The 120,297-nt window shown below is 37.0% G+C and overlaps 17 protein-coding genes, 2 long non-coding RNA genes and 1 other non-coding gene across 37 annotated transcripts; 11 read left to right on the top strand and 9 right to left on the bottom strand.

Moving 5' to 3' along the window:
- The first annotated feature begins 2,062 nt into the window (after positions 1-2,062).
- On the top strand, positions 2,063-4,038 carry LOC120013397 (nicotinamidase 1). The gene is made up of 5 exons (XM_038865189.1): positions 2,063-2,264; positions 2,329-2,512; positions 2,611-2,744; positions 2,873-3,058; positions 3,635-4,038. The coding sequence occupies exons 1-5, from the start codon at positions 2,124-2,126 to the stop codon at positions 3,725-3,727; spliced, it is 738 nt and encodes a 245-aa protein (XP_038721117.1). The 5' UTR covers positions 2,063-2,123; the 3' UTR covers positions 3,728-4,038.
- LOC120013396 (protein NETWORKED 2D-like) lies at positions 3,723-8,429 on the bottom strand. The gene is given in 3 exon segments (XM_038865187.1): positions 3,723-7,225; positions 7,228-7,496; positions 7,961-8,429. Coding segments are annotated over 3 exon segments (2,985 nt in total). The 5' UTR covers positions 8,055-8,429; the 3' UTR covers positions 3,723-4,603.
- An 869-nt stretch (positions 8,430-9,298) lies between these two features.
- LOC120012007 lies at positions 9,299-11,332 on the bottom strand. Its single transcript, XR_005471191.1, has 2 exons — positions 10,801-11,332; positions 9,299-9,753 (listed from the first exon to the last, which is right to left on the bottom strand). It is a non-coding gene; the product is annotated as an uncharacterized LOC120012007 (long non-coding RNA).
- A 250-nt stretch (positions 11,333-11,582) lies between these two features.
- LOC120012008 lies at positions 11,583-13,056 on the top strand. The gene is made up of 2 exons (XR_005471192.1): positions 11,583-12,482; positions 12,577-13,056. It is a non-coding gene; the product is annotated as an uncharacterized LOC120012008 (long non-coding RNA).
- Positions 13,057-29,924: 16,868 nt separating this feature from the next.
- LOC120012583 lies at positions 29,925-33,665 on the bottom strand. The gene is made up of 8 exons (XM_038864026.1): positions 33,627-33,665; positions 32,670-32,735; positions 32,510-32,567; positions 32,341-32,420; positions 31,883-31,972; positions 31,463-31,799; positions 31,036-31,087; positions 29,925-30,402 (listed from the first exon to the last, which is right to left on the bottom strand). The coding sequence occupies exons 1-8, from the start codon at positions 33,663-33,665 to the stop codon at positions 30,333-30,335; spliced, it is 792 nt and encodes a 263-aa protein (XP_038719954.1). The 3' UTR covers positions 29,925-30,332.
- A 373-nt stretch (positions 33,666-34,038) lies between these two features.
- LOC120013136 (4-hydroxybenzoate polyprenyltransferase, mitochondrial-like) lies at positions 34,039-39,383 on the bottom strand. 4 transcript variants are annotated; one of them, XM_038864825.1, is made up of 9 exons: positions 38,931-39,382; positions 38,667-38,802; positions 38,306-38,427; positions 37,028-37,097; positions 36,760-36,909; positions 36,176-36,311; positions 35,979-36,075; positions 35,557-35,628; positions 34,039-35,205 (listed from the first exon to the last, which is right to left on the bottom strand). In XM_038864825.1, the coding sequence occupies exons 1-8, from the start codon at positions 39,332-39,334 to the stop codon at positions 35,559-35,561; spliced, it is 1,185 nt and encodes a 394-aa protein (XP_038720753.1). In that variant the 5' UTR covers positions 39,335-39,382; the 3' UTR covers positions 34,039-35,205; positions 35,557-35,558. The 4 variants fall into 4 exon arrangements, with proteins under 4 accessions (XP_038720753.1, XP_038720756.1, XP_038720755.1 ...); XM_038864828.1 differs by lacking the exon at positions 38,306-38,427 and having other exon boundaries at positions 36,760-36,914; positions 38,931-39,383; XM_038864827.1 differs by lacking the exon at positions 35,979-36,075.
- Positions 39,384-42,837: 3,454 nt separating this feature from the next.
- On the top strand, positions 42,838-47,597 carry LOC120012143 (uncharacterized protein At4g38062-like). Of its 2 annotated transcripts, XM_038863432.1 has the most exons (3): positions 42,838-42,939; positions 43,391-43,479; positions 43,859-47,597. In XM_038863432.1, exon 3 carries the CDS (start codon positions 43,902-43,904, stop codon positions 47,418-47,420), a length of 3,519 nt encoding a protein of 1,172 aa, XP_038719360.1. In that variant the 5' UTR covers positions 42,838-42,939; positions 43,391-43,479; positions 43,859-43,901; the 3' UTR covers positions 47,421-47,597. The 2 variants fall into 2 exon arrangements, with proteins under 2 accessions (XP_038719360.1, XP_038719361.1); XM_038863433.1 differs by lacking the exon at positions 43,391-43,479 and having other exon boundaries at positions 42,839-42,939.
- Positions 47,598-49,020: 1,423 nt separating this feature from the next.
- On the top strand, positions 49,021-57,254 carry LOC120013069 (mechanosensitive ion channel protein 2, chloroplastic-like). Of its 4 annotated transcripts, none has more exons than XM_038864702.1 (14): positions 49,021-49,149; positions 49,563-49,767; positions 49,932-49,991; positions 50,628-50,791; positions 51,883-52,003; positions 52,127-52,224; positions 52,307-52,420; positions 52,747-52,807; positions 53,414-53,563; positions 53,745-53,855; positions 54,030-54,197; positions 54,303-54,416; positions 54,740-54,796; positions 55,772-57,254. In XM_038864702.1, exons 2-14 carry the CDS (start codon positions 49,690-49,692, stop codon positions 57,011-57,013), a joined length of 2,538 nt encoding a protein of 845 aa, XP_038720630.1. In that variant the 5' UTR covers positions 49,021-49,149; positions 49,563-49,689; the 3' UTR covers positions 57,014-57,254. The 4 variants fall into 4 exon arrangements, with proteins under 4 accessions (XP_038720630.1, XP_038720627.1, XP_038720628.1 ...); XM_038864699.1 differs by having other exon boundaries at positions 49,926-49,991; XM_038864700.1 differs by having other exon boundaries at positions 49,092-49,212; positions 49,926-49,991.
- Positions 57,255-57,768: 514 nt separating this feature from the next.
- LOC120013530 (very-long-chain (3R)-3-hydroxyacyl-CoA dehydratase PASTICCINO 2-like) lies at positions 57,769-60,057 on the top strand. Its single transcript, XM_038865363.1, has 8 exons — positions 57,769-58,011; positions 58,095-58,225; positions 58,329-58,417; positions 58,502-58,555; positions 59,321-59,391; positions 59,469-59,550; positions 59,651-59,747; positions 59,854-60,057. Exons 1-8 carry the CDS (start codon positions 57,941-57,943, stop codon positions 59,922-59,924), a joined length of 666 nt encoding a protein of 221 aa, XP_038721291.1. The 5' UTR covers positions 57,769-57,940; the 3' UTR covers positions 59,925-60,057.
- A 1,200-nt stretch (positions 60,058-61,257) lies between these two features.
- Positions 61,258-67,253, top strand: LOC120013312 (pre-mRNA-splicing factor ATP-dependent RNA helicase DEAH10). The gene is made up of 12 exons (XM_038865078.1): positions 61,258-61,526; positions 61,602-61,648; positions 61,732-61,812; positions 61,914-62,130; positions 62,745-63,165; positions 63,599-63,802; positions 64,068-64,228; positions 64,615-64,800; positions 65,372-65,603; positions 66,097-66,296; positions 66,496-66,630; positions 66,803-67,253. The coding sequence occupies exons 1-12, from the start codon at positions 61,432-61,434 to the stop codon at positions 66,984-66,986; spliced, it is 2,163 nt and encodes a 720-aa protein (XP_038721006.1). The 5' UTR covers positions 61,258-61,431; the 3' UTR covers positions 66,987-67,253.
- Positions 67,254-67,402: 149 nt separating this feature from the next.
- On the bottom strand, positions 67,403-70,397 carry LOC120013313 (MADS-box protein JOINTLESS). Its single transcript, XM_038865079.1, has 9 exons — positions 70,230-70,397; positions 69,694-69,904; positions 69,222-69,300; positions 69,073-69,137; positions 68,854-68,953; positions 68,702-68,743; positions 68,322-68,363; positions 68,033-68,202; positions 67,403-67,630 (listed from the first exon to the last, which is right to left on the bottom strand). Exons 2-9 carry the CDS (start codon positions 69,873-69,875, stop codon positions 67,618-67,620), a joined length of 693 nt encoding a protein of 230 aa, XP_038721007.1. The 5' UTR covers positions 69,876-69,904; positions 70,230-70,397; the 3' UTR covers positions 67,403-67,617.
- Positions 70,398-75,021: 4,624 nt separating this feature from the next.
- On the top strand, positions 75,022-82,839 carry LOC120013028 (GPI ethanolamine phosphate transferase 2). Of its 5 annotated transcripts, none has more exons than XM_038864635.1 (17): positions 75,022-75,298; positions 75,403-75,496; positions 76,111-76,155; positions 76,282-76,449; positions 76,541-76,625; positions 76,733-76,839; positions 77,642-77,722; positions 77,914-77,966; positions 78,049-78,151; positions 78,642-78,785; positions 79,394-79,490; positions 79,848-80,073; positions 80,165-80,229; positions 80,513-81,417; positions 81,727-81,819; positions 81,952-82,235; positions 82,472-82,770. In XM_038864635.1, the coding sequence occupies exons 1-17, from the start codon at positions 75,174-75,176 to the stop codon at positions 82,605-82,607; spliced, it is 2,811 nt and encodes a 936-aa protein (XP_038720563.1). In that variant the 5' UTR covers positions 75,022-75,173; the 3' UTR covers positions 82,608-82,770. The 5 variants fall into 5 exon arrangements, with proteins under 5 accessions (XP_038720563.1, XP_038720562.1, XP_038720566.1 ...); XM_038864634.1 differs by having other exon boundaries at positions 75,033-75,298; positions 80,165-80,258; positions 80,410-81,417; positions 82,472-82,839; XM_038864638.1 differs by lacking the exon at positions 75,022-75,298 and having other exon boundaries at positions 75,400-75,496; positions 76,304-76,449; positions 80,165-80,258; positions 80,410-81,417.
- A 1,040-nt stretch (positions 82,840-83,879) lies between these two features.
- On the top strand, positions 83,880-85,301 carry LOC120013684. Its single transcript, XM_038865575.1, has one exon. It carries the CDS (start codon positions 83,914-83,916, stop codon positions 84,979-84,981), a length of 1,068 nt encoding a protein of 355 aa, XP_038721503.1. The 5' UTR covers positions 83,880-83,913; the 3' UTR covers positions 84,982-85,301.
- Positions 85,302-85,832: 531 nt separating this feature from the next.
- Positions 85,833-88,945, bottom strand: LOC120011884 (serine carboxypeptidase-like 34). Of its 5 annotated transcripts, none has more exons than XM_038863043.1 (7): positions 88,807-88,945; positions 87,358-87,453; positions 87,166-87,296; positions 86,821-86,966; positions 86,619-86,699; positions 86,439-86,547; positions 85,833-86,310 (listed from the first exon to the last, which is right to left on the bottom strand). In XM_038863043.1, exons 2-7 carry the CDS (start codon positions 87,395-87,397, stop codon positions 86,158-86,160), a joined length of 660 nt encoding a protein of 219 aa, XP_038718971.1. In that variant the 5' UTR covers positions 87,398-87,453; positions 88,807-88,945; the 3' UTR covers positions 85,833-86,157. The 5 variants fall into 5 exon arrangements, with proteins under 5 accessions (XP_038718971.1, XP_038718972.1, XP_038718970.1 ...); XM_038863044.1 differs by having other exon boundaries at positions 87,166-87,287; XM_038863042.1 differs by having other exon boundaries at positions 87,195-87,287.
- Positions 88,551-91,132, bottom strand: LOC120011883 (IMPACT family member in pol 5'region). Of its 2 annotated transcripts, XM_038863039.1 has the most exons (7): positions 90,825-91,132; positions 90,687-90,728; positions 90,495-90,575; positions 89,987-90,102; positions 89,545-89,650; positions 89,276-89,329; positions 88,551-88,995 (listed from the first exon to the last, which is right to left on the bottom strand). In XM_038863039.1, the coding sequence occupies exons 1-7, from the start codon at positions 91,080-91,082 to the stop codon at positions 88,837-88,839; spliced, it is 816 nt and encodes a 271-aa protein (XP_038718967.1). In that variant the 5' UTR covers positions 91,083-91,132; the 3' UTR covers positions 88,551-88,836. The 2 variants fall into 2 exon arrangements, with proteins under 2 accessions (XP_038718967.1, XP_038718968.1); XM_038863040.1 differs by lacking the exon at positions 90,495-90,575.
- A 2,109-nt stretch (positions 91,133-93,241) lies between these two features.
- On the top strand, positions 93,242-93,323 carry TRNAS-GCU. Its single transcript has one exon. It is a non-coding gene; the product is annotated as a tRNA-Ser (tRNA).
- A 2,163-nt stretch (positions 93,324-95,486) lies between these two features.
- On the top strand, positions 95,487-99,119 carry LOC120012762 (14-3-3-like protein GF14 kappa). Of its 2 annotated transcripts, none has more exons than XM_038864240.1 (4): positions 95,487-96,103; positions 96,918-97,040; positions 98,380-98,496; positions 98,895-99,119. In XM_038864240.1, the coding sequence occupies exons 1-4, from the start codon at positions 95,600-95,602 to the stop codon at positions 98,907-98,909; spliced, it is 759 nt and encodes a 252-aa protein (XP_038720168.1). In that variant the 5' UTR covers positions 95,487-95,599; the 3' UTR covers positions 98,910-99,119. The 2 variants fall into 2 exon arrangements, with proteins under 2 accessions (XP_038720168.1, XP_038720167.1); XM_038864239.1 differs by having other exon boundaries at positions 95,490-96,103; positions 98,889-99,119.
- A 1,274-nt stretch (positions 99,120-100,393) lies between these two features.
- LOC120012761 (cyclin-D2-1-like) lies at positions 100,394-102,968 on the top strand. Its single transcript, XM_038864238.1, has 6 exons — positions 100,394-101,234; positions 101,505-101,591; positions 101,724-101,819; positions 101,911-102,127; positions 102,215-102,339; positions 102,423-102,968. Exons 1-6 carry the CDS (start codon positions 100,965-100,967, stop codon positions 102,516-102,518), a joined length of 891 nt encoding a protein of 296 aa, XP_038720166.1. The 5' UTR covers positions 100,394-100,964; the 3' UTR covers positions 102,519-102,968.
- A 2,088-nt stretch (positions 102,969-105,056) lies between these two features.
- On the bottom strand, positions 105,057-111,080 carry LOC120012760 (ATP-dependent 6-phosphofructokinase 5, chloroplastic-like). The gene is made up of 13 exons (XM_038864236.1): positions 110,607-111,080; positions 110,327-110,417; positions 109,629-109,702; positions 108,759-108,870; positions 108,369-108,464; positions 108,119-108,220; positions 107,929-108,003; positions 107,407-107,547; positions 107,124-107,240; positions 106,938-107,042; positions 106,427-106,507; positions 105,908-106,036; positions 105,057-105,566 (listed from the first exon to the last, which is right to left on the bottom strand). Exons 1-13 carry the CDS (start codon positions 110,897-110,899, stop codon positions 105,399-105,401), a joined length of 1,584 nt encoding a protein of 527 aa, XP_038720164.1. The 5' UTR covers positions 110,900-111,080; the 3' UTR covers positions 105,057-105,398.
- A 2,922-nt stretch (positions 111,081-114,002) lies between these two features.
- LOC120012392 (zinc-finger homeodomain protein 1-like) lies at positions 114,003-115,595 on the bottom strand. The gene is made up of 2 exons (XM_038863805.1): positions 114,739-115,595; positions 114,003-114,548 (listed from the first exon to the last, which is right to left on the bottom strand). Exons 1-2 carry the CDS (start codon positions 115,430-115,432, stop codon positions 114,532-114,534), a joined length of 711 nt encoding a protein of 236 aa, XP_038719733.1. The 5' UTR covers positions 115,433-115,595; the 3' UTR covers positions 114,003-114,531.
- Between the last annotated feature and the right edge of the window lie 4,702 nt (positions 115,596-120,297).

Below are 120,297 nucleotides of genomic sequence, written 5' to 3'. Positions count from 1 at the left end.
GAGTGGGGTGGGTTGACAACCCGAATTTAACGCTGGATTAACTGTTCTGTGGAGAATGTATAGGAGTCTAGCTATATAGCTAATGCCTTGTCAGCTATTGTGTCCACTGAAATACTGATTTTTTTTTTAAACAAACTGATGAAATCCTGAAGTGTCTGATGTTTTTTGTCTACGGACGTACATGAATGGATTCAATTATGAGCCAAGGACAATTGCTCCGTACTGTGGAGACAATGGTTATATTTGTTAGAGCTTATATTTGGAAAAAATAAAAAGTTTATAAACTATCAAATAAATAAGTTGAGGAGTTAGTAGTGCCCAAGAAGAGAAGACACCTCAGTATTAAATCGAGTAGCATCACCTCGGGAACTTTGGGTGAGCAAACACTAGAGAGAAGTGAGAAAAATGAAGGAATCAGGAGAAGACTTACCCTCCATTAAATCCTCTAAGAAGATCTCACTAGGCTCATATAAAAAGGACATTTACTACCAGATAAACGGTTCCAAACTCTTCCCTTTTTGAATTGTTAAAAGCAAGAGCTTCGAGCACTCACAACTAGTCAACCAATAACATCTCGAACTAACTTGAGTGTTGGAGAGATTCCCCAAAAAAAAATCGCCCCCTACAACTCATGTTTTCTCTTGTGCAGGAAGTCAAGCACAACCAAGAAGTCAATTTTTAACGTTAGTCCGACTACCTAACACGTCATCAAGCCAATGAATATCTATCACTGCTAGAGGGAATGCTAAACAGTTGACAATTTGAGTTGAAAATATTGTCTGATAAGAACTCATAACTTATTTTGAAGTGTTAATATAACCCACTGATGAAGTTGAGAGAGCACCCACGAGTCCACGACACCTGTGAATACGAGTTTATTGAGGCATTAGCGGTTTGAACCCCACATGAATTTAATGTGTGCGGGTTTCGTGTCTCGAAATTTACTTTAGCTCCCAAGATTGAAAGTTCAATTTTAAAGAATATTTAGATTGAGTTAGTTTGGTCAGTAATTTTGAAAGTAGCATATATATTAATTTAAAAAGTAACATATATAATAATGTCTGAAATGCATGTTTAAAGAAAACCTTTGGAAAATACGACTTTCACGATTTCAATATTGTTTTTCCTTAGAAGGTTGGGTACCTGGAGGCTTGGAGTTGGAGCATAAATAGGATTTCACCCGTCCATCCCTCCAATTTTAATAGCCAATAGAAAGATAAATCTTAGTTCCAATAAATAATAATAAAAAAAAAAAACAGCGAAAGATAATCTGTCCATTTGTGATTTTTTGGAAAAATTAAATTATTTTTTCCTTGACAACTTTTATACTCCACACCAGCATATCCACCAGCATATCCATTCAACACGTAAAGAGGATTGACTATTAAAAATAGAAAAATCTGTCCAAGCAACGAAAGATAATCTGTCTATTTTTGTTATTTTCTACGTGGTAAATGTTAGTTTACTCCAATATGTCCATTGGACACATAAGAGAATTGACTATCAAAAAAAATGGAAAATTTGTCTAAATTTTCCAAATAGAATAAATTTACACTTTAAAATTTATATTACTAACTTGAAACGTTTGTTTGAATAGATATAATTACTGATATATAGGATGATCCTGAACCGATCTTATATGGGATCGTAAATTTTAAGTTTGTCTATGAAGAACAAATATAATTCGGAAGCACTACATGTTCATAATTATTCATAATGTAGGTGGCATGAGCAAAAGTGTGGGGACCATTTAATACAAAATGTTCCCCTACACTTCTCTTCATATCACATAGATTATAGACAATTATAGACACCAAAATTATGCACACATATCGTTTTAGAGTCTTAATTAATATGAGTGCAAATTATATTAAGCCAAAATAATCTCAATTTTGGATTTTTAAGGAAGGGTGGCTAAAAAGTCAAAGAGTCTATTTTGTCCTCTATCATCCCATGGTTGGTGAGGGCCCACTTTTTTAGGTATGTTTCATATTTTCTCCCAACTGACGTCTGACGCTGATATATCATTATAAATAAACTATTATAAATAAATTGCCCACATTAAAAAAAAAACAACAACATTTTCTCTGCCTCCGATTTTGTTCGTCAAGAGAAGAAGAAGGATGGTGTCGCAGACGATTGAATTGTTGAAGAGCGAGCTCCCAGTAGAGCAAGAATCACTGACTCTCAATGGAGATGTTAATACTGGTCTTGTCCTCGTCGACGTTGTCAATGGCTTCTGTACCGTCGGTGCTGGAAATTTGGTAATTTTCCAACGTGAGTCTCCTTCTCTGTTTCTGTTCTCTCATACAATCGTTCTCTGTGTAGGCTCCGCAGCAACCCAATAAGCAGATCTCTGAAATGGTTGACGAGTCGGTAAGACTTGCCAGAGCTTTCTGTGAGAAGAAATGGCCTGTTTTTGGTTTTATTGACTGCCATCATCCAGATGTTCCTGAACATCCTTATCCTCCTCACTGTATTGCTGGTACAGATGAAGCGAGACTAGTGCCAGGTTCGTTGATTTATTTGCTTTTTTCTATCCTTTTTTTTTTTGGTTTTAATTTTTGGAATCGTGATGATGCATATTGTGTTTTCAATCAAGCGCTGCAGCATTACAGTGGTTGGAAAATGAACCTAATGTGAAGCTGAGGTTCAAGGATTGCATTAATGGATATCTGGGTTCAGTTGAGAAAGATGGCTCCAATGTGTTTGTAGATTGGATTAAGGATAATCAAATCAAAGTTGTAAGTAGTTTCTGTGCTTTCTTGGTAATGGATTAGTTTATGGGGTTTTTTCAACTATTGCAGTTTTGACAAATAAAGGTTTATTCTATGGCTAAAGTGTTCAACTTTTTGTATTTTTGCTTGTGAAGATACTGGTGGTGGGGATATGCACGGATGTATGTGTGCTGGATTTTGTCTCTTCAACTTTATCTGCCAGAAACCGTGGTTTTCTTCCCTCTTTGGAGGATGTATTTGTATATTCTGGTGGTTGTGCAACCTATGATCTCCCAGTTGACGTTGCCAGAGCAATCAAAGGTGCTATAGCTCATCCACAGGTAATTGGGATGAATGGAATTTAGACACTTTTCGTGTTATTTTGATTCTTATGATTCTTTTTTCTGAAAGGCTTAGTTGCTTATGTCCTGCCCTGGTAGATGGTACTCATTAATCATCACCAAATATTTAGGATCAGCCATCAGGTACATGAATCTTTAAGAGAGAACCAGACATTGAGTAAAAATATATTAAATTCAAGAATATGAAAGGAATGGAAATTTCTTCAATGTCTTAATGAAATCTTTTATATGTTACTGTCTGAGTTTTAGGTATGATCAACCTGTTTTGAGCTTCATTTTCTGCTGGTGAATATATCAATATTCTTTTTTTTCAAAGAAGGATAGAGACATGCACTACCCATTTTTGAAAATCATCCCTTACAAGAGGGTGGATACTTTTGCAAGTGGCAATCCTTTGGATGGATTTCAAGATCATTAGAGTTCCTAGAAATGCCAGGGGGATGGTTGGGAAGATGTTTGCCTGCAATCCAAGATGCATAATCTCATGAGTTGACTCACTTGTTCTTTTAATGAATCAGAAAAGGAAAATCTGATTATCCTCCCTTATTCTTTCAGGATCTATTGCATCACGTAGGCCTTTATATGGCCAGGGGGAGAGGAGCGAAGATAATATCTGAGGTGTCATTTGGTGCACTGGTGGAGCCATGATCAAGTCCTTCCATAGTTGCAGGCTTAGATTTCACATAAAAGATCATTTGAAGTAATCGATTTGGAGGTATGAACATAAGTTTGGTAGCAGTCCTTTGTCAGTACCTATGTGAAATGTGCTCGTCGGATGAGGTATTTCTTCAATTGTCACCATCAACCAATCTGTTCAACTTCAAAAATTATCTTGGTTATTAGTATTATTGTTTTTTTCATATGGAGGATGGTCTACTCTCTTTATCCGTTGGTCATCAGGATTATCCAAGTTGGTGTATCCGCAATTAAACATATTAAATAATAATGTTGTTGGGTTTCATTCTGTCTAGCTTAAGCTTTAAAAATGGATGGTTTCTTAAAAAAAGAAGGGTTCAAAGGCTTCAAGCTAAGGCAATTTAAGTACATGAACCATCGTCTCTGTGAATTGTCTACTTGGACATTGACAGTTTATTGTCTCATCCTAAGTATAGTTTTCATTTAAAGAGCAATAGACAGAATAGAGAAAAATATGCAAAAAAGAAAAGGACAGCAAGAAAATTTCTATGGAAGCTCTATAGAGATAAGTCCAACATAAAGAAAGAACCATGTCAAAGTCGCATTGCTTTCTTGTTGAATAAAGAAATGATGCAAAATTGATCTGAAATCGAAACAGAATCCAAGAAAACAAAAACCAAAAATGCAAAATTGGTAAGGATTTGTTGTTTTAACAACTATCAAACTCTAAACATCTTCACAACACACAAAACGTCTCTTTCCCTGTTCAAAAATGAAAAAGAGAACAGGGAAGGTTTTGGTTTCTTTTAATATACCACCAAAAATCAAAAAGAAGAAGAGAAGCTCCTTGAAAAGTAAATTGTACATAAATAAACACGGCGAAACAATCTAATGAAGTCCTGATCTGAAACCATTGTATTTCCTATGCAAGCCAGGATGCATGCAGGAGAAGATCGAATGCTTCTGCTTTTTTGCTCTCACACCGAAAATAAATGATCGCAAAGGAACTCTAGATTTACTGTCTGAATGTTCCAGCTGGATATTTTGGCCATTCTTTGATCCAGAAACCCCAAATTCCTCGCGCAAATTTGCCATAGTCGTTTCAACTTCAAGTTGGAGATTCGTGACATGATCCAAACCTGCCTGCAATTCGTCTGCAACTTTGTTGTTCTCTTGCTTCATGTTCAAAACTTCACCTTGGAACTTTGCAGCTTGATAACTTGTGAACTTGAAGTCATCATCTTCAGCACTTGCCTTCAAAGCCTTTGTTATTTCTTCCTGAATTTCACACAAAGATGAGAATCTGCTCTTGAGTTCATCTTTCAGGAGCACACTTTTCTCCAGCCAGAGTGTTAGTTCAGTCTGTATTTGTCTCAAGTGCTTGTATAATGGCCGAACATCTGATGTGAGAGAATATTTTGTGGTACTGCTTCCTTCTCTCTTCTTTCGTTTCTCCTGAAGCTTTGATATCTCACCCTGTAAGTCTTTCACCTCAGTATCGAATTTTTGTATCTCATGGAAAGAAGTGCTGAACCTTAGCCAGAAATCCAAGTTTTGCTCAAGGAGTTCATCAATGTTTAACCGGAACCTGTCTTCAATTTCTGAAGTCTCAGGTTGCTCTACTAGAATGTCAATGTCTTCTGTCAAGTCTCTCTCCGTTGGCTGAGTAGCCGGGTTTTCAGTTACAGTTGTTTTCTCAGATCGATCATCAGACAAGCTGTCATCTCCCATGCCAGCTTGTAGAAGGGTCAGCTTCTGACGTAGTAATTGTATCTGTCCATCCTTCTTGGCATTGGCGCTCTTCATTTCTTTTAGCTGCAATGTCATATCAAATAGCGTATTCCCTGGTTTCTTATCCGCTTCAGGTTTCTTCTCTACCTCGCTCAGCTTCTTCTTGACATCCTTATAATTGCGAAGAACTGTGGTATACTCTGTCAACAGAGCTTTTTCTCTATTCTCCATACCATTCATATACAACTCCTTCCAGTTCGGCTCATCCTCCTGCTTCATCACCTCTTCCTGTGCTTCAACTGTGAGAAGATTATCCATTTTCTGCGGTAAAACTTGTTTATCACCAACTTCTGACGGGTTTTGGTCTTCAAATGCCTCTGAAAGATTTTCAGGTTCATTCTTTGTCCTGGATTGATTTACATTTTCTTCCGAGGTTCTGTCAGAGTTGCCAATATCGTGTTCTTTTGCATTTTCTTCCTTTACCATTTTGATAACATCCATAGCATTGTCAGAGCCATCGTGGTGGTTCAGTTTCAATTCTTCTTCTGCGGACTCTTTTGTCAATCTGATTTCGGTGGGGGTTTCCTCTTCTTTTTCTGATGGCTGTGAAGTCTTGAGCACCTTACATGGCTTCGTATCTGCCTGTATTTTGAAATCATCACCAGGAATCACTGTGCTTCCTTGTTCTTTTGATTTGACTGATGGAGTGTCATCTACTCTTTGAGATGGAACCGGAGTCTCAATCTCCTCATCTGGCTTCACACTATGCAGTTTCTCAGAAAGGCGGTTGAGATTGCATTCCGCTTCAGTAAAATGAGTTTGTAGGTTGTTTTTCTGATCTTCGACATTCATGTTCAGAGCCTGAAGCTTGTGCAACTTTCCTTCCATCTCTTTCAGCTTACTGCTCATATCGTTTCTGCCATGGACCAATGTTGCCTTATCAGCTTCCAAGGTCTGAATATGTGATTGAAGGTCATTTGTCTCTGTTCTTAATGTCTGTATGAGAGCCGTCTGTGATGAGAGTGCAGTTTCTAGGCTGATCACCTTGTTCACAACCTCATCAATCTTCTCTGCAAGTTCTGTTATGGTGAGAGATGCATTTGAACCGACCTCAAAGTGTGCCTTAATTTTCTCTCTTAACAGTTCCAAGTCCTTCTCTTCTGCATCAGTCCGCTCTTGGTAATTTACACTTCTCACCTCTTCCACTGCTTGCTTAGCTTTATTTTCTGCAGATTGTCTTTCCTCCGCACTCTGACTGTGCTGAAACTCAAGCTTTAGAGACTTGAACTTCTCATGGACATTCTTAATCTTTCCACTCTCCACTTGTGCTTCCTCTGTTGATCTCGCTTGTTTCTCTTGCAACTGACCCAACATTTCTTGGCATGATTTCAGAGCTGCTTCTGCCATCAAAGTCCGGGCTTCTTCATCTTCAATGACCATGCCTGCACCAAACTCATCCTGCAAACTGCAAATTCTTTCTTGCATTTCTACAATTTGGTTCTCAGTTTCCCAGTACCTTGCAAGCCCACTCTCGTAAGTGCTCTTTGTAAACTCTTTCACTGTTTGAAGTGCCAGAATTTGTTTCTGAAGCTTGTCAATCTCCTCAAGCGCCTCAGGCTTGCTCAAACCGGACTTGTGAACTGCATGAGTGGTCGCTGTTTTTGTCGGTTTCTTAGGTTGCATTTTCTCTGTAGCCGATGCAATGGCGCTCTTCAAATCTTTGATAGGATTCTGTGGAACCTTTGGAATATTGGCTTTTGAGACCTCTGATTGCTTCTTTGGAATCTAGGTGTTGATGATTCCTCATCCTCTTCTTCCATTGCAAACTGCACTTGTTCTGGAAAAACAGAAGCAATGGTATTGTTGGCATTTTGCAGCTCTGTTGAAATATGATCGTACCGTTCGGCCAAAGCTCGATAGGCTCGATATGATTCCTCCACAAAATGTATCAGCTCTGGCCTCTTTTTATAGTACATTTCTGCTCTCCTGGCAAATGAGTCTCCATCTTCTTCTATGAGCTTAAGCGCATTGTGCACCTTTTCCTCCATATCTGCAATTCCATGCTCCTGTTGTCAGTTACTTCTTAAGCAATCATTAAGCACCTTATTATATGAACAGGGTTTGACACAATTTTAAATTCTTTGCCAAATTGGAAACAGATACTTTAGGGAAAGAATTAGTTTTGACAAAACCAACTGCAACCTGGTCTAATCGAATTTTATGAACTGAACAATCTGAATAGAACCTTCATTCAGATTCACATGGCAATTAGATATTGTATGCAAATATAAACAGTGTGTTTATGTAGTTCGAATCAAACAGTTGGGATATTTCTTTATCAATGCAATTATGCAAATGTGATTTGTATTGATTTTACGAGAACCCAGATCCACCCAGTATTCATTCCAACTCAAATTAGAATAATATGAAACGTAGCATGATTTAGATCCAATTGGACAATACCCTTCCAAACCCAGTGGTTGTATGATTACAAAAAAGCCATAAAAGAAGTACCTTGAAGGTTTTGCTCCATCCATTTTGACTGTTTGGTCCTGATGTGGCTTGCCCACCACCATGAATATGCATTGCTTGCTGCTCGCTGCAACATATCTGATCTCCCTCTTCCTCTCGCCCAACAATAACTTGATATTCTGTACTACACCCTCACAGAATTTTCTCTTATTACTTCATCAAAACAACATGCAGACCTCTCTCTTTTCTTTGTTTTCTTCTCCCTCAATTAAGCAGGAATCAGAGAGAGAGAGAGAGAGAAGATTTGTCAGAAACACAAAAAGGGGTTTGAGAACAAACGTGCAACAGACCAATATTTTCATTTTTTTTGCTAATTATGAGATCATGGAGGAGAGCAAACTTCGCCAAGATTCACTGTGACACTTGACACCTTCCTTTTCTCCTTTCGCAGAGAAAATTGTAAAGAAAGTTCTAGCCAATGAGATCTGAACACGTGGTTGACATGGGATACGTACCGCATTTTCTTTTTAACTTTTTTTTTCTTTTTATGATTTATTAATAAGCTAGCCCCTTTTTTAACGATCAACTAATATAAAGGAAGATTACATGGGATCCTATCCAACATGATAAACTCTGAGCGGACACGAGTCCCCCATCTTATATGTACCAGGTAAATATAGAACTTTCGCTTCATGAGAGCACTTCCATTGATGAGGTTCAAAGTTACTCTCTCAACATCTAACTAGTAACAATCACCATTGATGAGGTTCAAAGTTCAAACCTTTTTTTTCCCTCTAAATGAGGAACTATTCAGTCTAGCATGCCCTTTAGAGAGTGGACGTAAATCTTGAACCGTCAAAATAACCTGAACCATGCTGGCAACACGTAAAACTGAGCCAAAACTCATGCAGATGAAAATGGATGTGGTCCAAACCTGGTCTACTATAATCCACTTTATGGCATATTTGGTATCAAAAAAGAGAGAGAAGCTTATCATCATATATAAATCTGATGTTCCCACTAAAAAGAATTGATTGCGGCAAAGCAGTCCATTTGCTCCTCTTTTTCCAACTTGAGAGAGACGCAAAGAATAGATGATCACAACACATCTCTAGGTCACTTTCAATCAGGCTACATCAATTCCTAATACTGAGCAGTTCAGTTTAAAGGATCAAATTTTCCTGGGGTTCACTTACTCATGCTTTTGTGAACTCACACAATAGAAAAGAACTTCAAAGATGATCTGCCTACAAGTCTTTTGTGGCGACAACTTTTAAAAAATGAGCGGGATTACAAGAACAAGAGAGGATGTCCCATGGAAAGAAACATGAAACCATCAAGAGATTAGAGGGTAACCTACAAAAATGTTGACAGGGAATAGATGAAAATCTATGTACAGTAGTCTTATGCTTAGAAACAGACATTACTTTCACCATATTAACAGGTAGCAGTACTTAGGAAATCAAACCTCCATCATATAGAGATGACCAACAAAACATACCATGTTCTATAATAAAATTAAAAAAATGCCATGTGAGGGAAAATCTATGTCCTCTTGTAAATTCATTTCTACGAATATAGCTTCTTCTCATTAATCGACTAAATGGCGTCTTGCCATGTTTGATGGATGTTAGTCCTCTAAACATCTCCAACAGAAATTGATGCAGACCCTAACGCCACTGAATCTGTTTTAACTTCTGTTTTCTACATCATCTCCTTTGTTTGATAATGCAATAAAGAAAAAGAAGTGATTCACACCAATCAATCAAATTGGGGCCGTTTGATGCTTCAAAAATTCTGAAGAGAAGAGAGCCATTTCGTATAATTCCTTCCCTCTGCATATTCAACCAAAATGCAAAGAACCAACTCATCATGCATGACAAATATTTTAGGCCTGTAGAATGAAAATAACAGAAAACTGCAGAGAGAGTAGAATGCATTAAAATCGATAATTTACAAGGACTATTTTTGAAGCTGATAGCCACCCCTGTATCCAATAAACAGAAGAGCAGACATTTTTGATTTCGACAAGAACCATGAACAATTCATTAACTCCCCATTCAACAAACACGTGAAATAACAAGTATGAAATCTCCTAGAGACTGATAACCACCTGATTTGAACAAACAGAGTTGAAGACAAAAGTCACAAAACTGTAAAGCTGAGATTTATGTCGACTAGCATTTGAGTACATGATGGAGTTCACATTTTACATCCCTCACAAACGCTCCTTTTACTGATCTGATATTGCCTTATACAATAGCCAACATGATCTAGGAAGGCTTTAACAAAATATGTTTCATGCAATTGGTTGAAGTGGAGCTTGTGACCATGTTTACATGGCAAATCATGATTGCCTCAATAGTTTACAAGCACTTAAATTCTTACAGGATAAAAAAATCCCAAACACAAGAAAGATAAGTTCAACAAGAACAATAATGATCATGACAATTACCTTTCCACACTGATCAATATTGAAGATAAGCGAGCCCCAGCAAGAAGGGGAACTGGGTCCAACAAAACAAGATCAATTCAAAACGAAATTGAAAACCTACTCCCTTTAAATAATCACACAAAATCCTATACTTCAAATGCTTCAACACCAACACTAACGAGATCATACTTGCAGTACACCAATAAGAAGCAAAATATGCAAAATTGAGTTTTAGAATGAAGTAATTGACCACCTAACCAAATATCAGTTTGCTCTAAAATACATCAAGCATAATTCATTACCTTAATTGCTTCCCCTAATTCACCAACATTCCTATATTCATGCATTCTATACCCAACCAAAGTACCGGAAAATATAATACTTAATAACTTGAATAAAAAGAAGATGTATCTTGTTCATTTGAAGAAAAAAAGAACGCGTCTCTTACCAGAAGACGATTCCTTTGGGAGGTTGTTGATGGCACTCAAAAGCTGGCCAGTAGACGCCTCGACAAGTTCCTTGCAACCAGGTCTATAACAAGGAACCAGCACTGCAAAACCATCATCAATCTCATCATCGCTTCGAAAATTTGGTCCATGCGGCTCCACCCATCCAATAGACCAGTCAGGACCCTCAGATTCCGACCCAGACAAATAAACACCACCATCAGGTGGCACGAAAACAACATCACGTTCCCTCTCCACTCCCCTATCTTCCCTACTCTGTCATCTCCTCTTAACCTTCCTTGATGAGGCTAACTTTGTAGTGAAGTTAACAGAATCGGTCTCTCTCACTCCAGAACCCCAATCAGAGGAGTTATTTAAAGAAGAACCATTGGAGACAGGCTCTTTCTCTTTGCCAGCCCATAACCACAATGAAAAAGGGGTTAAGGATGCAGCCATTGATTGGTGGAAAGAAAAGTGGGAGCGAAAGAAGGAAATTCGTAGAAGTGGCTGCTGCCTGTTGGAATAACTACTAGATTAGGAGACCAATTAATTCAGTAACAACAGCGAATACCAGATTAGGAAAAAATAATTCAATTTCAATCCAATGACAAATTAGAAGTTTCTTACTTTGTTTAAAGCCAAATATCACAGACACCTCTGTAGTTGGGGTCATTTCTATATGTACCTCTCATTTTAAATTCACAAGAATTAGACCCCCTTATGCTTTATGTTTGTGTCATAAGTGATCCCTCCGTCTAGTTGACCGTCATTGATTGGTGGTTCACAAAACTGTGTCTTTTTTTGTTTTTATTTTTTTAGGGTGAAAGCTAGTTGCACTCTACATTTTCCCATTTACACCCTATTTCTCCCAAAGTCCAAATGCACCCTTACCCTTCACCTGAAACGCAACCCTTGTTCTTTCTTTCCCCTAAAGACGAGAAGATCTGGTGCTCCTTGCTTTCATTTTTCGACCAAGTCGACTAAACCCAGTAGATATAGGATCCCCTGTGTCTTGTGTCTTGCAATTTCTCTTTTTCGTCAATACTCAACTAAGATTTGTTAGGCGATATACACGAAGATCAGAGCAAGATTGATGTGAAGGATTTGTTCGGGTTTGATTTTGGAAAGGAAGTGGAGACGTGATTACCTTCGTGGGTATTGGAGAGGGAGGACGACGGAAGAGAGTGCTGCTTGTTAGGGTTTGTTAAGTGCGTGTTTGGTGATTTTGAAAAATGGAGTGTGAATGAGAATATGTGAAATCCAACTAGCCCCCACCTAGCAAAAGCAAAGTCAAAACGACGCCGTTTTAAGTTAATAAAATTGAGAAAAAAACCCAAATAAAACGTTGTTTATAAAATAGAGCGAAAGAGGGGCAAAAATAAAGAAACCCATAAAATAGAAGAAAGAAAGGGAGACTTCACTCTTAGTCCTGCTTGCTCCGGATCGTGTGCGAATGGATCCTTAAAGTAAGGATTGTTTTGTTCCCCAAATGCAAGAACATAGATAGACCCCGATGTACGTACATGTAAAAAAAAAAAAAAAACTGTTTTAATTGTAGCTATTGTTGCCGTGAATTAAATTTATCGTCAGCCTCTTCTCCTTCTGGAATTAAGAACAGGAGATCCATTCCGATTTAGGGATTGATCTTTCGCAACAGATCTTCGATCGAACTTTGTTTTCCAAGGTGAGGATTCATCTTTTATCTAAGATCTTCGTTAAACAAAAATCGTTTAAATTAAATAATATGGATTTCTGGATCCCTTTATCTTTTCAAACAGGAATTTCTTTACAGGTTAGGGATTGATCTCTTCGAAATAGTACAACAGCCGCGTGTAAACCTTATGGCTAAGGAAGGCATCAAATTTTGTGGTTATAGTTGCTTCACTTTTGTTCATTCTTTGGATTGCTTTGTTTCCCTTTTTACGTGTAGGGAGTAGGGACTGACAATAATTGGAGTAGATAATGAAAATTTGATGATTCTTTGTTGTTTTTAGAAAATCGAGATTTCGGATGTGGATCATCTTTCTTCTATAGAGGCACTTCAGTTTACTTGAATGTCATTTTTGGGGTCTGTCATCGTAGGGTATTTTCATTTTCTTTTGTTACGTCCTTTCGTCTAATGGTGAGAGTACATCTATTAGTTATGAGCAGGTTCTCATCATCATAGATCATGCAGATATTCTACCAGTGTAGGTACATTTTGTCATGCTGGAATTGTGCCTTTTGTAATATTTCTGTAGTGAAATTTCAGGACTCAAGACCATTGTTTTGTTTGTCACTCACTGTGTGAACTACATGTAGAACTGGTCTTTCCTCACCTCAGTTATTGAACATCTAAACCGCATACCTTTAAAGCAGCATGGTACTGATATTATGCGCATTAGACAATGGTACTTTCCTATTTATTTCCTCCAGCTTAACCCACAAGCATAATGAACTCTTTCCATTGACTTGGTTACAATTATAGTTGTCATCTACTCAATGAGTCATTGGCAGGTGAACATCTTTGCTTAAGCTTGAGCCTACTACAGAGTTTTGAGCTATTTAATTGATTCATGCATCTCCCGGGACTGTTGTCTCAAATTAGTGACGAAAAATGATTTATCAAGCCGCACTAGAGAACCAATTGTATTAGGACATAAAAGCCTGAACAGTTGTTCTTATAACACAGTTCAGTCAATAATACTTTTACCATATTTCATGTGCTCCTCATCCTTCCTCCAGGTTCGATGGTGTACCTTGCATTAATGAATTTTCTATTCTCAGTGATTGTATTTGAAGAAAATTAAATAATTTGCCCACTTTGGCAGCCTGGAGTTGCTTGAGGCTATTGTTTATATATCCATGATTGCAGTTTACTTTTTGCTGATTTTGGTTCCAGTTATCAGAACTGCATCAAGTATATATTGCTTGCTGCTATTGGTCTTGCTTTCATATTGATAGACAAAACAGAAAGCATGAATTGGTTATACTGAAAGTAAGACCAACAATTTTTTGTGGCGAACTATTTTTCTAATTCCTACATCTGTTTTCCTCACCCATTATGGGATGTCTATTTTTTTTTCCCTATATATATACTAATTTAGCTGGATGAGTTGCTCACTTCTGATTCACTAAATGTTTTTTTTTTACTCCGTATATGGCTTTTGTTTGAAGGCTTGCCTCTATTGATGAATAAGATGAAGCTATATATATTATTTGCAGGAGTTATGAATTGATGAAACACATGCTCAAATTTTATATCCACAGAGAAAAAAGGGGAATTTATGCCTACGAATGATGGTTTATAAAATTAATAGAGGGGTGAAAACCCCAACTTTGGCAGCCAATGAGTTGCTTGAGGCTGTGGAACAGGACATGAATTTAAGGTTTGATCCTTCTATAAATGCCACCATTTTCCATCTCCGAACTTTAGGATATTTTGAACTACAGCATGTATGTACTATCCACGCTGCTTTCTGTAACTCTTCTCATCCATGTTCTCTTTGCTCTTGATTTAATGGTCAGTTGAAGGTTCGTTAATATATGCTCCAGGTAGCCTGGGTAAAAGGGGGAGATAACCACAAGGGAGTGGATTAGCCATAACAATTTTCCATTGTGGATTAGTCAAAGAAGCCAATATGTAAGGCTGGTAAATTAGGTCCAAATGCCTAATACCCAAAGGCCAATTGACACATCGAACCCTTCTACGCATATTCTCTGCAGGATTTTTTACTGTATCTCGCAAGAAGGGTAAAAAAAAACCCTTCAATCATTCCACATTTTTCATTAAAACCAAACAATTAAAGATTTAACCCATGACTTATAATCTAAAATGAAAGAAGGAAAACACGTAATCATGGTTTGCAATTTTTCTTAAATGATTATGTATTATTTTTATTTTAACTTTGTTTTCACTCTAAAATATGGTTTAGATAGCAACCACGTTGTTTAATCTCAGACACTAAATTACTAATTATGCGGATGATTAAAAACACAAATAACATGTATAATTTCAATAGCAACCTTTTATTTGAACAACATTTTTTTTTAAGAAATGTAGCTAATGTGTCTCATACGGGACATGGCCGGTTTTCAACATTTGTCATTGTTCTAGATTCACATATATACATACAAAGTCAAATAATGTAATATCGTGCTCCATATATAAATACATAATGCTACACAAAGCGCGGGTTAACAACTAGTTAATGAGAATAGTGAAATATTTAAAAGATAAAAAAATAAAATAAATGTGAACACATCATATCGAAAAAAAAAAAAAAAGAGAAGAAAAGAAGAGCATATTCTTTCTGCTTTTTTAATATTAATTTCGGTTTTATGGTTAATTAAAACACCCTATTTATCTAATTTTCAATATGAAAATAAAAAACATTATTATATCTAATTGACTTTTACGAAAGACTAAAAAAACACAAAGTTTATTGTCGCCCAGGGTATACTCAATCCCACCCTCAAATTTAGAAACGAGAAGTACCAAATATATCACTAAATACTCAAAAGCCAAAATAAGCCCATTTATTTTTAATACAAATGGAATTTAAGAAACTTAAAATACTAAAACGAGTGTCTCGCTCATATTCCTGACTCTTGCAAGTCCATCGCATTTCTAATTCACTCGTTGTAGATATCACAACTTCATAAAACGGCTGACAAGTGGCAATGAGTCAAACGACAAATTGTCAAAGACTTCAAATCAATTTTCAATTATCACTTATAGCTATTCTGTAAATTTTTGATTTGTAATGTTATTTTTCATCATTGAAGGGCATAATTAATAAATAACATAAAAAAATCTCTGAAGGCATGGGTGAGAAATTGAAGAAATTCTCTATAATTTCAGTTTGAAAATTTTAATTCTAGAAGTATATTTTTCCAGACAACACTTAAATTTTACTTTAAATTTTTCGCCACAGATATTTAATCGTGAACTTTCTAACAAGGTCATTAATATCTCAATTTGGATTCAATTAAATGTAGGTTTTAGGGGGCGCCATTGTTTGTCCCACATGTTGCATTGTTCACCCATTTCAGCTTTAACCAACTTTGTCAACTTTTCCCTTTTAAGCACGTTAGGTCTTATGTTTCAGTACTCGAGGAACGCAAGACTTGCCAACATTTTTCGTTAATATTTTCATAGACTCGTGTAACCGACCTCAAACTTTGGGATAAAAACTCGAATGTTTATGAGTGTAAAATATATTCTCGTTTATGTTTTCATAAACTCATGTGACTTATTCTAAATTTTTGAGATAAAAACTAGGATGATAATGATGAAGAACGTAATATATATTTCTGTTGATGTTTTAATAGACTCGTGTAGTCGACCACAAAATTTTAAAATAAAAGTTCGGATGATGATGATGAACGTAAGATATAAACGGCTGCAGAACTAGCCGTGAACAACAATAAACAAAATCTTTCAACAATTAAGACATGGAAGGCACAAGATAAAACACCAAATACATGGATCCTGAGCTGATCCAGTCAATATATATCAAAGAGGCTCCGTCCAATCTTCCTTCTATTTATTTCAATTGTTCTACTTTTGGATGTTATTCCCTGTAAAAAATTTCAATAACAAAGGACTATTCTAGATTGTCGATAATTACTCAACAAAATTTGAATAGTGATTTCACATTATTACTAATATACATGGCATAATGCAATTTAGAAATAATCGTTTAGTGATTCGGTGCTGAAATTAAATTTTGTGATATAGAAAGAATCAAATAGGAACTTCTTTTTTTCTTTGTTTCATGACAAGTATCATTAACCGCCATTCAAGATAAGGAAGATGATTTAAAAGTGGGTGTTAAATCCACAGCCTTGAGATTTGGGGATTCAACTAAACTGTGGATAACTGGATTTGGAATGGCATGCATTGGTTGTCTTGGCATCAGTGGATACAATGCTGATAATGGTACCCAAGAACTATATATTTCGTCTCTGTGAAAGATTCAGTTTATTGCAGTTTTCTAAATTTGAGAACACCCAACTGTTTACTTAGAATTTCGAAACAGGGTGGCCATTTTATTTATTTTTGGTGGGTGCATCTGGACAATTGGCTTGGCAAATATGGACAGTTAACATATATTACCGTACTGATTGTAATTGTAGAAATCAACAAAGACTCAACAAGTACCTTCAACTTGAATCACTTTCAGAGCACAAGCAGACTTCCAGCATGTAGCTCACACAGATGCAGTGATTCTCATCTGCGAGTGATTCATTCTGTCCATTTATCTGTTTGATTTCTCTATCACTTCTAATACTTGCAGGCTGTGACAATAAATACTACTCAAACAGAAACAGTAGATAAAACGAGAAAACATTAACACCACCAGTACCACCAAACCTAATGCACCAACACTTGCTAATTAAGAGACATTAAAAACAAACTAAGACATTCACCGTACCTAGTTGAAGATCTACCATATGATAACGAAAATAGTACTCATTATTTAATTAAAACGCCCTGACACGGAAACTAAACTAGGGTGCGCGGTGGGGTAGCGGTAAAGGAGGGCAAGTTGTACGATGAGCCGATTCATACGCTGAAGTGTTTCCTCTCTTGTCACTTCCAATTCAGCAATCCTTTGATACGTTAGTTCCAGGCGTTGCTGCAAGGCAGGTGGCATGGGGTAGTGGCCAGGTGCCCCTGCAAAATCAGCCATCCAATAAGGAGTTCTGAGATTGTTGTCTATATTATTGCTCCGGGAGGAAAGCAGATTCAGTTCGTTGGCAATTGCGACTGCGAGAGGGGGAGGGGCGCCAGCCATTGTTGCTCAAAGGAGGATTCGTGTTTGTAGGGATGACACCGTATATGTATTTATAGTCTCTAAAAAACGAGCCTCGCTATCCCTCTCCCTCTCCCTCTCCATGAACAATGAATGAAGAGCTGCCCAGGACAATTCCATATTTAGGAGATTCTTTTGTCCTGGCAAACAAATATTGGAAAATGGAGAAGAACAACAGCGGAAGAAGTATGTGGACGGGTATTACATCATTAATGGGTTTTCAGCTTTGCAGTGGGTGAGGGAATCACCGTATATGTATTTATAGTCTCTAAAAAACGACCCTCGCTGCTTTCGCTCTCCCTCTCCCTCTCCATGAACAATGAATGAAGAGCAATTCCATATTTGGGAGATTCTTTTGTCCTGGTAAACAAATATTTGAAAATGGACAGGCTCGTATCCTTAAAATGGAACCTGTGCATGAAGAAGAATAATAAATCAGAAGAACAACAGAGGAAGAAGCATGTGGACGGGTATTACATTATTTAATGGGTTTTCAGCTTTCCAGTGGGTGAGGGAATCAATTTACTTTACGCGTGTTCCAGTCGGTTTTACGTGTTGCAGTGGGTGTGGGAATCAATGCGTGTCCCAGTGGGTTTGGACTGAGTTTTTAAGGGGTGTTTTTACTAAGTACACACATTTCTTAAAAGTCCCGCCACATCACCAGTCACGTCACTGTAATTAAGACTTAAGTGGGGTCCCACTGGAGTGACCAGCCTCTCTGTCTTTTCGGGCTACACGTCCGTATTACCTAACTTTTATTATATGATGATTGAAAGTTTCACTGTGACTTTTGCAAGCATTAGATTGACAATTTACATGTGATTTTTTTCCCATAGATCATTTTCATTTTCCTTTATTTATTTATTTTTTATTGTTTAGGTCAATTGAGACAGATATTATAATTAATTAGATTTAATTTGAATTAAATGGTCATGCAAAGTCCTTGAAATTAATATTAAAAAAATTTCTTAAGTCATCATCAACAAAAATATATCTATACATATATAAAAAGGAAGCTCTAAGTAGGTGTTCTCACTATTTGACACCTAAACTCTTCACATTTTTTTAAAAATCCACATGGATTTATAAAATTTCTCTATTCCTTTCACAAGTCTTAAGAGACTTTGAAAGCAATTAATTCATAACATCTAAGAAATTAATAACAAAATAAAAAATAACAATTGTAATAATTACTATATTTACACCATAGTTATAAAATTTAAATAGTAATAAATGTTTGTTAAATAAAAATATATTTCATTCATTATATTTAATCAATGGTCATGGAATTTGATAAGACAACAATTAAATAATTTAATAATAATTTAAACACATTTACTAATATTACATAGGGGAAATATGACATATAATTCTCACACAGTCTTAAACATTGAAACCCACTACCAACCCTTGAGACGAATAAATTGCTCCTCGTACTTCTCTCATCCGCGACTTATTCTGTCTTTTCGCTGGATTTTTTTTTGTTTTTGTTTTTGTCTTGTGGTTCAATAAATTAATTAGATATTCAGATTTATCAAAAGTAAACAGAGGAGGTTTGGAGAGATTGAACTATAATCCTTCCTATTCGGGTCCATTATCTGTTTGATTTATCCATTACTTCTAATATTTGCAAGATCCTAAGAGACATAACTGGCGATGACGATGAATATTGATGATCTCATATAAATGCTTTTGGGATCACTTTTTAACCGTTTAGTTGGGTAGATTGGGGGCTGAGGATGAAAGCTAACAAGTAATATAGTATCACACACTGGACGGCCCTCTCTCTTCCTCTTCCAATGCCATGTTACTTTGCTTAATTGGCTGCCTCATTATACATTGAGTGCTTAAATATTACTAATTTGTTAGATAACTGTGCTTAAATATTGCTAATTTGTTAGATAACTGCCTCAAACAGTACATAATATGATAACATTAACACCACCACCAAACCTTTACCGTCAATACCATGACATCAACACCACCAATTACCAAACCTACTTCATCAACACTTGCTAATTAAGACATTACTAAGACATGATAGTACCCCTTATTTAATTAAAAAGCCCTAAAATTAACTATGGTGAATACATCTACCATGAAACTAGGTTGAATTCTCTGCATCTGCGGCGAGGTCCAGCTCCTCCATCGGCTCCAGCTCCCTCAGATGCTCGGGTACGAACGCATCTCCTTCAGCTCCTTGTGTAGTTTCACAATGGTTTCATTCATCTCCTTAAACATTGCATTTATTTGCTTCACTTCGGGTCTAACTTCAGCCAGGTTGGACTCGTAAAGCACCGTCAACGCATCAACATTCACCATACTCCCTATTTCTCCAAAACCATCTTTCAAATCTTTCAGTCGGAGGGTAAGTCGAGCCATCTGCTCGTAGAAGTCCGGACAATCAGCAGGGGGAGAGGAGGCCATGGCTTGTGAAAGACTTTCTTTTGTTTGTGGAGAGACAGAAATCCCTAGCCTCTCTATTTATACCCGAATTTCCAGTCTTCAAAATAACCCTTAAGGGGTAATTGAAAAAAGTCTAAAATCAAGGGCTTAATTGGCAGCATATAAATCCTTAAGGGAAAAGAAATGAAGAATAGTGTGATTTAAGGAAACTAACCCTAAGGGGTATAATTGACAGTACATAAATCCTTAAGGGAGAAAAATAGTGTGATTTTGGGAAACATCAAGGTTAAAAAAAAATTGAAAATAATGAAACTTTCCCTACAAACCCTAACCGCAACCCCTAGATTAGTCTGCCACTTATTTTTAATACAAACAGAATTTAAGAAACTTAAAATATTAAGACGAGTGTCTCGCTCATCTTCCTGTCTCTTACAAGTCCATCATATTATTACTAATATACATGGCACAATGTAAGCTCCTTTAAATAGGAAAAACCTATTCTACATAACACCCTAATAGGCTAATACATGAAGAGATCCTTCTCACTAGCTGAAAAGGGCTGAGAGAATTCTTCGACCCCCTTTTCGCCTAATCTTTTCCTAAATTAATAGCATGTGAAATTAGTTTCAGAAGCCAAATGGTGCACTTCTCCAGCTTCCACCTTCTCCATATCGCTCATTCCATTTCCTCAATTCATTCGCACTTGTCGCGTCATATGACACTGATGGGCCAACCTAATGAAGAGGGGGGCGGGAAATTAGTCAGCTTTTAACACTGCCCATACAACAGCAAAAGAAACAAAAACAAAAACAAGATAAATACTGAAAGTTGAATCAGAAAATTTAAGTGCAGTGAGCAACATCATCGACTTGTCTAATGCATTAGAGTGGAACTAGTTCACTAAAGATGGGATTGTGTCAGTGAAATGAAATTTGGATACTATTTTTGTTTGGATAAATAAACACCGATTTTCATGTTGGTTGTACCATTTTGATTCTTCTATCTGGGTTTGTATTCATCTTCGTTTGCACTTTTTAAATTCCCCTGTCAAATGCTGAATTTTAATATCTATTTGTCAATTTTTTTTCCCTTTTTTCAGTGTACCTTTTGATCACTGATTGGAAGCTTGTGGTGAGTGATTTTTTTGTTTGTCTGTTGCCACTGTAACTGTTTTGGTGTTTTTCCTTCTAATTTTCTGGTTTTTGACTTTTCCGTATGGGGTGTGTGATTGGAATAAATTTGTCGACATGAAAACTTACTCCCCTAAGGTCACTCCTAGGGGGTCCTGCCTCAAAGTGATGCTGGTACATTCAATGTTGATGACAAAAGTGAAACCATGGAGGTTGTTACTTCTCCAAGTAAAGAAGTTGAGAAGGATATGGGGATGATGAACAAGAAGAGCGAGATGTGAGATATGTCCCATGTGATAAGTGAGATAGTTTTTAAGTTGGTTTCAATAACCAACTCTTATCTCTTAAGACTCTTAACCTAAGTGATAAGGCTTTAAATAAATATATGAAATAGCTGTGTAATTATCAATTAGAGAAGTGTTTCCTTCTATTACGAAAATAAGAAGTACGTGATGTGGAGTACGCTCTTTTTGTATATATACGTATGGAAACTGATCCTCCTCACCACAACTACGCTCAGAAAACTACCCATCAATTTTCTGTATTATTGGCTTCCATAAGGTAAGTTCTTGTGGTGTAAGAAGGAGAAACCAATATTCCGCTTATTCCGCTGCGATCAATCGAAAGCCAATGGAGCAAGGTACGTTTTCGATGTCTAACGCGTATAATAAATGTGAAAATCATGATACTCAAGATCCTTGTGAATGCTTACATGTGGTATCGGAGCCTTGGTTTAGAATACATGATTTTCCATACTTATGAAATATATGATGAGTTTGTTTTTATCTTGAATGTGATATGAATACATCGATGATAAATATACTATCGTATGTGGCTTCTGACATTTTGAGTGTTATGGATCTTATGCTGATTAATGTCATTGATCTGGTTATAGCACTTTTATGCTTTGTATGCCACGCCCGTATATATGAATGTATTCGTTGATTGTCAAATGTGAATCTTATGTATTAATGTGATTTTTTATTTTACAAATGTTAATCTGCTGGAGTTTATGTTTATACTACCATGAATGGACAAGTGTAATTTAGAATAAGTTATTAAATTCACGTTATGACGGTTTGTTAGTCACCAAAGTGACCAAACTAGTATGTTAGTGGATTTTACTTGCACCATATTAACTTTTTTAAATGCAAGAACGTAAGAATCGGCCCAAAGGAGATTTAGTTTCTTGCTAATAAATATTATGGGTTACTTATTGTTTTCTATTTGGATTTGTTTGGATATCCAAAGATGACAAACTTCTCTAAATTAGAAAAATTAATAATAACCAATTATCAAATATGTTTTATTTGGCATTAATGTTTATGGTATGTTATAGTATTTGCCCAAAGGCGTACTATGATATATAATTATGTTTCATACGTGTCTGAGTTTGCATTACGTTATGATTTTAATTGTGAGCAATTTTTTATTTTTATTTTTATTGTATGTTCTGCAGCTAATGTTTCCACAATGAATGCACATGCTTTATCTGTTACGATCTTTACTGGCCTGAACTTCTCTGAATGGAAGGAACAAGTCGAATTCCAATTGGGATTACAATTTCTCGACTTGGCCCTTGTTGAGGAGCAACCTCCTGCACTTGATGATACAAGTAGTGCAGAGGAAAGGGTATACCATGCAACTTGGGAAAGATCGAACAGACTAAGAGCATCCACAACAGATTACCTAAACATGGGTCTGTCGGTAAAATAGGGAATAAATTTAGAGAATTTGTCAAAATTTAGCTCTGCATCAGATTCTCTAGAGTCCCCCTATTATAAAGACTTGCTACAGTAGTTCCTACATCTAGGGAACGACTGTAGCAATCTGTAAGAATAAAATAATAATGTTTAATCATTTTATCAATAAACCTAATAAACAATATCCTCTCACTATCTCATACGATGCAAAACACCGTCTCTCTCTCTTCTATTTCTCTCAATCCTTCCCCGGCGTCATCGATCTTCTCTGACCATCGTCTACCTTCGCTGGGTATGTATCCTTGCTCTCCATATCGAGGTTGTTAAAAAGAGTTCCATTTTGGCACTACTCTCGTCTCTTTGCTGCACTTTTTCTGTTCTGGTCTTTCTCCCATGGATCTACATATTTGTTATGGTTGTTCGATTTCTACTTGGTTCGATTTCTCTTCATAATCTGCAACTGATTTTACTTAACTATGTCGTTGATTATTTCCTCAATTTTGTTTGGGTTTCAGAGTTTTGAGGCTGAAGAACATAGGATTGGAAGGAGATAGGTAATGGTTAGTTAGTTTAATTTCATTCAATTGATGGTCGATTGATTCATATGGTATGTGAAATAAATGGGCTGAGTTTGTTTATTTTATGTGAATTAAATGGGTTCATATGATTTGGTGATGGGTTGATGTGTTCTGTTGTTCTCTGGTTTCTTTGTCTTCAGGTTGGTTTCTCTTTTCACTAAGATGATGTCTTCTTTGAAATAACTGAATTGTTGGGTTTCAAAGGGTGTAAATGTTTTGCCTTTAACATGGAACATAGTCCTTTTTTAGTTGTATGAATGCTGTTAACGAAATTGCTATAGAGGATTTCCTTTTAGTGAATTACCAAAAAAGTACTTCTTTGTTGTGATATACATGGCCCATCTCTTTTTGACTTTCTGTATCTCTCAATGAAATCTCGTATGATTATATAATTGATCAAAAAGTTACGTATTCAACTAAAGTATTTACTATGTGTAAAAGGTTTGAAAGATAACGCTGTTTTGGATTTCTATGTCATGTCTCTGTCAATGAAACTTGATTAGTGTGAGCCTGTTTAGAAATTGCTTTTGTTTCCCACAACCATGCTAATGTTTAAAGTAGTTCCCCACAAAGTTAGGATTACCATGTTCTCTTTCAGATCTCATCATTGAATGCATTATGCTTGCACATGATGTCGATCCTCTGCTCATTTCCAAGCTCAATCTTTCAGCTTCAAGGAGGAGTATATCTTCAACATCATCATCAGAGGAAGAGCTTGACGATGAGTTAAAAACGAATTTCTTGATAAATGGTCTCATTGATGGAAATGAATGTAGTAAACAAGTAAATGGGAGAGATGTTTGGTATTGACAAGATAAATGTTGTTCATAAAAAGGATATATAGAAGTGGTCATTGGGGATTGGTGGATGTAGAATGGTAGGTGGAGGGTATAGTGTAGGCATGTGAATTTTGTAGGGATCGTAGGTGAGGGTAGTGTAGCAATGTGATTTTTGTGGGATTGGTTGGTGAGGGGAATGTAGCAATGTGATTTTTGTGGGTTGGATAGGTGAGGGGAATGTAGTAATGTGATTTTTGTAGGGAGAAAAAATTCAATTAGTTTAATTATTTTTTAAATTATTTAATATATTAATTCAGATTAATTTTTAGATTATCGGGTCACCAAAGATGTTAAAAAATAATTATTTGTTCTCTTATTTATACAAGTTAAAAGAATAAACAAAAGAAAGAGAAAGAAATATTATTATAATGTGATAGAGAATATGATAGGTAATCTGATGCAGTGTTGATTGGATAGGGAATCTGTAAAATAGGGGAAAGTGACATTTTGTCTGTATTTTAGGGAATCTGTTAAGAGAAACTGATGCAGGTGCTCTAAGCTTGAAGTTCATGCGAATGACGATAGCTCAAAACATAAGGACTACTCTTCCTGAAATCCCTAATGCCAAGGATTTCATGAAGTATGTGGAAGAGCGTTTTCGTTCTGCAGACAAGTCACTTGCTGGGACACTTATTGGAAAGCTACTAACCACCAAATATGATGGTTCTCGTAGCATGCACGAACATGTCCTAGAAATGACTAATCTGATTAAGCAATTAGGGACACTGGGGATTGTTATGGATGAATTTTTCCTCGTTCATTTCATATTGGTTTCGTTGCCCTCTGAATATGATCCTTTTCAAATCAATTATAACACTATTAAGGACAAGTGGACCTTGGATGAATTATCCTGTATGCTGGTCCAAGAGGAGGGACGATTGAAACAACAAGGAATTCATACCATCAATCTTGTTACTCAAGGAGCTGAAAAGAAATTTAAGAAAAAGAACAAGAAGGACAAGAAGTTTTCGTCCTCGAAAGGAAAGGAGCCAAATAATGATAAATTGGCACCTAAGAAGGAACTTAAGAAGGAAAGATGCCATTTCTGTAAGAAACTTGGGCATTTCTAGAAAGATTGCCTGAAACGTAAGGCATGGTTCGAAAAGAAGGGTAAGGCTTTGGCTTTTGTATGTTTCGAATCAAATTTAATTGAAGTTCCTCTCAATACTTGGTGGATTGACTCTGGTTCTACCATTCATGTATCGAATACCATGCAGGGATTCATTACGATCCAGAACACAAAACCAAATGAAGACTATATACTTATGGGAAATCGAGTCAAGGCTCCAGTTGAAGGCATCGGGATTTTCCGGTTGATTTTGGATACTGGGCATCATTTGGATTTGCATTCTACTCTTTATGTTCCTAGTATTTCTCGTAATTTAATATCGTTGTCTAGACTAGACAGTATTGGATATTATTTTAACTTTGGGAACAATTGTTTCAGTTTATTAAAGAATAACCATATTGTTGGATCTGGTGTTCTTATCAATGGTTTATATAAATTGAAACTTAGTAATTCTTTTGCTGAATCCCTACTTACGGTTCATGATAATGCTGGCATGAAACGTAGCATGGAAAATGAAAATTCTGCTTCTTTGTGGCATAGGCGTTTGGGTCATATATCCAAAGAATGAATCGAAAGGTTGGTAAAGAATGAGATTCTTCCGAGTCTAGATTTTACTGATCTTAACACATGTGTGGATTGCATTAAGGGAAAGCAAACCAAACACACAAAGAAAGAGAAAGCCACAAGAAGTACAACGCTTCTTGAGATAATACACACTGATATATGTGGTCCTTTTGATACTTCCTCCTTTGAAAAATATTTTATTACCTTTATTGATGATTATTCACGGTATGGATATATTTATCTACTGTATGAAAAATCTCAAGCTATTGATGCCCTTGAGGTATTCATTAATGAAGTTGAGAGACAGTTAGATAAAAAGGTGAAAATCATAAGGTCGGATAGAGGTGGTGAATATTATGAGAGATATAATGAATCTGGACAATGTCCGAGTCCATTTGCAAAATTTCTCGCGAAACGTGGCATATGTGCTCAATACACTATGCCAGGCACACCACAACAAAATGGTGTGGCTGAAAGGCGTAATCGTACATTAATGGATATGGTTAGGAGTATGATGAGTAATTCATCATTACCTAAATCATTGTGGACTTACGCGCTTAGAACCGCCATATACTTGTTAAATCGGGTTCCTAGTAAAGCGGTACCAAATACTCCATTTGAGCTTTGGAACGGTAGGAAACCTAGTTTAAAACACCTACATGTTTGGGGTTGTTCTGCGGAAGCTAGGCTTTATAATCCACAAGAAAAGAAATTGGATTCTTGAACTGTTAGTGGTTACTTTATTGGTTACCCAGAGAAATCCAAAAGATTTAGGTTTTATTGTCCTAATCATAGTCCACGGATTGTTGAAACCGGTAATGCAAAGTTCATTGAAAATGGTGAAGTCGGTGGTAGTGACAGACATGAAGATGTTGTCATTAAAGAAATAAGGGAACAAGTCCAAACACTTGTAACCTTACCAAATATCACTCCCGTAATGGTTGAACAACATGAGAATGTTACACAACAAAATGAGGAATTTCCTCTAGATGGAACTATTTCAAATGAACCTCTTGTGGAAGAACCACAAGGAATTGCATTAAGAAGATCACAAAGAGAAAGAAGATCTGCAATTCCAAATGACTATGTGGCTTATCTACAAGAGTCTGAAATTGACATTGGGATGAATGATGACCCGGTTTCATTCTCACATGCCATTGAAAGCATCAATTCTGAGAAATGGATAAATGCCATGAAAGAAGAGATGAAATCCATGGATCAAAATCAAGTCTGGGAACTCGTCGCATTGCCAGAAGGATTTAAACAAGTCGGGTGTAAATGGGTCTTTAAGACCAAACGCGACTCAAAAGGCAATATTGAATGTTATAAAGCCAGACTTGTTGCCAAGGGTTTCACTCAGAAAGATGGTATTGATTATAAGGAGACTTTTTCACCTGTCTCCAAAAGGGATTCGCTCAGAATTATTATGGCTCTTGTAGCTTATTATGACTTGGAGTTACATCAAATGGATGTGAAAACCGCCTTTCTTAATGGGGATCTTGAAGAGGAAGTTTATATGGAACAACCTAAGGGTTTTTCAATTGAAGGAAAGGAACACATGGTGTGTAAATTGAAAAAGTCAATATATGGACTTAAACAGGCTTCCAAACAATGGTATCTTAAGTTTAATAATATCATCACCTCCTTTGGATTTAAGGAAAACATCGTTGATCGATGTATATATCTGAAGGTCAGTGGGAGCAAGTTTATATTTTTAGTTCTATATGTTGATGATATTCTGTTGGCCAATAGCGATCTTGGCATGTTACATGAGACTAAGAAATTTTTATCTGAAAATTTTGAGATGAAAGATATGGGAGAGGCAACCTATGTGATAGGAATAGAAATATTCCGTGATAGATCACAAGGAACGTTAGGATTGTCTCAAAAAGCCTACATCGACAAAATTTTAGAGAGATTTGGAATGAAGAATTGTGCTCCTAGTATTGCTCCAATACAGAAAGGGGACAAGTTTAGTCTCATGCAATGTCCAAAGAATGATCTTGAACGAAAACAAATGGAAAATATTCCTTATGCATCTATTGTTGGGAGTCTAATGTATGCTCAAACGTGTACTAGACCATACATTAGTTTTGCTGTTGGCATGATGGGTAGATATCATAGTAATCCTGGATTGGATCACTGGAAAGCTGCCAAGAAAGTCTTGAGGTATCTGCAAGGAACAAAAGACTACATGCTCACGTATAAGAAATCTGATTGCTTAGAGGTGATTGGATATTCAGACTCAGATTTTGCTGGATGTCTTGACAGTAGAAAGTCTACTTTTGGCTATATTTTCATGTTAGCTGGAGGAGCAATTTCATGGAAAAGTGCAAAAGAATCTGTCATAGCATCATCTACTATGGAGGCAGAGTTTGTGGCATGTTTTGAGGCCACAACTCATGGATTATGGCTGCGAAACTTTATTTCAGGACTTGAAATTGTTAACAGTATTGCCAAGCCGTTGAAAATTTATTGTGATAGTTCTGCAGCAGTTTTCTTCTCAAAGAATGACAAGTATTCTAAAGGTGCTAAACACATGGAGTTGAAATATCTTGTTGTCAAAGAAGAAGTTCAGAAACAGAAGGTGTCTATTGAGCATATTAACACCGGTCTAATGGTTGCTGATCCTTTTACTAAAGGATTACCACCAAAGACATTTAGAGAACATGTGGAAAGAATGGGTCTTGGTTGTAATCATTGACTTATGGATCATATTATGTCGTTGGATTGCTTATTTGACATTTTTGAGCTCACTTCCATGTTTCTGATTATATATAATTCTTGTTTTCTATCACTGTGTACACATTATCATGATTGAATGATAGATAACAAGAATAGTCTTTTACAAGACATTATCGTGGACTTTATGTATACTTCTCACTTATAGACCTTGTTTGATAGATTATTGGTGTAGTGATACATGGAAGGAAGTATGTCGGCTTTAATGGTATACAACCGCCATGATCCACACTAATAGTTTATTTTGCAATGGTGTTCATGATGGATAATTTGAAGTAGATATTTCATTATAACGCGCGCTTAATGTTAAAGTTTGTTTGAGCCATTATGATATTATCACATGGGTCAAGTGGGAGAATGTGAGATATGTCCCATGTGATAAGTGAGATAGTTTTTAAGTTGGTTTCAATAACCAACTCTTATCTCTTAAGACTCTTAACCTAAGTGATAAGGCTTTAAATAAATATATGAAATAGCTGTGTAATTATCAATTAGAGAATTGTTTCCTTCTATTACGACAATAAGAAGTACGTGATGTGGAGTACGCTCTTTTTGTATATATACGTATGGAAACTGGTCCTCATTCTCACCACAACTACGCTCAGAAAACTACCCATCAATTTTCTGTATTATTGGCTTCCATAAGGTAAGTTCTTGTGGCGTAAGAAAGAGAAACCAATATTCCGCTTATTCCGCTGCAATCAATCGAAAGCCAATGGAGCAAGGTACGTTTTCGATGTCTAACGCATATAATAAATGTGAAAATCATGATACTCAAGATCCTTGTGAATGCTTACACGAGATTGATGGGGATAGAGAGAGGATGTCAATTGGGAGGAGAACAGTAGTGACGAATTGAACATATCGAAGTGGAGCTTAAATGGGATTGGAGCTATCTGTTCCTTTGATGTTGCTGCAACATCAACTTCCCAATTTAAGTGCTTTCTTAGCCAACTTCTATACATGAATATTAGTAATTTATTCCACGAAAATTTTGATTAGTATCTTTATTTGAGGGAACTGTAATGAAAAGTTGTGGAGGTGAATTTTGGATGGAAATTAAACTGGCTGTGATTTGTGGAAGCATACAAACTTTTGTCATATCGTCGATCGTTACCTGCCTTTGCAACGCGCGGGCTGTCAGCTAGTGTGACTATCAAATAGCATATCCCCAGGTTTCTTATCCACTTCAGGTTTCTTCTCTACAACTTTTAAAAAATGAGCGGGATTACAAGAACAAGAGAGGATGTCCCATGGAAAGAAACATGAAACCATCAAGAGATTAGAGGGTAACCTACTAAAATGTTGATAGGGAATAGATGAAAATCTATGTACAGTAGTCTTATGCTTAGAAACAGACATTACTTTCACCATATTAACAGGTAGCAGTACTTAGGAAATCAAACCTCCATCATATAGAGATGACCAACAAAACATACCATGTTCTATAATAAAATTAAAAAAATGCCATGTGGGGGAAAATCTGTGTCCTCTTGTAAATTCATTTCTACGAATATAGCTTCTTCTCATTAATCGACTAAATGGCGTCTTGCCATGTTTGATGGATGTTAGTCCTCTAAACATCTCCAACAGAAATTGATGCAGACCCTAACGCCACTGAATCTGTTTTAATTTCTGTTTTCTACATCATCTCCTTTGTTTGATAATGCAATAAAGAAAAAGAAGTGATTCACACCAATCAATCAAATTGGGGCCGTTTGATGCTTCAAAAATTCTGAAGAGAAGAGAGCCATTTCGTATAATTCCTTCCCTCTGCATATTCAACCAAAATGCAAAGAACCAACTCATCATGCATGACAAATATTTTAGGCCTGTAGAATGAAAATAACAGAAAACTGCAGAGAGAGTAGAATGCATTAAAATCGATAATTTACAAGGACTACTTTTGAAGCTGATAGCCACCCCTGTATCCAATAAACAGAAGAGCAGACATTTTTTATTTCGACAAGAACCATGAACAATTCATTAACTCCCCATTCAACAAACACGTGAAATAACAAGTATGGAATCTCCAAGAGACCGATAACCACCTGATTTGAACAAACAGAGTTGAAGACAAAAGTCACAAAAGTGTAAAGCTGAGATTTATGTCGACTAGCATTTGAGTACATGATGGAGTTCACTTTTTACATCCCTCACAAACGCTCCTTTTACTGATCTGATATTGCCTTATACAACAGCCAACATGATATAGGAAGACTTTAACAAAATATGTTTCATGCAATTGGTTGAAGTGGAGCTTGTGACCATGTTTACATGGCAAATCATGATTGCCTCAATAGTTTACAAGCACTTAAATTCTTACGGGATAAAAAATCCCGAACACAAGAAAGATAAGTTCAACAAGAACAATAACGATCATAACAATGACATAACTCATATTACCTTTCCACACTAATCAAAATTGAAGATAAGCGAGCCCCAGGAAGAAGGGGAACTGTGTCAAACAAAACAAGATCAATTCAAAACGAAATTGAAAACCTACTCCCTTTAAATAATCACACAAAATCCTATACTTCAAATGCTTCAACACCAACACTAACGAGATCATACTTGCAGTACACCAATAAGAAGCAAAATATGCAAAATTGAGTTTTAGAATGAAGTAATTGACCACCTAACCAAATATCAGTTTGCTCTAAAATACATCAAGCATAATTCATTACCTTAATTGCTTCCCCTAATTCACCAACATTCCTATATTCATGCATTCTATACCCAACCAAAGTACCGGAAAATATAATACTTAATAACTTGAATAAAAAGAAGATGTCTCTTGTTCATTTGAAGAAAAAAAGAACGCGTCTCTTACCAGAAGACGATTCCTTTGGGAGGTTGTTGATGGCACTCAAAAGCTGGCCAGTAGACGCCTCGACAAGTTCCTTGCAACCAGGTCTATAACAAGGAACCAGCACTGCAAAACCATCATCAATCTCATCATCGCTTCGAAAATTTGGTCCATGCGGCTCCACCCATCCAATAGACCAGTCAGGACCCTCAGATTCCGACCCAGACAAATAAACACCACCATCAGATGGCACGAAAACAACAGCACGTTCCCTCTCCACTCCCCTATCTTCCCTACTCTGCCATCTCCTCTTAACCTTCCTTGATGAGGCTAACTTTGTAGTGAAGTTAACAGAATCGGTCTCTCACTCCAGAACCCCAATCAGAGGAGTTATTTAAAGAAGAACCATTGGAGACAGGCTCTTTCTCTTTGCTACCCCATAACCACAATGAAAAACGGGTTAAGGATGCAGCCATTGATGGGTGGAAAGAAAAGTGGGAGCGAAAGAAGGAAATTCGTAGAAGTGGCTGCTGCCTGTTGGAATAACTACTAGATTAGGAGACCAATTAATTCAGTAACAACAGAGAATACCAGATTAGGAAAAAAGAATTCAATTTCAATCCAATGACAAATTAGAAGTTTCTTACTTCGTTTTAATAACTTAAATAAATTAATAATTCAATCATTTCTGAAAACGTCAATAATCTGTCCGATCAAAACTGCAAAGACTTAAATTAATTGTCAATGATTTTAGAATCTAGCAGGGAAAAACCCAAAACAAATTTCTTCGTCAACCCTAAAAACACTACATCACCCATTAAAGTTAAAAAAAAAATTAAATTAAATTAAACAGAGGTAATCCAAGACAGACCAATTGTTAGCTTAATCTCCAAACTTATTACCTCGAAATATTTAAAACAGCACAAAAGGCAAAATCCAGATTTGAAGCCAGTCACGACCTTGAGGGAGAATTCTGCAATATCTGCGATCACGAATGATCAAACGGACACATAATCCCTCGATACCATATCTCCGGCGAAAACCAAAATGATTGATCGGAAAATCCAAAACCGAAATATGAATTGGTTATTTCACCTACAAAGAAGAAGACAATGAACCGAAATTGCATCTATGGATAGAAGAATGATCGGTGAACACACCAAAATCAAAATTCCCGAAAAATTAATCCTAACTATCCCTCTCTCATTGTTCTCTCTCTCTCTCTCTCTACTGTGATAACAGGATATAGGAGGAGACGAACGTCGTCTTCTTCTATATTTATAAACACCTGGCATATCTAATTATTTTATGATAATTGTAATTATATTTTAAACAAACGAATCTGACGGTACAAAAAACATTATCGCGCTCCTGACGGTTGATCCCCCAATAATTAAACAATAGTTTAACACTCTGGCTTTAATTAAAACACTTAATTATTAAAGAAGTTCTCCTGTAAATTATCTACCGTTGATGGTTGACGAGTAGGATCGCAACGGTCCAAATTTTCTGACGTGGGTTTTTGTCTATCCAATCATTGCGTGTTGTGTAAGGTTTCAACTAATGACACGTAAATAAAGTTGGCCCATTTATTTTGAACAAATAATAATAAACTTATTTTAAATTTTTTTTGAAAAAACCGATAACAACCCACCAGACGTGTCTCTTATTTTATTTTATTTTTTAAATAACATACTAAATCCAAACTCAAGCCAATGCAAACCACTTGAAAATAATGATACTTGTTTAGGAGTTATAATCGTTCTCTCGACCTCAAGCTAGATTTTTTAGATCTTAAACTCGAAAAATAACCAACTAGACTATAGTCAAATGATTATTTTATATTTATTACTAACACGTAAATGAGATAAGGTCACTTGAGATGATACCTTAGTGATAAATCTCTCTGGGTCATACTATATGGACCCGAAAAGTCCATAATATATATGATTCTCATTAAGAGCAATGTTATGAATTTTGATCTAATTTACCCCCACCTCCACAAAGAGGTATTTGATTGAAGAAAAAACTGAAATTCACATATGCCAAGTCGACCAAAAGCTTGGGCCAGCTTGGGCCACGTGGCACATGAGTACGTGCCAGGTCAGCTTACTCCCTAAAATTGTGAGACCACCATGCATATTTTTGTTTCATATGCTTAATTCAGCATGGTGTTCATGTGATTTGCCTGAAACTCACATGGAAAGTCCCTCTCAACCAGATACATTGAAACTGTTTTAATTACGTCTTATTCATAGTCAGCAAAATCTACCTAAATACTCTTTCAATTATGAGAATGATTGACTTTAACATTTTTGGTTTGAGATATTTTTGTGAAATATTTAAAAGATAAAAAAAAAAAAATGCCAACACATCATATCGAAAAAGAAAAGAAAAAAAAAACATTTTGTTGCAGCTTTTTTAATATTAGTTTCGGTTTTGTGGTTAATTAATGCACCCTATTTATCTAATTTTCTATATGAAAATAAAAAACATTATTATATCTAATTGACTTTTACGAAAGGGAAAAAAAAACCCAAAATTTATAATCAGGGGCAGATTTATTGTCGCCCAAGGGTATACTCAATCCCACCCTCAAATTTAGAAACAAAAATACAAAACATATCACTAAATACTCAAACTCCAAAATAAGCCCATTTATTTTTTAATACAAATAGAATTTAAGAAACGTAAAATACTAAAACGAGTGTCTCGCTCGTATTCCTGACTCTTGCAAGTCCATCGCGTTTCTAATTCACTCGTTGTACGATGCTATAATTCAGGAGCTGACGTATTCTCTCTCGCGTTACGTCCTTTTCAGCAATTCTTTGTCACACTCGTTCTAGGCGTTCCTGCAAGGCAACTAGCATGGGTAGTGGCCAGGTTGCCCCGGGAACTCCGCCATCCAATACAAGTTCTCAAATTGTTGTCTATTATCTATTTTTAGGAGGAAAGCCGATAAATATCATTGGAAATTACGATATTTATCGACTTTCCTCCCAGAAATATATTATAGACAACAATCTGAGAACTCATATTGAATGACGGAGTTCATGGGGCAACTTGACCACCACCCCATGCCAATTGTCTTGCAGGAACGCCTAGAACGAGCGTGACAAAAAATTGTTGAAGTGGAAGCAACGCGAGAGAGAATACATCAACTCCTTAATTATCGCATACTACAACTTACCCTCCTTCGCACACCCTAGTTCTTACTATGTCACAAAATTTAAGGATTTATGTACTACCAATTAAGTCCTTGATTTCAGACTCTTCAATTACCCCCTTAGGGTTAGTTTCCCTAAATCACACTATTCTTCTCCCTTAAGGATTTATGTACTGCCAATTAAGCCCTTGATTTCAGACTTTTCAATGACCCCTTAGGGTTATTTTCTGTCTCTCCACAAACAAAAGAAAGTCTTTCACAAGCCATGGCCGCCTCTTCCCCTCCTGAATGACTGGACTTCTACGAGCAGATTGCTCGACTTGCCCTCCGACTGAAAAAAATTGAAAGATGATGTTTGAGAAATGGGGAGTACGGTGAATGTTGATGTGTTGACGAAGCTTTACCACTCCAACCCGGCTGAAGTTGGACCCGAATTAAAGGTAATGTTTAGGGAGATGAATGAAACCATTGTGGAACTACACCAGGAGCTGAAGGAGATGGTCGGAGGAGATGCGTTCGTATCCGAGCATCTGAGGGAGCTGAAGCGGCTGGAGGAGCTGGACCTCTCCGAAGATGCAGTCTAGGTTGGAGAGGATTCAACCTAGTTTCATGGTAGATATATGTATTCACCATAGTTTTAGTTTTAATTAAATAAGTAGTAGTATCTTTTAATTTAATTTGTTATCATGGTAGATATTCAACTACGTAGGGTCAATGCATTTCACCTGCATTTCAGCATGCATGCATTTCATAACCTATTTTATATTTTGCATTTTTGTACGTAAACCGAAAGCGAGTAATGATGATGTAGGAAATTAATTGATGGAAATAATCATTGACATGACATCAAGTATATGTATATTACGCCAGAATTAAGAGTGTATGTATAGTATGCCAGTATTATATTTTATTTCCTATTTAAGCTAACAAGATCTTTAAGAAGTAACCATACCTCTATGACAAGAGTCTACCAAAAAGAATCCCGCTGAAGACAATGGCACCAAACCATTTGTTAGACACAAACCTGCAACCAAGAAATAGTAGCATTGTCATGATTGATACTGAGATGAGGAGGAGAAATCATAAACAATACCAAAAGAAAAACTGCTATATAATGCAGAATGAGACATTATTTGAAAAAGGATCCTCAATGAAATGAAGCACAATTTAAAAGGGGCAAAAACTAGTATGCAACTTTGCATGACATGGAAAACAACTAAAAAAATAATGATTCAAATAACAGTACACAATAAGTGACTAATAGCATAGGAATAAGTGGTTGTCAGTCAAGAACATTGCTCAAGGGACTGAGTAACCTCTAAGCATGTTAAAAGTTTAAAAAAAAAAAAAAACACTTTTAGACCATGCACTTACTTTCTATTACAATCGGTACGGCAATATATGTTAACTGTCCATATTTGCCAAGCCAATTGTCCAGATGCACCCATCAAAAATAAATAAAATGGCCACCCTGTTTCGAAATTCAAAGTAAACAGTTGGGTGTTCTCAAATTTAGAAAACTGCAATAAACTGAATATTTCACAGAAACAAAATATAGAGTTCTTGAGTACCATTATCAGCATTGTATCCACTGATGCCAAGACAACCAATGCATGCCATTCCAAATCCAGTTATCCACAGTTTAGTTGAATCCCCAAATCTCAAGGCTGTGGATTTGACACCCACTTTTAAATCATCTTCCTTATCCTGAATGGCAGTTAATGATACATGTCATTAAAACAAAGAAAAAAAGATGTTCCTATTAGATTCTTACTATGTCACAAAATTTAATATCAGCACCAAATCACAAAACGATGATTTCACAAATATTAATTATCATGTATATCGATGACTGATATCTACCATCCCCATGAACAACACCCAAGAATGGTAAATAGAGACAGCCTCCAACCTAATATAGCTGAATAGACGATAGGTCCCCAGTTTTAACATAACCATTGGCTATTAATGCAGGAGCATCACAAATCCCTAAAATAATCCAATTCAGGGGCTGTAGACATTGTAACTAGATAGATAAATTTTAAACAATTGCAATATCTCGTAAATAGGAGTTAACACAATCAATGCATTAAAAATTCAAAAGTTTTAGAGGTAAGATTCACAGTCAGTACACATTAGTAAAAAGGATAACAACCTGATGTGCGTATATAGTATCATATACAAGAGTCCAAAAAACTCCAGAAGCATACAGTGGGAACACAATAGCTGGATCAAGAGTTCCTTTAACAGCAGCCCATCCCAATAATGCTCCCCAGTTAAACGTCAAACCAAGAAACGCTTGAGGCTGCTCTAAGAAAGTTGTATTTAACATAGACATTGATCAGTTATCATGAAACATCTCATCAAACTTACAAAAAGAAACAAAAAATAAAGGATATGCGATTGAGAAAATGTATCTTTACCCAAAATGTAAACCTCTTCATGAGAGGATAGGAAAAGACCAGAAACAAAGATGAAGCTCCCAAAATGCGGCTGTAAAACATAATCAGAAAAATATTAGTTCCAAATTGTTCTGCCACTATATTCAAAGTTAGTAAACAAGAACTGAACATATTTGCAAAGCAAAAGCTAAAATCAAGTCAGGCACCATTAAAAAGAATTCTTATGGTCAGAAACAAAGGCAACAATATACTTTCGAACACACAAATAGTGAAAAGCCTTTCCAGGCCAATATGCATCCAATGAAGTGCACAGGCACAAAAAACTGCAACAAGAGTATTCATGTAGCGGATGCCCATAACAGAGTATTGATCCTACATTTACTTTGCTCTTTCCTTCAGCCTGTCCCTCCCCCCTCTTTGTAGCTCATGATGATATCAATGCCTAGTTGACTGGGTGTGTGGAAGTAGAGATCAATATATGTATGCAAGATAATTAACTGTTCATGATTGTTACTTGACTTGGGCTGGTATTGCCACAGTTGCCAGAATTGAGGAAAAAACAAAAGCATCTGACACTACATAGAGCGTCAATGAACCAACAAGGAAGACAATGCACTGAACTCAAGCAGATAGAGAAGGTCTAGATGAAATCACATTAGGTCTATAAATTTAATGATAGTGCTGGTGATAATGCTGCAGCTCAAAAGAATGACAATCTTTTTTCCTGAGGACAGTCATAATTGTAGAACTAAACTTCATGGAACTATGGACTGTTTTAGTTCATTTTATCAGTGATTTTTGGATATTATATGAAAAGAAACATCCTTAAATACTGACAATGATCGAAATTTTTTTTTATATCAATGCACAAGAAGATAAACTTTATAAAGTAGAAGATGATAGTATGTATTTGATATAACAACATATTAAAAAAAGTCAATCTTCTGACTTTCTCAATCTTTTATTAGACACGTATGGAGTTGAGAGTAGCATAGTACATATGTTATACGTAAACTTTCAGAAGTTTTGGATGGTCCTGTGTTACTCTGCAGTCTGCACGAGGATTGCAAGTATGTAGGTATGAGGGCACTTCACAGCAACAATGCCATATAAGTGCTGGAGAATGAAAATTATGCCACACAAAGAGGCAGCTTTACATAACACCTGATTCGTGAACAACATATATACTAGATTGTCAAATTGGACAAGTAAATACAGAAATTATTTCTTGCAAAGCGCTGGAGAAAGCAAATAGCTTTTGTATGCGACGAAACAACAACGAGTGAGAACAACACTAACCTATAATTGTTAAGTTGCAACAGAATACCCAAACCCAAAAGTAGTTGAAACCCAAGAAAAGAAACGCCTTGAAATGGTGTTAAAAGACCACTAGCAACTGGCCTCAACTTTGTACGTTCCACCTGGATAATAGAGTAGTTACAGAAACTAAAAGCATATGGCCACAAAACCGCTTCTTATGCAAAATAACATATTGTTGGTACTCATGCGCTCTGGGGCAGTGAAGCACTAAAAAGGAATTCAAACTGTCAAGCACCAACAAATCTTAAAATGAGAATACATTTATTATAAAAAAAACCAATGGATGTGAATAACAAAATAACCATTTACAACAGCTATAGAAGCAAATGTTCAAGCGTACCTTTGTATCAATATCCCGATCAAGGAGGTCGTTTACAGTACAGCCAGCACCCCTTAATAGCAGAGCCCCACATCCAAACAAAGCCATCATCTTGAAATCTGGAAGGTGCCCCGGTGAGGCCACCATAGTAATCGACCTATACTCAATTTTTATAAGAAAAAAAGGAGAGTAAGTGTAATTGTTATCTAATAATGGTCTCACGATCAAACTTTCTTTAATGTTTGCTCATTTTCTCAGCAACCTAACAGAGGGTCATACTCATACCACATACAGGGCCAAGCAAGGAGCCAAGTGCCGATGGGCTTGTCGAGACGGGCAAGGTGAGCGTAAGGCCGAGCCTGCCTGGGCAAATATAAGTCAATCCACGACAATTCCCTTCCAGTTCCATGCTTATTGTCTTCATTCTTCGAGTTCGACAATGTGGATATTCGCCGGACTAGTGCGAGATTTGAACAACAACTGGATTCTTCATTTTCGCGGGAAAATTTAAAACTGGGGGTCAAAATCGAGAATTGTCTGATCGGGATGACAATGAGACTAGGGTTAGGGTTTACGGCAGGTGTTGGGCGTGTTGGAGAGGTGAGTGGATTGGAGAGAAAGAGAGACGATAGAGAGGGTTTCAGAGACCGGCGACCACGAGAGGCCCGAGACACCCAAAACGACGCCATTTTTTCCAAAATTTTCGCCTCCAAGAGTACCAAGATTTTAGTCCCACTCCCAACTATAACTAAACCTTAATTTAATAAATATAAATTCTAAACTCTAACCCTAATCTAATTTCTTTATCAGAATTATTAATACAGGATGTCTAATAGTCTTCGGAGAATTGGAGGGTCTTTTTTCTAATATGCATCGACAAATAATTTTATCATTATCGGCATTTTCTTTCCCTCCATTAGGGCCAAAAAAAAAGTAATACAATTAAACAAATCTCATTTGTCTATGACAAAAGTAACTCCAAATAAGCCCATGATGCCTAGCTTTTCTAGGAAAAATAAAATATTGTAAGATTTTCTTGGTAGACCAACTTCTTGATGTTCAAGTAGGTGGACAGCATTTAATTTAATTATGTATTGAATTAAATAGCCTCTCTAAATTGTATGGCAACTTTTGGGATGTCTATAAAGGAGTATTTTTGGCTTCATTGTGAAGAAATTAAATGAACGGTAGTGTTAAATGGCCTAAGATTTTTTTGTCCCAACCCAACCCAATCCTAAGTGACATCACACATAGGATTTCACCTCAGCAATTTTTCTCTATATAAGCATCATCTCTCTCCCTTTCTCTCTCCTTTTCTCTCTCTCACTCATGAGACAACCACCACCACCGCTGTAGTATCATCGTCATACCATCGACCCACCAAACGAAAGCGCTCAACCACTACCATCATTTTTCGACCCACCATATCACCTATTGTAGCTCGTTACGTCGGGAAAAAAAACACCCAAAGGAGGAGGATATCACGACACAAAATGCATTGATTCGGACACCTTCGATGACGTCTCCGACAACCAACCTCATATTTGGACTCCAGGCATCGACGCACAACTTACCCATCCATTTTCCAGCCAAGTAGCTATCGGATTCTGGCGGCCCAAGCAAATTACATTGTTTCTAATTTGTCGATCCAGCCATCCACCCACGTTCAGCAACATTTCTAGTGGCCACCTCCAGCAACAATGTATTTTTTTCTCCTTTTTTTTGCATATTTGGAAGTTACATTGTATTGAAAACAGTGTAACATTATGTTTACAACCATTTGAACTATTTACAAATTACATTGCTTCTGAAACAATGTATCTACCTTATTATTCTTAACTGGTTTTTGGACTATTTTTTTACAACTTATGTTTGTCTATTCTGAAAATTACATTGTTTTGAAAACAATGTAATCGCGAGTCTGTTTGGTAAAAAAAAATGTGATTGCATGCCTGTATGTAAAAAAATAATGTAATACCATTCCTTCAAAACAATGTAATCGCAGGTCTGTTTGGTAAAAAACAATGCAATCGCATGTCTGTGTTCAAAAAAACAATGCAATTGCATGTCTGTATGAAAAAAAAACAATGCAATGACATGTAATATAAATGATTTACTTGTCTATTTGTGGTTAATGAGAGATGATGAAATCATGAAAGTGGAGAGAAAAAGAGAAGTGGGAGATAAAAAGGGAGTTTAATTTTCAAATTTTGAACAAAAGAGGAGGGAAATTTGATTTTCAAAAAATGTGTCCTGTCAACCTCTATTCCATGTCATCATACTTATGCGACAAAGCCACCTAGACTTGGGTTAAAAAAAAAATTTGGTCATTTAACATTTTCCATAAACGAAAGGTCTATAGATAGTTTCTCGAAATCTTATTGTCAATAAAAAGTACATATAGTCTTGATAATGCTAGGACTCCAATAATGCTAATCCTTTTTTTTTTCCCATTTATACATATGATTGGGGGCACAATTCACTAGACTTAATGCTAATTCATGGTAAAGTAACAATTTTTAGGGTGACCAGGGAATTTTTTAACCGAGAATGATGCTATATTAATTTATTATTTTGACATTAGATATGGACGTACATTGACGGCAAACATGTATAAATTTTTTTCACTTGACGACATAATAAGTTGGATCAAAACTCAGCGTGCGATCACAAGAATATTGTTCTAGTTGAAAATCAAACTTAGGACCTTCCAGTAATTAGAGATTTCGATCACACGCAACAAAATAATATGAGTATATTTTGGGATTGAAGCAATGGAGACCAATATATTGAATCACTTTATCAACCTAAAACTAAATTAAACCTCCTTATAAGTCTACACTAATAACCCAAAGTTTTCAAACCAACTAATATATAAGCATATGATATGATACCTTTTTTAATAAGCCTCATACACATATATCGAAGACTTGGAAAAGGTAAAAGAAAGCAAGACAAAAATATCAATCCAAAAGAAAATCAAAGTCAAAAGTGGTGGCTCTTGGCCCCTTATTGCACTGACAAATTAAAGAGCTAGGTTTAACTTAGTTGAACTTTCTTCTTCGTCCACTAAATTGCACTTGCATGGCATGTGTCATACACAAAAGAAAACGACGAAAACAAAGTTATCATACAAATATATGTTGTTATTTCCCTAGTTATTAGAAATAAAAAGCAAGTGGTGAAAAAGCCAAACCGGTTGTCCTTGTTTTTGGAAAGAAAATCCCATGTTAAGTGACATGATCAATTAGAGTAAGTATTCGGAAATTACTTATGACTGATAAATCATTTAATTGTACATGCTCGAAGATATCTTTACGGTCATTTCTACCCTCTCATAATGTTTTTATTTTTATTTTTTATTTTTATCTTTTATTTTTTTCTCATCACATTTTTATTTGAAGAAATTATTCCGCCTCCTCCACTCGAATCATGACTTCGTGGAGATGAGAAAGTGAGTACCCAAATTACCAATTAGGCTATATGCAAATTTGCAAGCGAATTAAAACTAGTTTTTGAAAATATGCATAATTTACAATTTTAATATAATCGTTTACTAGTTTTTTTTTTTGAAAGATCTATAGGTCACACACACGCTAAGCTATGCTCGAGGGGCATGAAGGCCACCATAACGGATGAAAACTACTCAAATCCCAACCCCTGGTGAGAATAAAACTCTGGACCTCAAGATCCTGGACAGATAACTTGATCAACTAGACTACCTCCAATTGAGGTATATTTTGCATAATTTACTACTTTTTGAAAATTTATATGTTTTGAGATTATATTGGCTGATTGGCTCTGTTTATACTTTATATGCTTAATTTACTGATTTGCTTTGAAGATCTGTCTGAATAAGTTATGGGGCCGGCCCAAACCCAAACCCAAACATAGGCCCAACCCAACTATTCTAGCAAAGGCTATGAATGGGCTAAGCTAAGATGGACCAGATGTGCAACCCAAATCTTAAACACCAGAATAGCCCAAATATAAGCTCAGCCCAATAATTCTCTTAACGGCTAGTTTTCAACTGTTCAGGAAAGTAAAAACTATTTGTGGAAATTAAAAAACTTTCTGTTAAAAATTGATGGATTCAAGACTAACGTCGTCACACTTTACTAATCACGGCGTCAAGCCTCCGTCATTCAAATTTAAATCTTAACAGCCATCGATCTCTCAACGGCACTCTTCACTTTCTCTCTCATCTTCACTCGCATCCAGTCTTCCTCTACAAGAACCAGAGACCAGTTCCAAGAGAGTCCTCTTGATGGCTTATATGTAATCCTAAAACCAGGTATCTTTCTGTGCTAGTCCTTTTGTTTTTCGTTTCTCTGTTTGGTTGTTCAGAAATTGCAAGAAACTGGAGGAAAAATTTTCAAATCTCAAAACAGGCTTTCTTTTTCTTTTCTTTTTTTTTTCCCGGTTGAAAAATACGGAGTACTAGTGTTTTTTTTTGTGTTTTTTGTTCATTCGTTTGATGATTGTATTGTATTGACGCATCTGCATCTGGTAATTTTGTTTTTCTCTATTTCTTTTACCTTGATTTACAATACCTAGGGTTTAGAATTTTCTGTTAAATTGAGCATTGGTGGTACTTTCAGCTTTTTGGCACTCTACTAGTTGGAAATATGTATTCGAACGAGAGTAGAGATTGAAAACTCAATTTAGGTAGATTTTTGCCCTACTGTCTGAAGAAAAACCTAAGACCCCACCATTTCTTTCTTTCATTTCTTTATCTTTCTCAGTAGCCAAATGGGAGGAATCACTCAGCAGGAAGCGCACTATCTGGGATATCTTCTTTACTGATTTGTGGTCTTTGAATCAAAATAGAACTGTAAGTAATTTAATCTCTTTAGCTTTTGGAACATTATCGTCACCTTCTTGTTTTTATGTGATATTCACTTCTTAAATTTGGGTTATTCTTCATTGTATCAAGTGAAGGTTTTACGTTCGTATTATTTTTTCAGATATTTCTCCATCTCTCTTGATGGTTTAGTTTCCATTTTGTAAGTGTTAATGTATAATAGAAGTTACAAACATAAATATATGGTGTGCCAGAAGAACCAAATCTTCCCAGGGGAAGTCTGTCCTTCAAAATGATTTTGTTGAAAGAAATGAAAATTATTCTTTTTTGTTTATTAGTTGTCCAATAGTTAAAACTTAGAGTATGGAGAAGCATATATAACATGTATGTGTGTTTTGCTTGCAAACAGGTTAGGTTGGACACTTATATTCGGCGAGAAAAGAAACAGGAAAATGGAGAGGGTCTGCGAAGAGTTAGATGAAGCTAAAGCTGAGATTGAGAACCTCAGGGTAGATCTGAAAAGCAAATTAGAACTGTCCAACAGTCTGAAGAAAGTGCACAATGAGCAGATCATTAAAATCCAGGAATTGAGTTCGAAAAATGTGAAGCAGAATGAAGAACTAAATGAGAAGGCAGAAGAAATATCTGAACTGAAGCAGATGAACGACAATCTTAAGTGCAGATTGAATGAAAGGGAGTCTATTACCAAATGTCTGAATGCTGCAAATGATAAGCTCAGAGCTGAATATGATGAGAAATACCGAAAATGGGAAGAGGAAAATAGAGGGCTGCTAGTGGCTTTAGATGAGGCAAATGAGAAGAACGTAGATCAGGAGCAAAAGATTAATGTATTTATGGCGGAGATTGAAGGCCTGAAAGGGCTCCTATCATTTTCAGAGAAGAAGTATCTAGAAGCAGAGAAAAAAGCGCAATCATCCAAAGAACTGAGAGCAAGAGACGATGCACTAGTCAAATTAGAAGAGGAAAACCAGGAGCTGGAGGACCAACTAAAATGGAAGAAGGAGCAGTTCCAGCATTTAGAAGAGGCACACAAAAAGCTTCGGGACCAGTTCAGGACAAGCAAGAAAGAGTGGGAGCAGGAAAGACTCACCTTAGTTGATAAGATTAGTTCACTACAGTCAAGCTTAGATTCTCAGACCAGAATCTCGGAAGACCTTCAAAGACGGTTGAAGATGTGCAACCAAGCCCTTGCTCATGAAGAGAGCCGGAGAAAATACCTGGAAATTGAACTTTCTGAATTCAAAACACGCTTTGAGTGTGTTTTTACAGAGTGCCAGGATGCTAAGTCACAACTGGAATTCCTGACTACTCAGAGAGAGAGAGAAATTGCTGCTCTAAGACATTCACTGGACATAAAAGAAACATTTCACAAAGAAATGGAATACAGAGCGGGGAAGCTGGAGCAAGAAAAGCTAGAGCTGCTGGAATCCCTTAGAGAACTTCAAGAAGCTGGGATACATGAAGCAGGGAATTCGTCTTCTGTGGGTAAGCTGCAAACCAGGTTGAAAAAACTGGAAAAGATGCACAGAGGTTGCTCTGACAAACTTAGAGCTAAAGAAGCTGAATGGAGCTCTCAGCTGGACAAAACATTTGCGGAGCGAGACTTGATGCAGAAAGACCTAGAGGAGCAAGTTTTGCTGATGGAAAGTAACTTCAAAGAGAAACTTAGAGAAGTTACCGGGACATTAGACATGGCAAACTCTGAATTGGCTGAAGAGCGCAAAAAGACAGTTTGTTTGCTAGCCAGGGTCAAGTCCTTAGAAGAGCATGCCATGGAGATGGAAAGTGACTCAAAAATGAAACTTATAGAAGTGTCTGATGCCTTGAACATGGAAAATTCTGAATTGGCTGAAGAGCACAAAAAGACAGCTTGTTTGCTAACCAGGGTCAAGTCCTTAGAAGATCATGCCTTGGAGATGGAAAGTGACTCGAGAATGAAACTTATAGAAGTGTCTGATGCCTTGAACATGGAAAATTCTGAATTGGCTGAAGAGTGCGAAAAGACAGCTTGTTTGCTAACCAGGGTCAAGTCCTTAGAAGAGCATGCCTTGGAGATGGAAAGTGACTCAAAAATGAAACTTGTAGAAGTGTCTGATGCCTTGAACATGGCAAATTCTGAATTGCCTGAAGAGCGCGAAAAGACAGCTTGTTTGCTAACCAGGGTCAAGTCCTTAGAAGAGCATGCCTTGGAGATGGAAAGTGACTCAAAAATGACACTTGTAGAAGTGTCTGATGCCTTGAACATGGCAAATTCTGAATTGGCTGAAGAGCGCAAAAAGACAGCTTGTTTGCTAAACAGGGTCAAGTCTTTAGAAGAGCATGCCTTGGAGATGGAAAGTGACTCAAAAATGAAACTTATAGAAGTGTCTGATGCCTTGAACATGGCAAATTCTGAATTGGCTAAAGAGTGCAAAAAGACAGCTTGTTTGCTAAACAGGGTCAAGTCCTTAGAAGAGCATGCCTTGGAGATGGAAAGTGACTCAAAAATGAAACTTACAGAAGTGTCTGATGCCTTGAACATGGCAAATTCTGAATTGACTGAAGAATGTGGGAAGACATCTTCTTTATTGAGGAGGGTTGAATCCTTGGAGCTTATCGAAGACCAGTTGTGCCTGATGCAAAAACAGCTCGAGAGTTACAGGGAAATGCTTGAGGAGTCATCCAGGTATAAGCTTCAGCTAGAAGAGCAGGTTTTGCAGATGGAAATTGACTCAAACGAGAAACTTGGAGAAGTTAATGATGCTTTAGACAAAGCAAACTCCGAACTAGATGAGAGAATTTGTGCAGCACATGAAATTGAATTTCAACTATGGATATGGAGGTCTATTGCTCAACGTCTTAAAGATGACCTTGAACATAATCAGGAATTGCGGAAGGAATTGGAAGCCTCTCTTCTTGCACAAGTAGTGGATGGGGAGACCAATAAGAAAGAGAGAGAGTGCCTTATCCATATGTTAAAAGAGAAAGGCAGTGAAATAGATAATCTCCAGCAGCGTATTGCATTATTGGAGCAAAAGATTGAAAAAGAACAACTAGAAGCTAACGATTCTGCACCGGTGAAGAAAACAATGTCTCTTGTGTCAGAGAAAGAGAGCTTTCTTCAAGAAATGAGAGACAAGGACAAGATTTTAGAGGCTCTCCAGAAAGAGATAGGGTTGCTGGAGCAGGAGTCACTAAGAAGAGAATTGGAGGGCATGGTGATTGCACAGATAACAGCGGAGAGAAGGTTTGAGGATGAGACAGGGAACCTCATTTTGCTTGTTGAAGGCAAACAGAAGAAAATAGATGGTCTTCTGCAGCTTGTGAAGTCGTTAGAACGAAAATTCAAGAACTCATTGATTTCTTTCTCTTCACAGCTTGCTGAGAAGCAGATGGAGATTGATATGGTACATGAAGCATGGGAAAAGACCACTGCAGCTGAAATTTTGGCTCAACTAGAAATTGAAGAGAAAAAGCTGATGATTGTAGAGCTGGAAGATGACATCTGTCACGTACAACAGAAGCTGGAATTGCAGGAAAATTTATCATCTCATTCAAAACAGCAAGCATTGCATATTGAAGCTGAAGCCAAGGCAAAAGAAACAGAAATAAAGATTCTGGCAAATCAAATGGAGTCAAAGCTGAAAGAATCAGATGCCTTAATCAACAAGCTCAGGGAGGAAAAACAAAAATTACATGAAGATGTTATGGAGTTGTTGTCAGAAAGGGAAAACCTCTTGCATTTTATTGAGGGGCTAGAAGACAGAATCAGTAAGCTCTCCATCGAAGATATGAAACTGATGGGAATGTTGGGACGGATGTCTGATGTGGTCCCACAAGGTGATTATAGACTATTTGACACCGTGAAGGAGAACGTGACATCTCACCCTTCATCCCCAATGAAGAAATTTGAGGTGATTCCTGAGGGAAGGTCGCCATTTAGAGAGCTGAACTACAGCTACAACAGGTGAAAAAGTTAGTTATCTGAACTACTCTTTCAGAACTTTCCCATGCAATATGGAGCATGGAGTGTTTGTGCTTTCAGTTTGTATATCACGTTTCATGCCTGTAAAAGCATTTTCTACGACAGTTAGATCGATTTATTCATTTTCAATGCATTTTCTACGACAGAGAGATCCATTTATTCATTTTCTAAGTCTCCAATTCCTCTTTTTGCTTTGCAATCAAGTGTTCAGAATATACTGGTTTGCTTGTATAAACAAATCTTGTGGCACAGTTAGACCAATTTGATAAGCATGAGAGCTATCACCACGTGCGCGTCAATTAAACGCTGCGTTTTGTTGTGATGATTGACCAAACAGGCGAGTTAGGTATGGCGGTTTCTACGATAAAAAGAAGAGAAAATTAAATATAAGTCCGAAAAACTTTGTTCCAATAAGGACATTCTTAAAACTCTTATTCCATAAACTCGATATACTTTAAACTAATATTCTAAAAAGGTCAAACTCTTATCCTAATTTTTTTAAATGACTAAAATAACCTCAGTTTAATTATTTAAATTTTAAAAATTAATCATAAAGTTTACAAAAATTATTCTCTCACTTACGAAAGCTCCTCTTTCATGATTATAGCTGCAGGGAATATTTTTCTTTCCAATTTTCTTTGTGAAATTGATTTTCTAATATGAATCTTGCATCAATTTTGAATTTCTATAATGATTCACCTTGCGATCCTGTTGATTTTGGATATTCTTGGTGTTTGAATTTCTAGATCTGATCATACTCACCACGGGACTTGTAGTTTTCCTTCAATCTATCATCAATCATTATTTTTGAAAGTTTCTGTGGTGATTTTTCGTATTTTTTTTGGTTCTGATTCCTGTTGCAAACTGTAGGTGATATGTTATATGTTTCGATTAATTTGATATCTGTTATAATGTTATCTGTTTTGATAAAATGTTATCTGTTTTTAATGAAACGTTATCTGTTTGAAGTTCCAAAAGGACCAAAACCGATAACATGTCATAACAGATATAATATCTGCATATTCATATTCGATTTCAGAAGAATATTGAGAGATACAAAACATATATAATATTGACAGATACGAAACAGATATAATATCAAATACGAAACAGATATAATATCTACAGATTTAAATTCGATTTCAGATGGCAAAATAAATTCGAAAAAACAATAAAACCTCAAAGGTGATGCGTCTTGGTATGTGGAGTTGATTGGAGGTGTTGATGGTCGTCGACGTTGGCCGTATTGGTCGAATCTAACTCTTTTTTAAATGATGACCGTGATTTCACGAAACTCTTTTAGTAACTCAAGTGATTTTATACTATTGGTGATGAGTGGGCTTTGATCAGGCTGACCTAGAGCTTCATTTCGGTAGTTCATTCATCGAAAATGAAGGTCGGACAATCAACTTCCGATATGGTGGCGCAAGAAAGAAGAAAGAGGAAGAATAAAGGAGGAATGATGGTATTTTGATAAGTTGGAATGATGGTATTTTGATAAGTTATTAGGCTTTGTCATTTTTTCTAAAGATTTGTTTAGATTATTCTTATTTGGAATATAAAGTTTTGTCCTTGTAGATAACCTTGAGCCTAATTTTTATTGGTCGAAAATTATAAAATAATAAAAAGACTATCACCGCGTCGGCTTGAAATTTACTTGGAACGTTCAGGCCCGAATTTCTCCGCTTCGTCTGTTCATGAATTGGCAAGAGAAGGTGATTTCAATTCATTTGATTATCCATTCAATTTGAAGCTTTGTTCTTCTTTCTTTTTTCAGAGTGAGTTTTGTCAATCGAATTCGTAAGGTTTTCCTTTCCCTTCCTTATCTTTTTCTGGTTGAATGAAGAAAAAAAAAAATTAATATTTCTGTTAGCCTGAATGAGTTAATTAGTTGTTTTGGCGAATTTTAGGGTTCTTTATTTGATGTTCTGTAGCTACAGTTCGCTTCATGTAATTCACTGATGAGAAATGGAAGTTAACGCGGAAAGTTTGAACTTGAATTCAAGGATTTAATTTTCATTTCTAGGGTTTCCGTCGTTGATATTGGTTTTTGGGATAGTTGTCAACGGGTGAATGAGGTGTGCTTAGCGTTGTATTTGGGCTGATGTAACTAATTTTTCTGGAGCAGGTTATTGAATTTTGAGGCTGCCAAAGTTTGTTTCTTCACTCTTTTGATCTCAATTGGAATTAAAGAGTAAGAGTCGTGTTGTTCAGTATGATCATACGCTGTTAGAGGCACCAATTTCAATTCAGATATGGCTCTTGCTGGTTCTTTGCAATTATCCCAGAATTTGGGACTTTGCAAGAACCACAAGTGCAGTAAACAATTCAAGGTACTTTCTTTTTTCTTTTTTTTTTTTGTTGAAATATGTATAAATAATGTGAATTGAGGCTTTTCGCATCATTTATATATATATTCTAACAATTTTCAACTAGTTTCTTTTTGGGTCCAATTTAACTTACACCTTCAGGGTTTTTTTTTTTGCTTTTGTTTCAGAGTGTATTGGGGAGGGGGAAGTTATCTTTACTGACCACGACCCTCTCGTCGCGTGCCTGGGTAAGTCTTTTTGAACTAAGACATTCAAGTTGTGCCTCTTTGAAATGGTGTCCCTGTTCCACTGCTTGAATGTATTAGACTTGCAATTTTGAAAATGAAGCAAATAAAATTTATAATTATTTTCAGTTTTGAAATATAGCAATAACTCTGTTCTACATCAACTGTCTTAACTTGTTCTTATCTCACTTTGCTGTTTATCTGGGTTCTTTTTGGCTCCTCTGGTTACAGATGCATTTTGGATGGCCTTGTAGTAAACATACTTACAAGCTTTTATCTCAGTGATTCCACCGCTTACCCATATCATCATTTTTAACTTTTAAGCACTAATCTCCTCTGTTCTGGCCATACTCATTAAAAGATATGAGGTCTTCTAATTGTTGATAGTGCAACATTTTTCTCATTAATGTTCTAGTACATTTCGGGAGTTCTCCAAAAATGGAGATCTTGCACTTCATCAGATTCTAGGTACCAATAGAACTCTCATTTGAAAGGAAAAAATTTTAGCTTGAAAATTCAGGTGTCATTTACTGTGTACATTACCAAAGGGTGCCTGAAAACAAGTAAACCAATTGATCCTTGCATCATTAATGAAACTTCATTGACTTGAACAAAGTCTAACGATATCTTCTGATACAGAATCGGCAGCCTGATCCTTGGAGTATCCATCTCTCAGAAACTTTTTACAGGCCAGCACAATCTGTACTATGCAGAAGTAATGCTTTTAAGTGTCAATGTTTTCTACCACCAGGCCAGGCGTTCGGACATCCTGGTATAAAGGGTGCATCCATGGCACTGACAAGGTTATACGTTTGCTTTACTACTTGAGTATACCCATATTAGCATGCACACATGCATACATTCCTTTGCCCGTGGACTTAATTTAACTTCATTATAATGGTAGGAGTTGTGGTTATTGCTTCAACCATAAAAATCTGTTGTGTGCATCTCAATTTTGTTTCTTGCAATCTTGCTTCATCTATAGATCTACTGTTCATATTTTCATTGCATCCCTTCCCCTAAATTGGGTAAACCTTTGGCTTAGTGCTAATGTTGCTCGAGTTGCTTCAATGTAAGCTATTTGTAATGCTTTCAAATCTGGGAAAAAAAAGCCTCTCCCAGGCACAGTTTGAAATCCTATTAACAGTGGGCCTCTCTAGTCTCTACATTGCAGGGGGTAAGGCTGTGTGCATCTTGCCTTGCCTTGACCCCACTTGCACTGAGAGAATACATGGAAGTTGTTTACCCCTGATGTTTATCTTGTTCAAAGATCAAGGGGGGATAAATAGCTTGTTTTGTTTAACATAGACTAGTGAATTTTATGAACTAAGAGTGTGAAATGATACATTGCTACCAAAAGCAAACAATGTTGAGATATGCTAAGCCTCTTAGAGAGTGACTGAGTTATCTCATGTATAGGCATATAGCATGGAGTTTTTATAAAATGCTGTTGATTGAATTGAAATTTCTCAACTTACTTGTTAATTTTTTTTACACGTCAGGCCCCACAGGGGAAAATATACCCGGAAACCACACCCCCCATATGAGAATCGAACCCAGGTACCTGGGAGGGATAGCCACCACCGGGCTACCCCTGATTCTCATAAGATTATTTGTTACTTAAATATATAGACATTTGGGGTCTGCAGTGACGTAATCTTAAGGCATGATTACCCATGGAAAGATGGATTGAGCTCAGTTTGTTTTATATACTGTAAACATTCATTAAGAAAGTATTTTGGTTTCTGCTCTCTTCCTTTTTTTTTTCCTGTATTTCATCTAGGTTTTTCTTCAGGATGTATGAAATCAAGTCATTTTGCGTTTTAAGCCTTGTCCTTATTTACATAACTGGGTTCTCTCGAACATAGCAGATGTTATAATTTTATTAATGCAGGTCATACAATGCTTTGCAAGGCAGCCCTTTCCTAGGTAAGATGGTCCCAGCTGTTGGTATCATTCTTTTTGCTGTATGGGGTCTGGGGCCACTCTTGCGTCAGAGCAGAAATTTACTACATGTACGTGCATTTTTTTGGGTCTTTTAATCCCGTATAATTTACTGCAACAATTTCTTAAATGCTTATGTTCGACCTAATTGGTTGGTTGGTATTATGGTTTCTGATAGTTTTGACGTGCTGCAGAAGAATGATAATAGTTGGAAAAAGAGCGGCACATATTATGTAATGACTTCATATATTCAGCCTTTGCTGCTATGGACTGGAGCAATACTAATATGCAGGTTTTACAATTATGGCTTAATTATGCATCTTCTTTATTTAAATGCTAGGCTGTTATTTCTGTCTATCTTGTATTTATTGTAGAGCACTAGATCCAATGGTTCTACCTACAGAATCCAGCCAGGTGGTTAAGCAACGACTTTTGAACTTTGTGAGATCACTATCAACTGTGCTGGCCTTTGCCTATTGTTCATCAAGGTGAGTTATTTTTGTCTCGATACTAGTATTCTTGATATTGCTCCCATGAGCTTTGATACAATAGTAAAACTATAGAGTTTGTCTTTTGGTACTTGTGCATAACCAGTTTACAGATCCTTTCTTGCTTACAGGCAGAAAACTTTCTGCTTTTCGTTGTCATTACTAATTCTTCCACTGTTCATAATTTGCTCAATCATATTTCTTTTAAATTTTATGCGTTTTCCTTAGTGTTGGCTTTCAATTCGGACAATGGTTTACAAGATGGGGTGCTTTTCTCCACGTGCTCTAATGCAGCTGACCAAAGATGGGTATTTATTTTTGTGCAGTGTGATTCAGCAGGCACAGAAATTCTTGATGGAGACCAGTGACTCCAGTGATCCAAGAAATGTATGTACATGCACCATTATTGTTTATATTCTCAGACACATTTTTTCCACCTTGATTAGTAATATTATTTTTTTGACATTTGGACATGGCTTAGTCATAACACGTAATTGACTGCAGTGATGTGTACATTGTGGGTTACATCATCTTCATGTATGCTTGTTATTCTTCTGACCCTGCCCACCGTGAGAGCCTTGTGCACATTTTTCTTACATTATAAAACTTTTGATAATTGAATTCGAGTTTAGTCTACTCTGAATGCCAGACTATTCTGAGTTACATTCACTACCATGATATATTTACATTACTCAGTCTTATTCCAACAAATTCTAAATCCACTCTTTGGTACTCTCAAGCTATAAAGCCTTGGCCTATTTTCACTTGTGGGACTTATTACTTGAATCTGTCACAGATCGATGGTAGTTTAGAAGTATATCCTTAACTGGAGTTGATATTATTAATTGAAGAGAACCTTTACTACCCATCAACTTTGTCTCTCATTTGTTATGATTTTTCTGCTTATACAGCCTACAATGGAATGTGGTTATAGACTGCAGCTACACCAAGCATTTTAAATAACAGGTTCTAAGTTCTTGCTTTTTGGAACAGATGGGCTTCCAGTTTGCCGGGAAAGCTGTTTACTCTGCAGTTTGGGTTGCTGCTGTTTCGCTGTTCATGGAGTTGCTGGGTTTTTCTACTCAGAAATGGCTAACTGCTGGAGGTCTTGGGACAGTGTTGCTGACTCTTGCTGGTCGTGAGGTGCAAATTTTGTAAACTTGCTATTGATTCATTTAAGCATGCAATAGCATATTGTTCTTAATTCTATAGCCTTAATAATTATGTCTCTTTTTTTACTTTTTTCTTTAAAACAATCTCAACTTTCTTTTTTTACAAAATTAACAGTGCTTTTTGCTTTTGATGTTAATTATTTGTCTTTTAGATATTTACAAACTTCCTCTCGAGTGCAATGATTCATGCAACCCGGCCTTTTATTGTGAATGAGTGGATCCAGACAAAGATTGAAGGATATGAAGTTTCCGGTACAGTTGAGGTTTGTATCTGAGAACATACCTCTTAGAAGTATGGGCAAGTGGCTGCATAAAAGGGCTGAGATATATTTTTTTAATTTTTATTATTATATATGTGCTTTTAAAATGGAAACCTGCCTAATCAGGGGACTCTTTTTTTTCCGATACATTGATCTTTTACTTTCTAAATTCTACAGCATGTGGGTTGGTGGTCTCCAACAATTGTAAGAGGAGAAGATCGTGAAGCAGTTCACATTCCAAACCACAAGTTCACAGTGAATGTTGTGAGGAATTTGAGCCAAAAAACTCATTGGCGAATTAAAACCCACCTAGCCATTAGTCATTTGGATGTGAATAAGATTAATGTAAGGATAAATCGAGCTAGCGTTCAATTGTTTTTTTTAGCCATAGAATAAATTTTGGGCTTTTCCCTTTTAATAAATGGTTGGGGGCTTCTTTTTTCGCTGTAGAATATCGTTCATGATATGCGCAAAGTCTTGGCCAAGAATCCTCAAGTTGAGCAGCAGAGGTTGCATAGAAGAGTTTTTCTGGACAATATCAATCCTGAGAATCAAGCTCTTTTGGTTAGTATTAACTATTTGCATCTTCATACAAGGTTAAATCTGCTGAGTCTCCTAGTAGACAAAATCCTGAGAATGTAAATGCTTAATTATAGAACAATTTATTAACACCCACATTTCATTCGGAAGTACAAGCAAATTAGTTGGAATAGTTTAAAATTACTGGTAACTTTTCTGGTCTACCTCTATCATCTATCATTGGCATTCCTCATCCATATCCTTCTTTATTACTTCCAGAAACACATTTAGTGATGGTGATCTCCATACATCTAATACTTTGTTATGAATCTATAAGTTTCTAATTTTTGTTTCATGTCTTTTTGTAGATCTTGGTATCCTGTTTTGTAAAAACATCTCATTTTGAAGAGTATCTTTGTGTGAAGGTAAGAGGAACACCTCCCTGTTTTTTTGTCTAAATGATGATATGGGATAGTTTTGGTAGAATTCCTTATTCTTAGATATGTTTTAGTGTTATAAGATGATAATGCCAAGTACTATGTTTAGCTATGATATAGGCAAATATTTAAGAGGGGATGCTTTGCTCTTATTATTGATTTAGCTCCTTTTTTATTTTGATAATTCATTAAAGATGCGACTCTGATGAGTCACTGATATATGTTTTCACGTTGTCCCTCTGTGCTTCTGTGTTTGCTCTCTGTATTTTAGTACAGTTCTTGATATATTTACGTCTTGTTGGTTATGGGTAATTAGGTAATCTAATATTATAGCGCTCAAATTTATTATGGAGGTCTTATAAGTTTTTACCTTCTTCTCTCTCTAACGCTTCTTTAAATTTAAGCTAACTGAAAGAAATTAATTAGTTATTTGGGTACTCCTATTGAAGACTGTTTCGTCCTACAAAAAGTGTGACATCTCTTTGTACTGACATTTCACAAGTTGGACATTTTTCATAATGCTCCTTGTCTCATTTTGCAACATTTCCTTAAAAAATTGAAAACCTTGGTCAGTAATGGAACTTAGTCTGCCGTTCATCATTATGCTTCATTCATAAAATGTATGCTTAATCGTAAGAGCTCTGTATTTTTGCCATTCACTTTATTTGCGTGTGTAACTTCATCAAATGCAAGACGCTTCAAGGATAGATCCATACTAATTATAGGCTTTTTCTAGAAGCAGTACTGCATAAGAAAATACTTTATTGATGTTCCTTTTCCGATTTCTGCCTGTGTTACTGACTTACTATGGTCATTGTAAGATGCCAAATTTCATATCTAACTACCTTTCTGGTTGTTGGAAGATCATTGATCTGTATAAGTATGGAAACATGTATTTTTTTATTTGAATGGAACCGGAGCATCAAAATCATTTTGGTTCTGTGTTTGTGTTTGACTAAAAAGGAAGCTATAATGTTGGATCTTCTTCGAGTCATTAGCCATCACCGTGCCCGACTTGCCACACCAATCCGTACAGTGCAGAAAATATACGGTGATGCAGATTTAGACAACATTCCATTTGGAGATTCAACCTTTAGACACGGTGGGGCGGGGTCCAACCGTCCTCTGCTGCTGATTGAACCTTCTTACAGAATCAATGGAGAGGATAAGACAAAATCACAAGCTCGTGCAGCCCGCACTACTGGAGAGCAAGATGGGAAGGCCACAGTGCGGCCTGTACCGGACACCAAAGCAGATCCTAAGGTTGGAGCAATACCAAAATCCGAATCTGGGTCCAAAGAAACTTCGTCGGAGGGGAAGACTGCTGCACGGCCTGTACCGGACACAAAAGTAGATCCTAAGGTTGGAGCGATACCAAAATCCGAATCTGGGTCCAAAGAAACTTCATTGGATTGGAAGACCGCCGCACGCCCTGTACTGGACACAAAAGTAGATCCTAAGGTTGGAGTAATACCAAAATCCGAATCTGGGTCCAAAGAAACTTCATTGGAGGGGAAGACTGCTGCACCGCCTACACCTGATACCAAATCGGATTCTAAGGTAGGAGCAATGGCGAAGTCTGACCCAAGGGCCACAGAACTATCAGCTTTTGACTCAAGGGCCTCAGAAACGCCACCATCTGACTCCAAGGCAGATGCCAGTAGCAATCTATCAAATTTGCAAACCAGCAAAGACACCAAGGCGACAGCAAAGACAAATTCAAAGGTTGCTGAAACGTCAAATTCTCACTCCAAAGCTGTTGGCTCAGTTTCTGAGAATTCATCCCCAAACAAAAAGATCTCTGATAGCAAGCAACAGTCTAGGAATGCAAGTCTGAGGAATGGTGAGCAATACAGCAAGCTTGATAATCGTTCTGTTTCCTCTTCTGAAATTGGTATAGACAAAGCAGGTAGAATACCAGAATCTACGCAATCAAAACAGGATGGAGATAGAAAATCGGTCTCACAGTTGCCATCATCAAGGACAGCATTGGAGGAAAATATAGTTCTTGGTGTTGCATTGGATGGGTCAAAGAGAGTCCTTCCTATTGAAGAAGAGATGGTTTGCCTTCCAAATCCTGTTGAGGGAAAGGACTCGCCTGGCACCCGCCTTAATGGAGAGAGTCCTGCACCCGCCAAGAAAGATGGCAAAGATGTCCAAATTCCAGTTCCTCCCATGTCAACCTCGGTCAATCAGCGAGATTAGTCAGGTTGATTGGATGCATTCTCTATACTCCTAACTTGTAACTTCTTCCTTGAATGTAGGGTAAGGAACTGTGAATCTCATGTGTCTTGTCATACCATATACCATGGACATGTTGTCAACTCGACTTTGGTTATTCAGTTAGCGACACATTACATGTTTCTAGCGATTTACATGGCGTCATCAAATGTCTTGTAAGATTGTCGTCAATACCAAATCAGATCAAAGATTTTAGCTTTTCCAACATTGAATGGATGCTCGTCATGAATTGGACTCTTCGTTGTTTACACACAGAGCTTACCCAGCTCATCAATTGAGCTACTAGCTCGGGTCTGGTTGGTTATAGTCGTCCCCTAGCCTAGCCCAAAGATGCATTACTTACCCAAGGCCAACAAAAATTCTGGATAAGTATATACAACCAATTAAGATTAGGCAAAACATTTTACACAACTGTAGACCCAACCATTTTGGCTGTTGAAAATGGTGTCAATTTCTTTCATACCGCAGAGATTCGTATGGAAGTAGCCGGGTAAATGAGGCTATGAGCAGAGTAAAAAACTTCTTGATAAGTTCATCAGAGAATTTCTGGTGAAGAAGACCACAGTATGGAATGCAACCACAGTTTTACACACAACAGTAGAGTAGTGAACAATTATGTAAATACTAAATACATCACTCTCCAGAAAAATAATGCATTTTGGTATTTACATTATTATATATAGATTTTGTGACATTTCAGTACTCTTCAATTTTTTTTTTTCTTGTCAAGAAAAAAATTGACTATAGAAATTAGTCAAATTACAGATTAAACGGCAGCTGCCGCAGCAGTAGTAGTTGAGCTAAATATGGCTAACCGGTGCGCGTCTTTAATAAATTTATCTCTGGCCCCAATGCTTCTCTGATCTGCTTGGGCTCCTTTCCTTCTCTCTAATGGCAGGATCTTTGTCGCTTCTCAAGCGCCTGTACCTCTCCATCTACAACTGGACAGCATTCGTTGGCTGGCAAGTCGAAAGATTTCACCTTTACGTTTTCGATTTCTGCTTACAAATGCTTTTTCTGATTGACTCACTCTCTTCGTTTTCAGGCTTCAGGTATTGTTTTTGGCAGTAAAGACTCTCAAGGAATCTGGTCATGAACGAGTCTACAGTGCCGTGGAAAGGCCTCTATTATGGGCTCAAACCGCCGCCGTTTTGGAGATTATTCATGGTCTTGTGGGTGAGCATTGGGTACTCTTATGACTTATCTTACTTATTTTGTTATAAATTGAGTTGAATTTTGAGACCCAGTTCTTTAATTTTTCTGGGTTTTTATGAAATAGGATTGGTGAGGTCTCCTATAACAGCTACACTGCCACAAATAGGTTCTAGATTGTATGTAGCATGGGGTATTCTTTGGAGTTTCCCTCAGGTGACTTCTTATGCCTTTTCTTTCTGATTTATAATCACAGAGTGTAGAAGATACTTAAACTAAGTTGAGGATTTTTGTTGGCAGGTCCAGACCCACTTTGTTGTTAGCTCTTTGGTTATCAGCTGGTCCATAACGGAGGTAAGTATTACAGAATACCATTTCCAAATATAAATATGTCTGCTGCTGTGTATATTTGGTTCCTTAGTTTCTGTTTTGTTGGCACCATCAAACAACTTTTTTGTTGATTTTCATGAAAGTGATTTATTTTACGAGCTGGGTATACGCCAATTTTATGTGAACATTTGACTGTTATCTGATGTCTTAATTAATTTGGCTCCTTAATGGCTGATTTGTTCTTAAGTTTATAGTTTGTACCTTAACTGGAAGTTCCTCTTCATTGTTCATTCATTCAGACCCAATTCAGGAACTTATATTTTGTTTGTTTAGTCGTTAATGCATAGGCAAACTCATGATAGACAATTACCATTAATGTTCTCATTATTGACATAAACGAATGTAAGAACTTGAGTATGAGCATGATGTGAGACTAGCTCCAGTAACTTATATTGGATTGTGTGATGTACAAGTTTGGTTACCTGTAATTCGGTAGCATTGCGATCATGATTGACAGTGCTAAAAGACAGTGAATCTCAACTGAACCTTTCTACTTAGTGTGTTTTTTTTTCCTAGAAAGATAATTTTCTCGCTATTATTTTGTTCTTGTTTATGTTGTTCTCAAAGCTTATATTTGAAGATTTTGGAGCCATTGATGGGCATTTTCAATTGTTGGTTTGTTACTTCTTCTTACATGGTGTAATCTGTCGATTGTTTGTGAGTGAAGTTGTATCTAATTAGCGGATAGTTTTCGAACCCAATCTGAACTTTTGTCATTGTTTATTGCAGATTATTAGCTATTCATTCTTTGGAATTAAGGAGGCACTTGGTTTTGCACCATCATGGCTCTTATGGCTTAGGTATCAATATATACTCTGATGCGCTTCCATTTAATAGGAATGAGTTACTGACATGAGTTACTCTATGTGTTTCACAGGTATAGTTCATTTTTGTTGCTGTATATAACTGGCATCTCCAGCGAAGTTGGTTTAATATATCTTGCCCTGCCTTACATGAAGGTAATTGGATTTAATGATTCATAGTGCTGAACTTTCAAAATAAACGGTCTCATGTTGAGATGAGTATTGCTTAATATATGCAATTGTTATACTGTTACAGGAATCCGGAAAGTATAGTTTAAGGATGCCCAACAAATGGAACTTCTCTTTTGATTACTTCTACTTTGCATTTCTCGTTCTCGGAATCTATGTCCCAGGCATGAGCTCCTCATATCATTCTTTGTCATCATGTTTTACTCAATCTGTATACTTGTATGTGGATAATGATTGTTAATTCATTGCATGAACATATATTAATTGCAGGGAGTCCTCACATGTATGGCTACATGCTTGGGCAAAGGAAGAGAGCCCTTTCAAAATCCAAACGGGAATGAGGGTGGCAACGATATGCTCTATTCAAAATCTCTTTTGTTTTACAGCAATTTCTTGTGACAAGAGTTTATGATTCTGTGATTTGGACTACAATTTTTACAATGTCTTGAAGTGAACATCCAAAACGACTCTGCACATCAGCACTGTTTGTTTAACTGGAGTGTTGAAAATAATGGCAAAAATCGAACCGATGAAATATTTCCATAAACAGACCGATTATATATATTCATACATACTACAGTCCAATGGCCCAACAGCCAAACCAATTAATTAAACCTTTTAGGTTAGCCTACAGCGCATTCAGACATTTGTTTCTCTCAGTCCTCTCTGCCTGGCGAGGGGCGACGGCACTTCTTCTCCTCTCGTCTTTCAATTCGACTAAGGTAAACTGTATCAGTCCCTTCTACCTGCCTGGTGTTTGAAGTTATGGCATGAACACCTTTTGGTTGCTGTTTTAATATTACTGATAATTTAAGGTTAGATTGGTGATTCTCCGGTGGTTGCTTTGTGTCATTGGCTCGTTGTGCCTGTTTAGGAGTGCTGTCAATTGCTTTGAAGTGTTGTGCGGTGCTGTGAGTTATTAAACTGTGGTGCTGTGAGGTGAGTTGAAAAGCAAAAGCTGTTTGGCGCATCACTTTTAAAACTGTGGTGCAGTACTGTAAGGTGCGTTTGGCGTATCTAAATTACGGTTATATTAGATGACTAATAAGATTAATATAAAATCATTTAACGTTTACATTGTACATTAATATAAAATAAAATAATTGACATAATTTGATTACGTTGGACAATTCAACATATATTGTAAGCATTTGGGAGTGCGGTGAGGTGCTGTGAGGTAAAAAGCTGTGGTGTTATGAGGTGAGTTTTGCTGTTAAAACTTAAAACGTTTGGTGTGTCACAAAAAACTATGGTGCTGTGAGGTGAGGTGCACCTGAACGCAGTACAAACACATACATTATTGTGTGTTATGATGGCTATATTTTTGTAGAATGGATAGATTAAGTAGTTATACTACTGGGACTGCAAAAATCGATCGATCGCGAACACCCATAGTTTCACCGTCCCACAATCAACAATTCAGGAAATTAGTGCAAACCATAATTTGATAACCTACAATATTATATTATTGGACAGTTTTTGACTTTTTTCTTTTTTGGGTATTTCAATCAATGAATCATGTCTTTGGAGAAGCCTAAATTTTAGGCCCATTGGGTTGTGGGCTGGGTTTGTTTATATGGCCCAGTGGCCCACAAAGGGTCGTGGGCTAGTCCGGTCGGGCTTCTGTTTGTTTTGTTCTTCAGTGGGTCATCGTCTTCAGATAATGTTTTTTTGGAAAGACAGATCACAGAAGTAGAATAGTAGATAGGGAGTGTCGGAAACGGCATCGTTTGCTTTCCCTAGAATTAGCGGCGTGTTTGTTCTGATTTGAGGGAGGGAAGAAAAACACCACCTCTTGGAGCCGCCTGCTACTGCGTCTCTAGCTCGCTTGCTGGAACGGAGCTGGGGATGCCGTCAATGGCGCAAGCAGGAGTCAAGGACTCTACAGGGAGCAACAAACCTAACTCTAAGTTTCCCAACGGTTACGTGAACTCCTTTGCAAGGTTAGAACATTAAAAAAAACAAACTTTAATTCAATCTTCGGTAAGTCATTGGTGTTCCTAATTTTTGAATTGCAGGAGGCAAAAGATCATTCAGCAGAGAAAATCTCTTCCGATTGCTTCAGGTTTGCGTTGAGAATGATTTCACATAGTATTCAATTCTTTATATGGTGTCTTATTTTCGTCTTCTTCTTATTTGTTTGAATAGCTGAAAAACGGCTTGTCGAGGAGGTGAAGAAGAATGACGTATTGATTATTGTTGGTGAAACAGGCAGTGGAAAAACCACGCGTGAGTATTTTGTCCTTTATTTGTTTTTAGACTAAACTGAACACTACTAAGCACGATCGTGCATGTTTACGTGATTGTTCATTTATTTGTTTATTTTGTAGAGTTACCGCAGTTTCTATTTAATGCTGGATTTTCTCGTGATGGGAGATCAATTGGGATCACGCAACCAAGGCGAGTGGCCGCCGTCACTGTTGCGAAACGGGTTGCTGAGGAATCTGGTGTGGAACTGGGCCAGAGGGTTGGGTATTCCATCCGGTTTGATGATTACACTTCTAGTTCCACAAGGATCAAATACATGACGGATGGCTTGCTACTGAGGTAAATATATGCATTACTTGTGTATTAGATGTATATGGCTGAATTCAGCTATATTGTGTTGATGTTTTGTGCGTTCTTTACATATAAGCACAGTGAAGATGTTTTACCTACCTTGTTAGCCCCTAAAGAGAGCATTTGCATAAACATGTTACTTGTTGGCCAGTGACCAGAGTTTGTGTTGCATTATTTGGACCTGGGTATATGTTAAGGTTAAGAAATTTTAGGATGCATTCATGGTGATAAAAGAGATGTTAGATCTTTAAGTGTACAGCCACAAACAAATAAACAATGCAGTAATAATAGGTTAACTTCCCGTCATTGTTCGAGGTTTTTTGAAGAGATGAAAGTGAGTGGGGATGGAGGATTAATTATGTATGCAATGTAGTAGTGCTAATTGATTGCTTGCTGTGTCTTTGTTACACAGATTAAAGTTTTCTCTCCTTTTTTTTTGAGGGAAGATGACCATGATTTTTTTAATTGGTACTTGTTTTTAATAGTTAGGATTGTCTCTTAGTCATTTTATATTTTTATAGATGGAAAGAATTTATTCATGCTTTTATCTACTGCAAACTCGTGATAGTCTTTTTAGTAAGTGTGAATTTATATTATTACAGGGAAGCATTGTTGGATCCATATCTCTCTAGGTATTCAGTTATCATTGTTGATGAAGCTCATGAGAGAACTGTCCATACTGATGTGTTGCTAGGCCTGCTGAAAAAGGTGCAACATGCAAGATCAAAATCTGGCAATGATCATATTCATATTGACAATAAGGCAAACAATGGCACACTGGCAGTGGCAGAGAAAGAAGATGGCTCACAAAGTGCCAGTTTATTCAAAAAATGTCAAGGCAGAAAATTTCTTCCTTTGAAGTTAATCGTCATGTCTGCTAGCTTGGATGCACATGTTTTCTCAGAGTACTACAGTGGTGCAAAAGCTGTTTACATTCAAGGGAGACAATTTCCTGTTGATATACTTTATACTCTTCATGCTGAGTCAGACTATTTAGAGGCGGCCTTAATTACTATATTCCAGGTTGTTATCAGGGCTCTGATCTAGCCTCTTCTTTTGACTAAACACTTTCTGCTGGTTTTGTTATTTTTGGACTGAGAGTCACTTTCCTAATTTAATTTTCATTTTTTAAAATAATTTTTTTTGAATTTGAATGCAGTTTTAGTGTATGAATATGCATGTCTGTGTACTTGGTGACCTGTTCTTAATACTTGTATATGATATTTAACATGATAGTTTGGTAGATATTTGATTATCTTCATCCTCTACAGTGAAATGCCCGTCGTCTTCATTTTTCTTCCAACATAAGTTTTTCTGAACTTTCAAGCTAATTATTGATCCTTAAGTTGTGGCAAAGTAAACTTGACTGAGAATCAGTCTCAGAGCACTTCAACTCATCTTTTTCTTTCAAAGTTTCCCATACAACTACTTACATGTGTGTTTCTTCATTTTTTAGATTCATTTGGAGGAGGGCCCTGGTGATATACTTGTATTTTTGACCGGGCAAGAAGAGATTGAATCTGTTGAAAGACTTGTCCAAGAGCGACTTCGACAGTTACCTGAAGACAGTCAAAAGCTTTTTACTGTTACTATATTTTCATCACTTCCATCAGAACAGCAAATGCGAGTTTTCATGCCAGCTCCGGTTGGCTTTCGTAAGGTAATTTCATGATGCAAATGATCTTTTTGTCTATATGGTTTGATAACTGGTAGCGTGCTTATGCATGCATGAACCATCCATGGACTCTACACAATGATGCAGTTATGGTTATCGTCCCAACATAGGGTTGCTGTTTTCACTGTGGTGAATGTATGATGAATGCTGCAATTATTAGAGTCCATAAGATTCTCTTTTTTTCATGCAAACACTTATGTTATGGATCCTGGGTGTGTAATTTTGATTGTTGTATGCGCTTCTCTGTTAGGTTATATTGGCAACAAATATTGCTGAGACATCAGTGACAATACCCGGAATCAGGTATGTTATAGATCCTGGATTTGTGAAAGCCCGCTCCTATGATCCTGTCAAAGGGATGGAATCACTGATTATTGTCCCAACCTCAAAAGCACAGGCTATTCAAAGAAGGTGGGCTTGCTAGTTTTTCTTTCCCCCACCTTTTTTTGTGTGTATATATTTATTATGAAATTGGAAGGTCTTAGCACTCAAAATATGTGACCTATTTATTACCTTACATTATTCAAGTTATGGGCTTTGGAAATTAACCGTTGATAATATGCTTCCATCTTCACATGTTGCGTGCTTGTATGGAGAGGCTTGCATCTATTTGAATGCAAAGAGTTGGATGAATACTACTCAAACAATAAACTTGAAAATTCATTTGGCATAAATTTGGTGGAAACAGCATCATGTTCATTTTGCTAATAGCATGCTCATTATTCAAATTTGTCTCTGCAAATCGAAAACGAGATTCAGGCACTGATGAGGATGGCTGCTAATTTCTTGCGTTGCAGTGGACGTGCAGGTCGTGAAGGACCTGGGAAGTGCTTTCGTTTATATCCTGAGAGTGAATTTGAGAAACTTGAGGATTCAACCAAGCCAGAGATTAAGCGATGCAACCTTTCAAATGTCATTTTACAACTCAAAGCCCTGGGTGTTGATGATATTATTGGGTTTGATTTCATTGAGAAGCCACCAAGGTCAGCCAGTTTAAAAGCCTTAACTGGTTCTTTATATTCTACATATGCTTTTGGTGTGAGTCTTTGAAATTGTGCTTATTCGTTCATTGTGAGAGTAGGGTCTGCAATGTAGTAGAAAACCATTTGTCTATTTTCTTGTTTCTACTTTCCTGGAAACAACCTCTCCACATATTATGTGGGGGTAAGGTCTGCGTACATCTTGTTTGTACCTGACCCTGCCCACTGCAGGAGCCATATACACGGATAATGTTTACTTGATTGTTAGAGCACCCCCTTGGTGCCGGCAATAAATTATATTTTTTTCACTCAAAAAGAGTTATATGATTGACTGTATTTGCATGATTTATTAACATATCAACTCCCTTAATCATCAGTAATACTTAAGTTGGATTTATATTTGGTGTTCTTTGTGAATCTGTAGTTTGTCTCTACTTTTACTCTTTTACTGCAACAGAGTAGGCTGTTTTGATGTATTGCATCTGTATTTAACAGTTCTGTTTCTGCTATACTCTAGTTCTATATCATCTGTTTGAGCGATTTTAATCACCTTAGTCTATCGAATTTTGAACAGGGCAGCTATTATCAAGTCATTGGAGGAGTTGTTCCTGCTAGGTGCTTTGACTGATGACTGTAAGCTTGCTGATCCAGTTGGGCGTCAAATGTCTCGACTTCCCTTAGACCCCATTTATTCCAAAGCTCTTATCCTAGCAAATGAGTTCAACTGCTTGGAAGAAATGTTGATAACTGTTGCCATGCTTTCAGTGGAATCTATTTTCTATTTCCCTCGTGAGAAGAAAGAGGAGGTATATGCATATAAACTGCCACCTCTAACCTCTTACCATTATGTTATTTTGGATTGATGAATCAGTACTCTGATGTACTACTAAACACGAGTCTTAAAAATTACTTTGACTTTATTCCAAAATCCTTGAATTTTGTCATCTTAGTTGTGTTAGTAATATTTGAATTTACTCATTTGGTGTTCATTTTATGGTTGATTCATCTCATCATGTCATAAAATATAAGTTGTTACTGCCCACCTTTTCAATTTTATGGCATGCATATGATGAGGTCCTGTGGTCTAGTGGTAAGCACCACCTGCTCATCGTCACTTGCACCTCGTTTGAATCCCTCCTCCTTGAAAAGGTGATAATATAACCATACCATTAATAGAAAAAAGAGAGAGGGCATGCACATGGATGTCATTTCAAATTTTATGATGACAGCAAGTAGTTACTTTTCTGCTTTCAATGATACCTATGTTTCAGTGGCTCATATGTTTTTGCTGTTCATCAGGCAAGAAGCAGAGTAAAATGCTTCTCAAGTCCAGATGGTGACCACCTTACTTTAGTTAACATATATCGAGCATCTGATGAGTTCTTGGAGAAGAGAAACATGGGACCTGGTAAAGATAAAAGGGAAAAAATTATGAGGAAGTGGTGCAAGGAAAATTTTATTAATAGCCGTTCTCTGAGACATGCGCGTGACATTCACAGGTTTGCCATGAATCTTGTTCTCGGTTTTTATGAGGCTTGTTCTACTGCAGCCTCACATAGTTGCTTTTCTTGCTGTCCTTTAAAATGTTCACTTCTTTTTCCTGTATGAATGAAAGTATGTAATTCTCTTTCGTTGGTATTGTTAAAATTGAAGATTTGGGATTAGTATTTTGAAGTTTTATGAGGTTCTTTATTGCAGTCAAATCCGAGAGCACGTTGAGCAAATGGGTTTTTGTGTATCTTCGTGTGGAGATGACGTGCTTCAGTTCCGCAAATGCCTTGCTGCCTCCTTTTTCCTGAATGCTGCCTTAAAGCAGCCTGAGGGCACATACAGGTACTGGGTTTACCTAGTTGCGAAAGTTAATAGATTATCTTGAGTTATAATCTCTTTATACCCTTGGATAAGAATGGCCTATATATGTTTTTTTGAGGTAGAAATGTATTTTTAATTAGTTACTCTCACTTTCCTCTGAACAAGTCCTTACTTACAATGAACTGAATGGCAGGGCTCTTGCAAGTGGTCAGGTGGTGCAAATCCGGCCTTCTTCGGTCTTATTCCAGGCAAAACCAGAGTGTATAATATTTAATGAACTTGTCCAAACTAATCACAAGTACATCCACAACATCACTAGAATTGATTACTTATGGTTGACAGAGCTGGCTCCTCATTTTTATGCTGTGCAGAACTGAAATTACTTCTGCCATAACTTCTGAGGAAGTAAGTACCATTTATTCCTCTCTTTTTTCCCCCGGAATCGCCTTGTATGTAATGCTCCTTTGGGGTGGTGTGGAATGGAATTAAAATCCCCATCTTATGGGATATTGGGATTGTTTAGTGAAAGACTGAAAAGTATTATCCTGTTTCTCAAGGAGGGTGGTTTTTTAATGTTTCCAGCGTCCTTTCAAAACCATTTTTGTGTTGTTTAGGTACCAATGCAACACATCCATGCGCAGATGAGATTGCCTTTTGCCTCAACCAACTTTTAAGCACAGAAATACTTGATCTTCTTGCCTTTAGCTTTGCGGGTCGGCAGAAACCATTCCTGTACAAATGACATACATAGTTTCATGGATCATTAACTTGCGTTCTTGGATGATACTGATACTTGATTTGTTAAGCTACTTCAGCCCACTGCATATTTTAATTTAATCAGGTAGCAGTGATGCAATTTTGGTTCAGTTACATACCCATCAAGGCTAAAGAAAATAAAAGAAATATTTGACATGAAATTAAAGACGGTTCCATGTTTTCCAACTGCAAGCCAAGAAGTTTTTCTGGGTCGTTAGCAGTCGGATAACACCTTTGCCTTTCCTCCCAGCCTCAATAAGGTAACCTATATGGAAAAGAAAAGACAAAAAAAGACGAGGTTCAGCTTCTTAAAATATGCTAAAATGGAGGAAACAAAAGACCACATAAAACTCAAAGGGGCCAGTTGTAAAAAAAATTATTTGTGAAAAATTATATTTGTATTTTGATCATTTTATGAATCTAACAAATTTTTTTTTTTGTACAAAACAAAAGTTAAAATCAACGAGGACAAGACGTGATAATTCTGAAACGTTGATATAAACTCAAAACATTTTATGTATTTTTAGCGATGAATTTGATTTTTGTTATGGACAAAAAAAATACAACTTTGAATTTATTAGACCTAATACTACGATTTTTTTATAAAAAAAAAAATTAATGGGTACCAAATAGGCTACAACGGGGGCCGGGCACCCATAAAACTCACCCCAATTTGAGTGAAGTATCGGAGCTTTCAATATCATGGGGAGGAGGTCCACCAGAGTTGTTGCTGGCATTGGTTACAGACTCCGACGACAAGCCTTCCTCATACACCACATTCTGATCAGATTCAGCTGTAAACTGCTGCCCTTTCCTACTTGTTGATATCTCCACCACCTTCAACCAACACATTACAAATACATTTATACATACATGAAAACCTAAATCACAGAGACAAAGATGGATAGATAAATAGATATAATATATATCAAGAGAGAATTCATATATATATATACTTGCTGTCTTAAACGCTCGTTCTCTTCCATCAATAACATTCCCTGCATTTTTTAAACATTTTAAAGAAATTAATTACTGAAACATTATAATATTGAGAAAAATCTCACAGCGCTAAATTAAAGATCTAATTGACATATTATAAGCGCAAACGTTGCCTTAACTTAATAAGACACGTTTTAAAATCGTGAATCATTTTTAAAACCGTTAACTTTGAAAGACCCTAACAGCCCTGCGATGGATGAACTTGGACTTGGGCTAGGGAGTTCATTTTCCAAACATATAATCCGTGCATTTATCAACGACTCAAAACTACATCTTGTTCTTCTCATTCATGAGCTCTTCTATGCTTTCTAATACATGATGTGTTGGTGTATCTAACCTTTCTTTGTAGGCCAGTAATCTCCTCCATGATTTTTTCACCCTGAAAATGCAGAGAAATCATTAAAACTAGTTCTCAGATTTCCACAATAAAACATGATTTTTGCAAATTTAGATGTATATATAGTTATATACAGTTAGTTATACACAAACCTTCCTTCCAATGACACGGCTCAATCCGGTTTCGAGAGACTTTTCGAGCTGCTGCAAATCTTCTATCATTAATCCTTGCAGTTCTTCTCCCCTCATTTGCCTGTATTATATACATACATATATATATATAGAGAGAGAGAGAGAGAGAGAGCGCGCTATCTAACAAGATGATTATCTTAGTTTAACACAGAAATATTGGGACTATTAAATTATAATTACCTTAATAGATGGCTTTTTTCTGCAACTTCTTTACTCAACCTGGACATATTGCTGTTCTCTACAAGCTGCAAAACAAAATGATATTTTTCTTTTAATAATTAAGCAAAATAATTGACATCAATTAATTACTTATATAGTAAGAAATTAACCTGCAGCTCAAGAGATGGTTGCTCCATCTTCTCAAGGTTTTTTGAGTGCAAATGATTCCTCTCCAATATTTCCTTCATGCTTCAGAAGCCAAAACCATCACAGAAGTCATGATCATCAATAGCTTAAATCACCAAAAACAAATTAAATAACTTTTTTCTAAATATAGATACATACATACAAGACTAATAGAAAGATAATTATTTCCTCTATAAATGCTACAAGAAAATCAGAAATTGCAAACTCAACAAAAACAGTAGTACTCTACAAATAATATAAGTTTTTAAAACTCGTATTAATTAATTTCCCCATGTGAATCCTTTTATAGATTCATGAAACTCCACTTAAAGCTTCATATATAATTACTTACTACACAAAATCTCTCTCTCTCTCTCTCTCTCTTTATATATATATATATATATATATATATATATTCAATTGTACATGTATAGAGAGATAAAGTAAGTGGGAGACCTGGAGCTGGAGTACTCAAAGAGCTTGCCAGTAGAAGAGAAGACAATAAGCCCCACGTCAGCATCACAAAGAACTGATAGCTCCTCAGCCTTCTTGAAAAGCCCTCTCCTCCTCTTGGAGAAGGTCACCTGCCTCGCCGTCGCATTATCGATCTTCTTGATCTGTATCTTCTCTCTTGCCATCTATCTTCAAATCAAAATCCCAATTTCCTCTTTGTTTTTGCAATCAAAGTAGAATATTATGCAACAAAACAAGCAAAATGGACCACCTTTTTGCTATACATAGAGAGGAAGAAGACAAAGGGAGATAAAGCAACTTTTTTTGCCAACTTTAGAGAAATAATCAGAGCAAACCTTAGTTATGGAAGAGAGAGAGAGAGAGAGAGAATCAGAAGAAACCCATGATTCCCCCAGCAGATCCAAAACTAATAAAGAGAGAGGAGGAAAAGGGTAGAAGAAAGTAGGGAGAAAGATTGAATCTTGATTGAACCAATACAGGAAGTAATGTGTAGAGAAGAGAAGAAGATGAGATCTTACGTTATAATTTGGATCTATTGTTGAGGGGATGATGTTTGTTTGCTTGTTTTTCTCTGTCAAACATCATGAAGCCACCAATGAGAGATAGAGAGAGAGGGGAGACTAGTAGACTAGACTACTGGTCTTTCATTGGAAACTGAAAAGGTTAGTGGGAGAGGAGGAGAAAAAACAAGGAAAATGCTTCTTTTTATAGTGAAGCAAAGGTATGTTCTCTGTAAACTTGCTGGCTTTTACTTGCTCTAAAAGGCTTTGTTAGGAATTTCAACATCATAAAGATGACATTTTTAAGGTTTTAATATTCAATTAAGGCAATTGTTCTATTTCCATGCCATTAAAGGTAGTAGTTAATAAATTTATTTCTATTTATGCTGCATAGATAGAATATCAAAGCAAAGTTATTAATGAAGTGTTTATTGGAGGAGACGTCTTTCTTTCCTTTCCTTTCCGTACAATGTGGCCATGCCCCTATCAAAGTAGCAATAATTATATCACAGACCTCTATAATACTGTATAAAAGTAAAACAATTTGAGAAAAGCATATCTGAGTATCTGACCATTTGAGCAGTCCCAATAAATACTTTTGTAGTCTGTTAGTTTGGGGACAAAAATATATTTTTGGTCTCACAATTATAGGGTGAATTTTATTTTTATCCCTAAATTTTTTCCTTTCATTTTCATTACTTGATTATTGAAAAGTATCATATTAGTCATTCCAATGAGATTTTGATTAGAAAATGCTTGCGTGACACCTATGTGACACATTAAAGAAATATGATCTAACGAACAATAGGATGTCACGTTAAAATTTTTAGTCGTCGAAATTATTCGAGGGACAAACGATGTACTTTCCTATAGTTGGAGGATAAAAAATGGAGGAAAAAAAAGTTAAGAGATGAAAATGAAATCTGACCAATAATTGAAAGATAAAAAATACCCTTTCGCCGTTGTTTTCTCCATGTAGTCCGTTATAATATGGTATCTTCTATTAGTATCCGGTGTTTGTACTTTTCTTTTGATTAGTTCTCATCAAATATAATCTATCTTTATAATAACTGAGTGTCTTTTACCCTCAAATTTTCTGACCTAATTTATTACATTAATAAATACAATTCCGCCTGTGAAATTTTCCGCAAAAAATAATTTTGTATTCACACGTCACGTACTGTGTGATCACAACTTCCATAATGTGTAAAATACATGAAAGACTAAAAAAAAGAACTATATTACCGCACGTGAGCAATCCATGGCTTTGATAAATGGATTCCTGACTAATGAGTGGTCACACAGAAATAACACTTTTGAGTTTTGATCGAATGGGGTACGTGCAGTAAAATCACAAGCAGATTTCTGTTTGATCGTCCGATCTGTTTATAAGATTTTAAACATCATGGATCCTATACTGTTAAACAAATCGGACGATCAGACATGAAACTGCAGGAGTTGTCTGTAGTTCCCATTGCAGTTACTCAAACCCACACTTTTGACTAGTTCATGGCACTGAAGTAGACAATCTATTGCAGAGTCTGTAAGTTCAATTTGAGCTTTAATTGATTTTAAATAAATTATCAAAAAATAATAATACAAAGTATCGGGGGTGTAAATTATAATGATGTATTTTTTTAAGGCAAAAACTAAATTCATTTGACAAATAATAACAAGACAAATGTGTGTTTGATCCAACAATACAAAATATTTCATATTTGTTTCAATCTTTTGTCAACAATTTTAGTTTTCTTTTCCCTAAAAAAATACATGATGATGATCTAATCACTAAAAACATTGCATTGACCATTTTTAGACATTTTTACAAAATCTTTTTTTTTTTTTTTGACAAGAAAAGCCTTCATTAACGAAGAAAAGAAGAACAATCCGAAGAAACAATACTCGAAATGAAACTTGGACAGTTCCCAAGCCATTCCATATCAGAATCGCAAACCATAGCATGCTTAGCTAAACTATCCGTTGCAGTATTAGCCCCTCTCTTTACATGGCAACAGGCCACCCTTTGGAAACTAGATAACAAGACCTTAGTATTGCTAATACACAGCCCCGCCTCAGAACAGTCAGTGCCTTCACTAATCAAAGCAGCAGTCACAAGCATAGCATCACCCTCCAAAATAATATCCACCATTTGAAGTTTCATAGCAAAAGCAGCAGCCTCCCTAGCAGCTAAACATTCAGCAAAATAAGGGAGCTTCGGCCCCTTTTTGCAGACTACCTTTGAGGCAAGATAAGCACCACTTGCATCCCGAGCAATAATACCAATCCCAATCTTCCCATCTTTCAACGCTGCATCATAATTGATCTTGATAACTGGCGGTGGGGGAACTTGCCATTTTGCAAGTGACAAGCTTCCTAAAGGTGCCCCACGAAAATTAGACTCCTGTGCAGCCTTAAATTCATGCAATAACTGGTCAACTTGCACTCCAACTGCTTCATGGGTACAAATTATACCTTTGTGTAGGACATTGTTTCGCACATTCCACAGCTGCAAGGAAAACGAGCAGTTGAGAGAAAGTTTCTGTGTTCATATTATGGACTAGGCCATCTACCCACAGCATCACAGAAGATCCAGGATGGACGTCATGAGTATGAGGTAGGCCAGCTTTGAAATATGCTTGACGAACCCAAGGACACAAAATGAACAAAAGAAAAGCTGACTCCCGATCCCTGCCACACAATAAGCACCCATGTTGAACTGGAATTTCCCGTCTCTGTAAATTCTCAAAAGTTGGCACATAGTCATTACATAACCTCCACACAAAGGTTTTAATCTTTGGAGGAACCCTTGCCCCCCAAATAGCATTCCAGATTCCCATGGACGTACGAGAGCTTGAGCTTGCATCATTTTTAATAAATTGGTTCCACTCCTCAAGGACCCTGTAGTCACTTTTAACTGTGTAGCTCAAATTAAGCCAATGCAAGCCTTGCAGTAGCTCGTCTATTGCAGGCCCATTCGCACTTTTGACGGGTTGAATCTGATTTTTCCTATAAATCTATGTTTAAAATCTCGCCCCTACTCATATTACCTCTTTAGTGCATCGGGTTTACACAACTTTGTTATTCTTGGGTCGTCTCACTTAATGACACTTAAACTCAGGAAAATATCTCATTGAGTGATAGGGATATGAGTTTTCTTATAAACCACATAGTTTGGGTTTACTAAATCGATGTATGATATTTAACATTCCCTCACACTTATTAGTTGAGTTATGTCAGACTCAACAAGTAGACAAATAGATGCTTCGATACCATGTTGAAAATCTCAATCATACGATCACATTTATACGCTTTGGGTTTACTGGCTCTCGTGGATATATTGGGTCTGTACAACTTTGTTCTTTTTGGACCATCTTACTTAATGGTACTTAGACTCAATAAAAGGCCTCATTGAGTGATAGGGAGTTTGAGTTTATCGATTTTCGTGAATATAACAGGACCGCATGCTTTTTGTTCTTCTTGGGTCGTCTCACTTAATGGTATTTATGCCCAAGAAAAATGCCTCAATGAGTGATATGGACATGTATTTTCATATAAACCCCATGGGTTGTGTTTACCAAATAGATGTGAGATATTTAATATTTTTGCACACTTTTGTGGGCTGCGTTATGTCATACCCAACAAGTGGACATGTAGATGTTTTGATACCATGTTGAAAATTCCAACCCAACTCACATCAACGATATTGTCCGATTTTGATCTACCGATTCTAGTGAATACATTAAGCCCACACGACTTTGTTCTTCATGTATTGTCTCACTTAATGGTATTTAGGCATAAGAAAATGCCTCATTGAATGATAGGGACATGGGTTTTCTTATAAATCACACAGTTTGAGTTTACTAAATCTATGTAGGATATTCAACCATTTGTAAGAGCAAAAATTGGTATTAGTCTCAAATCCAAACCAACGGCATACAGCTTAAATACAGGACAGCTTTAGCTTTATGGGTTTTAAGGAGATGCATATACTCAACTACGCTACGGTAGCCCAAGAGACACTTGGACTTGCAGAGAGAGATCCAAGATGCCATCGAGCCTAAGTATTAATAGGCTCACATGTCTCATTAAGACTAGGCATTATCTCGAACATACTAGGTAGAAGATGGGTCTTCAGTAGAAACTTGAGAGATACTCATTTCAACATGGCCTCTTAAGGTTGGGTGACTCTGAGGCCTGAGCTTCCTCAGATCTCGGGAGCCACCAAACGGGTTCTAAACCACTATAAATAGCACATTGGGGGCGCAGAGCAAAGAATCCAATTATGAGTATCAACACACTGCTCGATTTGGACCCCATCTTGCTACTGCTCTAAACTGACTTGGTCTGCATTATCAGTCCCGCTGCCACACTGCCACCAATCATTACGGAGGAGCTCCTTAGAGCACTCTACGCAGCAATCACTATGACGGTCACGGTGAACTCTATCAACTTCCTCTCTTCTTCTTTTTTCTTTCTTTTCATTCTATGCTTATTTTCTAAGTACCACATTGCTAATTTGACCATAGGAGATCCATTGAGCGGGTGTCAAGAACTCTCAAAAATGTCTTTCTCCCTATTTTCTTTTGTAAGTTGTCAGTGACAGATTTTAACATCATCTTAATCTTAATTATTCTGTATTTTGTATTTAATATTTATGTTGAAAAATTTATACTTTTCCCAAGAAAATGCCCAACTGTTCAGGGAAGGGAATTTGAATAGAGCCCATAACTTTCGTCGTAGAGAGATGGGCTTTGCTAATTGCTATTGGACCAAGTAGAGAAAATTTATTTACATTTCTTTTGCAAAGAAAGTGCAGGTTGGACTACAGAGTACGGACTATCCAGCCCATCTTCCGACTCTCGGCTTTGTTCATCTGAGATTTCCTCGACTTTCCCTGCATTCCATACTTTTGATAGCTTGTCTGAAGAATTAGGATCTGAATTGTTCGTCTTTTTGGATAAAATGCCTTCAATTACCTGCGCCAAACTGACATCATACACCGTAGGCGCTGTGGTTCTTCAAATGATTGGTCTCTCGCTCTTCGTCTTCGGTTTCTTCCCCGTCAAACCATCTCTCTCCGGCTTCAGGTGTCTTAGTTAGCTTTTCGATATTTCTTAAGGAGCTCAATAAACATTCTCAAATGATTTTAGGGTTTTGAAAGTTATTCATTCTTTTTGTTGTGGTGAATCAGTGGTGCGGACAGTTTTCGTCCTCCCGGGTATGATTCTTCTGATAATCAAAATGAGTCCTCTCTGACTCCGGATCAGCTGAGATTATTGTATCAGGTTTCTTTCTGGATTCTTGATATGTTAGTAGATTTTGTCATGCCATCTCGATAACTGCTTTGGTTATTTAACGTCTATACTGATATAGAAATATTATCTTTTTGTGTATGTATGTCCAATTGATGCTTTTTTAGACGTTGGGGTTTATATGCTTTTGTATTTATAAGTCTTGCTTTATATTGGATTTATTCATTCGAGATTGGGCCTTAGAAATTGTAATCCTAGCTTCCAAATTTGTTATGCATGTAGAAACCAAGATCCAGATTCAGGAATGCAGGCTTAAATTTTGATATTAAGTCTTGCAAATTGCAATACATTTGAACAACCCCCAATTGTGGTGCAAAGGATGTGCTTCTTTCTCTGGCTTTGTGTTCTATTTCCATTTATCATGCATTGACCCACTCTCAAGCTTCTCAAATTTAATTTATGAAAAATGTGCATGCCTTTGGTTTGAGCTAAGGCTTCTCAACTCTCATGTAAAGCTCGATAGATTGAATTATAACTTTATATTAATGCTAGTAAGTAAATATGAGTCAATATAGAAACCTAACTACTTCGCAGCTTTCCCTTATCTTTTCCTTACTGACTGGAGTTTATCATATCTATGTGTGTAGGGGCTATCTGGGATCCCTCCTTTGTTTGACCGGCTAATTTTAATGGTATGTCAAATTGCCTAAATGCATGTCATAGAAATGCATATAATGCTCTTGGTATGATGCTTGGTTGGTCACTATCAATTTTCCCTTTAGAAGATCAGTTTATCATGTACGACTATGTCAGTTTAGGTTGTTGATGGTCTTCCAGCAGAATTTGTGCTTGGTAAGGATAGACAGCCTCCAAGCAAGGCTATGATGGAATCAATGTCATACACTCAATCATTATTGGCTAATGGAATGGCAATTGGTTACCATGCGAAGGCTGCACCTCCAACTGTTACAATGCCTCGTTTGAAGGTAACTGTCTTTGCCATATTTATGGATCTGCAAAAATATAAGCACTCCTATGCTTTAATTGACACCTTGTTAGCATAATATATTATTGTAGGCTATGGTTTCTGGTGCCATTGGGGGATTTTTAGACGTGGCTTTCAATTTTAACACACAAGCTCTTTTGGATGACAATCTTCTCGGTTAGTTGGTGAAATTATGTTACTGTTGTCGAATCTACCTCATCAGTAATTTCTCTGAATCTTTCTCCAAATGCTTACTTGTCACTTTATTTTATTGTTCGTCACAGACCAGTTTTTCAGGATTGGTTGGAAAATGGTGATGCTTGGTGATGAGACGTGGCTCAGGTTGTTTCCAGGATTGTTTATTAGGCAGGATGGAGTTAGCAGTTTTTATGTAAGCCATTTCAATTATCTGGCATTTTCTTTTACCCCTAACTCTCTAATTCCTTGTTCTTTTTACGCTTCTCCCCCTTCTTTCTTCTCCCCCCACTTTCTTGCTGTGCTACTCTTCTAATTGCCTTCTAAAAGTTAATAAGCATATCCTTTTATGGTTGTTGGCATGTTGATTTACCATCTTTAATGAGTTCTTACTTATTCATTCATGGATATGAAAAAACATGCTTATGAACTGTATATTTAATGTAATAGTTACTTTCTATCCTATGTCATGCATATAACTTTCCCTGCCTTTGAGACTGGTTTAACTATTATCTATACAAACCACCCTGGGATACAAGAAATGGGAAGGAAGGGGAACTATTTTTTGTCATTTAATTTGTCTCTATGGTTTCAGGAGCTTGGTGATGGTTGATGATTCAGGAGTATATATGCTAATTTTCACATTATTATGGCGCTCTCTTCTTTTGCTTGGTTTATTTTATTCTTGGGTTGGTACTTGTATTTTAAAAGTAGTGAGTCATGTCACTAGCATATGACTATTATTGAGCTTGGGTTCTGATTTAAGGTTTTTTTGAATCAATGGTTGAGGTTAAAAGAGCTGTGGTAACCCTTATATAAGTAATATTTTAGGAGTCTTTCTAGGCAGTTGACTAATGCTTTTTTTGAGATGTTAGTTACTCCTAGAGACTGTTAAGTGTTAATTAATTCAATCTGCATTGCATCACTCGGCTAGGGCGGTTGAAGTACTAAAGGTTATTAACTTGTGAAGCTGCCAAAACTTTGTTTTCTTGCTATAGGTTAAAGATACCATACAGGTGGATCATAATGTTTCTCGGCATCTGGGGGATGAGCTTAGAAGAGATGACTGGAGTCTTCTGGTTTGTCCTCAATAATTGATTTAAGTTTAATCATTTTATAGCTGCCGCTTTGAATGATGTAATGGTGAAATTTGAAAATGTTTTAAGCATTTTATAGCTGCCACTTTGAATGATTGTAATGGTGAAATTTGTAAATGTTTTTCTCTTGAGCTGTGGTTTTGATTTTCTCTTAAGCGTTTTTTCTATTCCAGGTTCTTCATTATCTTGGCTTGGATCATGTTGGACATATTGGTGGGCGCAACAGGTGTTATCTAATCTGACTGACCTTTAAAGCCTAATATTAATTTCTTTAGCCTCATGTAAACTCCTCTTTTCAACTATTTTAGCGCCTTGATGGCCCCAAAACTTGCGGAGATGGATGATGTGGTGAAGATGATTCATTTGAGTGCGATCCAGAGACAAAAGAACAATGAAGGACGGACACTTTTGGTTTGTGCCACCTCCATCCTTATTTAATAATTTTTCCTGGTTGATATCCTATAGTTGGATCCAAAGATGTGCAGGACTTGCTTTATAGATCACCATGCTTCACTACATTACTGTAATAATTAACCAACCAAACGTCTATTGGAACAAACTGAGAACATTGGTTTGTGAGTATAAGATTAGATTTTAGAATTTAGTGTTTTTTAGACATTGGTAGTTATGGATCACCAGGCTTCTTTGTCTGGCTTCTTTTGATTATCTGTACATTTTAGTGGCGTGAATCAAGTTATCTGTAACCACATCAATGCCCCCTTGTAACAGCATCTATATTCAATTAGGCCGTTCATACCCCTGGGTCTGACAAGAAGACATTGCCTTTTTGCAAACTTCCTTTCATTATTGCTTTGATCACTTTCCTATTTCTATATTTCATACATCAAATTCATTGATGAACAGAAATGACTCGCATGTCTAATCCTCTTTGTATCTGTAGGTGGTTGTAAGTGATCATGGCATGACTGAGAATGGTAATCACGGGGGGTCTTCATATGAAGAAACTGATTCCTTAGCGCTTTTTGTTGGCCTTAATAGTCACATGCATGATCAGGCATCAACCACTCGAAACTCAGCATATCAGGTAATGGCAGAATAGAAGGTTTCTATGATAAGATTATCTTGGTATCCCAATAAAAGTTGAAGTGTAGCTCATTGAGAGTTTATAGAGATAGATACTGATGTGTCCTGAAATAAGAGGGCATTCAGTGATTTTTCCAAATCTAAATATTCACAGTTGCTAACTAAATTTTATTCTGACTAAATATTAATATATAGAGAGAACTCTTGCACAATGGTAAGGTTTCATTGCAATCTACTAATCTAGATGTCATAGGTTCAAACATAAGCTGCTTATCTGCAACACTAGGTTAAGGCTGCTTACCTCTGTGTTCCATTGGTCATGTATTTGCAAAAGCCCTGTGTGTTGAGCTGGCCTTTGTTTGAATCTATGTATTAAATACTATTATGAATATGTAACGGACACATGAAGGCATTGCATTCTGGATGATGATAACTTTGAGCATACCAAAGTAACTCACTTGTTTGGTGATCATATATTCTGAATGGTTTTTGCTTCTCCAGTATACATTTCCAGCAATCTACTGTTATGCAGCAAAGTCTTGATTGTTTAACAAATGTCTTCAAATGCTATCATCTTCAGATAACATAGCTCATTTGCTTGTGATCCAGGTGGATATTGCCCCAACATTAGCTCTTCTATTCGGAGTGCCAATTCCTAAAAACAATGTCGGCATCTTGATTTCAAAAGCTTTTGAATCTTTGGCTGGTCAGCTGCCGTTCTCCTTCTTTCCATTCAATTAGTTGTTAAAATCTTTCACAAATCAAGGGTAAAGAAATATAGATAATTGGTGAAATGTTGGTACATTCAATACTATATCAGAAATAATTTGATTTACTGTCATGAGTGCTAACTGCTAAGTATGCTTATGCACCAAGTGATTTTATCTCCATGACATTTCCAGTTACTCTGAAATGTTATCAAAGATGCTTGCTATCTATGCATATCACTCTGGCAAAAGATAACGGACTGCTAATGACCTTGTTAGTTGCAAATCATTTTGTGGAAGAATCGAGAGCAGAAGTAAGCTTGCAAATAATGGTTAATACGTAGGAATTCTTGCAGATGAAGACCAGCTGAGGGCAATGGAGTTGAATGCTTGGCAATTAATTAGATTACTGCAAGCACAATTACCAGGTTTATCATGTGCCAATCTCTCGCGCAAGGCATTTAGTGATAGTCATGAATCCAGAACTGCTCGCTGCAGGGGCAGAATGGAGAAGATGCTTTGCTGCTTATATATGAATGCTGCAGTTTTTCATAGCTCATGGAAATCCAAGAAAGCCTCTAGGTGGGACTCATCACCATCTTTAACAATAGTTACCAGACAAATTTAGTCGAGAAATGTTTCTGATTCCATATTATGTAATTTGTATAGTTAGGTCCAATAGCAGAGAAGAATACAGCAGCACTGTTGCAGCATACTACGAGTTCATGAAATCTGCAAGTGAGTGGTTATCACGCAGTAGTGCTAATGTATGTATATTATCCATCCTGCTTCATAAAGAACCTCACAACATTCATATATTTTTCTTTCTCCCTTAGTTTATTATTGTTATTGTTATACTTGTGGTGTTGTTATTGTAGTTGTTATCCCTTTTATTGACCAGTTCACAATATATTGCAGAAACCTGCTGACCTACTTACTTTTGGAGTCACAGCAATGGCTCTATCATGTCTGATATTGTTGACCCTTATATTTAGCATGAACAGAGAAGTTTCTATTGCAGGAAAGCACACACAGAATAGTATGCTTTGGTGGTGTTCAGATGAGTTTTTCATTGTGGGCAGTATATTGATCCTTATTTTAAGTATGGGGTCGAGTTCAATGGTGGAGGAAGAGCAATATATTTGGCATTTTATGACATCCACGTTTTATCTAATATTGCTTCGCAAAACATTGAAATCCTTTGCTGTGGGAAATATGAGAAATTTATTTGGCTTCTTCAAATGTCAAAATGGAAGAACTGGTATTCGCTTGTGTTCAATCTTTGTAACTCTTGTATCAGGGAGAATTTTAAGAGGCTGGCATCAAGGTGGTGTTAACTGGACTGATCTCCCTGACATTTCTAAGTGGCTTGAGCAGTATGGAAGTGATAGTGTAAGATTGATTCAACTGACCTCGGGCCTCTTAATTATCTGTTTAGGGTTACTTGCACTGTCTTCAATAGAATTAAAGAGGAGAGTTGTTAAATTGGTGGGATTTAGCTTTTTGATACCAGGATTATTGGTTTTGTGGCATATTGTGAGTTCTCAAGAAATCAAATTTGCATCATCTGCTGATAATGCTACTTCATTAGCACAAATGATTTATGCAACTCTTGGCATGATCACATTTGGGTCTGTCATGTCTATACCGTGGCTTATGCCCATTCGGATCTTGGATAAATGCACAAAACATGATGCCAACTTGTCAACTTTAGCTCTGGTCAATATTCAAGACAAGTATCCGCTGGTGGAATTTAGAGATTCTTCATATGTGATTGGGTTGGTGTACCTATTATGTTGGTGTCTTTTGCAGCTATTACTTCAACAACCAATTAATTCAATGCCCATATTTTTGCTTCTTGTGCAAATCTTGGTCAGCATGATTTATTCTTCTAATAGTTGGCGGCAACCCAAGGAGTGGGTTGAGGTAAGTTGCTACATTTTTTTTCCATGACAAAAATTTAGATACTAGCATGTATAAAAGGATGGTGGAAAAGGGAAAAGAAAATAAAGAAAGACAGAAAATAATAGAATTTTGATTACCCGAACATAGATAAATTGTATGTAGGTTCAGTGAAGTCATACTTTCGACTGGAACATAAGTCTAAACTTCAAATATTATATACCTTGGTAAAGAGTGTAGGATGCCTTATGTGCTGATAAAAATGCTTCTCATTTCATTCACCCTAGTTAATTGAGCTAATGTTACTAATACGGAACTTTTTTGTTTTTCGAGGTTGCTGCTTTCTACTGTTTGGGAATGGCGGGCCATTTTGCCCTGGGGAACAGCAATTCTCTAGCGACAATCGATGTTGCTGGAGCTTTTATTGTAAATGCTCTACTCTGTTGATGCAGTTATTTGTTTCATTTGTTTGATGTGCAAACGTTGCTATCTGCATTATATTTTGGTGTTAGCAAGAGATTAGTATTTGATTGAACCAATTTTGTTTTCCATTGGCAGGGCCTCTCAAGTTACTCAACATTAATTTCTGGCATTTTAATGTTCATCATTACCTATGCATCCCCCATGTTTGCCCTTCTCAGCATAGTGATGTACATATCTGTAAAGAAGACGAGTCATCTTGTAGAATTCGAGATTGCAGATTCAGGATATCTTCTTAAGATGATGCTTGGTCTTCCTTGTCTTGTTCCATTGGGCTTGAATTCAATTATCTTGGTTGCATATACTATCGTATTGCTGTTGATGAGGAATCATTTATTTGTTTGGAGCGTGTTCTCCCCAAAGTAAGTATTACTGGACTATAATTTTCAATATACTGGTAATTGTGTGAATAAATAGTGCCGCATTTTTAGATTGGTATAGTAATTTCCTTCAGCAAGTACCAAGAGTAAACCAAAAAACCGGCAGTCGAGGCAGAATTCCTTCGGAGGACCAACCATATAAGCATTGACCTATTTTTGAAGCTTAGATGTCATCTATATTGATTTGAAGTGATGTAATGTGCTGCATTTTTTCCCAGGTACTTGTATGTCTGCGCTACAACGGTATGCGTCTATGTGGGAGTCTTTGTTGTAGCAGCAACTGAGATTTATGTATACTTGGTCCTAAACCTGCGAAGGAAGAAACAAGTCCTCATTTGTAATGGTGCCAGATAGATAACGCATGAGAAATCCAGTTCTAGTTCTTTTAACAACCAGCTCTCAACCCGGTATTACCTTCTTTTTTAATTTATCACCTTGGTCCATTTGGAAATTTTATAGAGCGTATTGGGTTGCAAGCTGAAGAATGCACCAGGGATATGTTTTGTATGACAGTAACCAATAGTTTTTTTTTAATATATATTTATAAACTGTAAATAATAGTTGGTAATGAAATGCACTTGACTGTATATATGCTGACAATCGATTGTCAGCAGAAGATTTATATATATGAATCCAACGATCGAGATTAAAATTGATAAAATAAAATCACAAACTCATCGTTCGGCTTGTACTGCAAAAATCACCACATTGTCCAACGACTGTTTTGAAGGGCTGATTTATTGAAACTCCTGATCGCGATAAATATTTTCCGTCTAGTCTGCTTGAATCACGTAAATTGATTGAAAAATTGAGTTTGAAGTCGTAGCAACATTGCCTCTTCCCGTTGTCGATCTAGCAAACTTCCCTCCGACCATTGATGGTATCATTCAACTCCTCTTGATGAAGCACACCTTTTCCAACTAGTTTATGTCCGAAATAGTTGTCGGAATCCGACGTTCCATGTACGAGCTGAATGATTTGTGTTTTAATTTTAATTTTTTTTATCAACTTTAATCTCAACCATTATTTAGATTCACATCGATTAAGGTTTGAATCCCATAAACTTTTGCACGCGTGCTTGTAAGAGAATCTCTACATCTATATTTGTGTGTATTTATTTCGATATCTTTGGTATTAATAAGAATTAACATTTTTGTGACAATTTGATAAATATGGTAAAAAGGGGTAAAATAATTAGTATATTGTTACCTTTTAATCTGAATTGTATCTTCTATTTTAGAACTGAACCCCTTTTTCCCAAGAACCAAAGGCAAGGCGGTGTCAGCATTCATTTACGAAAAGATGGTCATATCATACCAGCACAGACTGTGACTGTCACACTAACATCGGGAATTCTGAATGCTCCGACCGTATCTCGACCTGTTGTGCTATTCCATCTTTTATCCATACTCTCCCATCTAAATTACCAAAAGACCTTTCCTTTCTAACCACACAAGAAGCCATCACAACCGTCCATGTCATCATTCACCTTCAATCAACGGCCCACATCACACTACAGGACACTTCCCCCTTCGTTCTATTTTCGTAATTTCACATATTTTTACCCATTATGACAGGTGACCGTATCCTCTCCATAAAAACGTTCCCTTTTTCTTTCCCTCCACGCACACTTCCACACCGTTTCTCTTGCTCTCTGAAAATGGAGCAAGAAACCAGGACACCCGGATCCGAACCCGAAATAGAACGCTTTCTCAGACAAGCTTTTCAGGACCTAAGGTTCCGGGATTTCTCCTCTGCCCGCAAATATGCCCTCCAGGTTCCAGATTTTGACCCGACCCGACTAGAACCGGCTCAAATCGTCGCCGTCGCCGACGTTATGCTAGCGGCGGAACGCCGCTTCCCGAATGGTAGCCTTGACTGGTACTCCGTACTCCAGCTCGATCAGGTGCGTCTCGATTCTAATACCCAGACACCCATGCAAACCCAGTTTGAGAAGCTGTCGTCCCTCTTAAACCCCAAGAGGAATCGGTTTCCATTTTCTCAACAGGCCTTCAAGCATGTTTGTGATGCATGGTCTGTGTTGTCGAATCGCATAAAGAAAGCCCAATACGACCATGATATCGAAACTTATAAACAAAAGACGAAAAGCTTTTGGACTGTATGTCCCTACTGCTATTATATGTATGAATATGAGAAAATGTACGAGGAGTGTTGCTTGAGGTGCCAGATATGTAGGAGGGCATTTCATGGCGTGGCGGTGCAACCGCCGCAGAATGTTTTGCAGGAAGGGGAGGAATACTATTGTGGGTTTGGGAAATTCCCTTTGGCATATAAAAATGGCGGGTTCTCTGAGAAAGAAAATAGTGTTGGCGGAGGTGATGGTGTTTCCATGGGAGACAAGAAAGAGGATGGTTCTGGAGGACTCAAGCGCAATTTTGAAAACTTTGTGGAGTTTTGTGATGATGATAGTGATGACAATGCTGGCAATGAAGAGAATAAGAAAGGAGATGCAGTGAAGGGAATGGGTGAGAACGTTGAGGAAAATGTGGGACTTGGTAAGATGGGATGTAATGTACAGGAGAGTGGGAAAACAGAGGTGAGAAATGAAGGAAAAATGCCAATGAGGAGGGTGAAGTCGGTGGTGAGGAATTCGAAGAAGATGATGGGGAGAGGGATCAAGCGTAGGATAATTGAGTCACCGGATGTTTTGGGAGGAAAAGAAATGCATGTGGGATTTGGAGGAGCTGTTGAAGAAGATGACCATTGAAGGGTAACATCAAGTAGAAGTGAGTTTTGAGGGTCGCCTTAATAGTTTTTTGTGGGGGATAATGATATCCATGTTGGTTTCTAGAATTCTTCTCCATGGAAGTTATTGGAGGGGATCAGTATGTCTTTTTGTTTCCTCCCTTTCCTGTTTAGGTATGACAGTTAGCAAATAGCAACTGAGGTTTGGAGCAGTGGAACTCATTTTGTCTAGGTAGTTCAAACTTCAGACATTAGATGGTATAGCAAAGAGCAGCTTGCCAGCTAGAGGTTTTTCTGTAAATGGGTACCTCATAGTTGAAATGGAATCTCAAATTTACGGTATAGTGGTATAGTTCTCGACATTGTGCTGCTTTGTCTCGTAAGTGAAATACTTAGTAGTTCTCAACCGTCTGCTATTCTGTCTTTAATTATGCTTGAAGAAATACTCTGTTCTTGGTTTTTGATTAGATGAACGGTAGAGGTGACTAAATTTTAGAAATTCCAGTTTTCTCTGATTTTAAGGTGAAGATCAATTATTAGTCTGCAGATGATGCTTAACATGTTGTCTGCTAAATTTAATTACAATCCATCTTCAGTATCTTTGCCTAGCTAATCCATGACCAATGCAATTCATGGATGAACAAATTGTTGTGAAATTCTTGTACTGCTAGAACTTTATATGTTTATTCTTCTTTTTTCAACCGTGATTGCCTCCATTAGTTGAAAGATGCATATGTTGAACAGCTTCAGTTACTCTGGTATTTGATGGCCAGGATCAGGATCACATATTCTTTGTTGAGGTTTATTGGTATGGCACCTTGTTGAGGAATCAGATCTTTGATATTTGTTGCATTTCAAGAAATTTGAAAGAAAATTAATAATTGAAAGAAATGTGTTAAAATCAATGTCCTATAACACCGTTGTTCCCCTATTTAATTATTCAAAAGCTTCAAAAAATTAATAATTGAGCTGGGTCAGAAATCTAAGCCTGGCCCGTGAAGAGGTGCTGGGCCGGCTTGTTTGACACCTCTAATCAACATTAACAGCACACCCAAAACGAAACAGAACATCTAAAGAAGTGAATCTCTGAGGACAAAAAGTCAAAAACTTATCTTTGTAAGCTCCTATAAGGCAATGGTGACATGCTTTTCCCACAATATTGAAGACCAAGAGAAATAGAGTGAACATTCATTGCAAGCTAAAAGGGTACAGATGGTAGTTTCTTATCAGCCAAAAAGTGCCCAACTATTTGGAGGGTACGCTTTGGAGCAGAAGCTGGGACTTGGTGAGCAGCTCCTCGAACAGTACCAAAAGTTAGCCCACCATCATAGATAGTGGTCCACCCTCCAACCTACATGATTCATGATCCAATAAACATCTTTCTTCTTTCTTTATAATTCATTTTCATCATAATCAATAAAACTTTGGCAAACTAGAAAGTAATATTGTTGAGTTACAAGAAAGAAAACCAGAAATCACCTGTTTATTGCTGCCATACCAAGGAGTCCAATCCTGAGTAATGTTCAATCCAAGCTTTCTCGATGCATATCTTGTTGAAGTTACTGGGACCATTCCATCAGCATCTCCACTGCAGAAAATAAATTTGTATCAAGGATTTGAATCTTTCGTTATTACATGTGACTTAATTAGAATATGAACCTGTAGATCAAAACGCGGAGGCCACCACCAGCTATCAGCCTTTTAATTACAGGAAGAACATTCCAACGTTGAATATGATAACTGCATACAAAACATAGGTCCAGCTTATATTCCAAGTAATATTTGAAGTTTGTTTTCACATTAATGCATGCAACAGCTTAAGAGGTGAGTGAACAAAGAAACATGTATATTAACTTCCAACCCGCATGCTTGCCATGGATAGGGAAGTTTGGTGACGTTGGCATGTAGTGCTTTCTGCGCATCCGGCCTATTCATGTAAGGTGTAACATAATCTACACATGGATTGTCGTCCTTGGAACCTGCAGTTTTCCTGTGACTCTTCTTACCCTACAAAATGCAATTCATAAAATTTAAATTGAATCAGGATATGGAGTTTTTTTTTTTTTTTTTAATTTGGCATTATTCAATTAACTGCACATTCAAAACTATTTTCTTTTGCATTAGAATTTCTAAATCAAATGAAAGCATGGATTATGGAAAGGAAATGAATTAGAGCTACAAAACCCCAGTGTAGTAGATAACTAACAAAATTAAAAGGTAATTGAGGAACAGTGCCTTGAATTGCTGGATGTTGTACGTTATTATTGTAGTCATCAATGTTGCAGACAGGACGATACAAATTGTAGATGTCAATATTCTTTGACATATCTAGAAAAGCTGCACTGCAATTAGGTTCAGATCTGTAATGTATATCACTGAAGTTGCATTTACTCCTAACCTCTTCGTGCACACGATCTGATATCACAGCATGACTCCATAAGTAATCAACAACTCCACGGCCATCTGTTTCATCATCCAACAATCCGTTCCCTATCTGAAATACATTGTTCATGAAAGAAAAAGATATAGTCAATGTTTTTTTATCATATCAATTGTGCACAACCTACTTAATAGTTAATAGCTACCATTGTTAAATGACAGAGGCTATTATTTGTCGGAATCTATCAACATAAACTCTATGATAGCTTAAACCTATTGTAAGGCGTATACTTAGTCGGTTCATGGTTAAACTTGTTTAGCCTATTACATAGCAGAGACATGCTGCATATGGCAAAAATTCAAAAGAACGTATAAGAATCATATTTGTGGCTATTAATTAATTTCCTTCCTCTTTTTCCTTCTTCTTGCTGTATATTGAGCGTCATTGTGTCAATATATGCTGTAAAAATCAAATCCCTATATATAACAGTAAATCATGATGACAGCATGTCATTGACAATGATAAGGCATGCAGCAAGAATCCAAAATAAGAATCACTAATCTGTAATATGCTGCTACTTATTTTCCCTTTTGAGATATAAAATATCCTTTCAATTTGTTCATTCAATAATGAACTTTGAAAATATACTTGGAGTCGTATCCAGACGAACTTGAAACCAACTATACTTAAAAGTGTTATAGTCCCACCATCCCCTCCCTTTCCTTCTGTATAACTACTAACCATTAAAATACAACAATGTATCCAAGTTACTGTAACTTATGAATATAAATCAAATTATAGGATAACGACATTGGCCATTTCAGGGTCAAAGTCAGCAGTGAATATGTTGTTAATTTGTTATTGACAGCTGACTTTGGCATCAGATAGCAGAACTTGTAGATTAAGGGGCTAGCCTTAGGACATGATTAACTTTTTGGGATAGCATTGTGAGTCATAGACATCCAAAGAAAGAAAAATAAATCATGTCACTATTGCTGATTCAGGCAAGCAAAATATATCGCATTCAAAAAAAGAGTGTGCAATATATTAGACAGTACAACCACCCTAGAAACATAAACTAACGATAGATGTATCCAGATCTTACCCCACATAATATGTGAAGTTTCTGCGAATTGAACCTATGATCACTGGGCATCTGGGCCTCATATTTGCCTTCTAATGGTGATAAATGAAAATTAATTGGAGTAATCTTGATCAGCCAAGAATCGTATACTTTATTATTCAGTCAACTATTGCCTTTCAGTCTAAACCACAACAACTCTGTACAGAACGATTTTGTAAAACAAGCCATAGATTGTGCACTTACAAGCATTTGTAATAAATAATCTGCTCCGAGGCAGGGAAAAGGGAGGTACATAAATTTAAAACTTCTACTTTTTTTGGTAAGTTAAAAAATTTAAAACTTCTACCCTCACATGTGAATCATAAGTGTCCAAAATCTGATACCCGCATTAGCTGTGATAGACCAAATCTGCGTCAGTGCCTATAAAACACAAGTTCGCGACTACAATTGGCTTTGATAGCATCTTCCAATTTCTCAGCCTGGTCGAAATCAACTTTGAAAGAAACCATGGTAATGCCATCTTTGCCTGTTTCATAATCCTGCCTGATATCCTCAGCTTGGAAAGATTGTAGCTGTGACCAGTGACCAGTAAACAGTCGGCATGATAAGGAGAAAATCAAACTAGAACTTATAATGTGAAACATAAACAATAATGTGCTTTTGGTCAAAAGAAAGAGAACATTAATGTGCTTCTGGTGACACAAGCCATAACACACATGGTACCATCCAGGATGAATAGAAGGCCCCCCTATGGCACTACATAAGGACACAGCAAAACAACATTTTCTTTCGTGGCAACGAAGAGCATATGCAGAGAATTCAAAAAGATCCCAAACACTAAAACAAACTCACCTGATGGTATAGAGAACCCAAAAGGTTAAAAGAAACTTCCACTCCCATTGGCACCTGTATTGCAAATTCAAAAGTAGAAAAAATATTAATTATCGTGTATATTTTTTTATTGGAAATCATGTATATAATTCAATTAATTATAAATTTTTCATGGCATACATATTATTACAGTGTGTCCCCCTGTTTCACTATATCTGAAACAAAGAGCATGTGCAATAATGCAACACAAGCTATACATTATGAGATGGGGAAACCCATAAAAAGGGTACCTTGGATTTTACAAGACATGTTGGGGAATTTCGCAAGCACTCCGCAGCAACACCTCCATAAGCTCTGACCAGTCCTCCAGTACCTAGTTTTATCCCTCCAAAGTACCTAAACTTTAATTAGAGAAAAATAGAAAGTATACAAAAAGGCACAGAAACATAGCATCGTGCTTACTGCTTAATATATCCCCCTAAAGGCTGAATTCCGTAAACGCAAGACTTGACGAAAGAAATAAACTTTTTTCAGGTCAACTAATGTCTAAGCTACAGTTCAAACTCCAGATGAAGAAGGATATGCAGCTAGGCCAGGAAGCTGATACAAAGCTGATGCAGATCCCTTTTGTCTATTGTGATGGATATGAAAGTAGATGACATACCAAGTTCTTCTACCTAATTCATTAAAAAAAATCTCTTCTACCTAAAAAAGGTTTGAGAAAATATATACCTGATTACAACGACCATTACTCTATCTATCCCAGAAGAATCAATTGCAGTTTGAATAGGTTTGCCAGCAGTACCAGACGGTTCACCATCATCATTACATCTGTATTGCTCTCCAACCTATTGTGCAGACCACAAAAGACTGGTGAGCTCAAGAAAAAAGGCCATAAAATGGAGTTTCCTCCACGGAGCTATCATACTCTCTAGTCTCTACCCTCATACCCTCCACATTCAGCACACAACTTGTTTTAAAATCTCAAGGCATCATATGCACCAAAGAAGAACTCTATTGCACCATGTTTGGTTCACAAGCAATGTAAGTTTGTAACAACTAACAAGGATAAGAATTACAATCATCTTGTCTTATGCTTTATGAAAAGCTGAGAACTTGGTAAGCATGTCTATTAAGTTCACAAAAAAATAAAATTCTACATTTCTGATTCTATTCTAAATAGAAGGTAACAGGGTTACACACTTTAAGTTCCCCAAAAAGGTGAATGTTGTCAGCATACATTATCTTTGTTCCCGACCCTGCCCACCGTGGAGTCTTGTGCAAGGGAGTTGTTTATATACGTTGGGATTGCATTCAGAATCTTATCACCATTGCAGAACAAAACAATCAAACATATTACTGACTAAAAGAATACTCAGTCAACGAAACTCAAACTCAGCCGATCAGCTAAAACCACAGATACGTGATTTACCTTGTAAGCCCAACAATTGTGAGTAGCACGCGGGTCCCGTACCTAAACGAACACAAACAAGTGAAAAACCTAAAAAAAAAAATCAAAATCACAACGTAAGAGCATAAGGGAAATGAAACAAGATACAGAGACCCAAACCTCGGAGAGGAAGGAGTGAGCAGAGCGTTCATCGGAAATAGGGCCAGCGATGGCTATGAATTTGCTCTTCTTGATCTCTCTTTCGAAACTCACTCGCTCTTTAATTGTCGTGTACGCGCCTGCAGTACTAGAGCTGCTACCAGTGGCGGTGGTTACCATGGCTCGCTTAACTGTGGTGATTGCGAAGATTCGAAGATGGAGGTTTAGTATATGGTAATGGTGGGAAGCTGGTATGGTTGCTGTTACAGTAGAACACATCTTCGGAGTCTTGTTTTCTCGGCCGAGCCCAAGGACAAAGGGCCACGACACCGGCCACGTAACCTAGATGGCTAGAATCGACATTCGCATACCTGCTGCTTCATGGTTCACATTTCACAATCCAATATAAGTGGGCCTTCTTCAGTTCTTTGGATCTTGAACGTAGGCCCAATTTAGAACGAATCTCACGGGCCGAGCTCGGGAAGGTGATTTGAAGGCAAGAATAGCTGAATAGGAGTAGGCAACGGTTGATAATAAAAAACAAAGGGAATAGACGCTCGATGTAATAATATATATTAGTCTGATTTCTACGATATGCATGTGATGTCTTTTAGCAGCAGCTATAGGTTGACAAGTGTAAGGAGAAGAAATGAGATGTTGAATGCTGTGTTTTTCAAATAACGAGCTGCAGCCAGGTACCACCTGTGTGTGGTCGCCTAGGGTCGAAGATTGAGGAAGGGAGAAAGAGGAGAATATTCGCCATAGGCAACTATCTGAATCAGAGGTTGTTTTTCAAGTATAGATTTCAATCCTTTAAATTTGGTACCACCGTTAAAATAGATTGTAGTGATAGAGGCTTTGAAATATTTTTCCACCGTCGATAAACTTAGGAAATATGAAGAAAAAAAGCATCTCATGTGTGCGCCATGGTAAATAACCATATATATACTTAGTGAAGTGATCAACAAATATAATATAATAAGACCTAGAGACCATTTAGTGATGTGATGGGGGAGAAGGCCCAAATATTAGTATAAAGAACATCTAGAGGTCCACGATTAGTATCAATTGGAACTCCAAAAGGAAGCTTATGAATCTTATAACACTTGCATGAATCACATACTGAAAAAGAGAATTTTTCACTCGTGGGAAGACTGTGGGTGGGCACCAAAACATGAACAATTTTTGGAGTGAAATGACCAAGGCGATCATGCCAAATATCACTAGGTCGGTTGGACGGTGAACTTCTCCTTCTTGGAAACCAAAATGCAACGATGCGTCGTCGTATTGATAAAGAACTTACGGCTTTGAGGGAGTGTGAGTGGGGATGGATTATGCAGTAAGTGTAGATAGTGGCTACTGATCGAGAGAGTGAGTGAGAGTGAGAGTGAGAGAGACAGAGACAGAGACTCGAGAAAGTTCTAGTGTTCTAGGGCTTCAATTTCTAGTTATTTCACTCTCACAGTGAGAGAGATTGAGACTAAGATTTTGAGAAATTGGGCTGGACTTGTTTGTAATTTGTCGATAGGGGACACTAAATTGTAGTGTTTATGGGCTTTTAACCCAAATTTTATAATAATCGATTGATTATCCTAACGATCACCAACCGACCCACCTCTGCATGGATCGGGTGAAATTGTCGGCCTAACTACGTGGGTCGGTTGACAGTTGATTAGCGACCATGAAAGTTGAGCTGGTAATGTCTCAGTATGTACGTAAAATTGACTTATGCCCAGCCCTATGAGAAGGAGGCAGTGTAACACAACCGTTATGAATAATATGCAAACGCGGACCATCACCAACAATAACATCATCTATCTGGACCTTTATAAGGCTTTTAGGATGTGAGAATGCTCAAGTCGATAGAAGCAGGTTGGGTGATGACTTGTGAGATTTTGAATTTGTGGTGTGATTAGCTTTGAGGGGCTAGAGACTAGAAGACCTATTAGGCATTTAGCAGCAAAACCATCACGAGCACCATGTCCTGTTTTGTCGTAGAATTGGCAAATGATGGTTGAGTTTTCTGCTTGTGTGATGTAGATTTTTGACCTTTTGCATATTTGGGACGAGATTGTGGTCCTTGAGATGAAAATGGTTTCTCCATGATTTTGTTGATGATGACTTGCTCTGGATGGATTTTGTTGAGTTGGATTAGCAGTAAAGTCATCAATAGCAGCATGACTTTCTTCTAGTTTGAGGAAGGACTAATTCTCGACGAGCTCGTCATGAAGTTCTTCAAAGCTGATCACGGAATCCCTTGCTCTAATTACTGTTGCAAGTTCTTTATACTCGAGACCAACACCATTTAAGATGTGGAGAATAAGCTGATTGTCGGAAAATGATGCGCCCATGCGGGATAGTTCATCAGTTTGGCTATGCACCTTGGCAAAAACATTTAAGATAGATAAACTTTCTTGGGGCCTCACAACCAACAAGTTGTCGCTTTGGCCGAGTGGTTAAGGCGTGTGCCTGCTAAGTACATGGGTTCATCCCGCGAGAGTTCGAATCTCTCAGGCGACGACTTTTTTTTAGAACTGTAAAAGTGCTAGCATATAGGGTCCACCCTGTGGGCTTAAAGAATTTTTAAGTTGGAGGGCCCAATGGTGGGCCGGCCCTGTTGGGTCTCCTCATTGAAATTTTACTCTTTTTTTTTGAAGTGTAAAAGTGCTAGCATATAGGGTCCACCCTGTGGGCTTAAAGAATTTTAAGTTGGAGGGCCCAATGGTGGGCCGGCCCTGTTGGGTCTCCTCACTAAAATTTTACTCGAAGGTTCATTAATCATTAGGTGGAATCTATTAGGTGAACGATTTTAATAAATTTGTTTTTTCAGATTAAAAGAAAGGAATAAGTACGGAATTGTCTCTTGTATTTTTTTTGATTCAAAAAAACCCCTAAATTTTGTTTTGGATCAAAAAAGTCTTTGCATTTACAAGAATGGTACACGTTAGCCCTTTTGTTAAACCTCCGTTAAAATTTGTTGATTTGTTAGTTAAGTGTAATTTTTTTTTCAATTTCTTCTTTTTTTACATGGTGCACATGTGGATGTAAGTATGTAACAAATCAAAAGGTAACACGTGGAAAATTAAAAATAAAAAATCATGTCAAATTAAAAAATCCTAAATCAAAATTAAAGAAAACTCTAAATATTCTCTCGCTCCCCCATCTCTCTTCTTCGTTCATCTTCTCCGGTGACATCTTGATTACATATTTCCTCACACTTTCCTTGCGAAATCATCCAACATCTCTAAAACCAATTTTACAGAGATTTATTTTTTGCTTATTTTCGGCAACAATACAGGTGCAAAACTTCACCTCCGACGACCACACTAATTTTCAAATATGCAAAATGAATCAATAAGACCCTCAGATTCGACTGCATATTTCCTCTTCTCGTTTCAATCCACGACCGCCCTAGCCATGCCACCGCTAGCCCTCCCACTTGCAATTGGAACCACATTCGATGAAAAGCATTGGAAACATTATGGTGGGGACTATTTGCACTTGGAACCGCGAATTTTAAAAAGAACACGGAGCAGATTTGAATTACCCGTTCACAGATTTAGTAAAGCTCGAAAAGGTAGAAGCGAAAGATGAACAGTCGATGTTGGGGTAAGGGCGTGTTTGGTAGTTGGGGGAAGGGGGTGTGAATGAAAAAATGGGGAGTGCAAATAGTCCCCACCAACATTATTGGGTGTTGTTGCCCTTTTTGATTTGTTTGAAAATAGTTTAGAAACAAAGCCCATGATTGATCGATTGATTCATTAATGATCCACTCTCTACTCATTGTTAGATTGTCATATGCTCAAGCGGTTGCCGGCGCAAAATTAGAACTAGGGTTGGGTTTTATTTTAGGGTTTTTAAGTTTCAATTTTTTTAGTTTTACAAGGCTTTTTTTGTTGTTTTTTTTTTTAGCTTTTATCCTTATCCATATCACTTTTGACACATCATTTTTATATTTCTTAAAATCAAAGACATGTCACATATTAATTGACACATCAACTCTTTTAACGACAATTTGACAGAAGGTCTAACAGAACCTAAGATTTAAAGTACAGGGGCTTATTTGATCAAAAAAAAATTCAAGGACTTTTTTGATCCAAAATATAAAGTATATGGGCTAAATCCATACTTATCCCTAAAAAAAACCCCATTGATTCAAAATCATCTGTATTTTAATTTCTTATTTTTTAATAATTTTTCAAAAATTGGGCTAGTTACGCTAAGGACAAATTTGAAAGTCATGTTTCAATATATTCATAATATTATTTTCTATACCGTAAAGTCTACGTGATTTAAAACATGTACAAATAAAGATTAAAAATTTAAAACGTTGTTTTTCATTTCTCATATTTTCTCCAACAAACACATGATATCATCCATATCGTCAATTTAATCTTTTTTCTTTTTTAAAATGAAATGTCAAAATGATTTATCGATATATTATTATGAATAAAAAATATTGACAAATGAATTTTAAAAATTAACCACAAATTGACTGAAGCAATGACAAATTACTCACATAAAATATATATATATATTTTTAAAATAAGAAAGGAGGATTTGAATCTTGATCCACATGATTCTTCTTATTCCAACTAATTGCGTGGGTGTATACGTAGTCACGTAAATTTATTAAGCAAACGCAATGGTAATTTTATTAATCATGACATAAGTTTCTTTATGAATGACCTATTGGAGCATAACATTTATGATTTAAGTGATCGGCGGTGCCCCGTCATCCCGAAGAGAACCCGTTTGTCAAAAAACCAATTCAAATCTCTCCTTCTCCTCCTTCAATGGCAGCCGCAGTTGCAGTACCGGATAACCTAACCAGGGACCAGTATGTGTATTCGGCGAAACTCGCCGAGCAAGCCGAGAGATACGAGGAGATGGTCCAGTTCATGGAGAAGCTGGTCACATCAGCCACTCCGACGTCCGAGCTTACCGTGGAGGAGCGCAACCTCCTTTCCGTCGCATATAAGAACGTGATCGGGTCTCTCCGTGCCGCCTGGCGCATTGTCTCTTCAATCGAGCAGAAGGAAGAGAGCCGGAAGAACGAGGAACATGTGGTGCTTGTGAAAGACTATAGATCCAAGGTGGAGACGGAGCTATCGTCTGTCTGCGCGGGGATTCTAAAGATCTTGGACTCGAACCTGATTCCCTCTGCCGCAGCAAGCGAGTCGAAGGTGTTTTACTTGAAGATGAAGGGGGACTATCACCGGTACATGGCGGAGTTCAAGGCTGGGGAAGAGAGGAAAACCGCGGCTGAGGATACGATGATCGCTTACAAGGCGGCTCAGGTATAAAGTTTGATTCGTTAGAGTTGATTTAGATCTTTTCAATTTTTAATTCTTGAGGATCAGATTGTTTTCGTTGTTTAGGTTTAGAATTTAATGTGGCATGTAACGAATTTGTTGTACGAACCAAAGTCTTCTTCCTAAACTTTTGATCAAGCATATGTGGAAGTCCATATTATATCTAGAAATACATCCTTTTTTGTCATCGAACACTATTATGGATATGCAAAAGGCAATTGATCAAATAATGGATTTGATGCAAGAACACGGACTTGATGCAAGAACATGGATAGTTAGTACATGGAGTCAATCAAAGGCATGAATTAAATCTGTTCAAGCAAGTTTTTCTGCCGTAGCACCCTTTAATTATCCATGTTTCTTGTTTCGTTGTAATTTTCATTTGCATTTACATGCACTGCACCATATGTCACTGGGGGCTGTACTCTGCATGTGCACCTCATGTTCAGCTTGTCAAGAGGAAAACTCTTAAGTGTTGGACTTGCTGCAACCAGGCATGCAGTTTAGGAGTTAAAGTGGCTCTTCTTCAGCAATGAGTTACAAATCTCTATTTAAAAACTGAATATTCCCAAATCCCAATGTATTATGAAGTTTCAATGTCATCCCACCTTTTAACTTGTAGAATTATAACACCAAACCATTATAAATATAACACCTCAGATACGGTGCAGTATTATTGCTAAGTTCGGCTCGTCTAATACATTTACGAGACAGAATTGACCCTTTTTGTGCTTTTTAGTTATCCTGTAGTTGAATTATTGGCATTTGAAGAATTTAATATGCCTCTTATTTGTTGAAGGATATTGCGGTAGCTGATCTTGCTCCAACACATCCTATAAGGCTAGGTCTTGCTCTCAATTTCTCAGTCTTCTACTATGAGATTCTCAATTCGTCAGAAAAAGCTTGTAGCATGGCAAAACAGGTTTGTTCCAACCCTTCACGGGTGTAAATTCATGCACTTGGTGCTTTACTTTAGAGAAGTTGGCTCTTCTTCTTTCGTTTCCTCACCGTACTGCGATGGCATGTATACTTGTTGAGATTGATCCTAGGAGTTCCTGGCAACTTACTTGGTTTTGTGAAATGTTGTTGGCTGAAAGCTGTTATTATGTTCAGGATAAATTCATGTTTTTTGTGCTAGTTCATAGCATTGAGGATTCATGATGCATTTTAGATATCCATTGTCGGGGCTGAAAATGACTCATGGTTGTTCTGAAAGAAGCAAATTATTCAATGTATGTTGGATAGCACTTCCTGTTCAAATGAAGCGTACTTGGTTGTGCTGAGCCATGGAGGTTTCTAGACCATGGATTTCTTATGCTTTATTTTTTATGTGTTCATAAATGTAGATATTAGATACTGTATCTTTTCATGGTGGATTGCACTGGGAAAAAATGGAAATGTTAGCTAGTTGTGTAGTTGAAGTTACATCATTTGCTTGTAGCTTTGCTTTTGCTCAAGTGAAAAGCACCATTTGTTTGTTTTTTATTTTTTCTTTTGCCCCAGGAATATCATGAAGGAGACAGCTGCCTGCAAGAATGGTTCATTCAGTTTAGTTGTGTTTAACAGTCACTTAAATTGATGAAGTTCCTTTAATTTAAGTGTAACACTCTATGAATCAAGCAAATTGAATCAGTTGTTGTTCTCAATTTGTTTCCTTCTATTTTCCAATGTTTGAGATTTGATCCATCAGTCCATAGTAATGGATACAGAGCACCAAGGCTTGTGATGGACTTGGTGAGAAGTGGGATCTTGGATAATTGAATTTATGACCTTTCCTATCCACATACCTATTGAGTTCGTAAGACCACGGACAGCAATAACATCCAGTCACAGTAACAACACTTCGGCTGTCATGATGGTGTCCTATGGATCATCATTGAGTATTGCCTCAATGTGAATGTATAGAGCTTATCACTTTCATAACTGATCCTTGGGGTTATATTCCAACAGCTGATATCTTAAGTGTGAATACCTCTTCTCGTGGATTTTCATTTATCTGGAAGTGTTATGGCTCTGATTTTGGCGAGTAGGTTACTACTCGAAACTACATAGCATAATAGCCTCTCAAATTGCAGCTTAGACATAACCCAGCCTCCTGGGCTCCTCCTCGAGACCATAACTACTTCGCTAAGTGCATGGAACATGACCTTTCACCTGTCAGATCATATACATCTGTCTATTACAAACTTTTGTGTATTATATGAATTGCAATATGTTTCCCTGAAGCTGTGTCACACATCCTGATTTCATTTGTCTTTCAGGCATTTGAGGAAGCTATTGCTGAGCTGGACACATTGGGCGAGGAGTCTTACAAGGACAGCACTCTCATCATGCAACTACTAAGGGACAACCTCACTCTATGGACTTCTGATATGCAGGTAATGCAGCTTAAACTTCAGTGGCATTTGCTTATCAAGGAAGCATTTGGTCATATTGCTTCATTAGTTCATTCTATTATTTTTAGCAAAATTGAATTTTGAATTCCAACTCAAAATAAGGAAAAAGGTTTTTGAATTGAGCCTTTACCAGAATATATGAAATCCCTTATCAATATGTAGTAGATGTTTGCGCCAGATGGTTATATAGACTTGAGTTATGATGCGGATTAGAGCAAAACCACAGGATTTTGATTCGGCTTGCTTGCACATTAATTGTGATTTGCTGCTGTGGGTCATTGTTTTACGGGACTGTAAATTCTTCTGCTTACTTTGTTGCCAACATTATTCTCCTTTTTCTTCTGCATTGAAAACCAAATGGGGTGTTTTTGCAGGAGCAGATAGATGAGGCATGACCCGGTGGATTGTTTCAGCCGTCCAGACTGTCCCAGGTGTTAACATTGTAATTTAAATTGTCAGACGTGTTCTTAATAGAGTGCACTCATGGTGGTTTTTCTGTTTAAACTTGGTTGAAGGTTCTTTAAGATTTCAAAGTCATGCAAGTTATATTATTGTCTGAAAACAGCTTGATTTCCAATATCATGTATGGGGATGTTCTTGGCAAATATTCTAGCAGTACCAAATAGAAGTTTTGGAGCTACCCCATGGGCCGAATATCTTGTAATTGTCTAGTACGTGTGGGATGGGGGACTCACGTGTGGCTCTGGTCGTGTCTTAGATGAGTTCATCCTTGGGGGAGAGAAAAGAAAGGAGGGTTTGTGAGTAAGCATTCTCGAGAGCTCGAATCTCAGACACACTATAAAGAAAAGAATACCACTAGTTAATAAAAAGAGTTTTGTCTCCAATTTGGACCACACCCAGAAACCATTATTTCATGCACGTCCAACACAAGAAGTTATAAAGGCTTCTTATTGGTTAAAATTGGGATTAATACATGTGATTTGTGACCTTGCAATATAGTTTTGTTCTTGCTTAGTTGTACGTTCAACCACGAGAATATCTTGGAGCCTACCCAATACAAGATAGATTAAAAGTTGACCTTGTAAATATATGAGTAAAGTGGTAGAGAGAGAATCTCTAGGGAGGAAGAAAGAGTTAGAAATTTGTGTTGAAAGGTTAAAAAAAATGGGAAGAAAGAAGAGCATGCCTGTTCTTCTCTGTTGATCTTAATTTTTAGTTCATGGATTAGAAAGCAATTCAAAGTATCCAAAGTGAAATGCGATGCATGATTTGCTAGACGCACTTAGTTTACAATTCTCCAAGTGCTCGTCTTTTTTTACCAACTCAATATATTACCAAAGCCTAGGAGAGGTTGGGATGAAAAAAGTTTCCTACCCCAATTTTAAGCCTCATCTATATGAAATGTTGGATGTTTAGGGGTCATTTATCTGTGTTCATAATCAATTAATATCTCATGTGCGACATGGATTGAAAATTGAAATAGGGGATAATTTTTAGGGTCCGTAGCATTGCTCGTTTAGGAGGGGTGTTTGCAGTAGGATTTTGTCTCTCTTTTTGACATAAAAAAAACCGATCAAACGGTCTATTTTGTGGGTTTTTTATCAGTTCAGTTCGGTTTTTTAATGGAAAAATGTACCACTTTGTATTATAAAAAATCGACCAATCATTTCGGTTTCGGTTGGTTTTTTGAACAACCCTATCGTTTAAGAATTAAAGACTTGAGTTGACATTTTGACTAACCAAACAAGGTGTGGAAGTATTGGGATTTGGTTTGGATTTAAGGGTTCTCGATAGATGAAGATGAGTCGAACATATTTTGATAATGTATCATTGCATGTTCATTCGTATGATATGGAGAATTTAGGTGGAGCTAGTCAGCTAGAGTTATGTCCAAAATGAAATATGGGAAATTTACTATCTTTCTATAATTAGCTGGATACATTTCATACATATCCCTCACATTTTCCTTATGGTAAATTGAATCAGTAACTGATATTTAGTTCATTAGATCCAATTTTTATATGGTAATCATTGTGTTGATCAATTGTCGATGATGTAGTGCATATGTTACATTTTTTTGTAGTATTTTTTTTTCTCATGTATTACAAATGATGAGATAAACGTACATAATCAATGTGAAATTATGGATCCCACATAATGCATATGAAATCGTGTGCGGACTCCTAATAAAACAATGTCAAAACATCATTAACTTGTTTATTTACACATTGTATATATCCATTTTTTTAAGGAAAATTGTTCCTTTTCTTTTTGAGTTGTCTTTTTGTTTTTCCATTTTCTTCTTGGTTCCGTTTCTATACATACAATCCATCACAGTATCTCACTCTCTCTTCTTAATACCCCTAAAGCAAAGCATAGGCTGTACTGCTACAGAAAGCTCTCGTCTTTGCAACAACAATCTCTCCTTAAAGACCCACAAACACAGACACTCAAGATCTTGATACCCCACTCTGCATAGAGAGCCAAACATGTTCTTTGAAGATCTTGATGGCAACGCCAGATATGAATGGGGACTCTGGAACTCTTGGCACAATCAAAAGGAATCCTGTCAGGAACCAGATTCTGATAACAATGGATCCAGTTCCTTGATGGGTTTTCCATTGCTGAGTGAAGAGAGGGTGAAGGATATGATTGCGACAGAGAAGGAGTACTTGCCCAAGAATGGCTACACAAGCAGGCTCCGCGGTGAGGATTTGATGCTGAGTGTCAGGAGTGAGGCTCTTGATTGGATACTCAGGGTGTGTTCTTGATTGGCTTTTGTTTGTTTGATTTAAGAATAATTGTTGTTTTCCTCCTCAACTTTGTTTGGTTTCAATTCTCCAGATTATTATGTTCTCTGTTTTCCTTTGTTGTTTTCTTGATATCTCACAAATCTCAGACTTTCTCTATTAGTATATGCTTCACTGGATTTGGGATTTCTTTCTTTGTTTCTGGGTTTTCCTTGTTGAGATTTAAGAAAATTATTATTGATTAATTTTACTGACTTTTTGTTTCTTAATGATCAACAGGCTTCTCCCAAACATGGTTTTGGACCACTGAGTGTGTGGCTATCAGTGAACTACCTGGATCGATTCCTATCAGTATGTGTATTCCCTGTAAGAATCCAAAACTAGCCTATAATTTTTCTACTTTGTTTCTGCAGATTGATAAATGGTAAGTCTGTTTCATTTTCTCTTATTCAGCCGTGCTTGATTCTAGAATTTAACAAATTATCTATCACATTGAAGGGCCAAGCTTGGATTGTCCAGCTTTTAGCCGTCTCTTGTTTGTCAATCGCGGCGAAAATGGTCGAGGTTGATGTACCACATGTTGTGGACTTGCAGGTTACTTTGAACTTTTTTAAAATTCATTCACAATTGGTGAAGTTCTTGGTGTGTTCAGGCCATTAGATTTGATATAATCTCGACAATGTAGGTTTGGGAGGAGCATCTGCGAAAACCCGAATTTCTGTTTGAACCTAAGAGTATAAAAGCAATGGAGCTTATGATCATGAGCAGGCTGCAATGGAGATTGCATTCTTCAACTCCTTATTCCTACATTGACCACTTCCTCAATAAGATCAATGATAATTATCATTTCTTATCTTCTGCTACCTCCAAATCAATACAACTCATCTTAAGCACCATAAAAAGTCTGTCTTTCTCTTTCACTATGTTTGTTTTTTATCTCAAATTTTGTTCTTTTACATCAAAGACTAATGGGTTTTCAAATGTTGCAGGTGTTCAATTCTTGGAATTCAGACCTTCTGAAGTTGCAGCTGCTGTGGCAATCTCTGTTTCAATGGAGATGCTGCAATCACTTGACATTGATGAGATTGTGTCTCAATTCATTCTTGTGGACAAGGTAGAGAAAAACTGATTATTTGTTGCTGCTGCTGCTGCTTCTTGTTCTTGGGTTTGATTATTTGTGTTTTGTGGGATTTGCAGGATAAGGTAGTGAAGTGTGTTGAGCTGATTGCAGATTTGTCACTGACTAGTGAATGTGGTTCTCCAATCCCAACTTCATCACCGCGTTTGGCTTGAACACATCGCGTTCGGGCCAAAATTTGTTTGGCGGAGTGATGTGTCACGGTGAGTTTGAAAATGAAGATATAGGGAGTTGCTTCCACTCGCAAATTGCAACACAACTCACTGCAATAGGTTAAACACAACACATTCACAAACGGACCTATAAGTTGGATACTAGAGCATGCTTGAGCTATAAAGGTTGGGTCATCTGCAAAATCTTCACAAAGCACCAGTCCTGATGAATCAAACTCCAAAAGAGAAAGAAAGACGTCTCTAGATTAGAGATGTGTAATTATGTTGGTTTTAGAACTTCCTTCTTTAAAGGACACACCCTCTCATCTCATAAGCATAGAAACAGCAGAGATTTTATTGAATAAGTGGAACATCAAAATTCAATTGGTAAAAAAGAACAAAGAAAAATAGAGCTTCATGCCTCCTTCTAGCTTCTCATCCCCAATGTCACAGTGGAAAAATCTTTTCTCTATTTTTTGGCTAGTTTGCAATTACTTTTGCCTTTACGTAAACGACGCCGTCGCATTATTTACCTTTAGAGATTGAAAATTATCGTTAGGGGGCCCACATTGTCTGCGAATGGGGCCCACTAGAATTTTGTCTTTGACTGACTGGTCAGGTCAACGTATGGGCTGTCTTCATCAGACCTGAGACCAATGGTGGAAAGTTTCCTACTTTACGAACGTACGAAACCTTGGGAACTCGCAGAGTACAGAGAGGATCCATGCTTGGTCCTTAATACTTTGGTTTTTGAGTACTTTATTATGAACATGTGGTTTTGTCAGTTTTTCCCTTTGTCCTTGTAGTTTGGTATTTTCCTATCCAGGGCATGCGCCTCCATGCTTGCAACAGACCAGTACTCAGGATAGCGATTTAACAGTAATATAATGCCACCATAACCGATTAACAACAGCTAAGCGTGGTGTATCAGCATATGTTTATTCATATTATGTTTGTAGTTCCCTCAGTGTGGGGACCCAAAGGTGGCTGCAAAACTGGCTTTTGGCTGTTAGAGGTTTAACTTGATACGGATTCCACCACCTGTGACTTTTAGTTTTTGTATGTTTATTAGTCTTTATACGTGAGTGCACATAATACAATACAACACCCAAGACAGAAAACTTTTCAAAGTGTGGGAGGTGGTGGATTTAGACAATGAGAAGGGGATGGGAGATGGGTAAAAGGGGTTGGTCAGAGGACTCAGAACTCTCACGAGAATCCGAAACCCTCCCTGCTTTGTTTATTTCTTTGGATGCTAAAGTGGGTTCGGTGTTAATTTAATGTTAATTACCGGTAAGTTAGTGGGGTACTCACGTACCCGAAGTTTATCATGTAGAGTGTGATCTAATGTGTTCGTGTCTTAGATGAATTTCTCGGCTAAAAAAATCGGTTAGTGGGAAGATTTGATTACTTTTAGTTGCCCTATAAAGAACATTAACCGACAAAGTTAAGAGGTTCTCCGATGAAAAAAGACCAAACTAAAAGAAAACAGGTAAATTGGATTCCAGATGCCTTGTGCTGATCTTGGTTCTCGTATAGCTCCAGTGAGTGGCATGGTATTCCCTATGTCAGTCACTTCACCAATTAATAAAATCACAGAAAACAAACAAGATAGAGAGACAAAGAGGCTTTAGTTACATGGAACTCTCCTGACATCTGCAATGTTGATGGGGAGGATCTTTCACAGATATAAGGTAGCATTCTTTGTTTTTGAGTTCAGAAGAAATTGCCTGGAATAAGAACATGGTATTCAGGAAGCCTAACCAGAAAAATTCGGAGTTATTTCAGACATTGCAATCAATATCAATGCACTGCTAAAGGAAAGTGGGAAGGTTGTATTAAAAGCAGAGATAAGCTTGAATTTAAGACAAAAGGAAGCAAAAGTCTAGATACAATCAAAACCTAATGTATTAAAGTTAAACAACGGTTTAATATAACTTGTTGTCATTGAACGATTGTTCGTGTTCCAATTTCGTCACCGAATATTCCAACATCTCAAATCCGATAATCTAAAGTTCAAAATTTTTCCCAATTTCAGATGGCCAACCAACTTACGTAAAACCAAGCGGAGAAAGAAGGCCTTCACATGCGGTGAGGACTTGCTGTAACTGTAAGAGGCTCGGATTCAATTGGCCTAGATGGGATGGAAGCTGGAAGCAAGGTCAAAGCCTAGAAAAGGAGCAGGGGATTACAACACTTTTTATGGCCAAGAAAACTGATGCAATGGCAATTTTCCATCTGTCAAGAAAATAATTTTTCTCGATTTTTGTGTCACAGAGCGAGTTGACAATCTGAAAATAAGAAAATCTATCGAAATTGAACTTTAGCTTATCGAGTCGAAACGTTTGAAAATTCAATATTCAATATTCAATGAGGAAATTGAAATATGGACAATCTTTCATACCCACAAATTATCATCCGGGGTGCCATGTACAGCTAAAAATCAATAGAAAATGAACTTTGCTGAAATCCAAGATAATTCCTTGTGCTGCATGTCTGCTAGACATTCTCGAAGATAACTCACACAATCGGGAAAATTACAAGAAAACTATTGAATGATTCTTGTGTATAAATCAATTGATTTCTACAATTGATGCCAAAATGTGTCTCCTTTGTGTTCTTCATTATTGCTAGGAAAATCAAGCACAAACTGCTTGTTGATTCTTCCGAATCTATTATTCATTCGCCTTCTTACTTTGAAGAAGGCAGCAGAATGAAATTCTATACACTATGCATGAAACTTCGTCTTTTGTATAATTTGAACAGCCTACAATAAGCAGCCTGACCAAAAATCTGCTCAAGTTGGAATTTTTTTTCCCAACAAATTATTTAGGAACTTCGGAGTTCCCCAACGATTTTTAATGAATTAGAAGGGCTTGGAAATTAGACAAAATCAGGCTGGCCTGTTGAAGTCAAGCACCGATGCCACATTCGGCTATTCGGATCTACAGCCCGGGGGTGAGAAATAACTTCTGGGATTGGAAAGTATACATAGTGAGTATTGCAAATTCCCACAGTAATACCACTATATCCAGCAAATGCACCATGAACCTGCCAAAATCGGAATAGATATCATTAGTTCGAAGTGACACTTGGCCATAATTGCTGTAAAACCTAAAATATACTCATCAATAAAAACCATGCTTCATGAATAGGAACTTGGCCAACCAAGAAGCAAATGACAACACAAGCACTGGACAGTCAAGTCCAGCTGATTACAACATGAACAGAATGAATCTAGGTTAGACTATATTCATTCAGTTCATTTTGCACCAGCCCGAGCGCCATTCAGCTTCCCTATTAAACCATGGAAAGCTGGATGCTCCAGCAAGCTAGGCATTTGGCAGTGGATAATGCACTTTATAACATGCAAGAGAGAGAGAGAGACTCACAGCATTTTGACCCAGAACAGTACATAAAATTCCATCTGATGCATTTGCGCGGATTGCACGGATCATGTATGTGGGGTCAATATACTTTACATCAACCGGAACCCCAATCTCCTTGAAATATTTCTTTGTCTAAATAGAAGAGGAAAAATATCTCAGCACCATATCACATTAGCCTGACATAGATCATATGTATAAAAGTGGAAACACAGAAAGGCGACGGTATTGTTAATCAATATGATTTTGGACTCCTATGCCTCACAACATCTTGGTTGCATCTTGACATTCACAAGTTTGCATGTTAGGGATTCCATTCCAATGAATCCAGATTCAAAATATAAAAATCAAGTTCCATCAGTTGCATTATTTCGATATAAAAAGCAAACCAAGGCATATTAAGGAATTTCCAGATTGAGCGGTGGATAACCACATATCCACAAGGTAGTTTCTTCATATTTTGGTTGTCGCAAGTACCCATTAAAGAGCTGGAGACCAGCTTCACATGAAAATGCAATCACTAACCTCTTGTTGAATGTGCACACCAAAGTCCCCAAGTACATTGTTTCCAGATGCATCTTTAGCATTAGTCCTCTCAAGAAAACTCTGCAACAAAAGACTCTAGTCACATCTTCATGCTTTAGCTCACCATAATCGTGCACTGATGCTAATGTTGTAATGCATGTCAATGGCGGCCCTTCAGTGACATTATTTATAGGTGATTCTTGAAAATTACAATTCTTTATATTTTCAAATTGTCAAGAATGCGCATGCCAGAATGAGGTGAACCGAAAACACAAGCTGTCATCACAGGCTATGGGAAGCCAAGTAAGCATGTACACGTAGCAATTTTTCATTCATGGGTTGCCATAATAGATAAAAGTTTCTAAACTTTGATCTCTCATCAAACTGACAAATGTCTCATTTTCACCTAACCATCTGGTTTTTGATATAAAAAAAAATGCTGATGTGCTTGCTTGTCCTACTGGCATCAATCCGAACAAGGAATATATTTAAGAAATATTCTTTTAGTTACCTGCCCAGCTCCCTCAGCTACACATACCACAGCTGACCCCTTGGTCTCTATGAGGTACTTCAAATGCATCAAAACACCATGAGGCCCATGTAGATTGAAGGGAACCTAGAAAGTAAATATTGATAATATTACCATTGGTTTCAAAAATCAAAGTTCAAAATTTCAGATAATATCAAATATGGATACCTCTGGGATCAAACATATATCAACTTGTCCACTAGCTAAGGCTGCATGCATGGCGATAAATCCACTGTCACGACCCATCAATTTAACAATCCCGACACCATGATAAGCGCTATGCGCCTGTAACAAGTCCAAAAGAAGAAAGGGAAAAGAAATTAGTTGAACATGGGTGCAGGAAGAGATATATCAGGTAAGTCTCGAATAGAAATGACGGCAAGACACATTCAAGTCAAAGTATATCACATCAAATTTGTTAATAACATTAATAAGAAAAACCTATCTTCACCTCAATGTAAGCAGAATTTATTGCTCGTTGTGCTTCTTCAACAGCAGTATCAAAACCAAAAGTCTTATCCATTAGCAAAATATCATTGTCTATAGTCTTCGGTACACCAACTACAGCCACTCTTAGTTTCCTCTTACGGCACTACAAGGTAAATAAACAAGTAAGGTTAGAATAAATGCAAGTGCCAGAGAAAACATTTAGGAAGTAAAATGTCTAAAAGGTGACAAAAGGAGAATTTGTAAGATGCTGATGATTGTGATCCATACAAAAATGCTTCTCAGATTATATTAAACCAATAAAAAAAGGTAATGGGAATGTATGACATGTGTACACTGACATGCATAGTGCACCTAATTTCAAAGATATTAGTAACTAACAACTATAAAGTATAAACTCAAATAGAAAAAAAAAAAAAATATATATATATATATATAAAGTTAAAAATTCTTAATACTGATGCACTAGTAAACCACTGAAGTTATAGAGGACAAAGTTACACTGAAGGCTACAAATTTTAACTACCTCATTGTGTATCGCATTGGCCCCAGCATGTGTACCATTTCCACCCAACACAAAAAGCATGTTGATTCCTCTTTCCTGAGAACAAAATGAAAATGTTAACATAGATGATGCAGGAAGTCATGGTATATCAATACCAGCTTGCCAAAAAAGATGTATATTATCAGCCAACCATACAAACACAATTAAGCACCTCCATATTGTCCACAATTTCACTAACTTCTGGTCCTCCACGAGAAACTCCCAACAGACTTCCCCCGGATAGATGAATATTTTGAACCACTTTCCTTGATAGCTGATAACCAAAGCCACATCTAAACAAATTAATTTGAGACCATAAATTTGTTGCTTTAACAATACACTCATACACCCACAATATCAAAGTTCTCATTAGATCAATTAAGTCAGTGACTAGCTAATGCAGGAAATAATCAAGAACTTACCTGCATTTCAGTTAAGCTTTTCTCAGAAAATCCACGATAACCAAAAGGAATCCCAACTATCTTTCGCACACCGTAATTTTCAAGTGTAATGACAATCTGCATAAAATTCATAACTTAAATACGCTTGAAAGAATAAGCATAAAAAATTGGTTGGATGCAAGTTTAACTTACAATGGGGAAGACAGGGTGCATGTATGTTTACATCTCAAGAATGCAGATAAGTGTAAAGTTTTGATGGTGTGTATATTTAAAAGAATTTAACTATAAAAGACCCAGATTTTGCTACAGAATCTGCAAGGGATCGTCAAGTATGTTATTTCTCAATAATAGAGGACAAGGTCGATTAGATGAACACCAATCAGCAGATTTATAGTTGCATGTAATACTTACATGCCTAATGACATCATTCAGACCAGGGCACAACCCACCACAAGTAACGATTGCTGCTTTTACTGCTTCTGGTTTGAAGTAAATTTTCTCCCTAGGTCCAGCACGGTGCACCCTTAGGAAAATTCAGCACCCATTCACCAAGTAAGGTTAGATTTCAGATCAAAGACAATTATGTTGATCGAACAGACAGAAAAACATAAGTAAACAACTAGGAAGCTTTGTAAGTAAACAATTATGCACTCTTCTTTGTGTTCTCTTTCTATTTGTTCTTTGATTTCTTGCACTGTAGACTCTCATCCATACAGTGAAAGCATGCAGATGCCGCTTACAATATGTAAGGAGAAGTTAATGAAACACTCTCATTCACTTCTTGTATAGACATCCTTATATTTCTTGACAACTAATAAAATATGATAACGAAAGTACAAAGGCATCAATGTTAAAGTTTACATTTCAGAATTTGCTACTTAGGATGCCAAGTATTTCACCACGGGAAAAAGGTTATACACGACAATTCTTCTACCAAAGTGGATTTTCTTTTAATTGTTTTCCTTTGTTAAATCAATCACATATCATAGTACCAGCCCTGAACTCTGCTGAGCAGATTATGCTCAGAATTAGTAACCCTTCTAACTTTTCTAAGTTGTTCTATCCATCATATGTTCATAACTAATTCGATAACATAAAGTTAACTGCTCATATCAATTTTAGGCCATCTAGGTTATCTAAATTTGCACACAGTTCCAAAGTCTAGGAGGATGACTTTCATATTCCACGCACTAGACTTAGTAACCCAAAAAAAAGTATGGCGCTTATATCATGCATATTTATTGCAAGGGCCACAAGAAAAGGCAAAGAAGCAAATTTTACCATTGCTCAACCCACGTACAATTGGGATCAATGCACTCAGCACCAGCAGATGTGGGCGACGAGTAGTTAATCACCTGAAATATTGAAAGGAAAAGAAAATATGAATTTCTTCAGTAAAGCCCCTCAGGGATTCACATCGTAAGTTTTTGTTTAGGCTTATAATGTGTAATGTGTATAATCTTGCCAGAATTTACTTTTCTAGGCAGTAATCAATTACTCATCAATTAACTTTTTATATTGGACATTATGGAACGGCTTTCACATAGTTAACTAGAGTTTTTCTACTCTAATTCTGTTTCCAAATTGTTCGTGCAGACCTATTCATCCGTTAATGCATTTCTTGTGTGATCATCTAATCTAGAAGAAAGTTAAGAAAGCAAGAAATTCAAAATGTTCTGATGAATAAAACATTGAAGATGAGGGATCATTAGTCGTGACCATTTATGTTGAGCAAGACTATAACCATGATAAGAGTGCCACAATTCATAGATATTGGAAGTGTTCTCAAGTAAAATGAAGTTAAGAAAGAGCATTGAACGCTTCTTAGAAGACATGGAGAAGGCTTCAACAAAGAAACTCGGGACAATAATACTTAACAAGCCAACAAAGGTCTTGTGCTAAATTACAGGGGATTGTCAGTGCAGATTTACGAACTCCACATAGCACAGACTGCAAAATTAACGAGGCTGGAAAAATACCTTGAGAAGTACCCTATCATTGTTATTGATGTATCCGTGCCACTCCTCATCAGACGGATAACCACCCGCATATACCTCAGACACTGGAGTCCTGCCACAAAACCAAGAAAAAAAATACTTTGAAAGATAGAAAATATAATTATTTTAAAGACGCAGGAGCTAGAAATTACGTGAATTGTACACAATCCTAGCATAACAAGCCACGAATTAAATCTGCATAAGAATCGCAAAGAAGCTTTCACTCTTTTTCTACACAAGAATCAAAAAGGGCTGAGCTAACCTCATCTTCAGAGAAAATGTGGAGGGAATGGGCTCGGCATCGTCGAAAATATCGGTGATGTGAGGAATGTTAAAGCGCCTCTCGAAGTCCTTCCGGAACTTAGACTTCCAATCAGGATCGCTGAACTCAATCGCCGGATTCTGTCCCTGGCAAGCGAAAACTCGTCCTGTCTCAGCGATTCTTCTAGAACTCGGCCTCAACGATCTCCGCGCAAGCCGAAAATAAGATCCATTAGAGGTTCTCTCATGCAGCGGGAGCTTGGGAGCTGTTATCGCGCGGGATAGTGCTTCCATAAACGGCGGATGTTCCAAAGCAAAACGACGATCAGGTATGCTTTGGGGAGAGAGTGTGTGTTTGAATTGTTTTTATAGCAAAAAGAGAGTTATCGAAGAAGCGTAGAGGAGAGAGAGAGTAGGGAAGAGAAAGACAGAGTAGGAAGAGAAGTCAGAGAGAGACGCGAAGGAACGGCGAACGGGGCGCGTACGGCCTGCAGTATTTGAAAAGACGAGATCCCAAATTCCCAATATAATTTCGTTGATTAATTTTTAAAAATATATTTGTGCAATAAATATAAATAGCATAAAACAATATAAGTTGAGAATTAATTAACACATTTTTCATCTGAATTCTAATTTAATTATTATTATTGTTATTTTTTATTAAGTGTGTTATCACCGTAATTATATATATATATGAAAACATTAAATTATATATATTATTTTATATTATTAAAATTGACAGATAACAAGCAAAATAAAACTAGTGAGCAATCATGAACTAATAAAGTATGTAACTATAATTTAATTATAATTAAATTAATACAATATGTTCAATTATGAATTATTGATGCGTATGCGTAAAAGACTATTAATAATTAAGTAAGAAGTGCATAGATCACTAGTTAATAAATATTAATATTGAAATAATATCTAATTTTAATTTCTATAATATATGGATATTTAAAAGAATTCAAAAAATTCAGGGGCATATGTGACGTCATGTTGCATGCACCATAAACATAAAGTAGTACTACTAATCAGGACTACGTGTGTGAATCATAAAGTTGACCAACTGCGATGGTAGGTGCGCATGCTTGCCTGCACCATTTTGTGTCTTTAATTGGTTTGGTGGAGTGAATTGACTATAAGCCTTTCAACTTTCAAGTTCCAAAAGTGTGGGAAAGATTTGGGCCTACATTATGATAAGCCCAAGGCCAAGACTGCTTCTGGCCCAATAACAAGAATGGCCCATGCGATCGAGGTGTAATTGTTCCAAAGAGAGTAGCGAAAACACATCAAACATGTGGGTTCTGTACTTCTGTGTATATTGATTGTGCTTCACGTGCAACCAAAACCGCTTAATCCATTCACCTAGAATATTTGGCCCCAAAATTCAAATAAAATAACTAGAATAACGTCTCTAACTGTCATTTATTCTTCAAAACCTTCCAATTTCTGTCCTCTTCCTTCCAGCTAGACCCCAGAAACCCAACCCTACCTGTCGATGTTCATCCTTCCTTTATGCTTTAAAATGGTTGGTCTGGTGAATGCACAACAAGACAACTTTGCTATAGAGAGAGAGAGAGAGTTGGAGGAAGAAATTGTTGAATACACTTGGGGAACTTTGATTGCAAGGTGTGTGAATTGGGCTGTAATGGGCCCAAATTTGGGCCATAATTCAAGGCCATATCTTGGGCCGTGCATGATTTGGACCCAATATTTGAGCAAATGAAAATAAAAACTCTCTTTTAAATTTAATTCACTTTTTTGGGACAATATTTTGATGCAAGACAAAAAGAAAAAGGACCAACAAGGCAACCACACATACAAATCATGAAACTTTGTCTTTGTGGGGCTACAACATCAAAGCTTTAGAAATGGTACTAGAAAGAAAGCTCAGTTAGCAGCACCGATGGAGGATTTAGTAGGGACATTGAAGGGTTATTTTCATAGTCTTAACCGAGAAAGACAACAAGCGTGTCTTTTGAATATCATATATGCGCCTAAATTCGAGTCATTAGGAGCACATGCACAGAAATTTCTCATTTGACGATGGAGTAAATTAGACAAAATTAAGCTCATCGCGTGTCATAAGGGTATTACTCTCATTGTGAATCGAACTCAGGATCTCTCAAATCCATATAATTTAGCCCCAGAAAGATTTACCAACTAAACTATCATCCAAGTGGTTTTCCTGCTAAAAACTTATTACAGTTAAAACCCACCTTAATCAACTAAAATATTGCCAGTTCTGGATTCACTTCTGGAGTGAGAATTACCATTTTGGTATCTTTCAAAAGCCAATGAAAGTAAAATAAGACTATCGAATTAAGTAAAAATGAGTGAGAATTTGATGATCAATCACTATCTTACCATGGTAAACCTTTGTCCAAGATCCATCCCAAACACACACACACATTACATAGCATATATATATAGGACCACATTTTTTTAAAAATAATTTGAAGTATATTTATGCAGGCTTTAATAAATTTTCCACAATCAAGAAAAAGCCATCCCAAGGACTGTCCATGTATGGTAGATGAGTTTTGACAACAGAAGAAGAAAAACTGGCTACCCAACAAAAGCATTTGCTTTTATCAATTGAACTTGAAACATCAAGTTCCATATATAGAACTTATGAAAGCTGTCCAGAACCAGATCCCCCCACCGCCTAATAAACTTTACCTTATATACTCAATCAGGTCCCCCCAAATAGGATGTATAGTAAGCAACCAATGCATTTGAAGTCACTGAATTCATCACCTTCTTCTGTACTAAACCCTAGTAGTAGAGAATGGAGAGATTCTTGGTATCTTAGGGAGATTCTAAAGCTGTGTGTGCGACCCTCTGTGTGATTTTTTAAATCACTTGTCTTGTGTTGCTGCTGGAGAGCCCACATGTCCCCAATTCTATGAGAAAAATAAGTGAATAGAAGAAGCTTTGGATCTATATAGACTTTGTGGAACAACATTTGGATTTGGATTCTGGAGTTCTACAAGACTGTCCCTAGCTAGCTGATGCATTTTCTTTTCCAAGAGAGAGAAACTAAAACTAGTGAGGGAAAAATAATAATATATATATATATATAAGGACGCTTTCCATAAAACCCATATAATATGGATCAGCTAGCTCTTTCTTTCTTTCCCTAGGTGATGATTATACAACATAAACATTTTATAACAAAAAACAGTTACTTTAAATTCAGAGATAAGTGGACCTGAGAGAGAGAGGGTAGTGCAGAAAGAACAGCACAAAAGTCGGGGAAAACAGAAGCAGATCCAGAGAAGGGAGAGGCTCTATTATCAAGGTTTCTTATTAAAGATTTTCTTATTGAAAACTCAACAAAGAAAGCAAGAAAAAACCAAATTAAATAGAAAAACTACTGGATAAATGATGAACAAGATCCCAAACACAACTCTCTCTTTAAGGAATAAATGACATCAAGTGAGAAGTATTGTTACAACAAGAAATGAATGACATTATACATATTTCTCACAGAAGACAAATGTAGAAACAGATGTCAATGCCAAAATACAGCCTCCAAAAAACTTGAGAAAAGATGACATGACATAAGGTAAATATAGGTCAGTACTCCAAGAAAACCCAGATTTTGCAGCTTCAACCATGTTCAACCTCACTCTCTCTCTCCCCTCCTCATGCTGCTCAAAGTCCTCATCGGACAATTGATTGGTACTGAGCCGAGGTTTAGTGTGAAAGGATAATACAAGATGAGATTCTTACGCGCGCTGCGCTGAACAAACATTCATCTCGCAAATTGTAAAAGTGAAAACACTCATGGAACTGATAGACTAACCACTACATATATAGGTATCATTAAGAGTGCTAAAAACAAAGCATGATAATGCCCACTGAAACTCATAAAACAGAAAATCTCAACTTGCACTGAATGTGTGAAAATCATGTCATCGGCTTATCCACCCTAAAAGAAGCCTAACATTAGAATCACAGTAAAGAAATTAAGAGAAGAACACTACAAACCCTAGCTAAATTAATTTTACTAAATTTGACATCTTCACCTTTTCTTCAGATATATATATATATATATATATATATTGACATTCAAGAGAAGGAGATGATATCATTGAATTTTACTTCTTAGGGTTTCTTACCCAAAGTGTGCTTGTTATTATGCATCCACACCTTGAGCACCTGCCTCTTCACACCTGTCTCGTTACAGAACTGCTGGACAACTTCCTCATCGTGCTTCTGTAATCTCCACCCGAGCCTCTCCGCCAGTCCAAGCATCTTCTCCTTCTGCTCCTGCGTGAACTTTGTTCGGTGTCTCTTCCGCGAAACTCCTCCGTACACTCCCGGATTCGACACGTCTTCTTGATCCTCTCCTCGACTGTGACTCCCTCCACCGCCTGACGACGAAGGTAGAGCGAGAGGCCGGTACTGCTGCTGCTGCTGAGGTGCCACCTGAAGGTATCCAGCTGGAGTTCGGTAGTAGGGCGTGAATTGCGGGACCCCGAGGTGGGGATGGAAAACGACTTCACCGCAAGATTCGGCGCTCTCCTTTCTGTGGAAATTACGGTGACAGTTGCACGCGGCGCATTTTAGCCCATCCATCGTACCTTCTGCTCCAGCCGCCATGAACTCGCCGCAGCCGTCCACTGCCTGACCTCCGATTGCTAAAGCGTGGTTCTTCAGGCACTCTCGGTACCTGGGTTTCTTCGGGCCCGCAACACTCGCGGAGAGAATGGGTTCGGGTCCCGAATTTGGGCGGGTAGTGTTGCCTAGCGAGTCGTAACTCGCCGGCAGCTCCATATCCTCATCGTGCTCTTCCTGATCCTCAAACTCCATTTGGAAAACTCAGGCAAGACAAAAGAAACGATGCCGTTTCCTTGCTAATTGAAAACAAAAACAAAATTAGAGGAAGAAGAGAAGATGAGAGGAGGGAGTGAGAGAGAGAGTAATGGAGATGAGCTTATCTTTCTCTGCAAAAGCAAAGCTGTTTATGCTTCAAACCCCTTGTTAATAAGCCTAAAGCCTCTGCCGTTTCCACCTGCTATAGCCGGTAAGCCCGTGACTTGCCTGTTTTTAACTTGTTTAACCGCGTGGTTAAAGTTGAGTACTGCACACAGACTTGGCGAGTGTCAAACTTTGGCTTGGAGGTTGTGGATGGTGCTGTACAGTTTTGCTGTAGTAGGAAATCCTAAATGCCGCGCTCTCTCTTTCACGCGCCGCCGACGCTGAAAACGATAATAAAACGAGAGCACTTTTAGGGCGGTGGATCCTTCCTTAGACAAATGGTGGCGCGTGTATGAGACTGATGATGTGGGAACAGGGGAAATCTTAAGAAGAGAGAGAGTTAATTGTCGGCATTAAGGGTGCTTGCTGTTGTTTGCTTACGTGGTAATATGTCCGACAAGGGATGACGCGTATTCTACGTCATCATGCATTAAATGTTTGGGCACTGTCAGCGAACGATAGTGAACGGGATAGACAAGAAAATGGTAGGAATGAATTTTACGTATACTCTCTTAGTTATGCGCGTGGAGACGACCCTCCGGGGAGTTGGAACGACCGCAAGGACGCATTTAGAGTGGAGGAAGACAATGTAGCTTTCTTTAGAGAGGAGACCATCACATCTCACATTTTCTGGGAAAACTTGGTGTGGGCTTCTTTCACTGTTTCTCCTATGTCTTTGGCTTTCACTTTAAGTGTTGGTGCCCATCATTTTGTATAAAACATTACGTTCATACTTTCTACTACTCAACAAAACAAAATGTCCATACTTGCTACTAGAAAAATCATTCGTTGATAAAGATCTCCTTTAATATATGTTCGTTTCCAGCGAAAAATTGTCAAGATTGAAATTTCACGTCAGTCTGACATAATCCAATCGAATAATTTATAAGTAAAGTCCAGCTATTCTCATATTAAAGACGTATTTTCTAGTGATAGTTCATGAAAAACAAATCCATACGAACTTGTTGTACAGAACAGATGATATTTTTAATATGTTTGCGTTCGAATTTTTTTTTTACAGTAAATGGTAACACAAAAATAAGTGGTACTTCTTCCTTCTCAAGAAAAGTAAATATCCTTAGTTCTTTTTTTTAAATGAATGGCCTAGCTATTCCATACATCTAATCAACAACACATCAAGAGATGGCCTTAATAATAGAGGGCACAAAAAATTATGAGACCTCATACTAGCTACCATAAAGTCGTCCACATCATACAGCCATGTTTTACGTTCAAAATTAAAGCTTGACCATAATAATATATACACACACCATATACATGCATATACGTTTGTGTGTGTAGACCTTCACATCTCCTGAAGTGACTCTCTGGTTTTTCATTAGGGGAAGTAGACTACTCTGGTGTGTCCTAACTCCTAAGCCACCGCCCTTGCATAGTTGCATGGTTCACCCTACATCGATTGTGTTTATATTATATTAGTTAATACAAAATATATATATGTGTGTGTGTGTACATGGACCAACTTTTAAATCTATGATCAAGTAGACAAGTACTAGCAATCGCATGTACGTCTTTCCAGAAGATTATATAAATGGATGATTATTATATATTTGGTATTAATAGTTGGTTTATTAGTGTACGATTATCGTGCATTAAAAGAGATTTTAATGATTAGAGGGTTTGATTCGATTCATGTGAGTGAGCCAACAGACAGCATCAACAGAGGATTGGAGAAAGTGCGCCAGCGATGATGGCAAATTTAGGCCCTGTCAGTTGGCGGGAAACCACTAATACAAACAGACAACCCACACACTAAACGACACTAGTGTTACATCAACAGAACGGGATTATACAGTTACTCCTCGTGTTAAAACGGGACGGAACGGCTTGCACTGATATTGATGTGTATATATATACACACCCTATACATACATACATACATACATACATACACACACACATATATATATATATATGATTGAGAGACGGAGGAAAAGAGAGAGAATTGCGGGAAAAAGAAAGAATGGAGAGTGACAAGACGAGAAAAGAGTGTGGGACGTCCTTCTTTGATTTCTACTTCACTATGTCAGTGTATCTATATATATATATATATATATATATATATATTCTCTTGCAGCCTTTTATTTCCTTTGTCTCTCATATACACAATGACACAAACACAAACGCCCCCTGTTTGGGTTGCACCCACAAACACCAGCAATCAACAATTATGTGCATCTGTATATGCAGAGAGAGTCTGAGCAAACAAACTAACAAACAAAATCATCTTGATTTTGGTTTTGTTTTGTTTTGCTCTTATCAAATTTAAAATTGTATCGAAGGGGGCCTAGTGATGTGTTTTTTTGACAATCCTACCTCCCCTCGTTTTTTTGGGTACACATGTCCCACATCGTCTAATTTTGATTAATTATGCGTATATATATGTGGTTTTATCTCCTCACTATATTGTGTTCTTTAGGTCCTTTTAGAGAGAGCGTTTGAGTCATTTATGAGCCAAATTTAACATAGTATCGGAGTGGAACTCTGTCTCTACATTTTATATTTTTAATCACAAGGCGAATATGTGTCACAATAATGATAGCGTAGAAAGGATATCATCTTGATATTACATATTCTATTCTTAGAAATAGCTACATACAAATTATATGGGAATAAAATTTTTGTATATCCTGCCTATTTTCGATCCACGAGAGAGTCTTATACACGATAATTATTTTCTTTGCACAAATGGGTACATTTTATTTTGTTGTTTTACTATACTTTTTCTTGTGTCTGTTTGCTTCTTTTTATCATATTCTTGGCATGGATTTTACAGCTCATACGATTGACGTTTTTGTTTGTTTGTTGATGGTGTTGTATCCGTTCAGCTCAGGAATCATTCATCAGCCCTAATAAAGTGTCTTGGATTTTCCCAAAAACTCTGCTCAAATACTGAAATTCAATTCTTTCTTTACAAAATTTTTTTGAGCTTTGGCTTTTATATATATATATATATATATAAATCAAAGTCTGATGGTACCAACATATATGTTTTATTCGAAATAAAAATCAAATTCAACATAAAAGTGCATGATAATTATAGATTGTTGGATATAAAACAAAAAAAATATTTCATACACTTTTCAAGTTACATTTAATTTTTTTTTTAAACAAAATTACATCGTTGGGTTCATAAAACCGTTCAAACCACAAATATATTTTTTGAAGTTTTAAAAAATATTTTCAACCACAAAAGTGAATCCTAAAAGTTCGATTATCATTTTAAAACCTCATAGGATAATTCCTCTATATATTTACATATGTCTATATATGGGGCATGTGGGTATTTCTCAAAACAGCTTGTGATTGTACAAACATATATATAACCTAGTATATGGAAAATATATTGCATTTTTTTTTATAAGTCTTAGAAAATTTGATTGATGAAGAATTAATAAGACAGTAACAAAATGCCAAATCCCAAGATACAAACAGAACCCAAAACTAGGTCTCCAAATCTGGATATTCGAGCCAAACCCAAGAAACAAACAGAGCATAGCCACATAACATCTCCATAGTCAAAGAAAAAAACTGAACCCAAAACTAAGTCCCCAAATCCCCGAGCACATTAGTGTTCGAACCTTGAAGCCATTGAGTCCAAACAACATTAATCCCCCGAAAGATATTGCCTTTTTAACATTTCGTCGTTGGCGGGGTTAAATTTTGCGAGCCAGATGCCACTTCACTAAGAGTTTTCTCCAACTGTATATTTTGTTGGCACTACAGTACTGACAAGAGCTGGGTCTAAGGACAATAACTTTAATTCAAATAGAATTTTTTGCAACGGATGAGTACTGCCATGATTACCCATGATTACAGAGAGAAGTGTTGTTAATTTGTTATACTGATAGTCCCTACCCACCCTTTAATCTTAAAAAAAAAGTAGAAGAAAATATTGTTAGGTTTTTAATGCCACCAGATCACCAAACCGTAGTTGACATTTGGTCCAAACCATACATAAATAAAGGTGTGACCACTGCTTTTTGACCATTATTTTTTTTTTTTTCCATAGCTCATCTATCACTACTACTGTATCCACTCCTCCTTTTAAGGTACTACTGTACCCGTTTACTTCTTGTTCTAATTCAGACTAGGACTAGGTATATATGGGTTTGGGTTAATAATTATAAACAGTGTACTTAATTTTGAAGTTCTTGGAACTCCCTTCTTTACAAATTTAACTCCATTGACCCTACATGCATGTGTGTGTACAAGTGAGAGGACAATGGGAAAATGAGAGCGATTAGTTGGTCACTTTTTGTTTTGTCAATGATAGAAAATCTTTCCGATTAATATAGCTCTACTTATTAACAAATTACTTCTTGTGGGTTGAACTTCGATTGGGAGAGCAAAAAAAGTTTCGATTTTGTTCAAGAGACCTTGCCGTTTGCTTATACCTTCTTCTTCTTTTTTTTTTTTTTAGTGACGGAGAAGTAATCTAAGAGTTGGCTCATACCGAGATACTTTAAAGAGAACGCTTCATCTCAACATACGTTCCATTTTAACTGTAAATACACTATCAAACACGGAATTGAATACGGGTACATACACCTAACTCTCACATACTAAGATATACCCTTGCCACCCATACTACTCCACGGGGACAACTCGCTTGTACCCCTCAATACGTTTAAACAAAAACACTATATAGGAATAATAATAATAATAATGCCACG

Source organism: Tripterygium wilfordii, chromosome 13 (genome assembly GCF_013401445.1).
Source record: "Tripterygium wilfordii isolate XIE 37 chromosome 13, ASM1340144v1, whole genome shotgun sequence".
Classification (NCBI taxonomy): Eukaryota; Viridiplantae; Streptophyta; class Magnoliopsida; order Celastrales; family Celastraceae; genus Tripterygium; species Tripterygium wilfordii.
The sequence above is the reverse complement of the archived record's forward strand: the minus strand, read 5'-3'. Positions and strand labels throughout refer to the sequence as shown.

Bases quoted from the DNA above. Each gene is read 5' to 3' on its own strand.
- LOC120013312 (XM_038865078.1), top strand. From the start codon at position 61,432: ATGCCGTCAATGGCGCAAGCAGGAGTCAAGGACTCTACAGGGAGCAAC. The intron at 63,803-64,067 runs GTAATTTCATGA...CTTCTCTGTTAG, and splicing joins CTCCGGTTGGCTTTCGTAAG to GTTATATTGGCAACAAATAT. The intron at 64,229-64,614 runs GTGGGCTTGCTA...CTTGCGTTGCAG, and splicing joins GCACAGGCTATTCAAAGAAG to TGGACGTGCAGGTCGTGAAG.
- LOC120013136 (XM_038864825.1), bottom strand. From the start codon at position 39,334: ATGGCGTCGTTTTGGGTGTCTCGGGCCTCTCGTGGTCGCCGGTCTCTG. The intron at 38,428-38,666 runs GTACGCTTGAAC...TCTATTATCCAG, and splicing joins ATCGGGATATTGATACAAAG to GTGGAACGTACAAAGTTGAG. The intron at 36,312-36,759 runs GTTGTTATCCTT...ACTGCCATTCAG, and splicing joins ATACTATATACGCACATCAG to GATAAGGAAGATGATTTAAA.
- LOC120012760 (XM_038864236.1), bottom strand. From the start codon at position 110,899: ATGGAAGCACTATCCCGCGCGATAACAGCTCCCAAGCTCCCGCTGCAT. The intron at 108,004-108,118 runs GTGCTTAATTGT...TTTTGTTCTCAG, and splicing joins AAATTGTGGACAATATGGAG to GAAAGAGGAATCAACATGCT. The intron at 106,508-106,937 runs GTAACTAAAAGA...CTTTTGTTGCAG, and splicing joins TAGCTGAGGGAGCTGGGCAG to AGTTTTCTTGAGAGGACTAA.
- LOC120013069 (XM_038864699.1), top strand. From the start codon at position 49,690: ATGGCTCTTGCTGGTTCTTTGCAATTATCCCAGAATTTGGGACTTTGC. The intron at 52,225-52,306 runs GTTTTACAATTA...TATTTATTGTAG, and splicing joins GGAGCAATACTAATATGCAG to AGCACTAGATCCAATGGTTC. The intron at 53,564-53,744 runs GTGCAAATTTTG...TTTGTCTTTTAG, and splicing joins TGACTCTTGCTGGTCGTGAG to ATATTTACAAACTTCCTCTC.
- LOC120013313 (XM_038865079.1), bottom strand. From the start codon at position 69,875: ATGGCAAGAGAGAAGATACAGATCAAGAAGATCGATAATGCGACGGCG. The intron at 69,301-69,693 runs GTCTCCCACTTA...TGGCTTCTGAAG, and splicing joins TTTGAGTACTCCAGCTCCAG to CATGAAGGAAATATTGGAGA. The intron at 68,203-68,321 runs GTATATATATAT...TGTTGGTTGAAG, and splicing joins ACGAGCGTTTAAGACAGCAA to GTGGTGGAGATATCAACAAG.
- LOC120011884 (XM_038863041.1), bottom strand. The intron at 86,548-86,618 runs GTTCATATTCTA...TATTTTCTGCAG, and splicing joins CTCCGCGTTTTGATCTACAG to TGGAGATGCTGATGGAATGG. The intron at 86,311-86,438 runs GTGATTTCTGGT...TGAATCATGTAG, and splicing joins GGTATGGCAGCAATAAACAG to GTTGGAGGGTGGACCACTAT.
- LOC120012762 (XM_038864239.1), top strand. From the start codon at position 95,600: ATGGCAGCCGCAGTTGCAGTACCGGATAACCTAACCAGGGACCAGTAT. The intron at 97,041-98,379 runs GTTTGTTCCAAC...TTTGTCTTTCAG, and splicing joins CTTGTAGCATGGCAAAACAG to GCATTTGAGGAAGCTATTGC. The intron at 98,497-98,888 runs GTAATGCAGCTT...GTGTTTTTGCAG, and splicing joins TATGGACTTCTGATATGCAG to GAGCAGATAGATGAGGCATG.
- LOC120012143 (XM_038863432.1), top strand. From the start codon at position 43,902: ATGGAGAGGGTCTGCGAAGAGTTAGATGAAGCTAAAGCTGAGATTGAG.
- LOC120012761 (XM_038864238.1), top strand. From the start codon at position 100,965: ATGTTCTTTGAAGATCTTGATGGCAACGCCAGATATGAATGGGGACTC. The intron at 101,235-101,504 runs GTGTGTTCTTGA...AATGATCAACAG, and splicing joins CTCTTGATTGGATACTCAGG to GCTTCTCCCAAACATGGTTT. The intron at 102,340-102,422 runs GTAGAGAAAAAC...TGGGATTTGCAG, and splicing joins AATTCATTCTTGTGGACAAG to GATAAGGTAGTGAAGTGTGT.
- LOC120013028 (XM_038864634.1), top strand. From the start codon at position 75,174: ATGCCTTCAATTACCTGCGCCAAACTGACATCATACACCGTAGGCGCT. The intron at 78,152-78,641 runs GTTTGTGCCACC...TTGTATCTGTAG, and splicing joins ATGAAGGACGGACACTTTTG to GTGGTTGTAAGTGATCATGG. The intron at 81,418-81,726 runs GTAAGTTGCTAC...TTGTTTTTCGAG, and splicing joins AACCCAAGGAGTGGGTTGAG to GTTGCTGCTTTCTACTGTTT.
- LOC120012583 (XM_038864026.1), bottom strand. From the start codon at position 33,665: ATGTATCTGGTTGAGAGGGACTTTCCATGTGAGTTTCAG. The intron at 32,736-33,626 runs GCAAATCACATG...TAAAATAATTAG, and splicing joins ACTTTCCATGTGAGTTTCAG to ATATGCCAGGTGTTTATAAA. The intron at 30,403-31,035 runs GTAATATGAGTT...TTGAATATGCAG, and splicing joins ATTTTGATTAGTGTGGAAAG to AGGGAAGGAATTATACGAAA.
- LOC120011883 (XM_038863039.1), bottom strand. From the start codon at position 91,082: ATGTGTTCTACTGTAACAGCAACCATACCAGCTTCCCACCATTACCAT. The intron at 90,729-90,824 runs GTTTGGGTCTCT...GTGTTCGTTTAG, and splicing joins CTCACTCCTTCCTCTCCGAG to GTACGGGACCCGCGTGCTAC. The intron at 89,651-89,986 runs GTATATATTTTC...ATTAAAGTTTAG, and splicing joins GTAATGGTCGTTGTAATCAG to GTACTTTGGAGGGATAAAAC.
- LOC120012392 (XM_038863805.1), bottom strand. From the start codon at position 115,432: ATGGAGTTTGAGGATCAGGAAGAGCACGATGAGGATATGGAGCTGCCG.
- LOC120013397 (XM_038865189.1), top strand. From the start codon at position 2,124: ATGGTGTCGCAGACGATTGAATTGTTGAAGAGCGAGCTCCCAGTAGAG. The intron at 2,265-2,328 runs GTAATTTTCCAA...TTCTCTGTGTAG, and splicing joins CCGTCGGTGCTGGAAATTTG to GCTCCGCAGCAACCCAATAA. The intron at 2,745-2,872 runs GTAAGTAGTTTC...TTGCTTGTGAAG, and splicing joins AGGATAATCAAATCAAAGTT to ATACTGGTGGTGGGGATATG.
- LOC120013530 (XM_038865363.1), top strand. From the start codon at position 57,941: ATGGCAGGATCTTTGTCGCTTCTCAAGCGCCTGTACCTCTCCATCTAC. The intron at 58,226-58,328 runs GTGAGCATTGGG...TTTATGAAATAG, and splicing joins GATTATTCATGGTCTTGTGG to GATTGGTGAGGTCTCCTATA. The intron at 59,392-59,468 runs GTATCAATATAT...TGTGTTTCACAG, and splicing joins TCATGGCTCTTATGGCTTAG to GTATAGTTCATTTTTGTTGC.
- LOC120013684 (XM_038865575.1), top strand. From the start codon at position 83,914: ATGGAGCAAGAAACCAGGACACCCGGATCCGAACCCGAAATAGAACGC.